The sequence below is a fragment of the Mercenaria mercenaria genome, chromosome 6 (assembly GCF_021730395.1).
Source record: "Mercenaria mercenaria strain notata chromosome 6, MADL_Memer_1, whole genome shotgun sequence".
NCBI lineage: Eukaryota > Metazoa > Mollusca > Bivalvia > Venerida > Veneridae > Mercenaria > Mercenaria mercenaria.
The window spans coordinates 21,752,585-21,896,763 of NC_069366.1; the positions used below are offsets into that span (position 1 = coordinate 21,752,585).

General features: G+C 35.7%; 2 protein-coding genes across 14 annotated transcripts; one reads left to right on the top strand and one right to left on the bottom strand.

Moving 5' to 3' along the window:
* The first annotated feature begins 7,137 nt into the window (after nucleotides 1–7,137).
* Nucleotides 7,138–107,938, top strand: LOC123549443 (uncharacterized). Of its 13 annotated transcripts, XM_053545365.1 has the most exons (7): nucleotides 7,138–7,255; nucleotides 8,652–8,690; nucleotides 12,624–13,064; nucleotides 14,039–14,097; nucleotides 31,287–31,426; nucleotides 37,339–37,782; nucleotides 95,993–107,938. In XM_053545365.1, exon 7 carries the CDS (start codon nucleotides 96,025–96,027, stop codon nucleotides 104,215–104,217), a length of 8,193 nt encoding a protein of 2,730 aa, XP_053401340.1. In that variant the 5' UTR covers nucleotides 7,138–7,255; nucleotides 8,652–8,690; nucleotides 12,624–13,064; nucleotides 14,039–14,097; nucleotides 31,287–31,426; nucleotides 37,339–37,782; nucleotides 95,993–96,024; the 3' UTR covers nucleotides 104,218–107,938. The 13 variants fall into 13 exon arrangements, with proteins under 13 accessions (XP_053401340.1, XP_053401342.1, XP_053401343.1 ...); XM_053545367.1 differs by lacking the exon at nucleotides 12,624–13,064; XM_053545368.1 differs by lacking the exons at nucleotides 7,138–7,255; nucleotides 8,652–8,690 and having other exon boundaries at nucleotides 12,533–13,064.
* A 10,139-nt stretch (nucleotides 107,939–118,077) lies between these two features.
* Nucleotides 118,078–143,442, bottom strand: LOC123549442 (uncharacterized). The gene is made up of 12 exons (XM_053545378.1): nucleotides 143,374–143,442; nucleotides 139,720–139,864; nucleotides 139,135–139,221; nucleotides 133,799–133,978; nucleotides 131,563–132,000; nucleotides 129,147–129,276; nucleotides 128,021–128,106; nucleotides 126,109–126,301; nucleotides 124,093–124,208; nucleotides 121,098–121,175; nucleotides 119,970–120,042; nucleotides 118,078–118,483 (listed from the first exon to the last, which is right to left on the bottom strand). Exons 4-12 carry the CDS (start codon nucleotides 133,923–133,925, stop codon nucleotides 118,270–118,272), a joined length of 1,455 nt encoding a protein of 484 aa, XP_053401353.1. The 5' UTR covers nucleotides 133,926–133,978; nucleotides 139,135–139,221; nucleotides 139,720–139,864; nucleotides 143,374–143,442; the 3' UTR covers nucleotides 118,078–118,269.
* Nucleotides 143,443–144,179: the final 737 nt, after the last annotated feature.

Genomic DNA, 144,179 nt, shown 5'->3' on the forward strand with positions numbered 1-144,179 from the left:
CTCCACAATGGCAAATCTGTAAATTTTCACAAATATTTTTGTTGTTGTAAAATCAAATCCTGTGAAGTTCATCATGCATAAGGAAACTTTTAAGAATGGCATATTAATTAGAATTAGCTCCAGTCAATAGTTTCCTGATCTGAATTTAAAGTGATCCACATTTTAGATGAACATTTAAGTCTTAGGGAGATAGATTTTTTTTATTTACGATGTCTGTAATACACTAAATTAGGCTGTACCTATTATGTTTATGGCTTGGGCACCTAACAGAATCAATACGGTATTTTGTCTCTTATAAGATGGAGCCATTCCATGATTTCATCTAATCAACTATTTCCTTTGTCTTTAATAATTCCTCAAATTTTCAGGCATCTGGCTGAATTATATAGACTGGAATTGTATTGTAGGCATATTACCATATTCCACTCTAGGTTCAAATGAACTGTTTTTGTGTGGGATCTGTAAGAACTGAATTAAACAATTTTTTGAAATTGCTTATGGGGCTTTGTAAACAGGAAAGCATATTTTTGATAAATTTTAGCTTCTCTTTTTGATATTTCAAATTGGTATGAAAGATATCCACCCTTTTAAAAGGATTACAACACTGAACAAGTTTGTTTTTACCATAGTACTTTTCATCTTTATTGACAAGAAAACACAAATCTATATGCAAATGTGTGTATTTACTAATGAGTTGTCTCCCTTCAATTGACCGTATTTGGTAAAACTCCGCTGTGAGAGGCCAGGTAAGGTCATTTCATCTAGTCATGGATGATAGACAGTCAAATATTGCAATATTTTATGATCATAATTATGTATGCGATACCTCGTGGTATTTCACATTAAAATCACTTGTTAATGCCCTCTCGGTCACTACCTTAACCGTCACATTGATTTCATTAGAAAGCTTTTTTTTCTTCGGTTTATCACCACATATTATAATGTAGGGCTGAAGATTGCTGTGCACTTTGTTTTAAACCCAGGATACCCAGTGGAAAGAATCAATAGATACCCTTGGCTTAATTCTCTTTGCGACACATTGTATTCCAGCACGGGTACAGTTAATTAAAAAACTGCACGGATTCCAATCATAGATACTGTTTATCTTAATGAAGATATAGAATTTGTTAAAGATAATTATAAAATTTATTAGAAAGTTTTTTGGAAGCATAGAACACAACCAAGCCAAGTAAAAACCGGCTCTATTTGAATGTGCCTGCGTGTGAGAGGTTATGACATGTACAACAGCCGTCACAAAACCTGGCACCAGTGGTAAAGGCATCTATCATCACGCATCAGTAATCAGGTTGTGCAACTAAAAAATGCATGCCAATTCACCTACTGTACAATAAGACACATTTTTTTTACTATAATTGACACAGATGAAAAATCAGTTTTTTTGAGGCCAACATAGACATAAATGTTTCTCGCCATAAGTTAGAATCTTTGTTTGACCATCAGTGTAAGAAAACTACCCAGTGCCTTATTGTTGCCATCATTGTTCACTGTTTTCATGCAAAAGAATGCATAAAATTTAGGTTGAATATATTATAAACAAAAAGACTTGGCGTTTGAAAAGTGTCATGCAGGGCCTCAAAATTGTGCATGTCAGTCAGTAAAATCACTAGAATCAATAGAAAAGCTGTATGCAGTCAAACTTTTTTATCTTAAACTCAACGGGGCGTGCAAAATTTGTCTGAGATTTCCAGTAGTTTGAGCCATCAAACAATATAGATTAAATAGAGATTTGGCCGGGGACCTGACAGTGAGTTCAAGGGAAGGGTGATGTTCGAGTTATCCAAGTTTGAGGGAACAAAGTTCACTGTAATTTCGACTGTAATTACTGGGTATATAATTTGAATGGGCTGAATAGATATCTTGAAGAGAAATTGAAATTATACAATAACAGGACTGCATGATTTGAAAGGACCAGAAAATAAAACAATGCCAAGTCCAGATACGAGGCGTGGGGACATTTTTTGACTGCAGATTGCTTGTCACTTGACAGTAATTAAGATGTTTGTCATCTAGGTTAGGTGTAAACAGTGTCACAATGCTTGTCAGTTTTGACTTACAGTTTGAAGACTTTAATTTATGGTATCTGAATAGTCTCAACACCTTAGTTTCTGGTATTCTGCCAGTCTCGGCTTCCAGTTTAAAGACATCTTAGCAGTTTCAACTTCTTGGTTGAAGACCTTAATTTTTGGTATCATAGTACTCTTAGTTTCCACTATGAAGATCTAAAAGTTTTGGTACCTTAGCAGTCTCTTGTTTGAAGACCTTAGTTTCTGGTACATGTATCTTGGCAGTTACAGTTTCCAGTTTTAAGACCTTAGTTTCTGGCATCTGAGCAGTTTGAAGACCTAATTTTTGGTATCAATAGTATCTTAAGTCCTTGAAGGTCTAAATAGTTTTGGTACTTAGCAGTCTCTTGTTTGAAACCTAGTTTCTGGCATATCTTGCAGTTCAGTTTCCAGTTTTAACTTATTTTACCGCTCTGTACAGTTTGAAGACCTAGTTTCTGGTAACTAGGAATCTTAAAGTCTCTGCTCGGTTTGAAAACCTTAGTTTCTGGTATCTTAGGAATTTGAGCTTCTGGTTTGAAAACCTTAGTTTCTGGTATCTTAGGAATTTGAGCTTCTGGTTTGAAAACCTTAGTTTCTGGTATCTTAGGAATTGCAACTTCTGGTTGAAGACCTTAGTTTCTTGTATCTTAGGAATCCTAACTAACAGTTTGAAAACGTTAGTTTCTGGTATCTTAGTAATTTTAGCTTCTGGTTGAAGACCTTAGTTTCTTGTATCTTAGGAATCCCAACTTCCGGTTTGAAAACTTTAGTTTCTGGTATCATAGGAATTTCAACTTCTGGTTGAAGACCTTAGTTTCTTGTATCTTAGGAATCCCAACTTCCGGTTTGAAAACTTTAGTTTCTTGTATCTTGGGGATCTCAGCTTTCAGTTTGAAGACTAAGTTTCTGGTATCTTAGCAATATCAGCTTCTTGTTTGGACTTAGTGTTGTTATATTTTCTGGTTCACAGAGACTCAAAGGTCACTTACAAGTTCCACTCAAGCCAGTGCTAGTGGATATGAGACGTGTTGCATATTTCATAACCTCCCACGCACAGACCCAGTCAAATCGATCCCATATTTGACCATAAAGCTGTTTAGATTTTATTAGCTCACCTATCTTATAGTGACAAGGTGAGCTTTTGTGATCACCCTTCGTCCGTCGTCCGTCGTCAGTCTGTGCGTCCGTCCGTCCGTGCGTGCATCAACAATTTCTTGTCTGCACGATAGGGGTTTCATCTATGATTTTATTTTAACCAAACTTGCACACAACTTGTATCACCATAAGATAACGGTTCCTTTCTTGAACTGGCCAGATCCCATTATGGGTTCCAGAGTTATGGCCCCTGAAAGGGCCAAAATTAGCTATTTTGACCTTGTCTGCACAATAGCAGCTTTATTTATGATTTGATTTTTACCAAACTGGCACACAACTTGTATCACCATAAGATCTTGGTTCCTTTCTTGAACTGGCGAGATTCCATTATGGATTCCAGAGTTATGGCCCCTGAAAGGGCCAGAATTAGCTATTTTGACCTTGTCTGCACAATAGCAGCTTCATTTATGATTTGAATTTAATCAAACTTGCACAAAACTTGTGTCACCATAAGATCTTGGTTCCTTTCTTGAACCGGCCAGATCCCATTATGGGTTCCAGAGTTATGGCCCCTGAAAGGGCCAAAATTAGCTATTTTGACCTTGTCTGCTCAATAGCAGCTTCATTTATGATTTGATTTTAACCAAACTTGCACACAACTTGTATCACCACAAGATCTTGTTTGCTTTCTTGAATTGGCCAGATTCCTTCATGGGTTCCAGAGTTATGGCCCCTTAAAGGTCCAAAATTGGCTTTTTTGGCTTTTGCAGCCATATAGAGACTTCATTTATGGTTTAATTTGATACAAACTTCCAAATTATCTTCAGCAACAATAAATCTTGGATTCCATGACAAATCAGATCCAATCGTAGGTTCCTGAGTTATTTTATATCTGATTACCTCCCCTGATTGTCATCAAAATGGATTTATATCAGTAATTACTTATAGGACTAATTTGAAATTTCATTATTGTTATTAGTTGGACTGAGACAATCAGGGTAGATAACTATGGACTGATTTTATGTCAAATTACCTCCCTTTATTTCAAATTAAAATTGGTATATCTCCGTAACTAATGAAGATACTGATCTGAAATTTCATTTATGTCAACAGATTTATTTGGCAGATCCTTCTTTTGTTCACTTACAATTTTTTTTTAATTACTTCCCTTTTACGTTACTATAAATAGCTTATTTTTAGTAACTTTTTTATTATTGGCCATAGGGAAAAACCGAGACCACTTTTCTGTGGTACAACATGGATGGTACCAATGTTTAGTTGTATTCTGACATATCTTTACCTTGTAGGAATTTTGTTTTTATTTTTGGTTAAATTTCTTCCCTTTGTTGTTCCTGTCCTTTGGACTTAAGATATTTTTTCTGAGGGCCTTCTTGTCCTCAAGTGCAATGATAACAGGTGAGCGATATAGGGCCATTATGGCCCTCTTGTATGTCATTTTGCTTCAGCCAGGTGAGATAATCACGGTGTATACCTGTATGCATATTGCATGGATCCCTCTCTGTGGTAAATGAGAAAACGAATCCCTCTCTGTTCGTGCACAGGACCTTCTATGTGGTAAGCAATGAATGCTAACGTCGCTGCTTAGTCAGGGAGCTCAATTTGATGGGATCCCGTGCATTAACGAAATCGAAAGTAGGGCGTTTTTAAGGAAACATGATGAAAATAACCTTATAAAGTGTATTTACAAATAAATGGGATCAACACCTTCCCTTACAGAAGCAAGCCTCTGTGGCGTACATGCTGCGTATTTGCTGTGTATATGCCGCGAACACAGTAGTACGCCAGAGGAGTACATTTTACATACACCGCATGCCGCGTACATGCCGCGTACTATTTCGACGAGTACACAGCATGTACGCAGGAGGTCACTAGTACACTTCAAGTACGCAGCACAGACTCTGAAAATTTAAGGAGTACACTGCATGTACGCAGGAGGGACTTGTACAAGAAAATAGTACACTGCATGTACACCGCAGATACTTCGAAATTTATAACACTTATATTTAGTTGCATTAAAGTTGTTTCCCCTTGATGCAGTTACGCCATTTTCTTCAGATGTTTACCAAATTACATGCTACAAAAACTGATTTATTTCATTGAAAAGTGGATGAAGAAAAGCATACTAATTTATTTGATAACATCAATCTACATTATTTTGGTAAGGGTAAATACTTATTGATGCATGTCACTTATCTTTTTTCTGTTTTTTTTCTGTCCAAATGATCAGCATTTGCATACGAAAGTTGGTGGGGTAAGGAATTTACATTATCACAGCAGTTTCGCCACAAGAGTACACAGCATGTATGCAGCAGGAGTACACAGCATGTACGCCGCAGGACTCGGGCCAGGAGTACACAGCATGTACGCCGCAGGACTCGGGCCAGGAGTACACAGCATGTACGCCGCAGGAGTACACAGCATGTACGCCGCAGGGGTAGTACACCGCAGGCTCATTTGCATGTGAAAAGTGTATGTGCCGCGTACATGCTGCGTACTATTTCCCGCATACTAAATTCCTCCAGCGTACATCCTGTGTACTAAGTAGTCCACAGCATGTACGCAGCAAGTAGTACGCGGCAGAGCTCATTTGCATGTCAAAAGTGTACTACAAACGTACTATCGGTGTATGTGCGGTGTATATCCTGCGTACTATTTAAAGCCCTTGATTTCAGTACACATCATGTACGCATCATATACGCTGTATGTACACAGCAAGAGTACGCAGCAGGCCTTTTTCTTCTGTAAGGGTTCACATCTAAGGTACTAGATACTTGCTATATTCAAGGAAAGTTGTATTTAAGTTTCATAAACATGGCCTGATGTTCATCTGAGCCAGTACCCTCTGTCTACGTTCCATCTTTGTTTGGACTTGTGTCAACTGATAAAACAAATGTGACGATATAAAAGCAAGGGTATATAGCTACGTCATCCCGTGGTTTGTATGTTTTCATGCACAAACCTGTGTTCAGGACAAAAATTTCAATTTTCCGAGCTCCCTGACAAAGCGGCCACGTCAAAGTTCATTGTTTACCACACAGAAGGTCCTGTGCGCAAACAGAGAGGGATCCGTTTTCTCATTAAATTTTACCACAGACAGAGATCTGATATGCATACACAATGTGATAATATTAAAGAATAAAAGATAATCTAGTTTTTACAAGATTAATAAAAATGGTTTTAGAAAAGGAAAAAGAATTCAGATGGGAAAGATTGTATTTTAATTGAATCAAGCGCTGCCCTCATGCAGCACTCGGCCGTTAGGTAGTCCTAACTGTTTTGATAGCTAGTATGGCTACCATCTGGTTTTCGAAAGTGTATACTTGATGGGGCTTTAACTCACAGTGGTGCAGCAAGTACATGTCATACAAAACTGCTTTAACAATGCCGCTTCAAGATCTCTTAAGAGTCGGGTCCATGTTTCGGAGAAAAAAAGTTCGAACATCATCAAATCATAGAAAGAAAGCATTGTTCTACATGAAAATTTAACAGCATATAAAACATGTATATTACTCTACAAAACCATTGTCAATTTACTCATATATGTATTGAATTCTGGAAAGGGACTGCATGAAGGGGCCACACTTCTGGACAGTTCAGCCCCTTTAAAAACTCACCATTTTTAAAAAGCTATTACATGTTTTCGTTCTGATGCATTGGCAACAACCTACCAGTGTTTAAACTTAACATAACTAGGTAAAACGTCGTTTTAGACAATTGTTTACAATTATTTCTTTACAAATGGCATTCTTTTTTAAAGGGGGACAACTCCTTTAGAATATTTTAAGTATCCAACTCTATGGGACAGAACAATAAAACATGTATTGGACAGATCAGAAACTGTTGTTTGTCATGATGCTGTTCATTTGCTAAATATTTCTGTTGTTTTGTGATATACTGCTAAACCTTAAACAGATCAAAAGTTTTTTTTTAAGTTTGATTTTAAATTCCATTTCAGCATGAAAAAAGTGTCGACTTGCAAAGTTTTGTGACTAGACCAGATGTATGAGAAAGATGACTATTTTGACCGCCTGCTCCTGAAAAACAAAAGATGGCTTACTTCTCTCATAACCAAGGTAAAATTTCCATCAGGAAACACAACAATCCTTTATACACAGATATATTAGCCCTTACCCTGCTAAATTTCTGTAATGAACTAGTCCATCTTCCAGTTTGGACAGTACCATTAACTGTTAAAAGGGGGTGCTTACCAAACGGATAGTGGCTGAATAGCGAACAATACAGATCATGATCAGACTGCATGGATGTGCAGGCTGTTTATGAGCTGCACTGCTCGCAAAGACATAATCAATCATGTTCAGCATGATAAGGGTTTGGTAGCCTGCCTGCTCAGCTTAGTAAGGAAAGCACAGACTTATGGATCACAGGGTAGTGAGTTTGATTCCTAGGTGAAGTGTATGTTCTCCATGATGATTTGATAGGAGACATGTTTGAAGTCATTTCTCCCTCCACCTCTGATTCATGTGGAGAAGTTGGCATTGACTTGGGAGATTGTACAGAGTCCAGGAACACTGGTTAGGCTAACTGCCCACCATTACATAATTGAAATACTGAAACAGTTGAAAAACGGTGCTAAATCCAAAACAAACGAGCAAAATGTTATATTAGTTTCATGCTAAATGTGCCATATAACTCCAGACAGTCTGCTTATATCTTTCATGTTCTGTGCAAAATTTGAGAATATACCAGTCTGGTCAAAAGTCAGTCTTGTGCATAAGCTGTTACATAAGAATATGTGTAACTGCACCTATATACATGTACATGCACACATACTTTTTTACAGAAGCACACATATAAGTGAGTGTACATGTATTTGTAATATTTATGCTTACTTGTGCAAGTCCGGGTCAAATTATGAGTGTTCCGGTATGTTTAGTTTTATATGTAGATCTATTCTTATCAACATGTAAGAGTAAAATTTAATGAAAAATATATGTATTTGGGCAATCGAGAATTGAACTTGACCTCATACAGTTATAGCTTACATAACTGCAAAATTTATATACATGCATGATTGCTAGATAAAGGTGTACACATATTTTGTTAATTGTAAAAGTAGAATGCATGACTTTGCAAAAAAGAGCACATATATTTTTGAATATTAAGCATGCATGCAAAGTAGACTTTTGACCAAAATGGTACTTTTTTTTTTTTTATATTTGATATTTATACATATACTCCATATCATATTGCAGATAATATTTTCCAACTTAATTTCACACATGAGACATGAACAGGTAAAAATGCCAAGGAAAAAAAGAAAGAAATTATTTAACTTAAACTTTTCCTAATGACGTGTTTTGAAGATTTTAAATTATTTATCAAGATTAAAGCATGATAAAGACCACACAAAAGTTGTCAGTCTCATGTACAGTTAGAAATTATATGTGAAATGTTTTTATGCCTTTTAGGATTTCATATAATTGTACATCATAGAGACTTTTTTTTCAGCATCTCAAGAATGAGGGTCCGGTCTCTGAAAAGTAACAGGTAATTCACTTTGTGCACATTTTAATTATAGTTTCTTTAAAACTGTATCTTTTAAATGTCATATAGACAAATAGACAAAGAAATGAACAGAGGATAAATTTGTACAACATTTTCCTTTCAGTGTATGTTTAAATACTGTTTTCCTAAAACTTTTTATCAGCTAAATTAACTCTGTGACCTCTGTGGCTGAGTGATTAAGGTCACTGACTCATTACTTGACCCCTTGGGTTCGAGCCTTACTAGAGTTGTATTGTTAGAAAGGTATTCTGTTGGCATGCAAAAGACATATTTCTGCCCAGGTGCCAGTGCCTTGAAAAATCCCATGACAGGACAAATGGAGTCTCTCTTCACCGCCAAAATGGATTTCCTTCACTGCCAAAATGGATTTCCTTCACCGCCAAAAGCTTAAAAAGTTAAATATTATAATAGAAGAAGTCACAGTATCTGTTATTGCTGCATGATGATGCCTTGTTTGGCTAACAGCTGCATAATATCTTCTGTTTTTGGGTGTGTGTGTGTTTTTTTAATATTTATATTTTTTTTTCAGCATTTTATTTTTTGGCTTCTGCTCTTGCTGAAAATTCCCACATAGCTTTTTTGAAAAAAGGGGGGCATAATTATGCATTTGTGTAGCCTCAGGACTTATAGCATACAGACAGAACCAGACTGAAAAACATGATGTCAGCTATAATGAAAATAAGAAAAACATGCAAACTGCCACACATGTGAGATATTTCAAAATATGCAAATCATGCTATTAAGTGTCAATCTGTTAAGTGAAGATGAACATGCAGTTATGCAGTTGCAGAAATAATAACTTATCTGTATTAAATCAACAAATTTGCATGAGACTTCTACTTAAACATTACCTAATATGTGTCCATCCTCTGCCCCAGGCTGGCCCATTTCATCAACTCATTAGGCAGATGTTTGGATTAACTGTCTATAAGGAGTTAGAAGACCAGTCTCAAAACTTGAGCATTTGATTGGCTGTTCTTTAGCACAATTTTTAAACTGGCCAATGGCATGACAGTATTCTGAGACTGGTTTCCAAACTTAGTCATGTAACTTTGGAGCCAGGGACCTCTTGTGTACGATCCCAGATGTGGTAAATGCACTCATATTATCACTGCTCTGACCAAAGACTACTTTTGTTAGGGTTTGTTCTGCGGGCTGATTTTTCTACATTTGTAAAATGCACGAAATCTACGAACATATTTCAGAAATTAACTTGGGACTTCTGTCAGTAAACTATAATTTTTGTTAAAAATCATCTTGAATGTCGGTTAAACATACAAACTACTTCAAGATCACAGCTAAATAGTCCCTGTTGATTTAGATCAGTTAGAATGAGGTAGCAGTTGTATAAGAAAAATTACAATAGTAGCAAATTGCATCTTAATGATAAACAAATGTAGAAGCTGCAATTGGCTGATCAAAATCAAGTAGCGCGCAGCTACCGGCTTTGATCTTACTTTTGTGACAAGATGATTGAGGCACTATCTTAAGATGATAAATAAATTCATGTCGAAATATTTACTTTTATCGTGTGAGGTGTGTTGGATCACCAGAGGAAGTTACTCTCGAATAATTTGCCTTTTGGCAAAAAACGCAAAGCTTTTCAATGCCTTTTTATCGCAAAACGTTCCTCTACAAAATCTACAAAAAGTAATTCACCATAAATGTAGTACATTTTATGGTCTGCGGGTTTTCGGCAATATGACAAGTGTCACTAGTATGTAGAGAACCACCCCTGTATGAGAATCTTAAGGCGGAATTGTTCCGCATGCCTTCATCCGAAGATGGAAAACACTGAAATTAATGTTGCTTAGAGTGCTTTAGAAGTAGAGAATTATTTATGATAATGTTGTAAATGAGCTGTTTATTACATTAGATGTTGTTCTTCGTTTTTCCTTACGGGCCTATGTTAGATGGTATGCTAAAAAATGAAGATTTTTTTTATTGTATTTTAGGCTCCTGCATTATCAGATCTTTTTTTTATACAGAGTGAAATAAGCAGTTAGATACAGAGAAATTTTAAGAAAATTAGAAAACTTAATGCATTTTCGTATACATCATACTTATTATTGTAATCAGATTGCAGAAAACAAAAATACTAATTGGTAAATAAGTGTTAACATATCCAGGGTCAGATCCAGAGGTTGGGCAGGGGGTTGGGGTACTTTTAAAGTTTACTTTTGAGGCATTAAACCTACACACCCTGAATCCACTAGTGAATACCCTACTAATTTTCTGAAATAGACTGATCCATCATTCAATTTGGGCAGTACCACTTATTATTCAAAGGGGTGTTCACTGAACATTTACTGACTGAATAGCAAACAGTGCAGACCATGATCAGACTGCATGGAGGTGCAGGCTGGTCTTTGTTTGTAGTGGTCGCAAATGCAAAATCACTTGCCGCCAGCAGGTCAAAGGTTTAAATTCTCAATAGAGCTGAATTAAATCAGTATTGTTTGATTAACTTAATCTGTTACAGCATTTTTCTGTAATTAGTCTTAAGTATTGAGTTATTATATCGTTACATTGTTGTGTACAATACAAAATTTTTACATAACTGTGTGGCTGTAAAGTGTTTTAAGGTACTCTGGAAGTTTAATCTTTAGCCTGCTGGCAGCAAGTAGTTCTGCCTTTGCGACCAGTGCAGAGCAAGACCAGCCTGCATGGATGTGTAGGCTGATCATGGTCTGCACTGTTCGCTATTCAGTCAGTAAATTTTCAGTGAACACTCCTTCGAATAATAAATGGTACTGCCCAAATTGAATGATGGACCAGTCTATTTTAGAAATTTAACAGGCTAAAGGTTAATGAAGGTCCAAACAATAAATGGACTCGAAAATACATTTTTGTCAGTGTAAGATGTGAAAAAAATGTAATACAGGTATCATACATTAATTTTAAATGATATAATTTATTTTACTGTCTGCTTTTTCCCCCACTATTTCTGACTTTATCTATGGATTGCACCTCCGATTATAAATCTGTTTTGTCTTTTAAATATAAATGATCTACATTAGGGTAAGCCGCAAATGATAGAAATATTAAGTACATTTTTTATGATTATAAATAATTGAAGATGTTATTTCATACCTGGCTATGTATCTTATAGAAAAGTGTCTATGTAGGTTTGGCTTTGTGAAACCAAACCATGTAATATTGATGATTTCTTCTGAACTATTTGACAGTACCATCACTGTATCAAAATAACTCACTGGAATTTAAATGATTAAAAGTTGTTGCTAGTCTAATAACCCTGGAGACTTGCATTCCTACCGGGATCTTGCAAAATAATATTTCATGAAAAACTCCGATACCAAAAGCACTGCTAATTTATAAATCTTTTCAAGTTGGTTTATTTTACGGAAAAAAAACAAAAAACAAAAAATGCGAGTAAAAACCTACATTTACATAGAATTTATAACAGATGATAAAATTTCTTTTGATAAAGTTTCAAGAAAAGTTGAAAGATTAAACTGTTTATTTAGACAAAATAGCACAATTTATCGTAAAGTCCTTGTTAACTTGAAAGAAGTACAGTTCTCATCAATACAAGAACTATGTAAAAAAAAAAAGCAAAAAAAAAAAAAATTCCTTTGGCCATTTTTGCCACATTTCATGAAGGAAATTATTTAAAATTACTTTTAAGCAATTTCTTTGACATGGATGCTATCTTATACATGGGTTTCTCAAATTTCTTTAAATTAATTGATAATTATCATTATTTTCTGTGACCAGACATTAACCTTTAAAATGCATGACTTTGTGGTTTTTGGACAGTTTGTGTATGAAAAAATTTGAACCACTATCTTACCCTATACCATTAATAAGTTCTTAACACTTGATTTTGGTGTAATCTGTATGGCTCTGGCAGGCATAAATGTTTTTATTTCATACCTTATATTCTTATTTCAGGGTAAGTGAGATCATCATAGTGAAAACAAAAATTTCAAGTCTCATTTTGGTGCCAGTTATAACCTGAACAGTGTTGGTTTGCTTTGAAAACAAAATCAACTGAAATGCAAATTGACCCACCAGTCTGTGACACTAATTAAATACCAAGAAACATAGTTTAGAATATTTCCAGTTGTGACTTATTGATCAAGAACTTGATTAATACAGTAAAAGAAATGGAACCAGAGAATTAAATACAGAATGTTACCTGTTCCTGAAAAAAAAAACGTTCATAAGGAAATATTGATGAAAGATGTTGGTGATAAAACGCCAGCTGTTGTCAATGTCTACATGGCACCAAGATCAATTTTATATTCCATCCTAAACTCTCAGCATCTAAAAAGCTAAATTGAGAGCCAAGCTGTCACATATAGTAATAGACATCAGAGATTGGACTGCAAAGTAATTATAAAGTTATTACTTTACTATACATTTATTTATGAAATTTCTGATTTCTAATTTACAGATCAAGATTTCAGTTAGTAACAATCTAGGCACATTTCAGTTGTTGAGAAAAACTTCAAGAAGTCCATTTTTCTTTCACTTGACCCTTACGCTAAATTTCTATAATGAATGAACTAGTTCATCTTTCAATTTGGACAGTACCAGTAACTGTTAAAAGGGGTGCTTACAAAAAATGATACTGACTGAATGGCGAACTGTGCAGACCATGGTCAGACTGCATGGATGTGCAGGCTGATCTTGGTCTGCACTGGCCGCAAAGGCAGAATCACTTGCCGCCAGCAGGCTAAAGGTTAATAAAACTTCCTGTTGAGAGACCTCATTCAGTAGCGAGTCAGCTTTTTAACCAGGTTTTTCTAAACATTAAAATGCTGAATGTCATCAGAATGGGTGGATGTGCGAGTGGACGCATTGGCTAATGGATGGAATCAAACATGGAGTAAAGATAAAGGGAATCAAATAAGCTCATATTAGAGTTTCCTTCAAGGCCTATTAACCCTTATCATGCTGAACATGACTGATTCTGCCTTTGTGACCATTGTAGATCATGATCAGCCTGCACATCCATGCAGTCTGATCATGACCTGCACTGTTTGCCATTCAGTCAATATCCTTTGGTAAGCACACCTTTTAACAGTGAATGATACTGTCCAAATTGAAAGGTGGACTTAAGTTCAATACAGAAAACTTGTTTTCATGGAATTTCCATGTCTATTGTTGAAACATCTTGTGCACTCTTATCAAACACACCATGACACTGCTGTACCTACACATGTCTGTTATGGATTTATAACCTTAAAAAACCTATCCTGTTAGCTGTGACAGCACAAAGAAAGCTAAGAAATAAAATACCATTTTACCTTTACTTTATTGCATTAAATGCCATTTTGATGATTTGCATATATATATTGCAGGTGGGTTGCTGAAAGGAATAAGGAGATTTTCCAAAGGAACAATATTGCACATTTTGCAGGTAATTGTAAATAAAACTTTGTCATTTTTTTGTCCGATAGTGCATCAATGAAACTTTATACTTCCGTTTTAGTTCATTGTGCATTTCACGTCTCCAGATTTATAACTCTTTCAAATGTAGTGAGTATTTTTATTTGTTAGTTATTCCTTATCAAGGCTTATGGAATGGGTTCTCCGTAGCACTATTTAGCTCACCTGAGCATAAAATGTTCATTTTTATAGTACGTTTTAGCTTACCTTAGCAAAGAATTAATGCTCAAGATGAACTATTATGATCACCCTGGTACTGTCTTCAATGTCCATCCTTTAAGAGTTTCATTGTTAACACTTTAAAAGTCACAATTTTGGACCAGTTGTAATGAAACCTGGTGAAAATATTCTCCTCAGAAAAATCACTGATGAATTAGAAACTGGGTCATCTATGTTCAAAAACTAGGTCAAGTCATAGAAAAACCTTGTTAAAGGCACTGGCCTCCAGATTTTGGATAAAAAATGATCTTCCTTTCAAATAGAAGTTTGGTCATATTATGAACATTAGAGTTTTTGTTTCTAAACTATTTTAAAAATGCCAAATCAAGGGGAAAAAAACTGGCTGCATCGGGAGTCGAACCCAGACCGCCGCGGCAATAAATAAATTTTCCGCTGTCGTTACCAATACCGCTATTGAGGATTTAGTATTCATTACGTGTTAAATATAGATATTTATAATTGAGGCAGTTTACCTCAAGTAAAGTGTTACTTTTTTAACGCTTTTCAATTTTCATCGTAAAAAGTAGTAAAAACAACTAATTCTCATGTGTTTCCATAACATAATAGTCTGTCAGTAATTTTGTTTCAAAGCATTCTTAAGAAATATAGCATTAAGTTCCAGATATCTAAAAAAATCTTTCTTTTTTTTTTTGTTGAACTATCTGCAGGCCAGTGCCTTTAATGCCATTGGATAATCACTCTGGCAATAACAAAGATCACTATGTCATATCATTGAAACACATGGCTAATGGTCCATAATCCGTGCTATATCAGTATTTGACCAGTGTATATTCAACACAGTAGTCATGCTTACTAGGCTATTAAGTCAAAAATTAAAAAATAGTACTGTAAAAACAATAATTCTGACTATTGACTAGTGGCAAGCCATTCAACAAGTGTATACTAGGCTAGCTGAGGTAAAATCAAGGTAAGTTGTCAGCCATACAGGGCCTTCAGGGCTGTCTTGTTCAGAGCACTGGTATAATTTGTAAATTTGTAGAAAATCTCCTGTGTTGGTCACGCAATAAAATTGAAGGAATTTAGCTTTCTACTAATATAACATCAGCATTTTATAATGATAAATAAAACTTATTTCAAACAAGTTTATTATAACAATTTCAGGGTATTACTTCAACCCCTTTTGTAAAAGAAGTTATAGATTTACAGATTTCAGCTTCTGTGCTCTTATATGTCAGTATTACAGTAAAGTTATGACCATATTTTTCCATGATTTATATGTGATAATATGATTTTTGATCATATCTAAGTTAAATTGTCCTAGGCAGCTGGTTTTTCCACAGGTGTAGGTCTTCAGGTGAAAGAATCATGTGTGTGTACATCAATGTCATAGAAATCTATGGTAGGATAGGCAATAAATGCCATATTTATTCCTTGTTATGATCATAAAAGATGTTTTTGATTCGTTTCTATAATTCTTAACAAAGCACATCACTCATTTAGACTAAAATGTACAGGCATAAAAACGTCCAGGTTAGTCATTTTAGGTGGAGAAATACAGACAACATTACCTTTTATAGATAGGTATATGTAGATACAGTCATTCTGCGTGTAGCATGAAAATTGACTTGTTAACATTGTCATATAAATAGTTGCAATTACTCAAGGACAGTTGAAAGAAATGCCATCAAAAGGCTAAAGACATTGGTTGTGGTCAAACACCTTGTTTTTCCTCTTTCTTGAATGGATAGGTACATTAAAATAAGTAAGCTTTGGATGACATATTCTCATTAAATTTACCTGACTGGCACTGTTTAGGAACATCACTGACAAATCAAGATTGTAAGTTAAGTGAATGAAATTTTATGTTATAGGCATTTTGCAATTCATATATTAAGACATTTTATGACTACATTAAGAGAAGAGATATTTTCAGCAACAGAAGAGGATACCAACAAACTTTATTTTATTCAATTGGCCTAACCCTCTCTTTAAGGCCTTAGTCTGCTAAATTTCTAAAATGGACTGGTCAGTCATTCAATTTGAGTAGTACCACTTGTTTATCAAAGGGGTGTTCACTGAAAATTTACTGACTGAATAGCGAACAGTGCAGACCATGATCAGTCTGCACGGATATGTGCCCAACTACTTAAGTTGCAGCTGTTGTGTGCAGTGGTCTGCCCTTGCTGTAAAGAGACCTCTCGGCCATCACAAACACTTTTATAAAGATTTTGATAAATGTTGGTTTTTTTCGTCATTTGATATTAGATTTCATTTACTGAAATTGTTTAGTATATTTCATAGATGTAAAGGCTAACGTTGGTGATAACATAAAGCTGAAATTAGAAACTATTGAATTTCTTTTCAATGGTCATGTGATTTTCATGGTTATATATTTTTTGACAGCAGTGATAAATGTTGTGCCAGGGGAGATAATCGCTGCTGGGAGTTTTCTATTTTAACCTTTAGCCTGTTTGCGACAAGTGATTCTGCCTTTGTGACCAGTGCAGACCAAGATCAGCCTGCACAGATGTGCAGGCTGATCATGGTCTGCACTGTCCACTATTCAGTAAGTAAATTTTCAGTGAACACCCCTTCAAATATTAAATGGTATTGCCCAAATTTAATGATGGACCAGTCCATTTTAGAAATTTAGAAGGGTAAAGGTTAGAGCATACTGCTCTCTATTGCAGAAGGTGAAGAATTAGTTTTCCAAATATAGCAGCACTCGCAGGAACTTCTCCAACACATACTTTTTAGCTCGACTATTCGAAGAATAAGTAGAGCTATCCTACTCACCACGGCGTCGGCGTCGGTGTCAGCGTCGGCGTCACACCTCGGTTAAGTTTTTCGTACCAGTCCACATTTTGACAAAGTCTTTTGAGATAAAGCTTTGAAACTTTCAACACTTGTTTACCATCATCATGGCCAGTTATAGGCAAGAGCACAAAACTCCATCAAGGATTTTGGCTGAAATATGGCCCCTTTTGACTTAGAAATCATGGTTAAATTTTTCGTACCAGTTCATATTTTGACAAAGTCTTTTAAGATAAAGCTTTGAAACTTTCAACACTTGTTTACCATCACCATGGCCAGTTATAGGCAAGAGTACATAACTCCATCAGGAATTTTGGTTGAATTATGGCCCCTTTCAACTTACAAATCTTGGTTAAGTTTTTCGTACCAGTTCATATTTAGACAAAGTCTTTTGAGATAAAGCTTTGAAACTTTCAACACTTGTTTACCATCACCATGGCCAGTTATAGGCAAGAGTACGTAACTCCATCAGGGATTTTGGCTGAATTATGGCCCCTTTCGACTTACAAATCTTGGTTAAGTTTTTCGTACCAGTTCATATTTAGACAAAGTCTTTTGAGATAAAGCTTTGAAACTTTCAACACTTGTTTACCATCACCATGGCCAGTTATAGGCAAGAGTACGTAACTCCATCAGGGATTTTGGCTGAATTATGGCCCCTTTCGACTTACAAATCTTGGTTAAGTTTTTCGTACCAGTTCATATTTAGACAAAGTCTTTTGAGATAAAGCTTTGAAACTTTCAACACTTGTTTACCATCACCATGTCCAGTTATACGCAAGAGCACAAAACTCCATCAAGGATTTTGGCTGAATTATGGCCCTTTTTGACTTAGAAATCTGGGTTAATATTTCGTACCAGTTCATATTTTGACAAAGTCTTTTGAGATAAAGCTTTGAAACTTTTAACACCTGTTTACCATCACCATGTTCAGTTATAGGCAAGAGTACATAACTCCATCAAAGATTTTGGCTGAATTATGGCCCCATTGACTTAGAAATCTTGGTTAAGTTTTTCGTACCGGTTCATATTTTTTGTAAAGTGTTTGACATATGGCTTTTAAACTTTTATCACTTGTTTAGTATAATAGTCTCTATCTGTAGGAAAGAGAAACATAACTCTGTAATCTATTTTGGCTGAATTATGGCCCTTTTTGGACTTTGAAATTGGTTCTGTTTTCATACAAGTCCATGTTTTGTCAAAACTATTTGACATATGGCTTTTAAACTTTGAACACTTGTTTATCATTATGATTTCCATCTGTAGGCAAGAGTACATAACTATTTTGGCTGAATTATGGCCCTTTTTGTACTTTGAAATTGGCTCATATATTGCCATTTAGTGCAAGACTTATCGAAATCAAAGTAATACAGGAACATTGTTTGTCTAATCTATTTATTTCTTTTGTCTGAATATCCGTGGAAATATTTTGACCCCATTCTTCAATCAATTCTTCGAATAGTCGAGCGCGCTGTCATCAGACAGCTCTTGTTTTTAATACTTATGACAGTAAGACTGGTCACATTACTATCTAACACATTACTGAATGGTCTGTATGTGTTCCAGCTAACTTTTAGGGTAATTAAGAACAACAAATTCAGTTAAAACCCTGTAAATGCTGTATTACTCCACAGCCGTCAACAATCTCTAATGTGGCAGGGGCCAGTTACGTATTTAGCTCAGGTACGTTTTTTTAAATAAAATAGATGTACTTTAGAGGCATTTATATTCAACTGGTTACATATGATGTTTATAGAACTAAGGATTCCTGGCGTATGAGTAATTATTGTATGAAATAACTATGTGCTTGAATCAGTTTTCCTGGCTCCGTGTAGACGGCCGGGTCTAAAATCTTACCAGAGGTAACAGAAATCAGACGAAATGGAAACGGTCATCTATCCATCCAGATTCAGCTCAAATTTGCGGAAAAAGTAAAGGGTTATGAGACACTTTTCTTCCCACCATTATTTTCGTCTGGCCACATGCTTTAAAAATATACATACGTTTTAGGTCAGTCATTTGCAGATAATATGGCACAGGTCAGGCAAGGTGTGCATTTTGGACCATTTTTGTCTCAAAATTTAGTGTCCTGAAACCGGAGTTTTACTCGTTTTATCATAGAAACAACAGAATTGGCTGGCTGAAAATGTCACATAATGAAGTGCTAAGTATATGCAATACATCCGCTCAAAACTTCCCTGGAATTTCTTAAAATTGGATTTTTTATGATTTTTTTAGCACTGGTATTTGCACAGATTTGTAGAATTTTCAGATCTATTGTCCCTTGCCCCCATAAGATTTCTCTGCCGTTTTCAGGCTAGAAGAACCAAGCTCACCCATTCATTGAACTGTACTATGAAAAGTTAACTAAAGACTGTATTGGGCTGCATTTGTTAAACTAAGTTACAATAGTAGATAGAACTAGGCATCTATATAAAAGTGACCTTTTTTTCAGAGTTTGTATTGAAGTTTTATGTAATTATTTGAGTGGATGAAAAATCTTTGGTATACTCTTTAAATTAGTTGTTTGTTTAATATACTTAGAATATACTTTAAGTATGCTTTTGAAAAAAATAATAGAAAAGTATATAATCAGAATTAAAACTGCAGTTGAGCTACACTGTTAGTAGTCAGAGCTGTTTGATAAGAAAATTCAAAGATATTTGTTTAATATCATATTCCACATATGCAGTTCAGTATAGATTTCTACCTTGACTATATTAGTTCTGCAGCTGTTGCAGGCGTTCTACGGAACTATTTTTTCAACCTCATGAATATTTTGATGAAATCAATACCTATACTGTTGAAACAACAATTAGCGATTCCATTTGTCACAGATGTTCGGATGACAAAGACTGGAATATTGGAAATGCGCGTTTCAGAACCTGATATAGGTTTATGCCATCTGAATATAGCATATTTTCTAATAACTGCTTTTCCACGTCCCAAGTTCCTTTAATTCTATTGAATTTTGTGTGCAATCAATAATAAAGTAAAGCAGTCAGCACAATGCTTCTCCTCTTCCAAACAATGAGGTTTGGGCAAGACCTAAACCCAGGTCTTACATTGTGGGACAGATATTAGTATAAAGTCAAAAGTATATAGTCACATTGCGAGCATGGTCCATTACATTGCCACCTGTCAAAGGATTTTGAAATAATGAGGGCAAAATGAGTTGGTAAAGCAGTTGGGAATTTGGGATTTATGTTCACGGTTATGTCAATCAACATTGAATAGCTGATTTTGTGCTATATCTTTGACTTATATTATGAAGTTTGAAAATGTTGAGAGGTGCAAACCCTTTCTCATACAGCATAAACTTCATCTGAAAATAACAAAACTCTGATGAGGGTGGAGCATTTTTTCATATTTTGATCTGATGAGAAACAACTTGACTTTCTTTCTTCCGGCATCTTACTTATTTTGTAGAAGTTGTAAGTTACATGCCTAGAAAAAGTTGGTACTGGAATGGAATGTGAGAACACTAGGTATGTTGAGCTACAGCTTCATGTAGTCAGCATGCTTTCTTTAAACAGTTCTTGTTCTTATCCCTTGTGACCACTAGGAATGGATGTTATTCTTTAAAGGTTTGGCCCTTATAGTGAAGCGTCCAGAATGAGACTGTCTTGCTGCTACAGAAAAGTTAAATGCTCTTGTTAGCAGAGAATACCAGCACATTTTTTTTATAGGCAGGCTATCTTATATATATTTCATCAGCTTGATTAGTACAATTGTATGTAATGATGGCAATGTAGATAAGCTATTGATAAATGATTCTCCCTTATAATAGAACTTTCATTGGAACTTTCAGAAATCTATCATATCATTAATTAATTCTGCCACATTACATTTTGCCTTCCTACGTTTCTGTACACGTAGATTGGTTTGCAATACAAATGTGTTTCAACTAGGATGTTTGCAGGTACCATACAAATGCCCCTAAAACAACAACAAGAAAAAAAATGGTAATAATTCTTATACAGGAAGTTTAGCACCTTTTTACAACAGTATTTCATTTATGTAACAGCAGGCAAGCCTAACAAATGTTCCTGAATTCTGTACCAGTACTAACCTGTTCTCTACCTGTTACTGCCAACTTCTCCACATGAATCAGTGGTGGAGGATGAAATAAAATCATGGTACCAAATCAACCGAATAGCTCCTCAGTTATGATTCAGATTGAATCAACACACTATAACATGATAACGCGACACCACAAGACAATATGACACTGGATCAGACAATATTGACACTTTTTCGGGATTGTTTTCATTTTGCAGTCAGTATTTTCAATTTTGTCTATACACAATATGAATCATTGAAAACCAGTTCCTGCCAAGTTTCGAGGATAGAAAGAGGCATCTCTGAATTAAAAAAACCAAGTGGTGTCATGTTACAGTGTTATCAAGCTTATTCAAAATGGTGGCTACTGTACCCACTGCATATTTCCTACTCGCATGCAGCCATTTTGAAATCAGTGCATGCAAATCATAATGTTTTTACATCAAGAGAACATTTTACTGATACATCGAATCATAATTGGGAAATTTATAGTAGATCAAGAGCCATAAGACTAATATCCATTTTTTCTGAATTATGGCCCTTGATGTTCTCAGAAATTTTCAATTACTTTTTATTGTGCCCCCCCCCCCCCATGAGTCCGTGTGTGTCTGTGCATCTGTCCGAACTTCGTGACGCCCTTAAATCAAAAAGTATTTGATGTAAATTGATGAAACCTTGCATGAGTCTTTACCATGATATGAACTTGTGCACCTCCTATTTTTCGTCTGGCTCCACCCCCTATTTCTAGAGTTATGGCCCCTGAAATAGTCAAAAATGCACATTTTCACCTTCTGACACACCTAGCTCAAAAAATATTTGATATAAATTCATGAAACCTTGCATGAGTCTTAATCATGATGTGAACTTGCGCACCTTCTATTTTTCGTCTGGCTCCACCCGCTATTTCTAGAGTTATGGCCCCTGAAATAGCCAAAAATGCTCATTTTCATCTTGTGACACACCTAGCTCAAAAAGTATTTAATATAAATTTATTAAACCTTGCATAAGTCTTTATGATATGAACTTGCACATCTCCTACTTTTCATCTAGGTCCGCCCCCTATTTCCAGAGTTATGGCCCCTGAAATAGTCAAAAATGCACATTTTCACCTTGTGACGCGCCTAGCTCAAAAAATATTTGATATAAATTGATGAAACCTTGCATGAGTCTTTATCATGATGTGACAGGAAAGGCCGTACCGGCGACAGTAACCATCAGAACAAATCAACACCCTTTACAATATTTACAAATTTATTTACATAAGATGATTATTAACAATGAATAGATATGAAAAGAAAAAAAAACTGATTAGAAGAAAGAAAAAAAAAGAAAGTTCAGTATCTCTAGATACAAAAGTTCTTATAGTCCATTCTAATCTGACGTGACACAGGTCTTTAATGTAATTGTGAACTTTAAGTAGCACAAACAAAACATATCTCAAAATCCAGTCCCTTTAAACCGTGAATACGTTGATTCCGTATTGGCTCCCTATGGTGGTAGGTGATTGCATCCCTGAGCTGACTTCAGAGGATAACAAAAATCATCGTCTTTGCGGTTTACGGCACAACCATGGGACGAAAGCTCTGCGCTGGGAATATCACATCCAGGCGAGTGAAGACAAGTGAACCTCGGGCATTGTACTTCCGGGTTATGACATCACCAGGAAAAATCGTCTGGCGGAAGAAGCTAAAATATATAACATATGGTAAGCACCATAGCAAAACAAATAAGTCAGGGCATAAAACTGCTCCTTTGGGTATACCATACCTCCGTAGGCTCCCATAAATAATACGTGCTACTTATACAAAATATATGTGCTACTAAGTTCAAACGTCACATGATTAAAATACGTCACTTATTACTTCCATATTACAAAGATTACTTACTTAAAAGACTAAAGTTAAACTATGAAATGATATGAAAAGTATATGAGGAAACATTATAGATACGGACATGATAAACTGCAGCCATTATTTACAACTACAAATTAACAAAATTCAATGTAAATCAAACGTTATATGATAGTTGGCATCCATATAATATCTAATGCCATACACTAAAACGGACATTGTATGTGTATGCAATAGACTGTCACACAATTTCATATTACAATAATATATACATGGTACTAGACTTGCCATATAAATTTATACATAACAATACAATGCAGTAATGGCGTTCCATAATAACGAAATGTTTGACATAAGTTTTTGAAACAAAGTACTTTATAAATATCATGTTACAAATTTCAGTATAAATTTTACATCTTATATAAACGAAACATTTTAGATTCCTCTTTCGAATTAATTTACAAAAGTCTGAAAAATTTAATAAATCATCCTGACATACCGAAACTAGCTAAAATCATATGCCGAAAAGTAAATGTTACAGAATTCTGTAGAATGACCAAAAATTTACCCAAAAAAAATCGTAATGCAAAAATCATACAAAAATCTAACAATAAATTTCTTACCTCGATCGAGCATAAATTTCTAGCAAGAAAATAATTCAGACATAGATTCGTCTATAATGTCGGAAGGTGGTGTGCGCAAGGCATATCTAGCCCAGTCTATTTAAAGGATAATGTCCCGCCAAATACTAAATTTCATGGGATTCACGGCTAAGCCGTGAGCTATGACTATTGTCATTTTCACGGGATTCACGATATAGCCGGGAAATCTAACTACTTTGGCGCGAATTTAAATTGACAATTTGAGGCCCATTATAGTGGTTTTGGGGATAAAAACATAAATTACTGAAGTTTATAAACTATCAACTTTCTTATTACTGAACAGAATTTAATGAAATTTACATGGAAATTTAAGTTATGAAATACAGAAAAACATGAGAGGTATTTCATGCGTGAAATCTGACATTTACCTCAATAACTCAAAAATTTACAAAAAGATGATGCAATACCTGCATTTACAATACATATAAAATAAGGCCCGTATGTCAATTTGTGACACATGATATGAACTTGCGCACCTCCTATTTTTTGTCTGCCTCCGCCCAATATTTTTAGAGTTATGGAGCCTGAAATAGTTGAAAATGCACATTTTCACCTTGTGACAAAAAGTATATGATATAAATGGATGAAAACGCGCGAGTCTTTATCATGATATAAACATGCACACCTCTTATTTTTTGGCTGGCTTCACCCCCAATTTTTAAAGTTATGGCCCCAGAAATAGTTAAAAATGTACATTTTCACCTAATTATGTGCCTAGCTCAAAACGTATTTGATGTAAATTCATGAAACCTTGCTTGAGTCTTTATCATGATGTGACCTTGCACACTTGGCATTCTTCTTGAGAATCTTACGCTTATTACAGAGTTATGGCCCTTGAAATAGCCAAAGTAAAGGATTTTTGGTTTGTGATGCTCATAGCTCAAAAAGTATATGGCCTAGAATAATGAATCCTTTTTATAAAATGTTTGTTGAGGCTATACCCCTTAAGACTGCAAATATTTGAATTATTGCCCCTTATTTGTGACATAATTATGTACCTGTGGATGGTACAGAGCGATCTGACCAGAGGGACAGAGTGAGATAAAGCCCCCAAAACAGACAGAGAGAACTGTTCAGATACAGGCGTGTCCAGTTAACTTAGCCTAGCTCTTTTCGAATAGACAGTCTTCTGGTTCTTTAACGTGCCCAGTGTATAGCACCGATACACGCGAGGACGTCTTTCCTGGGAAGAACCAGTACAGGCCTCTATTTTTCTAGTTAGGTGGGAGACACTCAAGAGCATCTCAGAAATTTCCAGTGCTTGGACCGGGATTCGAACCCCGGACCTCTGGATTGACAGTCAAGCATGTTACCACAAGACCACCGGTCCACAGTTATAATGATATTTTAAGTTATACCTAATTAGCAATGCCTTTTTGTTATTCCTGTGATTGTGACTTCAGATTGAAAACTAATTTAAAAAACTTAAGCTGGACTTCTGACAGTTGGACAGAATTTGATATAGAACCGGGTGAGAATGAGAAAAAACAAAACAGTTATAATGCAAGTAGACAGATTTTAATTCCTGTGATTTGAAACTTGTCTGCAAAACTTGAGATGAAAATCTGAAATGTAATATTCCCTTGCATTTATTTTTTATGTTTTCAAACATAATTCAAGAAAATTCTATCTCAGGCATGATGAAGCAGAATTTCAAACAGGATCGGTGTAAAACGATACCACTACCAGTGGAATATCATTGTCATCTCTCATCTCTGACAGACCAAGGTATGGAGATCAATTTCCGCTTATGCCAGTAAATGAGTTTCAAATATACCATTCATCAAGAAGATTCTTTTACTTAGACAAAATTAAATTGTCGTTTAGATAACAGAAAAGAATGGTTTCTTTCACCTGAAGGGTTTTTCCTTAACATGGAAGTGAGATTCAATTCCAGCATCAAGTGTAGAGGTTATAACACTTACCGAAAAGGAAGAGATATCAGCAGAAGTGGGAAATGTATATCTGAGAGAAATAAGAAAAGATAAAAAATATGCACGGTATAAATTGTAAAGGCATTTATCTGTGTTAGGAGGTTGTTTTTTGAGGCAATGAAACAGATTTCGATATTTTTGCTTGGTAGCGTTTTATGCAATTTTACTGACGTTTGTAACAGCAGACTTTTAAGTGTTATGTAGCCACCATGTATAATGTCTTCACCCAGCCTCTCTCTGTGTGGACTCAGTGTGGGTTATAACCGCCTCGGTAGCCTAGTGGTAGAGTGTCCTCTTCAAGTGCGGGAGGTCGTGGGTTCGATCCCCGGCCGCGTCATACCAAAGACGTAAAAAATGGTACTAGTAGCTTCCTCGCTTGGCGCTCAGCGTTAAGAGGGTAGTGATAGGACTGGTCAGCCCGGTGTCAGTATAATGTGACTGGGTGGGGTATCATGTCATGTGTCTATGGCGTGATATTCCAGTGAGGCAGCACTATAAAGTTGGGCATTGTGCTCACTGCTACAAGTAGACCCCGTCGTTTATATGACTGAAAAATTGTTGAAAAAGATGTTAAACCCGAACACACACACGGTGTGGGTAATTAATTTTAATCCACTGGGATGATGAAGTTCATTCAATGTTACTGTGTATATGTGTTCATCAGATGCTGCGAGGGTATAAAGAGCATCCACAATCAAATGTAGTCTGGTGTTATTTGCCATGATTGTGTTCTACATTAAAACACGGTTCGTAGGAGGCGGCAAGGGATGGACAAATTAATTGAGCTGCTAAGGGTTTTGAGTGATCCAAACAAAGAAAACACAGTTGAAACAACAGGATATCCAAAACTCGCTTATCTCAGAATTCTGTCTTATTTCGAAGACATTTTCAAGGCCTATTCCGAAAACAAGTGCACAAAATATTGTTTTCAGTCAAATTTCATTTATCTCAAAGTAAAACACTCAATCATACCAACTTTCAACTGTTTATGGAAAACAGCCGTGTACCACATGACTTGCTCAAATGAGCTTGGGTGCTCGAGCCTGTGATGCTAAAGTGTGCAGTGTTCCACTATAATCTTCTTATAAATTTGATTATCTAGATTAAAGCAGTCTTGAAAGCTATCAGATTTACATTTGTTATGCTTCCCTCAAAATTGTTGATGCTGCATGTTATTAAGTGTTTTGTCTTGAGTTTTAAACTTTTACAGTTTGAAAGGTATTATTTACAGTATTTTGCAAAAACAATTTTTGTGTAAAAACAGTATCCTTAAGGGGAACTTTCTTCAGCTGTTAATGAGGCAACAATATATAAAATGAACATAACTAGAATTTTTCAAACCTGACAATTTTGGAAAACCTTAGAGTGATTAACTGCAAAAAAAATATGTAGTCATAAATCAAACAAGTCAAACAAGTAATGGCACTTATTTTATCTAATTCCCTTCCTCATTTCAGATTGTTTCTGTTCTTATGCAGACACTTGGTCTTTATTTCCTTTTATCAACTGTCTGACGTCAGTGCATTTGACTCACATAGTTCAGCCTATTTCATGTCTGAAGTCTCTTTTTCCTGTATGCAGCATAACCTTCTCCTGTTGCATTTGTCTGTACATTCTGAGTCTGTTCTGTAGATTTTTTTGATTTTTCTTACCAAGGGGACACTAGTCCCCACCATTTTTTATCCTGGCAAAACTGGTTCTGTAGATAATGTTGTCTGTAGTTCTGCTTCTGATCTTTAGATTTTGTTGTCTGTAGTTATGTGCCTGTTCTTTTGATTTTGTTGTCTGTAGTTGTGTGTCTGTTCTTTTGATTTTGTTGTCTGTAGTTATGTGTGAATGCTGAAATCAAAGAAAACATGATTGAAACATTACTGATTGTTAGGTAATCTCTCAATTTTTATACGCCCGAAGGGAAGTATTATGTTATACTCCCGGTGTCCGTCCGACCGTTAGCAATTTCGTGTCCGCTCTGTAACTCTTGAACCCCTTGAAGGATTTCAAAGAAACTTGACATAAATGTGATGTGCTGAGGCATGTTTTGGATGTCTTGTTTCAAGGTCAAGGTCACACTAAGGGGTCAAAGGTCATATCAGATTGTTTCGTGTCCGCTCTGTAACTTTTGAACTGCTTGAAGGATTTCAAGGAAACTTGGCACAAATGTTCACCACACCGAGACAATGTTCGCATGTTTCGAATGACTCACTTCAAGGTCAAGGTCACACTTAGGGGTCAAAGGTCATATATGACTTTGCTTTGTGTATATTGCTCTGCATTGCAGTGCTCTTGTTTTTGTTTTTTTTGGCAGATCCCATTTTTGTTCACTTGCAATAAAAAAAATTTGGAATTACTTCCCTTTTATGTTACTATAAATAGCTTATTTTGAAACTTTTTTATTATTGGCCGTAGGGAAAAACCGAGACCACTTTTCTGTGGTACAACATGGATGGTACCTCCAATTTTTAGGTGTATTTTGACATACCTGTACCTTGTAAGGATTTTTTTTTGGACTTAGAATTTTTTTTTGGAATTTCTTCCCTTTGTTGTTCCTGTCCTTCGGGCATCAATAGTCAAGTTCTTTAAATTTTGATCCCATCCTCTGATGTTACCCTTCAGGCATATATTGCCCCGCTTGGCGGAGCTCTTGTTTTCCATGGGAGCACATTGCTACTTTAGAAGTTACTAGAACTAGCAAAAGAAGTACCATTAAACAACTTCTTCTTGAACCACTTTATGGATCTTCATCAAACATTTTCTTTAACATCATTATAAGGTCCTCTCCCAATTTTGTCAAATGGAGGAACTTGCCCCCTTTTATGGGTCACTAGGTCTGAAAATACAAATACCTTTTAACATTTTTTTCTCATGAACTGCTTGATGGATATTCATCAAGCATCAATATAAAGTACACTCCCAACTTTGTTCAAATGGGGGTGCTTGGCACCTTTTAGGGGCCACTAGAGCTAAAAATAGAAATATCTTTAAACAGTGTCTTCTCATGAAAGCCTTCATGGATCTTAACCAAACTTGATCTGTAGCATCATTGCACGGTCCTCTTCCAAACTTGTTGAAATGGGGGCACCCGGCCCTGTTTTAGGGGCCACTATAGCTAAGTAGAAATACTTTAAACAACTTCTTTTCATGAACAGCTGAATGCAGATAACCATAATATAAAGACCTTCCAAAACACCTTCAGCCTGTTCCATTTGTCAATGTGTATTTTTCCATCAAATTTTGAAGACCGAAGAAGCATCCGATATAGTGTTTGAACTGTTTGTCCTCAGTAATACTAATCTAAGTACTCAACTTTTACTGCCTCTGGAAGTTTCGACACCTGGAGCATATTATGATCTTGCACACTGTAGCCTGTTTAAGCTCTTAAACTGAGGTGAGTGATCTAGGGCCATCATGGTCCTCTTGTATCTCATTTCTGTTTAGTAAATATAAAACTGAAATAAATGCCAATAGATACCACCGAAAAATTCAACAGAAAATTCCTTTGGGTTATTTTGTAAGGGATGTACATGTATTTGTAATTCAAATTTATAATCTATTCGATCTCGCAATTCTTCAGGCTAGCATAGTTAACAATTTCAGTATTTCTATATCTAAATGTGAGATCTTTTTTTCTTCCATTTTAAGCCTGAATCCCCTAAAGCAACAACTCATCTCCATATAGTCAGATACCTGTAGCCAGACCCATATTAATTGTCAGACACTTCATACTGTCAGACACCTAATTTCCATGTTGGCAGACTTAATCTCCATATTGTCAGATACCACATCTCCATATTGTCAGATACCTGTTGCCAGACCCATATTGTCAGACACTTCATACTGTCAGACACCTAATTTCCATGTTGGCAGACACTTAATCTCCATATTGTCAGATACCACATCTCCATATTGTCAGATACCTGTTGCCAGACCCATATTGTCAGACACCTAATTTCTATGTTGGCAGACACTTACTTTGTCCGATACCACATCTCTATATTGTCAGATACCACATCTCCATATTGTCAGATACCACTATTCCATATTGTCAGATACCACATCTCCAGATGGTAATATTATACCAAATCTCCATACTGTAAGATACCACATCTCAGTATTGTAAGACACTTCATATTGTCACCTAACTCCTCTCCATGTTGGCAGACCAATGAAGTTTATGTCCAGAGAGTACTTGTATGTCATCATTGGGCAACACATGTGATGGCAATGCTGTGGTTATGATGGCAGCAATTTTGTCCAGAAGTTTAAGGACCAAATCTCGTTAGTGTCACTTTTATATAGTCATAAATATTGGTCTCAAAAAGTGGACTAAAGCTTGAGATTATCATTTGATTTCTAAATACAAGACGTTGGGCTTAATTCTTAATTCTTAACCAGTTGAATTACACGGGAACTGTCAACCAGCATCAGCTTGTATCATAAAGCAACATACACTGTTGAATTGACAGTCTGATTTTCAGCAAAGTTGGCATGCAGAAAATTGTCTTGAGGTTATTCCTTCAGAATTGTTTGCTCGATTCAGCTGCACAACTGACTCGGCTCAGTAGCAATTACAAAATCTTTCTAATGCATTCTCATGACATGGTTTTGGTTTAACCTTTACCCTGCTAAATTTCTAAAATGGACTGGCCCATCATTTAATTTGCCATACCATTTATATTTTAAGGTGTTCACGAAATTTTGACTGATAGCGAACAGTGCAGACATGATCAACTGCACGGATGTGCAGGCTGATCTTGGTCTGCACTGGTCGCAAAGGCAGAATCATTTGCCGGCAGCAGGCTAAGGGTTAATTTGATGTTTATCATTCTAGCACATGATGATTGCTCTGTTATTTCCTTTTATGAACCAGTTTTTACCAAACTTTATATAAAACTATCAGATAGTTTGCCTGTATCAGCAGCAGTATATTTCCTGACATAGTAAGGCCACTGTAACTTTTGGTCTGTAGCATACATTTAACAGTTTTCTGCAGATTCTTTCATATGACCCATTTTGTAGTAAAAAAAGGTCAACCTGAGCTATAAATTTTAAAGATATGAACACAACTTACCAAAAAACACTTAAGTGGACCTTCACAAAACATGGTATACAGTTGATACACTTGAAAGTGTTAAATGCTATTGTCATAAATGGCATATATGGAGAATATTCTACCATGCACACCAATAAGAATACATAGGAAAGTTTTAGCCTTGAGAAAATATCTGATTTTACAGAACATACTTCCACAAGAGGGCCCTGGCCCATCTTCATGTCTTCATTTGAGATGTTATTCCTGGTATTTTTTTCACTGTATTAAAAATTAGGATATTTTGTCAAATTCTCCTGAAAAATTCTAAAAACAATACAAGGATTTCTTACGTGCTTTGAATTTACTACAAGGTAAAGATGGAATAATATTAGTTCGTTTTTGAGGTCAGCGATGTTCTTGTACTTTCAATAATGGAACGGTCCGCTATTTAGGTAATGTTATTTAGTACGATAGCGGTTCGTACTTAAATAAGGCAAAGTAAATCGTGTCGATTTCCCTAATCGGCAGACGAGTCGATAAATTGAACTTTCAAACGTCAAAATCAAACTGTAGATGATATACTTTCTTGTCCTAAACAGTTTTAGAAAATTATAGTGTTTATTTTACAGAGCAATGTACAATACATTGATTGGCAGAAACATGACATCGTATTGGGATACTTGCCATTGACAGCAGCTCTGCTGCCACATATTGAGGAACAGTTTGCCACGACAGTGTGTTGTGATCACATGGGCGGAAATATATTCCTGTAAGTATTAAATTTATTTCTTTTTGTTGCACTGATAAATAATTCATATTATCACTCATCCATACACTCATGATCACTCACTCGCTCACAACCAGCCACACACACACACGCACTATTATTTAGTCACACTTCCATGCAAACTCGCTCATTTATTTATTTGTTTAAATATTCATTATGCACAAACGCGCTTTTTTGATAATTTTCTTTAACTTTCTATAACAAACTCATAATTGGTACAAAAAATATTTCACTTTGCAGCCTTCTAAATATGTGTTTGAAATATTTTGATTGCTGACAGCTTGTTTTTTCATTTACATATTTTTTGAGTAATTGTAATTTCATTACAGATGAACCTGTGCTTAAGGCCAACAGTTGAAAAAGACCATTTGGCTCTAAATACCACCTTTTTTGCATTTACACACTCATAATGCCTTTATAATTATGAACATGAACCATATTAATTTCTTGTTAAAACCCATTTTCTATTATTATTTCTGGTAATATTTGTGAAAATTAAATTAAAATAATAATAATCGTCACCTCAGTGCAGGAAGTGGATAACTGCATTGACTTAAAGAAGGACTTATTCACTTTTTGCACTAAGGTGACAAAATGTTTAAATTTTGATTTACATATTAGATATTTTTATTGAATCCATTGTTTTTTATTATCTCCCTTTTATGGCTGTATAAGATCATTTGCAATAATGAAAGTAGTGCTTTCCTGAGCATGTAGTTATAACATAACATGCATAACATCTATTCCGACACCTGTTTTCAACTGTTTTGAATAGTTTAAGATAAATTTAAAGTCTGTTGGGATTTTAAACAGTTGTGATGTATTTCAACCAGTGACAACCTGTAAATAACAACCACTTTTTAGCTGTTCCAAGTATGGTCTTAACAACCAGGTTTGACTGTATTAAATTTTCAGGGTTAAAGATGATGTGGTATATTTTAGCAGGAAAACCCCCCAAACAACAAATTGTCTTTTCTCCCCCATTTATTTATTCTTGCAATATGACAAGTAACAAGAAATCTGAACATTTAGGCTGCATTAGGAAATTACCGAATGGATTGATGATATATCTGTTCCTCATTAAAGATACAAAAAAATACTTGTGCACCGGAGCATTCAATCGCCAAGCAGACGATCAAGAGAGAAAGTTCGTCTGTGATCCTTTTAACTGAGAAACAAAGAGACAAGAAATTAATTTGACTTTAATGTTAGACAAAAAAGGACAAGTCTATATGTTAAACGCCTTATAGGCATCGAAAATTCGTTAGCTGGAGCATAACACCATCATTCTGAATGAGTCAGACAGGTGAAGGAAAAAAAATATAACGAAATACTTCTTAAAACAGTAATGGTATATTTCTGTTAAAGCTGCACAGTGGCCGATCCCGGTACTGCTTATGGCAAAGACGTAGTACTTAACCACGATGACACGAGGAATTGATGATAAATATGTGCATAAAATGTCATTACCACAGATCAGGACTTCTCAAATGATTCTTTTTACACTGTAGTGTCAGACAGTCACTTCTAAACATGTATATTGTGTGCCTTTTCTTAATGATAGTTTATCCTGTTCTTAAGGACTTCTTTGAAGCTCCTTGTCTTCTGTGAGATAAAATGTCAATTGATAGTTCTATAGCTCTTGCAAAATAAAAAGGCAGGAACAGGAAAAAATGAAGATTAAAATATCCTATTTCTCTGAGCCCACTCCCAACAGTGTTGATTATGATCAAATCCCAAAATGACTTCATAAAATTATACAAAAAAGTATGCTGATGTTTTGTAACATAAAATTGTAAACTATATATTTATTCACAAATATATTTGTTGATACTTTACCATTGGTGGTTTAATATAGATGTGACAAAAGTTAATGTTGTTAATGAAGGGAAAATTTTGAATAATTATCTTATTTTTTGTTGAGGAGTTTGCAGTGCAAAAAAGGTACCCATGTCTGGCATTAATTATTTTCTTCAGTATTTAATCCTATATATGAGCATCAGGTTCATTTCACAGCACAAGTAAATTGTGGAAAAAAAACACAAAAAGACATTTAAATATTGGTACTAAAAAGTAAAATGGTAGTATAAATTCTTGGTATAATTAAAACATTTACAGAAACTTGCATGCGGTGATATCCAGAATTATTATTTTGCTTATTAGTGAGTGACTGAGATCTAAACTGTTCAAATGATTTACTTTTATACAGTGAACATGATTCCAGGGGAGTGCAGACCTGTCGAGCTTCCTCTAAAATCTTTCAGTAACCTCAAAATGAAGCTCTCAGACTGTATTGTAGTAGAAATAGTCGGGGTGGGGGTGGATTACTAGACCAGTGTATGTTTTCTGGCATAGCTAGGACCATACTATAGGATATGCAGGCCTGGGCCTACAGCGCCTGTCAGCTCATAAGATGGAGCTTCCAATAGTTTACAAACACTGGGATAGTTATTTAGAGGTTATGTGCCAGGAATCACCACTATCCCCCACCCCTCCCACTCTCGATCCCTTTAAAGTTGGTAAATCAGTTTTTGGTCAAGAAATAGATTTGGTCAAAACTTTAGCATCTGACCATTAAAACTTACTTGTGTTCACTAAGAGCCTTGTTATGCCCCCGAAGGTGGGCATATTAAAATCGCGCTGTCCTTCCATGGATGCATCTGTGTAAATTCTTGTCCAGGCTGTAACTCTCCATCCATAAATGTTCACCATAAAATGAGACGACATGTCGTGCGCAAGATCCAGACCCCTAGCTCCAAGGTCAAGGTCCCAGAGGTCAAAGATTAACAGGGTCTGTTTCGTGTCCAGTCCATAACTGCCATCCGTGAAGGGATTTTGAGGTAACTTGGCATAAATGTTTACCATAATGAGGCGATGTGTCATGCCCAAAACCCAGACCCCTAGTTCCAAGGTCAAGGTCACACTTAGAAGTCAAAGGTTAACAGGGTCTGTTTCATGTCCTGTTCATAACTCTGCCATTCATCAAGGGATTTTGAAATTACTTGGCATAAATGTTCTTCATAATGAGACAACATGTGCAAGCTCCAAGGTCAAGGTCACACTTAGAGGTTAAAGGTTAACATGATCTGTTTCTTGTCCAGTCCATAACTCTGTCATCGATTAAGGGGTTTCAAAATTACTTGGCATAAATGTTCCCTATAATGAGATGACATGTCTTGCGCAAGACCTAGACCCCTAGCTTCAAGGTCAAGGTCACACTTAGAAGTCAAAGGTTAACATGGTCTGTTTCTTGTCTGATCCATAACTCTGCCATTTTTCAAGGGACTTTAAAATTACTTGGCATGTTAGTCATATTGAGAAGGTGTGTCGCACTTATGACCAGGGTCTCTCAGGTCAAGGTCACAAAATGATTCATACCTAAACTGTTCTGGCATATTTTGCGCAGACAACTGTAGCATTCTTGGGCTGGCTTCAGGGGCATTTGTCACTAGTAGTGACAGCTCTTGTTCAAGTTGAATTTACACTGGGAATTTTTTTAACTGTATTTTTCTGTCCTGGTTGCCCAACCAAGATGAGTTAGTTTAGCACAATTATCAATTAGATAAACATATTTTTCTTAAGGAATGATATAAAATAAGACCTATTGTTTTATATTTGTTCAAGATTATGCATTTATAATGCATTTATAATTATGTTTTTCTCTGAAATGTATTAGAAGACATAATTGTTACCTCCCTTCGCCTATCTTGGATGTGCAGCCAAGATAACACATAGTTTTAAAAATTAGCTCAGATTGTTGAAATAAAATGCAGAAGTACAACTAGAAATTGCATTGAAATAAAAAGAAATTATCAGCTTTTTAAAACCTTTTGCAATGTAATAACTATATTCTTGCATAAAAACTACTTTTTTCACTGGATCCGCCCATGTATTAACCCTTAGCCTGCTAAATTTCTATAATGGACTGGTCCATCATTCAATTTGGGCAGTACCATTTATTATTCGAAGGGGTGTTTACTGAAAATTTACTGACTGAATAGCGAACAGTGCAGACCATGATCAGACTGCACGGATGTGCAGGCTGATCTTGGTCTGCACTGGTCGCAAAGGCAGAATTACTGCCGCCAGCAGGCAAAGGGTTAACGGGAGAAAATCGTGTACAAACAAAGCAATTCACGTGCTGTTAATACCCAATTTTTATTTTTGAAATGCTTTCCCAGGGACGTATATGTAATTCTGCGCAGATTGACATCTGGTATCTGCGTCTTGTTTCTTTCATAAAAACCTCTTCTTGAAGCATTAAAAATGCAATCTAAACCATAGAATGTTTTACTGTATCAGTAACTAACGCCAAATGCGCTGCCCCCAACATTGTTGGTACTCGTTTCTTCCCTTGTTTACTCCCCTTTTAGAACTCAGCGTCAATTCAGATTTTGTAGACAACCGTGAATATTAAAGAATCGCATGTTTACCTGTGCGATTCTTTGTTTTTAGGAATCATATTTATGATTTTGGTAAGTATCAGTCGGTATGTTTTTATCTAATTTCTCGAAGAATTTATATAAACAGCTTGGAAGCTTGACACTACGTTCGTACTCATCCGTACTCCAACTGCGTGTCCGTACTCAATATAACTCAAATGTAAAGTTATTATTCTTGAAATTGTGATCGAGTCTACCAAATTGTGAAATGATATGAACAATTATTGGTAATTTTATGTTTGTAATAATGAGAGATAAAAAAAAATCGCTTAAAAACCTTCAGGATGTGCTTTTGATAGTGTTGTTTATTTCCGGGCCCTGGATACGGATATTTAAAACATGTTTACCGTTTCCAAGAACAACAGGAATGGTAAATAAAAAATGTACTGGAATCGTCAAGTCATCACATGAAAACAATACATAAATCGTTGTGAAATATTTTTTTATGCAAGAATAGCGACAATACACGTTTGTTTTGTGTATTAACGTCTGCAGAAGCCCTTGGGATATGTTTGTGACCTCGACCTTCGGTCTCGGTCACAATCCCGCGGGCTTCTGCAGACGTTAATACACAAAAAAAAGTGTATTATCCCTACATTAAAGTTGGGTAAATACAAAATCTTATCAAATATATCAATAAAACATGCATTTCTAGTAAGGAACTAATTCTGTGTAAAGTGTCTTTATTCTTTAGGAAAATCTCTAACAGAATGAATGTCAAAAAAGATCATGATCAGCCTGCACATCTGTGCAGTCTGGTCATGATCTGCACTGTTCGCTATTCAATCAGTATCTTTCTGGTAAGCACCCCTTTTAACAGTTAATGGTTCTGTCTAAATTAAAAGATGGACAGGTTCATAATAGAAATTTAGCAAGGTAAGGGTTAAGAGTGACTGGCTACCTTTAAAGAATAATAATTACCCTTCCCACCTTGCAATATTTTCAAAATCTTGAAAATTAATCAAGGCCCTTTTTATGCATTACATCAAAGTTTGCCAGTTAAACACCTGGACAAAAGAAGTTCCTCTACTAATCCAGAATAATAGCAGGGCGGACAAAGAAACTTGACAAAGATTTTCAACACTCTGGTTGGGCTTTTTATTCTTAAAGACTTGTAGTTCAACCTTGAATGACTTAATGAGACTAGGATCTGTTTTATACAATAGAGGATTTCAAGAAAGGAAATTTAATTGGCAGAATTTTATAATATGAAACATGTACTTGGCACCAGGAAAGATTTAGCGAACATTGAAGTGGCTTTTTGCTGCTTAAGAACAATTAACCTGGTGCAAGTTTGCAGCCTTTTTTTCCATTTCTGCCACATGTTAAACAAGATTGCAAAAACTTCCTTTAGTTTGTTTTGCATTTTTAAAATGGAAATTGTCCTTGAGAAAACCTGACACCTTCTTTAAGAAACTAAATACTTTTTAATGTGTTTACTTTATTTTACAGTCTGCTGGGTTAGCACAGTATTGACATCATAGGACTGTCAACCTATAAGTTGTGTGTTGGATTCCTTGCTGAGGCCAATATTCTTTCTGAACCTAAACTGACAAGAGGACAGCATGTCCTATATCTTTCTTTCTCCACCTCTGAATCATGTTGGGAAGTTGTGAGATACTTACAATGCACAGATAGCCCTGGTGTAGAATACAGGAACACAGTTAGCCCTGTTGTAGAATACAGGAATGCAGAAAGCCCTGGTGTAGAACGCAGATAGCCCTGGTGTAGAATACAGGAACACAGATAGCCCTGGTGTAGAATACAGGAATGCAGATAGCCCTGGTGTAGAATACAGGAACGCAGATAGCCCTGGTGTAGAATACGGGAACGCAGATAGCCCTGGTGTAGAATACAGGAACACAGATAGCCCTGGTGTATAATTCAGGAACACTGGTAAGGTTAATTATTGAAATGTGTGAAAAAAATGTAGATAAAACTGTATAAGTTGAAGAAGACTTATGCTTACCATGAAATCATTACATTTCGAGGGCACAAAATTTTGTGGTTTTGGTAAAAAACGGCCATTTCTTTAGGATATGACTTCATGGATTTAACTTTTGAACAAAAGTAATGGGAATTTTACTTGTTTGTTAGGGTTACATTTGGTGGATTTACTCAGCTGTAAAATTCACATAAATTAGTCCTCCACATACATTAATTTTATTTCACAGAATGTTACCTATTTAAATTTGTCTCTTTCAGAGCTAAAGAAAAACAGTCATAATTTATTGAACATAAACTAACAATGGTAAAGAACTACTGATGGCAGTTCTTTTTAAGCAGTCAGTTTATATCCAGAAATATTTTTAAAATGATGTACTTTTATGCTCACCGGAGCTTTGTTTAGTGTGAGCTATTAGTAATAGGTAATCATCTCTTTCTCTGAAACTTACCGTTAAAATTATACCGTACTTGATCCGTGACACCCTTGGTAGGATCTCTTTCAAGTTTTTATGCTCCCCAAAGAGGGAGAGCATATACTTAAACCACCTTGTCCATCCATTTGTCCATCTGTCACACTTTTTGTCTGGAGCATAACTTAACTTAAAAAGTATTGATGATACTAAGTTGTAACTTCACACAATGATAGAGCTCTTTGAGAGGAAGTGCAGTGATAAGGAACCATAACTTTAGGTGGTCCTGTTTTTTTATTACCTCCCTTTTTTGTAAAAAGCTTGTCTGAAGTCTTAAGTCCAAAACTACATATGAAAGGGATTGACTTGATACTTTTACCTACTGATAGAGGTCAGTGAGAGGAAGTGCAATAAGAAAACAATAAGAAGGAGTGAATTGAAACTTCACACGGATATAGAGGTCATTGAAAGGAAGTGCAGCAACTAGGACCTATAACTCTAGCTGATCCCATTTTTTAATTATCTCCCTTTATGTCCAAAGCTTGTCCTGAACCTAAATCAGGATTGATTTGATTCTGTACATGTGGATAGAGGCCAGCTGGAGGATATGCAATGTCAAAGAAACACAACTCAAGCTGACCCCATTTTTAGCTCACCTGTCACAAAGTGACAAGGTGAGCTTTTGTGATCGCGCGGTGTCCGTCGTCCGTCCGTCCGTCCGTAAACTTTTGCTTGTGACCACTCTAGAGGTCACATTTTTCATGGGATCTTTATGAAAGTTGGTCAGAATGTTCATCTTGATGATATCTAGGTCAAGTTCGAAACTGGGTCACGTGCCTTCAAAAACTAGGTCAGTAGGTCTAAAAATAGAAAAACCTTGTGACCTCTCTAGAGGCCATATATTTCAAAAGATCTTCATGAAAATTGGTCAAAATGTTTACCTTGATGATATCTAGGTCAAGTTCGAAACTGGGTCACATGGGGTCAAAAACTAGGTCAGTAGGTCTAAAAATAGAAAAACCTTGTGACCGCTCTAGAGGCCATATTTTTCATGAGATCTTCATGAAAATTGGTTAGAATGTTTATCTTGATGATATCTAGGTCAAGTTTGAAACTGGGTCACGTAGGGTCAAAAACTAGGTCATAAGGTCTAAAAATAGAAAAACCTTGTGACCTCTCTAGAGGCCATATTTCTCAATGCATCTTCATGAAAATTGGTCAGAATGTTCATCTTGATGATATCTAGGTCAAGTTCGAAACTGGGTCATGTGGGGTTAAAAACTAGGTCAGTAGATCTAAAAAAAGAAAAACCTTGTGACCTCTCTAGAGGCAATATTTTTCATGAGATCTTCATGAATATTGGTCAGAATGTTCACCTTGATGATATCTAGGTCAAGTTCGAAACTGGGTCATGTGGGGTCAAACACTAGGTCAGTAGGTCTAAAAATAGAAAAACCTTGTGACCTCTCTAGAGGCCATATTTCTCAATGGATCTTCATGAAAATTGGTCAGAATGTTCACCTTGATGATATCTAGGTCAAGTTCGAAACTGGGTCATGTGCGGTCAAAAACTTGGTCAGTAGGTCTAAAAATAGGAAAACCTTGTGACCTCTCTAGAGGCGATATTTTTCAATGGATCTTCATGAAAATTGGTCAGAATGTTTACCTTGAAGATATCTAGGTCAAGTTCGAAACTGGGTCACGTGGGGTTTTAAAACTAGGTCAGTAGATCTAATAATAGAAAAAACCTTGTGACCTCTCTAGAGGCCATATTTTTCATGAGATCTTCATGAATATTGGTCAGAATGTTCTCTTGAATATCTAAGTCAGATTCGAAACTGGGTCATGTGGGTCAAAAACTAGGTCAGTAGGTCTAAAAATAGAAAAAAACCTTGTGACCTCTCTAGAGGCCATATTTCTCATGGATCTTCATGAAAATTGGTGAGAATGTTCAGCTTGATGATATCTTGGTCAGGTTCTTAACTGGGTCATGTGCGGTCAAAAACTAGGTCAGTAGTTGAAAAATAGAAAAACCTTGTGACCTTCTAGAGGCCATATTTTTCACGAGATCTTCATGAAAATTGGTGAGAAGTTCACCTTGATGATATCTAGGTCAAGTTTAAAAAGTGGTCACGTGCCTTCAAAAACTAAGTCATTAGGTCAAAAAAATAGAAAAACTCTGTGACATCTCTAGAGGCCATATTTTTCAATGGATCTTCAATGAAAATTGGTCAAATTTTTTATCTTGATGATATCTAGGTCACATGTGCTCAAAAACTAGGTCACTATGTCAAATATAGAAATAACGATGTCATACTCAGTTGAACACTGTGTCATGTGGAGATAGGTGAGCGATTCAGGACCATCATGGTCCTCTTGTTAAATTACCTCCCCTTGTGTGAAAAAAAGCTTGTCCATGGGAGGACATTGTCAAAGAACAGTAACTCTAGCTTACCCTGTTTTTGAGTTATTGCCCTTTATGTATGAAAACTTTTCCAGTGTATTACTTGAAAAGTATATAAATGATTGACTCAGTACTTCACACATTTATAGAGGTCAGCAAGAGGAAGTGCAGTAACTAAGAAACATAACTCTGGCCCTTTGTGTTATAAACTTTGTCCAGAGCAACGCTCCTTAACTATAAGAGATATACTTTCATCGAACTTTAAATTCTTATAGAACACATTGACAGTGGGGAGTGCAGTAACTAAGAACCATAACTCTGTATGACCCTGTTTTTGAATTGCACCTTTTTTTTTATATTTGTTTCGGGGAGCATCCATCGGTGTTACCGATTGCCTTGTTTCAGATGGTTATGCATTTTTGACCCTCGCAGCAAAAAATGCAAAAACCTTGTTCTCGGTTTCCATTGTCACTTTAAATGGACTGCTTAATGGATGTTCACCAAACTTGGTCAGAAGCTAGGTCAAAAGTTCAAGATCCCCTCAGGTGAGCGACTTAGGCCCAAAAAAGGCCTCTTGTTTCTTAGCTTATGGCGACGTCTTGACTGTTGAATATCTGCAGCTGATTTTCAGTGCTCACCATTTTTTACAATATATTGGTATAATATGTACTGGTAATTATTTAACCCTAGGTGTTTAGTACAGATGTTCTCCACATGAAACAGACAACTTCTTATAAATAAGAGGTGGAAGATGAATGGCTTGTTACTTGTTTGATTATAGCGGATCATCATGGAAGATAAGACCTCCAGTCTCCTTCTGTCTTGCTGAACTGCTGGCATGGGCCTTTGTTCTAGTTTCCATTAATTTCAAGTAAAGCTTTGGATAGACAATTATACCTGTATATAATGACCAGTCTTTGTTGAGATGAAATGTGGTCTATATGGGCAGGTGCTTATTATTCAGAGGTGAAATTAGTGGTCTCTGTAGACAGATGGTCTGTATTCGCAGGTTAAATATACTGTTTATGTTTAGATTGGAACTGAAACTAGTGGTCTCTGCAGACAGATGGTCTGTATTCGCAGGTTAAATATACTGTTTATGTTTAGATTGGAACTGAAACTAGTGGTCTCTGTAGACAGATGGTCTGTATTTGCAGGTTAAATATACTGCCTGTATTCGCAGGTTAAATATACTGTTCATGTTTAGATTGGAACTGAAATTAGTGGTCTCTGTAGACAGATGGCCTGTATTCGCAGGTTAAATATACTGTTTATGTTTAGATTGGAACTTAAATTAGTGGTCTCTGTAGACAGAGGGCCTGTATTCGCAGGTTAAATATACCATTTATGTTTAGGTTGGAACTGAAATTAGTGGTCTCTGTAGACAGAGGGCCTGTATTCGCAGGTTAAATATACCGTTTATGTTTAGATTGGAACTGAAATTAGTGGTCTCTGTAGACAGATGGTCTGTATTCGCAGGTTAAATATACCGTTTATGTTTAGATTGGACTGAAATTAGTGGTCTCTGTAGACAGATGGTCTGTATTCGCAGGTTAAATATTCCGTTTATGTTTAGATTGGAACTGAAATTAGTGGTCTCTGTAGACAGATGGTCTGTATTTGCGTAAGAGTTATAATATTACTGCATGCCTGTATTCGCAGGTTAAATATACTGTTCATGTTTAGATTGGAACTGAAATTAGTGGTCTCTGCAGACAGATGGTCTGTACTCGCAGGTTAAATATACTGTTTATGTTTAGACTGGAACTGAAACTTGTGGTCTCTGCAGACAGATGGTCTGTATTCGCAGGTTAAATATACTGCTTATGTTTAGACTGGAACTGAAACTTGTGGTCTCTGCAGACAGATGGTCTGTATTCGCAGGTTAAATATACTGCTTATGTTTAGACTGGAACTGAAACTTGTGGTCTCTGCAGACAGATGGTCTGTATTCGCAGGTTAAATATACTGCTTATGTTTAGATTGGAACTGAAACTAGTGGTCTCTGCAGACAGATGGTCTGTATTCGCAGGTTAAATATACTGTTTATGTTTAGATTGGAACTGAAACTAGTAGTCTCTGCAGACAGATGGTCTGTATTCGCAGGTTAAATATACTGTTTATGTTTAGATTGGAACTTAAACTTGTGGTCTCTGCAGACAGATGGTCTGTATTCGCAGGTTAAATATTCTGTTTATGTTTAGATTGGAACTTAAACTAGCGGTTTCTGTAGACAGATGGTCTGTATTTGCAGGTTAAATATACTGCCTGTATTCGCAGGTTAAATATACTGTTTATGTTTAGATTGGAACTGAAACTAATGGTCTCTGCAGACAGATGGTCTGTATTCGCAGGTTAAATATACTGTTTATGTTTAGATTGGAACTGAAATTAGTGGTCTCTGTAGACAGATGGTCTGTATTCGCAGGTTAAATATACTGTTTATGTTTAGATTGGAACTGAAATTAGTGGTCTCTGCAGACAGATGGTCTGTATTCGCAGGTTAAATATTCTGTTTATGTTTAGATTGGAACTTAAACTAGTGGTTTCTGTAGACAGATGGTCTGTATTTGCAGGTTAAATATACTGCCTGTATTCGCAGGTTAAATATACTGTTTATGTTTAGATTGGAACTTAAACTAGTGGTCTCTGCAGACAGATGGTCTGTATTCGCAGGTTAAATATACTGTTTATGTTTAGACTGGAACTGAAACTAGTGGTCTCTGCAGACAGATGGTCTGTATTCGCAGGTTAAATATACTGTTTATGTTTAGACTGGAACTGAAACTAGTGGTCTCTGCAGACAGATGGTCTGTATTCGCAGGTTAAATATACAGTTTATGTTTAGACTGGAACTGAAACTAGTGGTCTCTGCAGACAGATGGTCTGTATTCACAGGTTAGATATACAGTTTATGTTTAGACTGGAACTGAAACTAGTGGTCTCTGCAGACAGATGGTCTGTATTCGCAGGTTAGATATACTGTTTATGTTTAGACTGGAACTGAAACTAGTGGTCTCTGCAGACAGATGGTCTGTATTCGCAGGTTAGATATACTGTTTATGTTTAGACTGGAACTGAAACTAGTGGTCTCTGCAGACAGATGGTCTGTATTCGCAGGTTAGATATACTGTTTATGTTTAGACTGGAACTGAAACTAGTGGTCTCTGCAGACAGATGGTCTGTATTCGCAGGTTAGATATATCTGTATTATGTTTAGACTGGAACTGAAATTAGTGGTCTCTGCAGACAGATGGTCTGTATTCGCAGGTTAAATATACTGTTTATGTTTAGACTGGAACTGAAACTAGTGGTCTCTGCAGACAGATGGTCTGTATTCGCAGGTTAAATATACTGTTTATGTTTAGACTGGAACTTAAACTAGTGGTCTCTGCAGACAGATGGTCTGTATTCGCAGGTTAAATATTCTGTTTATGTTTAGATTGGAACTTAAACTAGTGGTTTCTGTAGACAGATGGTCTGTATTTGCAGGTTAAATATACTGCCTGTATTCACAGGTTAAATATACTGTTTATGTTTAGATTGGAACTGAAATTAGTGGTCTCTGTAGACAGATGGTCTGTATTTGCAGGTTAAATATACCGTTTATGTTTAGATTGGAACTGAAATTAGGGGTCTCTGTAGACAGATGGCCTGTATTCGCAGGTTAAATATACCGTTTATGTTTAGATTGGAACTGAAATTAGGGGTCTCTGTAGACAGATGGCCTGTATTCGCAGGTTAAATATACCGTTTATGTTTAGATTGGAACTGAAATTAGTGGTCTCTGTAGACAGATGGCCTGTATTCGCAGGTTAGATATACGGTTTATGTTTAGACTGGAACTGAAATTAGTGGTCTCTGTAGACAGATGGCCTGTATTCGCAGGTTAAATATACTGTTTATGTTTAGACTGGAACTTAAACTAGTGGTCTCTGTAGACAGATGGCCTGTATTCGCAGGTTAAATATACTGTTAATGTTTAGACTGGAACTTAAACTAGTGGTCTCTGTAGACAGATGGCCTGTATTCGCAGGTTAAATATACTGTTTATGTTTAGATTGGAACTTAAACTAGTGGTCTCTGTAGACAGATGGTCTGTATTCACAGGTTAAATATACTGTTTATGTTTAGATTGGAACTTAAACTAGTGGTCTCTGTAGACAGATGGTCTGTATTCGCATGTTAAATATACTGCTATTATTGAGACTGGAATTGAAATAAGTGGTCTCTGTAGACAGGTGGTCTGTTTATGTATAAGTTGAAAGTCTTTATACTTCTGATTTAATCAAACTTGGTCCAGTGTTCATTTACAAGAAGTGAAGATTAAGGAGAACTAAGTAATGCTTATTTTTGTATATTTGTTGGGGTGAGGATTACAAGGGGTGCATACAGGATGCTGAAAGATGTTTTTAAAGAATCATTTCAGGAAAGAAGTCCTTGTAAATGAGTTCATTTCTATTGATGAAACTTTTATCAGATTTCACTTTAACATACAGTAGCTGCAAACTATATTGATACTGTCGCAAGTACTTATTTATCAACAGTTTATCTTTCAGCTGTTAACCATACAGCCATTTGTTTGAATTACTTTGTTTTAAATGTCTAAACGGTGAACTCGATTGGAGATTTTAAAGGGGATTCCAGGACAGATCATTTCAGGAAGTGAAGGATTCTGGGAAAAATTCTTCTTCATTGATGCTTCATTTCCTGAGGAAAAATGACAGAACTGACAAAACAGGTACATAAACCTACAGTGAATTTTTTTTAATTTTGTGACTAGAAAATTGTGTAGTTTTGTCCAAACAGCTCTTTCATGGAGGTATGAATTTGTGGATTTCAATTTTAAACATAAAATGAGTAGAAATTTTAGTTCTTTATTGGGTTTAATTTTTGTGGATTGACTCAATAAAGAAATCCACGAAATTAAGACTCCCACGAATATAAATGATTTTCACAGTACACATGTTACAATAACTTCTGGTATAAACTTGACTTTATTTTTATACTTTTTACTCACTTTTTCATTTTTATACTGTAATAGGTCATATCTGCAAGACTTAGTGTATTTTGTATGAGGTCAGACAAAATAATCTAATATTGTGAAACACATATCATTTAAAGTTATTGTTTTTTTCTTAAACAGCTGTTGATTCAGCTGATCTTACAGTAAAACACGGGTTGCTTGGGCATCAGTAGCCCGAGCATCAGTAGCACCTGGATTCACTCGAAGGACTTTGTATAATACCTGGTCATCTTCCTTACATTTTCTCGATACTTTAAATAACTGTGATCCGGAATGATCAGTGTTTTCCTTATACATGATACTTTGACAGTTGTGAACATGCAACCCATTTTTGCAGGGACACCATAGCGTAACTTCATATTTTAACTATTGCATTTTCCAATATGAAGATTTTTGACTAGAAAATACAAAATGCTCAGTATTTGAAAAATGAATATAAATAAGGGGAGCACAGTTAAATGATCTTTGTCAAATTTTTGTAGTGGACAATTTTCTGAGGATTCGGATTTTCAGATGCCCGCTTTTCAGAGTTTTGACTGTATATTGTTTAATTATATTATTATGTCTCAGTGGACATCAGTATTGTAAAATAATGTTGTCTTTTTTTGTATAATGGAAATGGATTTTGTTTGAATACCTATTACTTCTCAGCGGCTCCGTCTGACATACAAAATTGTAAAATATATATTTAATAAAATTAGAATCCCTATATTGAGCCTCATTTCCACAGCTGTCTTGTCAGCTAGTAATGCCAACAATATTCCAAACTGGCAGACAGTGTATGAATAATATTCCAAAACATGGTAAATATCAGACCAGATAATGCCATGTACAGTTTTATAATAGAACAATTGGTGCAATTTCTCCGGAAGTACGTGAGTAGGTGTCTTTTTTTTTTTATTTCTTTATTATCTGCATCGCAAGCATAAATTTACATGCAAGTTATAAGAATAGTACTTTTTGTATATATACTATAATTATGCAAACTTAAATTTTTTTTAAGTGACTGTTATAAATTTGGAGTTATATGTATAAAAACTGGTTCTCAGAGGTAATTCTGATTTCATTAATTTATTTGCAAATAAAGTCATAATATTTATTATGTTGTTTAACCCCCAGGTTTAACTGTAATTCAAACATTAATATGAAAAATGAGCTAAAATGATGCTTTGGTTATGGAAATATCCTTTAAAAAGAAATGAAAAAAAGTGTCTTAATTTGGTTCTATGCCTTTATAAAAAAGAAAAGAAAATTGAACATTTTCATTTGCCACCTTTTTGAAGAAACATTATAATTATTCTCTCTTGAACTTAATTCTTTAAAAAAAAATCATTTAAATGGCAACGTTAAATCTATCATTTATTTTTCTGCCATTTTTTTTTTTTTTTTTTTTTTTTTATCCTTTAGAAAAAGTCTATATATGGTTTACGTCAAAACCTCGTCCAATATATCAAAAGTGGGAAACAATAAATGTATTGTATTTAACCATCTATGGAGGAAAACTTTCTTCAAGTCATTTCCTTTGTTTGCAGCAGCTAAATTTCTCAAATTCCAAACCTGATACGTCAGGTTTATGCAAGTTGACAAATTCACCTGAGAAATTTTCAAAAACCAACTACAAAGAGCTCTTCTGTTGAAATTATTCCCCCAATATTTGGACATAAAAGAGGTTTTATATTTACGATCATTTTGATGATTTTTGTCGTCTGCTAGTTTTACATACTTTACCTGGCGGTCCCCATCTTACAAAGTGCCATACTTCAATTACCTCCTAAATGGGTACATAAAGTGGGCAATTGTGACAAAACGGCATGGAGTTATCAATGTACCTTGTACGTTTATGGCATTTTCATGGATGAGAAATTTAGGTAATTTACAGCGATTCTATACGCAGTCTTCGGTCAAAGATATGTGAAAATTGAGAGAAATTTTGTGACGTTCCCACACTTAAAAGTGTGTAGATCAGATGTAGCACCATGCAGCTTTATCATCGTTCCCATCAAAATTGAGCTAAATTAGGTTTCTTTATACAACTTAATGAATTTCATACAATCCTTTACAGAGATCTTTTAGCGTTTTTGCAGGCTTTTTAAAAATCAGTTCCTGTTTCGGTCTTAATGAAAAAATGTTAATTATAATCAGTTTTTTTTGATCAGTTATTCTTAAAGTTAGTCTATAATTTGTGAGTAAATGAGGTATAAAGATAGATAGCGGTGAATTTAACTCTCCTATGGTCATTCAACATGATGTTGCATTAACCCACATGATAATGCTATATTCAGTATAATAATGTTACATTACCCCAGACAAAAATGCATTATCCAGACTTGTTACATTACCTGCATGATAATGCATTGTCCAGCCATGATGTTGCATTACCCCACACAGTAATGCATTATCCAGCTATGATGTTACATTACCTGCATGATAATGCATTGTCCAGCCATGATGTTACATTACCCCACACAGTAATGCATTATCCAGCTATGATGTTACATTAGCCCACATGAAAATTCATTGTCCAGCCATGATGTTATATTAATCCACATGATAATGCATTATCCAGTCATGATGTTATATTAGCCAATATATTTCATCTCAGTACATTTTGTGTTTCGTTAGCCAACATGATGTTGCATTACCCTTCTTGGTGTTTCATTAGCTTACATTATGTTGCATTACCCTACTTGGAGTTTCATTACCTAACATGATGTTGTATAACCATACTTGGTGTTTCACTATCTAGCATGATGTTGCATTACCCTGTCATGATGTTATATACCCGTAACCTAGTGTTTCATCACCGAACATGATGTTGCATTACCCAACTAAGTTTTTCATTACCCAGCATGATGTTGCATTACCCTACTAAGTTTTTCATTACCCAGCATGATGTTGCATTACCCTACTAAGTTTTTCATTACCCAGCATGATGTTGCATTACCCTACTAAGTTTTTCATTACCCAGCATGATGTTGCGTAACCATACTTTGTATATGGTGTTTCGTTGCCCAACATGATGATACAGTACCCTATTTGGTGTTTCATTGCCCAACTTGATGTTGAATTTCCCTACTCAAGTGTTTCATTACCCAGCCTGATGTTGCATAACTATACTTGGTGTTTCGTTACACAGCATGATGGTGCATGACTATGTTTGGTGTTTCAGTACCTAACATGATGATGCAGAACAATACTTGGTGTTTCATTGCCCAACATGATGGTGCAGAACCATACTTTGTGTTTCATTACCGAGCATGATGTTGCAGAACCATACTTAGTGTTTCATTACCCAGTATGATGTTGCATGACTATGCCTGGTGTTTCAGTACCCAACATGATGTTGTATAACCATACTTGGTGTTTCATTATCCAACATGATGTTGCATTGCCCTTAAATCAGTGTTTCATTACCCAACATGATGTTTTATAACCATACATAATGTTTCATTACGCAACATGATGTTGCATAATCATACTTGGTGTTTCAGTATCTAGCGTGATGTTGCATTACCATACTTGGTGTTTCAGTACCTAGCGTGATGTTGCGTTACCATACTTGGTGTTTCAGGACCTAGCTTGATGTTGCGTTACCATACTTGGTGTTTCAGGACCTAGCGTGATGTTGCGTTACCATACTTGGTGTTTCAGGACCTAGCGTGATGTTGCTTTACCATACTTGGTGTTTCAGGACCTAGCGTGATGTTGTGTTACCATACTTGGTGTTTCAGTACCTAGCGTGATGTTGCGTTACCATACTTGGTGTTTCAGTACCTAGCGTGATGTTGCGTTACCATACTTGGTGTTTCAGTACCTAGCGTGATGTTGCATTACCATACTTGGTGTTTCAATACCAAGCGTGATGTTGCATACCACACTTGGTGTTTCATTACCTAGCGTGATGTTGCATTACCACACTTGGTGTTTCATTACCTAGCATGATGTTGCATTACCACACTTGGTGTTTCATTACCTAGCATGATGTTGCATTACCACACTTGGTGTTTCAGGACCTAGCCTGATGTTGCATTACCACACTTGGTGTTTCAGGACCTAGCCTGATGTTGCATTACCACACTTGGTGTTTCAGTACCTAGCGTGATGTTGCTTTACCATACTTGGTGTTTCAGTACCTAGCGTGATGTTGCATTACCATACTTGGTGTTTCAGTACCTAGCGTGATGTTGCATAATCATACTCAGTGTTTCAGTACCTAGCATGATGTTGCATTTTCATTACCCAACTTGATATTGAATTTTCCTGCTTGATGTTTCATGTTACATTGCTCCACTAAATATTTCATTAGCCAACATGGTGTTGCTTTTTAGCCCACCATCATGATGATGGTGGGCTATTAAAATCACTCTGCGTCTGTGGTCCGTCCGTCATTCCGTCCGTCCGTCCGTTAACAATTTCTCGTTATCGCATCTCCTCAGAAAATACTGGGGGGATTTTGACCAAACTTTGTCAGAATGATGTATTGGTACCCTAGTTTTGTCCCCCTGAAAATCAGACTGGTTCAACAATTTATGAGTGAGTTATGGCCCTTTGTTTATTTCTATAATTTATATAGATTTATATAGGGAAAAACTTTGAAAACCTTCTTGTCCAAAACCACAGAGCCTAGGGCTTTGATATTTGGTATGAAGCATCATCTAGTGGTCCTCTACCAAGATGATTCAAATTATTTCTCTGGGGTCAAATATGGCCCCGCCCTGGGGGTCACATGGTTTATATAGACTTATATAGGGAAAAACTTTGAATAACCTCTTGTCCAAAACCACAGGGCCTAGGGCTTTGATATTTTGTATGTGACATCATCTAGTGGTCTTCAACTAAGATTGTTCAAATTATACCCCTAGGGTCAAATATGGCCCCGCCCTGGGGGTCATATGGTTTACATAGACTTATATAGGGAAAAACTTTGAAAATCTTCTTGTCCAAATCACAAAGCCTAGGGCTTTGATACTTGTAATGTAGCATCATCTAGTGGTTCTCTACCAAGTTTGTTCAAATTATCCTCCTAGGGTTCAATATGGCCCCGCCCCGGGGGTCACATGGTTCATATAGACTTATGTAGGGAAAAGCTTTTAAAATGTTCTTGTCAGTAACTACAACATTCAAACTTGGACCACATGTATATTTTTGAGTGGCAAGATGAACCTTGACATGAGTTGACCTTGATTTTGACCTAGTGACCTACTTTCACATTTCTGTAGCTACAGCCTTCAAATTTGGACCACATGCATAATTTTGTGCACTGGAAAAAACTTTGACCTTTATTTTGACCTAGTGACCTACTTTCACATTTTTGAAGGTACAGGCATCAAATTTGGACCATATGCATAGTTTCCTGTTTCAAAATGAAATTTGACATTGATTTTGACCTAGTGACCTACTTTCACATTTCTCAAGCTACAGCCTTCAAATTTGGACTACATGCATAGTTTTGTGTACCGAAAAAAATTTTGACCTTGACATTGACCTAGTGACCTACTTTCACATTTTTGAAGGTACAGGCTTCAAATTTGGACCACATGCATAGTTTTGTATTCTGAAATAAAATTTGACCTTGATTCTGACCTAGTGACCTACTTTTACATTTCTCAAGCTACAGCCTTCAGATTTGGACCACTTGCATAGTTTTGTGTACTGAAATGACCTTTGACCTTTACATTGACCTAGTGACCTACTTTCACATTTTTAAGGTACAGGCTTCAAATTTGGACCACATGCATAGTTTTGTATTCCGAAATAAAATTTGACCTTGATTTTGACCTAGTGACCTACTTTTACATTTCTCAAGCTACAGCCTTCAGATTTGGACCACATGCATAGTTTTGTGTACCGAAACGAACTTTGACCTTTACATTGACCTAGTGACCTACTTTCACATTTTTGAAGGTACAGGCTTCAAATTTGGACCACATGCATAGTTTTGTATTCCGAAGTAAAATTTGACCTTGATTTTGACCTAGTGACCTACTTTTACATTTCTCAAGCTACAGCCTTCAAATTTGGACCACTTGCATAGATTTGTGTTGTGTACGGAAATGAAATTTGACCTTGAGCTAGTCAGTAAGTCTTGAAATTTGGAACACTCAAAAATGGCACATTGGTGGGCGCCAAGATCACTCTGTGATCTCTTGTCTCTAATCGGGATGCTGTGGCATTACTTGGTTTGATGTTTCAGTAGCCAATATGATACAGTTTTGGATTAGATGTTGCCATAGTTTGTACTGATTCTAGTTTAAATATATTGCCTTTTGCAGATATATGTTTATTGTAGAATTGAGGCATTAATTCCGGTTAATTCCATCATTTATCTAGTGGTGATGGATCCTTGGGATAGGGAAAAAGCAGGTGTAACAGATTGTAAATAGACAACACAACAGTTTCTAAAAGCTCCCATTCTTGATTAGCCCTTATCATGCTGGACACGATTGGTTCTGCCTTTGCAACCAGTGTAGATCATGATCAGCTGGCACATCTGTGCAGTCTGATCAAGATCTGCACTGTTTGGCATTCAGCCAGCATCGTTTTGGTAAGCACCCCTTTTAACAGTTAATGGTACTGTCCAAATTGAAAGATGAACAAGTTCATTATAGAAATTTAGCATGGTAAGGATTTAAATCCGCATCACATTTGTATATTTTCGATGGATGGTAAATTTTTAGATGTCTTTATTAGGAATGCAGTAAACTGTTTATCTTATCTAGTCTGTAGGTTTAGATATAACTAGGCCTTCCTTGTTTGAACTTGGTGTCAAATCAGTGACCAGATTTCACATTGTTAGAAATCAGACAGAGATAACTTGGGTCCAAACTCCAAGACTTTAACTGTGTGTCGCAGTACTCAGCCTCTGATAAGAGTCCGACTTTTAGATACTGTTGGCTTCCAGGGGTGTATTCAAGTCCAACTTTCACATGCCTGTGTTTCTCAGGGTTTCTAATATGGCGGTTTTGCTTCCTTCAAGGGTGTATAAAGCACATGTGACAGACATTTTGAACTGAATCGATTTTTACAAAAAATGGCAGAGTTATAATAAGGATGTACAGAATTAACACTGAAATTCAAAGTTAAACTTTGAAGTGTGTTCGGCATTCCAAATTTGTTCTGAATTCTGAGTTTAAACTCAGATATTTGAAGAATAGCGAGAGCTTCTTTACTCACCTGAGTGTCGGCATCACACCTTGATTAAAGTTTGGATGTAAGTTTATATCTCAGTAACCTTTGCTTAATATGTATTGGATTGAATCTTTAGGCTTTTTAGTCATCAGGCCTACTGAAATATTCACGTTAAATTACTCTAAATTGAAATTAATTAAAATTATTGCCCTTTTTCGATTGAAGTTTTGTGTGCAACTCAAACTGTATCAAGCTCTGTCTCAGTAACAACTATACATGTTGGACTGAAACTTCATACAATGCTCTCCAGTCATCAGATCGAGTTGAATTTAATTCAAAATGTGACTCTTTTTAGCTGCACTATTCGGAGAATAGTGGTGCTGTTCTGCTTGCCCGGCGTTGGCATTGGTGTCAGTGTCGGCGTCGGCGTGATCTTTCTTGGTTAGAGTTTTTCGGTAACCTTGACAACCTTTGTTTTTCTTTGTTACTATTGCTTATATCTTACTGTAACTTCACATTAACATTGTTGAGCATGCAAACAAATTATGTAGTATGCAGGCTGACCTTGGTCTGCACTGTCCGTGCAGGCTGATCTTGGTCTGCACTGTCCGTGCAGGCTGATCTTGGTTCTGCATCGGTCTCAAAGGCAGAATCACTTGCTGCCAGCAGGCTAAAGGTTAAAAGTTGGTGTAAAACTAATTTGTAGCTCCTACAATTCTTGTTATATGATATAAATGTAAACTGAATTTTCGTAGCAAAAGAATTTTATGGTTAAGTGTCAATATTACAGATAGCATTAGCTGATACTGGGGAAAAAAACCATTTTGCTTCAAGACTTCTTCTGTGAAGACAGTAATAAAAGATTCTGTAGAAAAGTTTTCACAAAGTGACTTTGAAATAAATGGCCTTGAAATTTAAACGTAGCAAATATTATGTAAAATAGAAATCCTAATGTCACTATTAATATTTCCTTTCCCAAGTGGTTCAGAAGTACTTTTATGTTTAAAGAAGATTTTTGACTAAATAAGTAACTTCCTTGACAGTTACTGCCTTAAGTATGCCTTTCAACTGGCTACGTGCATGGATACAGGGGCAGTAGCAGTGTATTGTTATCTATATATTGCTGGGTCAGGTGACGAGGGTGATTCTCTCGAGACATGTGATGCTGCTACTGTTTGTAGAATTATCTCGGTGACGATAATTTACACAAACAGTAATTGGAAGGCTGACAATTTTACAAGTATATTATCATCATGTTACTGATAATTAATTTTATTTGATGATTTTGGATGTCATATTTAACACTTTAGGAACTTAATCAAGATTAATTTCATTTTTGTTCCCTTTATGTATGTGCACAATAACTGCAAAGTCATTAGGCCAAGACAAGTATAGAGGATATTACTATCGCAATTGCCTTACCAAAAATAATCTTCCTTATTTAAAGTGACTCTCTCCCGATTTTTCAGGCAAATTTTTTCTCTCAAAAAAAAGATCAAATTTAAGTGCCTTGAAAGTGACCAGTGGCACAGACACGGTATGATTTTTGCAAGATATCCAGATATATTGTGCAGAAGGAAGTGGACGTGAAATAATGGAGAAAAACAACATTCTACTTGCTTTTTTTACCAGTAGCTAACTTACTTTACTTATCGTCACTCAGACTTCACTATCTTCCAGTGTCATATATACATTTTATGCCAAACTCAGTGAAATGAACATGTTTAAAATTCTCACCCCAGCTGCGGGGAAAGTAGCTTTAATAAAGTCACGCATTGAGACTTGTTATAATAATTATGATAAAGCCTTTATTTAAAGAGGGAGCATTATAAATTGCCAAGTTGATCATGAACCAAGCTTCGTATATACATTACAATTTTTGTACATGCATTAGCGGACAGCAAAAAAGAATGAATGTTTTCACTGGTAAAAAATTTAAATGTAGATTTTAACAACTTCTCTCAGAAATGCTTATTTTTTTCTTCAGTTGCTTTTAAAAAAAAAATTATTGAGATAATAAAGAACTTCAATAATACATATTAGAAATATAAAAAAAATTTATTGGCATGCCAAGATGTTTCTGTTAACAAATGGTAAAGTACAACTCTTAGTTAAAGTTACTGTCTAATATGGACCAAAAAATTAAACTTTTTTTATTGTGTAATTTATTTGACATTATATTTTTTTTTATATTTATTATGCTACTTTTTCAGGGGCATAGCTAGATGCAGATAAATGTGTAGAAGCTTTAAGGGATATCTGGGATAGTTATGATCCCTTGCAAAAAATTTTTTTATTGTTTCTGAAAAAATAACTTTAGGGCCTCTGGTATGTCTCAGTGTATCTACATCACTGCTTTAATGGTAGTAAAGACTTTAAGAAAAACTTGGAAATACGTAATTCGCATAATTTAACTTCCCCTTTCTTGTAGATAAAAAAAAAGTTTTCCGCTTCCTTGATAAATGTTCTTCATACAAACCATACTTATATTTTAGTTTTCTTATAAATGGCAGTGTAAAAACACATAGATAAAGAGGAGGGCGTATTTGAAAGATTCTTTCTATTGTCTGATTTTTTTTTCACATTTAGGAATTTCAAAATCTATATACCTGTGTTACCAAAGACCAAAGCTAATAAAACTGGATTTGGGATCTTGTTGTGACAAATATTCCTTAAAATCCAGGCATGTTCAATTTTTAAATCAGACTGTATTAGCAGAAAGGAAAAGAAGATTATCTCTCATATCTTTGACTGTTGGATTTAAGTCAATCTTGCAGAACTTAATTCCCATATTTGAGGATTATAAGATAAGGTTCTAAAATCAAGTGCATCCAAAAAGAGGGTAGCTGGTTATCACCAATCAAGTGGGCTTCTCTATCTTAGAGATTTACCACTTTGACAATCCCAGCTTTTTTTGTTTGCATTCCTCTGCATGACTTATAGCTGTAAATGACAAGGGAACTGGGACTTGCTAGAAATTATCTATCCCAGGACATTGTTCTACAAGTGCTTGTCAGGAGGTGGGACTGAAGATTTTCAAGGTATTTTATTTTGTTATTTTTTTACTCTTGAGTAAATATGATGTTTTAACCAGGAAGAAATGAGGTACATAGAAATTGATAGGCATGGTTGATTTGTCGTCTGCTTGAAGCTGTGCCTTCATAATAACCGCTGTCTGATTTCGGTGACTTGAATATGGTAGTAGTTTAAAAATATCTACTTTTTAATTGTATTTGAAAGCTTTCTTCCAGTAGGTAGGATTTTTGTACTAAATACACAGCATAACTAATGGCCTATGGACTTGTACAATCTGAAGTCCAAACTCCATACTGCTGTGATGTGGGTAGAATATTTCTGTGTGATAAGATAATGACAACAGAAGATGCCTCCACCATGATGAAATTAGTTTATCAATATAAAGATAACGTTTAGGTAAAATTTGCAATCTCTTTTTAAACCAGTACCAGTGTACTTAGTCATCATCTTCATCATCATCATCATCCTCCTCAGAGTATCGACAGCATTACAAAAAACAAGTCATTTTTGTGATAAACAAAATGTGACTGGCAACATTATCATCATTTATCATTTTTAGCTCACCTGAGCACAAAGTGCTCAAGGTGAGCTTTTGTGATCACCCTGTCTCCGTCATCCGTCCATCCGTCAGCAACAATTTGACTGTTAACACTCTAGAGGTCACAATTTTGACCTTATCTTAATGAAACTTGGTTAGAATGTTACCCTCAATAAAATCTTGGACGAGTTCGATATTGGGTCATCTGGGGTCAAAAGCTAGGTCACCAGGTCAAATCAAAGGAAAAGCTTTTTAACACTCTAGAAATCACAATTTTGGCCCAATCTTAATGAAACTTGGTTAGAATGTTACCCTCAATAAAATTTTGGATGAGTTTGATATTGGATCATCTGGGGTCAAAAACTAGGTCACCAGGTCAGATCAAAGGAAAAGCTTGTTAACACTCTAGAGGTCACAATTTTGGCCCAATCTTAATGAAACTTGGTCAGAATGTTACCCTCAATAAAATCTTGGATTAATTTGATATTGGGTCATCTAGGGTCAAAAACTAGGTCACCGGGTCAAATCAAAGGAAAAGCTTGTTAGTCCCCTACTGGTTGAAAACCAGTTTTGGGGACTATAGGAATGCTCTTTTCCGTCATTCCGTCTTTCCGTCATTCCGTCCGTCCGCAATTTCGTGTCCGGTCCATAACTCTGTCATCCATGAAGGGATTTTAATATTACTTGGCACAAATGTTCCCCATGATGAGACGACGTGTCATGCGCAAAACCCAGACCCTAGCTCAAAGGTCAAGGCCACAATAGGAGGTCAAAGGTCAACAGGTCTTTATTGCCTGTTACACAAACTCTCCACCTTGAAGGGATTTTAGTATTACTTGGCACAATTTCCCTGATTTTTGAGATTGGTGTCGCAAATCATACCGGTACACCCAAGCTAATAATGATGGATCACAATATTCTGAGGTCAAAGGTCACAGGCATTTTCATTTCGGTCCATACTCTCATGAAGAGATTTAAATTATTGGCACAATTGTTCCATAGGAGAGACGTGTCATGCGCAAAAGGACCACCTAAGGTCAAACGGTCTAATATGGAGGTTCAAGTCAACAAGGTTTTTTTCCTTTCAAGTCACTCCCATCTATGAGGGATTTTAAAATTACATGGCCATCTAAATTGTCCACTTTTTTAGTTTGCATTTGTCATCACAACTGTCAGACCCCAAGTCTGGGTCAAATTCTACCAGGTCAATGTTACTACAAAGTGTTGTTAGGGTGCGGTCATAACATCTGATATTTATTAAGGATTTTTTTACTTAGCTATAATGTTTACCCAGATGATGACGGGTCATGCAAATGCCGGGAGCCCTAGCTCAAAGTCAAGGCTTCACAATAGGGGTCAAAGGTCACAGGTATTTTGTCCGTCGTTAAAATATGACCTTTCAGTATGAAGGTTTTTACTATACGTGGACATATGTTTCCATGATGAAGACATGTGATGCAAACCGAGTCCTACTTAAAGGTGCAAGGTTGCCTTTAGAATATAGGGTCAAGAGGATTTTTTCTGTCCTCTATAACTTTGTTATGCAAGCAGATATAATTCAGTTGCAAAAATTCCCTGATGAACAACATGTCATGCGCAAGATACTAGTCCTATGTCTAAGGTCAATCATTTAGAAGTCAAGAGTCATTAAAAAAAAGTCATTTGTTATGGTAACAATTTCTCTTCATGCATGGAGGGATTTATGATTAACTTGGCTCAAATGTTCACCACCATGGCCAGCGTGTTTTTAGAATTACACCCTGTTCGTTCATAATAGTTGATGGTACAATATGTTACATCAAGTTAGGGTATTTTGCCCTTTATCTACTGGAAATGGTTCTTGTGGACTATATTAAAATTTTTATTATTTTTTTTTTTTTTTTTTTTTTTGGTAAAGATAGTTCCCGTTGTTGTTAAAAAAACTTTTAACCTTAAGTTTTAATATGCCAACAAAAAATTCAGAATGTAACCTCAACTGTGGGTTTTTATATTGCAATTTAATCCATGGTGTGTAAAAATATGGTCTAGTCAATCAAGGAAATGTATTTTACACTTGAGTCACATCTTTGACAATTCATTGATCTTGTCATGTTACCAGTAAAAAATTGGTGCTTCCAGTAGGGGATCTTTGTATGGCATGCAAACTTCACATTCAATCGAAACTTGTTACACTATAGAGGTCACATTTATGACTATATCTTTATGAAACTTGGTCAGAATGTTAATCTTGATGATTTAAAGGTCCAGTTTGAATCTGGGTAATGTAGGGTCAAAAACTAGGTCACCAGGTCAAATCAAAGGAAAAGCAAGGTAACACTCTAGAGGCCACATTTATGACCATATCTTAATGAAACTTGGTCAGAATGTTAATCTTGATTACCTATAGGTCAAGTTCAAATCTGGGTCAGGTGGGGTCAAAATCTAGGTCACCAGGTCAAATCAAAGGAAAAGCTTGTTAACACTGTAGTGGCCACATTTATGACCATATCTTAATGAAACTTAGTCAGAATGTTAATCTTGATGATCTATAGGTCAAGTTTAAATCTGGGTCAGGTGGGGTCAAAAACTAGGTCACTAGGTCAAATCAAAGGAAAAGCTTGTTAACACTCTAGACGCCACATTTATGACTATATCTTCATAAAATTTAATCAGAATGTTAATCTTGATGATCTTTAGGTCAAGTTTGAATCTGGGTCATGTGGGGTCAAAAACTAGGTCACCGGGTCAAATCAAAGGAAAAGCTAGTTAACACTTTAGAGGCTACATTTATGACCATATCTTAATGAAACTTGGTCAGAATGTTTGTCTTGATGATCTTTAGGTCAATAGGTCAGGTGAGCGATACAGGGCCTTCATGGCCCTCTTGTTATCATAAGTGCTATCTTCATCTTCTGTCATCATCATCATCATCATCATTATTATCACTGTTACCTGTTAAACATTGTTATACACAATTATTCATATTCAAATAACATGGAACAAATTTAGACAGTTTACAGGTCAGAGCAATGATAATTCTCCTATTTCTTTAAAGTTAACGGTCAAGCATTAAAAAAGTCATTGAGCAGTAAAATCTAAATTGGGCGACTGAGCTTGATATATTTGTCGTGACTTGTGACACCTTGTTGTCTGAGGTTGTGGTCTGGATGCTACTTGTACCATGTATAGTTTTGTAGACCGATATCTCTAGCAAAACAAACAGGTTTATCACAACACTAGAATCATTGGACTCTATTATCTTAATACTGTATCACTGATTTTGATGACAAGTTCCAAGCTGTACAGGCCTCACATCAGCTCCAAATTTATGGAATTAAAGACGTTTTTCTTACAGGATGGAAAGTCTATTGGTATGTTCTTTTTCTTTCTTGAAAATAAAGATTGTATTCATGTTTGTTTTTTTTGCTGGTGGGGGAGAGGGCTATGATAAGATAACAGCACTTTCGTTATTGTAACATTTTGGTGACAACTGATTTGATAATACTGTTTGTATATGTGGTTTCTCTTTTATATCTTAAACTGTCTCAAACTTTTTAACCTGGTAAAAAATATTTTGGGTTCTTTCAATTACTATATTTCTGTCAATTGTAACAGTAAGGACCTTCCAGTGTTGTAAATGCATTGCAATGTATCCAGATAATTTCTCCTTCTGTATCCATTATAAATGTTCCCCAAACTTTGTCTGTAGATCTTTACATACCGGTCACCATGGCCTAGTGTTTAAGGCGTCCGCCTTGGGATCAGGAGGTCGAAGGTTCGAGCCCCATGGGGAGCATACATCCGGGGGATGTTTGTCATGGGACTCGTTCCGAAAAGGCCGGTTCGTGAGCCACGAGCTAGTTAAATGAATAGTTACAGACTTCTATCCGCCTGGTGTAGTGGTAGGAGTTGGGAGGTAATTGGTACGCACAATAAAGGTGTCTCATAAGCCAAATTGGCTGGCCCTTTCAATAGGGGTGACACTATAATAGACAAGACCTTTACCTTTTACCATTTACTGTTGACATACTACATTAATATTTTGAATGGCCACTGTGAAGGAAAGATGTCAGCAGGATGCTCAAGAAACAAATTCAGTTGTATTTATATCCCCCGCTGAATAGGTTGTTTTTTTAGTGAGGGAACTATATTTTAAAAGATACTTAAGTTTTCAGACTTACACAATATGTACAATAGGACCATGGCATGGTTTACTTGTTCAAGGGCAATAAGTCTGCAGTTACGGAAGAGATCCTGATGAAAGCTGTGCACACACCACCACCCTATAGTAATCTATATTTGTATTAAATTTCATGAAGATGCATCAGTGCATTACTTTGTTATGTGGGAATTTATGGATTGTAAATTGAAATAAGGGCAATAACTCTGAAGTTACTGAAGTGATCTTGATGAAAGTTGCGCTTGCACCACCACCCTATAGTGATCTATAATTGTGTAAAGTTTTGTGGATTTTCTAAAGTGTTTAAGATCTGTCAGAAAGTTACTTAGATACAGTCAAAAATTCCAAATATTCCAAATCAAGGGGAAAAACTTTACTTTTACTTGGTCAGGGGGGATAATACTATACGTGAGTATTTTGTTTTGTTTGTTTTTTGGTTTAATGCCATTTTTCGACAGTATTTCAGTCATGTAACGGCGGGCAGTTAACCTAACCAGTGTTCCTGGATTCTAAACCAGTACAAACCTGTTCTCCGCAAGTAACTGCCAACTTCCCCACATGAATCAGAGGTGGAGGACTAATGATTTCAGACACAATGTCCTTTATCAAATAGTCATGGAGAACATACGCCCTGCCCAAGGACCGAACTCACGACCCCGCGATTCATAGACCAACGCTCTACCTATTGAGCTAAGCGGGTGGGCCAAGTATTTTGTAGTTATATTATTAGTTATATCTGTTGTTTTTTTTATACAGAATTTGAGCTGAAGTGGATTGCAAATTTTGAACCCCTAACCTTAAATGGTTTAATCTCTTCTGAAATAATTTATAATTTCATCAGAAGTACAATTTAACTGCGCTCATTCTCTTAAGAAAATAACTAGACTTGAAATTTTCTTACATACCTTTCTGATTTTATAAGACTGCTTAAATACTTCATACTATGCCTTAAGACAGGGAAATAAGATAAATTACCTAGTAATGAATGTTACCTCTAGCATAAAGGAGGGAGAACTAATAGCATCTTCACATGCATCTTTAATTGCAGCAGGTAACCTCAAAAGTTAACATTTTAGTGAACTGTTTTAACTCCTTTGTGGAGAATTTATGAAGAGTATGAAAATAATCTTTAAACACTTAGAACTGATGTTGTGCAAATTAATGTGCTTATGACCAAAGCCAGTGTGTCCCTGCAAAGTCCAGGTCCAGGTTGAATGGCAACCATATTTCTTGCTATGCAGTCACTCTTTCAAGAAGATCGAAGATTGAATGTTATGGAAAGACCAGAAAATGATGTTTTTCTTAGTTCATATGGCTTTTTAGTGGACAGGGTCAAAAGGCTTAGGTTAAGTTTTCAGTACAGGTTGGAACTTTGGCATCCCTCGCCAGCATTTCTTTTTAACCTTTAGCCTGCTGCCGGCAAGTGATTCTGCCTTTGCGACCAGTGCAGACCAAGATCAGCCTGCACATCCGTGCAGTCTGATCATGGTCTGCACTGTTCGCTATTCAGTCAGTAAATTTTCAGTGAACACCCCTTCGAATAATAAATGGTACTGCCCAAATTGAATGATAGACCAGTCCATTATAGAAATTTAGCAGGGTAAAGGTTAAGTTACGTCTTCTCCTGAACAGTTTCATGGATCTTCACCAAACTTGCTCTGAAGAGCTTTCTTTTGCATGGATCTCACAAGTTTGTAAAAGAATTCTCCTATCCATAGGAGCCACCAGTTTTAAAATAGATATACTATAAACAGCCTGATGGATCTTCATCAAGGTTGGTCTGTATTATCTTATTGATGACCTGTTTGAAGTTTATTCAAATAGGTATGCTAGGGCCAAATTTTGGACTGCAATATGAGTCAGTGTTATGACATCAGGGGAACTTGTAGAAAAAATGGTTTCCTCCAAAACTGCATACCGAAGAGATAAGATTTTTTCTAATCACAATGTGACCTAAGTGTCTGCTGTTTGACTTTAGAAACTTGTGGACAATGAAAGCACTTCCATTCATCCAAACTGGAATTTTAGTTATAAAACCATAATGCAGTTATTAGTTTTAAAAGTCATGTCCCTTTAATCGCTTAAGTGTTATCTGAAAACCAGCTGACTTAGCTCAGTAGGGAGGGTCGTGAGTAATCCATCCCTGGGTGAGATGTGTGTTCTTTGTGACAATTTGATAAGACACTGTGTCTGAAATCTTTTGTGTGGTACAGAATCCAGGAATACAGTTGAAACACTGTTGAAAAACAGTTTTATACCCAAAACAAACAAACAAATAAGAAAGCTTTATGAGAAAAAACCAGTTTCAAGTATTTTCCACTTTTTCCACTTCACAAGTTTCGAGAAAAGATTTAAATACATTGAATATGTTCTTAATATCACCTGCTTCTGGAAAGAGCCAAAGGCACTATTTACATAAATTGAGAATCATCTAATTTTGATAAATTACTCATACTTAGTGAAGGAAGAGACAAATTTATTGTTGAAAAATAAAACCTCATTCTGTACTTTTAGTGTATGTGTCCAAAGCTAGAGCGTGAGTTGTACACAGTTTCTCAGAAAAGAGACTGTTTTACCAAAGTTATCTCCCTTTTTATTAAGCAAATGGCATTACCAATAGGCAAATTGGCTAAAAGCTATGATTAACTTTTTTCACTCTTGACATTATTACAAATGCATTAAAAGGTTCTTCAAGCATGGTGACAATATTTGAGATGTAACTGAACTGTCCCCAAGTCTAGCCATCTTAAAAGTACCAAAAAAAAATGAAAGAGGCTTCATTCAACAGTGACATACAGGGAATATTTCTTATTTCCTATCATACAGGTGTACCTCATCAACAGCTGTCACCATAGACAAACAATTGCTTTATGACACTTTTCTCAGGTCTTTGAACTTCTCTTTTTCCGATCACACAAAAAAGAACTAATCAAGATTGCAATAATGTCATTTACAATTTGTATATACAATGTATATATTATTTTTATGACCTGCCTGATCATTCATTTTCTGTTTTCCAAATAGAAGAGTGTAGTTTCTTGCCATTGATTATTTAACCCTTACCTTGCTAAATTTCTATAATGAACTTGTCAAGCTTCCAATTTGGACAGGTCCATTAACTGTTAAAAGGGGTGCTTAACAAAATGGTACTGACTGAAAGGGGAACAGTGCAGACCATGATCAGACAGCACAGATGTGCGGGCTGATCTTGATCTACACTGGTCGCAAAGGCAGAACCAGGTAAGGGTTAATACAGAGCCATGATAAAGAAGGAAGAACATTTTGCAGGAGATCACATGGTATTCCAAATTCTCTATATAATAGAGATTAAACTTTGAAAGAAAAGACGGCCGAAAAGACATCCCTGTTGAAGACCATGCAGTCAGGCCAAAACTTAAATTGCTACTGTAACTTTGCTACCGTAACTATCTATTGTAAAATTGTTGGTTAGAAATCAGTAAGGAAAAAAAAGATGTAGGTTCTTTTGAAGAGCTTTTTATTCGCCCGAAGGGACGTATTATGTTATACCCCCGGTGTCCGTCTGTTAGCAATTTCGTGTCTGCTCTGTAATTCTTGAACCCCTTGAAGGATTTCAAAGAAACTTGACACAAATGTTCACCACACCGAGACAACGTGCAGAGCACATGTTTTGGATGTCTCACCTCAAGGTCAAAGGTCATATCAGTTTGTTTTGTGTCCGCTCTGTAACTCTTGAACTGCATGAAGGATTTCAAAGAAACTTGGCACAAATGTTCACCACACTGAGATGACATGCAGAGCGCATGTTTCGGATGACTCGCTTCAAGGTCAAAGTCACACTTAGGGGTCAGAGGTCATATATTACTTTGCATTGTGTATATTGCTCTGCATTGCAGTGCTCTTGTTTTTATTTGGCAGATCCCTTTTTTTGTCACTTACAATAAAAAAAATTTTAATTACTTCCATTTTATGTTACTATAAATAGCTTATTTTGAAACTTTTTTATTATTGGCCGTAGGGAAAAACCGAGACCACTTTTCTGTGGTACAACATGGATGGTACCTCCAATTTTTAGGTGTATTTTGACATACCTATACCTGGTAAGGATTTTTTTGTGGACTTAGAATTCTTTTTTTAACTTCTTTCCTTTGTTGTTCCTGTCCATGGGGCTTCAACAGTCAAGTTCTTTAAATTTTGCTCCCATCCTCTGATGTAAAACTTAGGGCATATATTGCCCCACTTGCTAATAGTGGACTTTGTTTTGAAGTTATATGTAGTGGTTTGCCAGTGGCGAAGGTCACAGCTCTTTGTAACTCGTACTGTCAGATAGCCATAAATGACTAAAAGGGACACAGTAATAGCATAAAAAATGTTGGTTATGTAGTACTGTTAGTACTAATTCAGTATATAAGATGAACTATCAGGGTTCATGCGTCGGTTAGACATTTGAGACACTGTTGACAAGAGTTGCTAATTAAATGTCCCAAGTTTTGATGCCGGCCAGCACTTGTCCTGATGACCACCTTTTACTGCAGCACAGTGGTAGGTGTCGATCGTTAACAGACCTTTTGAATGTTGTCATTTCTTAATGCTGAATAAATTGATTGCCGGAGATTTAGAAATAAAATTATCCTCTAAAATATAGCATAGGAAATTTTAGAAAAATGAAATGGTAAATTTCCTGCTTGCCAGTTTAGTGTTTGTCGTGCTGTATATTGCAAGTGGTTAACGAAGAATATATATCAGTTTTAATATTGTTGATGTGACGGTATTACAATTTAAAGTTTTTTTCGCAACAAACAGTCGATCTCGAGAAAATATTTCTGTTTTTACCAAGTGCTTGTATTGCTCATTCAGTCTGCCTTTGCATTTTACCAAATTGTTCTAAAATTTTACTTTACCAGCATTCTTTGACATTATATTATGCTACACACCTACATACCAAGTTTATTATGAACCTACACATGATTTTCACTATTTTAGCTCACCTGTCACATAGCGACAGGGTGAGCTTTTGTGATCACCCTTTGTCCGTCCGTCCACAATTTCTTGTGAACACGATAGAGACCACATTTTGCAATCAAACTTGCACACAACTTGTATTGGCATAATATCTCGGCTCCTTTCGAAAACTGGCCAGATCCCATCATAGGTTCCAGAGTTATGGCCCCTTAAAGGGCCAAAATTTGCTTTTTTCGGCTTGTGAACACGATAGAGACCACAGTTTGCAATCAACTTTAATCAAACTTGCACACAACTTGTATTGGCATAACAGCTCGGTTCCTTTTGAAAATTGGCTAGATCCTGTCATGGGTTCCAGAGTTATGGACCTTTAAAGGGGCAAAACTTGCTATTTTGGCTTTTGCAGCGGTATAGAGACCTCATTTATGGTTTGATTTGATACAAACTTGCAAAATATCTTCAACAACAATAAATCTTGGATTCCATGATGAATCTGTCAGATCCAATCATAGGTTCCGGAGTTACGGTCCCTGATTGACCCCTGAAAGAGCCAAAATTTGTTAATTTTTACCTTGTGAACATGATAGATGTGACATTTTGTACTTGATTTTAACCACACTTACATACAACTTAAGTCACAATAAGATCTTGTTTCCTTTCGAAAACCGGCTAGATTCCAATATGGGTTCTAGAGTTACTGCCCCTGAAATGGGCAAGAGTTTCTGTTTTGGCCCTTTCAGCCATATAGAGGTTTCATTTATGCTTTGATTTGATACAAGCTTGCACAGAATGATTATCTTGATGATCTCTAGGCCTGGATCGAAACTTGGTCATGTCGGGTCAAAAACTAGGTCATCGGGTCAAATCAAAGGAAAAGGTTGTTAACAACCTAGAGGCAACATGTATGACTCTGTCTTCATAAAACCTGGTCAAAATGTTTATCTTGATGATTTCTAGGCCAAGTTCGAAACTGGGTTATATGGGGTCAACAACTAGGTCACCCAGTCAAATCAAAGGAAAATCTTGTTGACTCTCTTCAGGCCACATTTATGACCCTATCTTCATGAAACTTTTGTCCTAGGCCAAATTCGAAACTGGGTCATACGGGGTCAAAAACTAGGTCACACGGTCAAATCAAAGGAAAAGCTTGTTTACACACTGTTCATTTGATGTGCATGAAACTTGGTCAGAATGTTTGTCTGCATGAAATATCAGATGAATTTTTGTCTGAGTCACCAGGTCAAATAAAAAAATAAGCTTGTTTACACCTGAGGGGGCACATTTTTGATTCTATCTTCATAAAACTTGGTCAGAATGGTTGTTATCATGAAGTCTTGCATGATTTCAAATCTGGGTCACGTGGGGTCAGAAACTAGGTCACCAGGTCAAATCAAAGGAAAAGTTTGTATATGTTATAGAGGCCACTTTTTTGCTTCAGTCTTCTAGAAACTTTGTCAGAATGTTTATTTGCATGAAATTTTGGACAAGTTCGAATATGGGTCAGGTGGGTTGAAAAACTAGGACACTAGGTCAAATAAAAGAAAATGCTTGTTTACACTCTAGAGGCCACGATTTTTGGTCCAATCTTAATGAAAATTGGTCAGAATATTTGTCTCCATGAAATCACTAGGTAAAACATGTTTACACTGTTATGGTGTGTTACTCAGGTGAGCCACCTAGGGCCATCTTGGCTCTCTTGTTTGATATAGAGTTTGCTTGGCATAAAATACATGCAGAAATTCTAATTCAGAAAAAAAAAAATTGCAAGTATTAAAGTCACAAAAATTGTTCAAGCTGAACTCGCGCAAAAATGCGCTGTATATGGTATATTTTACACAGTTTTAGGGTGTTTTAAGATACTTACTTGAATAACTTTTAGAAGTGTTCTATCTAGAAGATCTAATTAGCCAGCATAATGCTGTTTTTAGCGAATTTCTTTAAACTTCTTTAGATGTAAATTGTCGTAGCTGTCAGAATATTAATTCATATGAATTTAATGAAATATTTTTAAAAAGGTAAATAATATTATATTTGATGCTATATCACACAAACAAATCTGTTGCTAATAATTTCCTGGGTTGATTGAAGATTTTGAAACAGAAAAAAGACAAAACTAAAAATGTATTTCATTACAGAAACTCTGCGTTAATTGTTTAAGGCTGCAACATGTAAGAATAAACTCTTTGTTCTTTTCTATACAAACCTCCAGTGAAGCATCGGCAAACACGAAAACTTCAGATTGTTTCTAACGATAATTTAAAAGTTTCTTTCCTCTTAAAGGAATGCTTATTTGCATACAGTGTTCCTCATTGTTTTAAGGTAAATGTATACTTCTGGTAAAAATGAAAAGAAACAGCCACTCATTTGTTCAAGATTTAAGTTGAAAATTGCAGAAAAAGTTGATATACACACAGTTCCTTTATAAATTTTAAAAAGAAGCCGGAGTCTCAGAAGAAAGCTTTGCCATTGGTCAGTTTCAAATTTGTTCTCAGAAACAACCAATCAGATACTTGAGTTTTTTGACTGGTCTCGAAACATGGTTTTATAACCTTGGACCTTGGAAGTCTGGGAATTATTTCAGGCAAGATCCATTCTGTGTTGTTAATTTGAATATTCAACTTTGGAATGGACAGGGAAAGAGGCCTGGTAATACTTGCGCTCGAAAAAAGTATGGAAGTGCCAGTAATGACTTTACGAGTGACTGAGTTTGTGTCAGCACTTAATACAGTATATTTAGAATGAATGATCCCTTTCTGAATTATATCTGAACAATGCTGCTGTACAATTATTAGCCTTGTTTCAGAAATAATTCAGAAAATTTCAGTGTCTGAATCATTCTTAACTATTTTCTTAACTGTTAAGATTTTATTCAGAAATAATCAGGAAGTATTAAGACAATTTTCAGATGACAAAATTCATGTTCAGTCAGTCTTCAGACACCAACTTTCTGTTCAGACATGTTTCAGCATATGTTAAGACATGTTTCAGAAATTTTCAGACAATATTCAGAAGATAAATTTCATGAAGTTGTTTGTTTGTTGTTTTTTTTAAGATAAGCATTGGTATTTTGAACAAAGACATATCTTTGAGAAAAAAATAAACAGGTTTTCATATTCCTTAACTTACTTTTTATAGCTAAAACCAGCTATTAAGGAAATTTACAAATTAGATGCCAGGACTGTAACTGGATACATGAGAACTTTGTTTGAAATTGCCTTTCTTTACATTTATCTTTGGAAATTGTAATTTCAAAGTGATTCATATAGAACAATGCCAGTTGTTTATAGACTGATTGTGATCTTGCATGGCAATGGGGTATTTGTAACAGTAACCATTCAGAAACATAGAATACTTGCCATAGTTACTCCTGCTTCACTAACTTAATGTCCTAACTTCTTTCAAGTGTTGTATGGTTCTTCTAAAATCATATATTTTAAGATATGCAAAGTCGATTTTAAGACTGCCATGCCAGTGAAAGTAAATATCATATTAAAGGGTTAAAGTTTTGAAAAAGTCCATGCAGTATTAAGAACAATAAGTAACAGTATTGTCGGAGAGATATTTTATCCGTATGATATATAACCGTCACAAGTACATCCAGATTGGGTGACAAATGCTTCAACGAGAGCTTGAAAATACAGTATATTGAACTCAGACATTTTTCTTTTAATAATATTTACAGTTACTAAATATTAAATGAAAGTTCATTTTCTAAATTTGAACTAATTGGACAATAAGTCTGGAGACGTGCCCCTTTAATGCTTTTCAGTTAGGAGTATAGCAGTATTTGAATTATAAACTGCTTGATGATGATAATAATTTGCATTTAGAACCTTAATAAAGGGGATATTTGTTGTTCCATGCAAAGAGGCCTTTGAAATCCCTTTACGGGTTCTTGGGGGTTATGTCAAGATTTGAGTAGGGTGTTTTATCTGTAGATAAGATGGATTAAGGAGAACAAAGTCCCCACTGTCCCTTTGACCACTAATTGTTCAATTAAAGATACTATTCCCTAACAAGTATTTGTCTTCAAGCATCTTATGAAATTCTTTTGAAGTGCTTACAGATAAGTAAATTGGCAAATATGCTTAGATAAGTAATCAATGGGGAAATGGCCTGTAGTCATTAAAGTGTAGCATTTCCTAATTCGGGACCAATTATAGACAATTTGATAGCACTGTTAAAGACAAATGTACCAATTCAATTACAGGCACTGTGATTAGTTTCGTCCATGTCATTTAACTTGTTCTGCTGCACAGAAAAAGTTCATAGTTCAGAACTGATATTGTTACTCAGATCCCTGGAGACTAAGAGCAATAGCAAAAGAGAGGACAATATTTGACAACTGCCCAGTTGAAAAACAAGTTCACTTTTTCCCAATTGTGTCAGAGAAACTTCCCAAAATGTAGAAATTGTGTTGTTTCTGTTGTTTTTTTTTTTCATTTAAATTAGCAATTATATATTTCACAAATAAGGAAGTAATTAGCTCATCTAGGATTAGGAAACCACAAAATTTCATCCTCTGTTACAGAGGAAAAAAGTTTGTGTTTTAATATTCTGTTCTTTTCCTAAAATAAGCAGTTATCCAAAAAAAAATTAGAAATTTACCAATTGAAAAGGCCACTATGGCCGTGCGCGCTTCTTCCCAGTTTCCTGATGGAAAGTCCAAAGTCTGAACAAGGACAATTTAAAGCATTTGTTTATTTTGGGACCATAATCAAGGGTTTTGAAAAAGTTGGAAAAATTAGTTTTTCTTTTTAATAATGTTTACAGAAAATTTCATTAAAGGGTAAATGGTAAAAATTTGATTTTTCTAGTTGGTAGATTAAAGGTTTTGCACTCAAAGACATTACCTAAAGGATCAAAACTTAACTTGATTCATTGATGATGTCAGTATGTAGGAAGTCATACAGTACATAGTTTCAAAACATTGACTAACTACGCTCAAAAAGGCATTGATACAAGTGTGAAAGATTTTTCTAGTGTCTCTCTTCTTAGTTCCGTTAAAACGATTTATCATCACTTACTAACTTGCTACAGATTACTATAAAGTGCTGCCGTAAGGAGCTCTTTACTGGTACTGATATATCATAAGTACCTACGTAAGCTTGATGAAACTGATTCGTTATCTGTTAGCTTCCACAGTGTCAGTTATTTCCTAAGTACATCCTGTCCCTCGATTGTCATCTACAATGGAACAATTGAGTCAGTGCAGATCAAAGTACACACACCACTTGAGTTTGCGGAATCTTGCAGTCATCGGACCTTAATCCTTTACAGTATGGTGCCATTGTGTAAATAGTCTTCAAAAGTGCTCTGTTTGTTTAAAACTTTCATGTCGTGTTTGTACAATGTTTTTCAACAGTTTCTGTCTTTTAATAACACAGATGGTATGTTAGCAGAGTGGTAAGCTCAACTGAGCTTCAAGATAATTCAAAATTCAGACTTGAACTCTGAAATAATGTCTATTAAGGTGTAACATACTTTAACGTATATTGTTTTATTAGTATTTTTTATAAAATAAATTATAAAGTGAACCACTTAATCTTTATTTAATAATATATCAAATTTAGGGTCAGGTGGAACAATATTCATAGTCATGATTTATCTGAAATAAATTTGAATTTTGATCCAAGGAAACCCAATCTATTTTTTTAGGTTTCACATTGTTTTGTTCATTCACGTTCTTTGCATAGCATGAAAACAATTTTTTTATAACCAGGTGAGCAGCTCAAGACCATGGAGCTTTCTAGCACCTATTCAATTCTTCTATGATTGTTATTGACACATTAATTCTGACTTTTTTCTTTGGTTTCTATGAAAGAAGATAATCCTAAACTTCCTGTATTTATAATACTAGTTCTCAAGTCTTGTGACACTTTGTTACAGAATTACAAGACCCTGTTAACAATAGACACTTAATAACACAACAGTGTTATCAAGGAACATAATTCCAACAATTATCCTATTCCAAAGTCGGCTCATTATACAGTCTATAATTGAATTGGGGAGAGTTTTATAGAGCCTTCAAGACTTGTGGTGTCTGTTGTGGAAGACTTAAAGGAAAAATTATGGCTGTGAAATGCTAAATGTGCTGTTGGATGGTAGAAGGACTTTCAGGACTTTTGTAGAAGACTTGTGCAGGTTAGCAGGTATTAAAAGTTGATTTATTTGAACAGAATTGTTTATGATAACTGTTATATTTTTATGATGTCAGGAAGTAAGTTATTTAAAATTTGTATTGCAGATGATATAATCATATATCTTACTTGAGTGGCCTTGAAAATTTGTTGCAAAAATGAAATTTATGGACAACTGTGCAGTAATGTCAATTTAGTGGTTGTTCGCCTTTAATTTTGTATTAGCATTATAGACTTGACAGCAAACATGATGTTACTTGATGATATTAAGATAAGGTTTTGTCTTGGGATACAATTTTGATATAAGGGCAATAAAATCCAATTGGGGGAATGGGAATATGGAACTTAACATATGCTGATGTTCAGTCAAAACCAGTATCATTATTTGTCATTGGATATCCCTAACAACAGTTTCAGTACATTTTAGTCGCTGCTAACAGTTGTCATTTAGATTAAACAGAGTTTCTGATTTTCTGCTCACTTCTTTCATAACAGTTTCTTATTTTCCGCTCACAACTTGCGAAAGAGTTTCTCATTTTCTGCTCACAACTTGCAAAAGAGTTTCTTGTTTTCTGCTCACAACTTGCAAAATCTGCTCACAACTTGCAAAAGAGTTTCTCATTTTCTGCTCACAACTTGCAAAATCTGCTCACAACTTGCAAAAGAGTTTCTCGTTTTCTACTCACAACTTGCAAAAGAGTTTCTCGTTTTCTGCTCACAACTTGCAAAATCTGCTCACAACTTGCAAAAGAGTTTCTCATTTTCTGCTCACAACTTGCAAAAGAGTTTCTCATTTTCTGCTCACAACTGGCAAAATCTGCTCACAACTTGCAAAATCTGCTCACAACTTGCAAAAGAGTTTCTCATTTTCTGCTCACAACTTGCAAAATCTGCACACAACTTGCAATAGAGTTTCTCGTTTTCTACTCACAACAACTTGCTAAAGAGTTTCTCGTTTTCTGCTCACAACTTTCATAACAGTTTCTCGTTTTCTGCTCACAACTTGCTAAATCCTGCTAACCACTCACTTAAGAGCTCTCGGTTTCTGTTACCACTCGCTAAAGAGTTTCTCACTTATGCTGACCTCTCATTTAAGTTTCTTGCTTTCTGCCTACTACTCACTTAAAAAATCTTTCTTCTCACCACACACCACATTTAAGAGTGTCTGCTCACCACTCACTAAAGAGTTTCTTGGGATTTTTTCTTACCACTCACTAATGATGGCAACTTCTTTACCTGAAACTCAGACATACCTATGAACTCTGCAATATGCCAGGTTCCAGTGGTCTGTTATTGGTCTCAAAGCCACCAGGACAGGTATTCATTTTCCTGTTGTTCTACTGGTGACAAGATACTTAATTTTCTTCCAGTGTAGTTAAGTGTGATGTGGAGCTGTTTCACTTTACTATACAAATTCTAAATCAGACAGATGAAATTTTATCCCATTTTTAGCTCATCTGATTTTTTGAAAAAAAATGATGAGTTATTGTCATCACTTGAGCGGGCGTCGGCGTCTGCGTCGGCGTTGCCTGGTTAAGTTTTATGTTTAGGTCAGCTTTTCTCCTAAACTATCAAAGCTATTGCTTTGAAACTTGGAATACTTGTTCACCATCATAAGCTGACCCTGTATAGCAAGAAACATAACTCCATCTTGCTTTTTGCAAGATTTATGGCCCCTTTTGTACTTAGAAAATATCAGATTTCTTGGTTAAGTTTTATGTTTAGGTCAACTTTTCTCCCAAACTATCAAAGCTATTGCTTTGAAACTTGGAATACTTGTTCACCATCATAAGCAGACCCTGTACATCAAGAAACATAACTCCATTTTGCTTTTTGCAAGATTTATTGCCCCTTTTGGACTTAGAAAATCAGTTTTCTTGGTTAAGTTTTATGTTTAGGTCAGCTTTTATCCTAAACTATCAAAGCTATTGCTTTAAAACTTGCAACACTTGTTCACCATCATAAGTTGACCCTGTACAGCAAGAAACATAACTCTGTCCTGCTTTTTGCAAGATTTATGGCCCCTTTGGACTTAGAAAATATCAGATTTCTTGGTTAAGTTTTATGTTTAGGTCAACTTTTTCTCTTAAACTATCAAAGCTATTGCTTTGAAACTTGCAACACTTCTTCACCATCATAAGCTGACCCTGTACAGCAAGCAGCGTAACTCCATTTTGCTTTTTGCAATAATTATTGCCCCTTTTGGACTTAGAAAATCATTTTCTTGGTTGAGTATTATGTTTAAGTCAACTTTTCTCATAAACTATCAAAGCTATTGCTTTAAAACTTGCAACAGTTTTTCACCATCATAAGTGGACACTGAACATCAAGAAACACAACTCTATCCTGCTTTTTGCAAGAATGATGGCCCTTTTTAGACTTAGAAAATCATGGGTAGGACAATATTTCTATTACACAAAAAAAATCAGATGAGCGTCAGCACCCGCATGGCGGTGCTCTTGTTCTTCTTAATTTGCTTTCAGCGGCATTGTTACTTCCTCTTTAACTTTGGCATTTTCCACTTGTAACTTCCTGCCTCATACTGGAATCAGACAGAATCAAATCCTGTAACAATTTGTAGATGTACAGTTTTCCAGCTGTTAAGCAAAACCTACTGCATACAGTTAGCTTTGACCATATTTGGTATTTACAAGGATTTAGATGTTTTCAAGTATCTAGAGGATGTCCTATTCCTGGTTGTCAATGACAGGAAATGCCCAATTTAGTCTTTGTCATTTACTCTTTGGGAATACATTGCTAAGCTCCATTCAATGCTCTACAGTGACATTTAGAGATTTTGTGAGAAACTTTTTCAGTTATTTTGGTCTTTGGAGTTTAAACTATTGCACTGAGTGTTAAAATCTTAGTTTATTTTTTTTTCGGATCAATTTCTCCTAGAATGGTATGTCTGTAATGATTAAACTTGTTTTCATAATTATACTGTTTTAATAAAATGTATTTCACAGAAATTTCATTTTTAAAGTTTTTAGAGCAATATCTTAACTTGGATGAAATTTTCATGAAGGCTTGAAAATTAAAAATGTAAATTGCCAAGAAGACTGTTATAAATTTTTTATTTTTCCTGTATGATCTGTGTAGATATTTTAGCAATACTTTAGAAATAAAAGATGCATTTTAAGAACAGAACAGAACATACATTTTATTAGATTTGTACATAGTACATCATCAGTATAGATTTAACATTTACATTCCATATAGTATAACAGCACGTGTAATAAAAAGCAGTTTACATAGAGGATGATCATATTTTGCTTGACATTTATGATAGTATTTCTAATTTCCAAACTTTCTTTAACATATTTTGCAAATTTGTAAAATAGAGACTTGTTAGTAGTTTGCAATAGCTGAATAAATTTGAACATCGATGGTCGTACATAAAAGTATTTCTGTATATATTTCCTACGTAAATTGACTGTAACAACTTACAAGGACAAATTAAAATGAAATGGTACTCATCTTCAGTATCATGGGTATTACAACATTGGCAGTGTCTCTCAGTCGTGGCAGTCTGTTTTTAAGTAGTACCAAAATGGATGGTATGAAGAAAATAGAAGAAAATTCTTTTGAATTGAATTGAAATTAATTTATATCATGGGTAAAGGAGTGTTCTCTGGTACAATACAAAATACCTTGTAAATATTACTATAAGGAAAGAAACTTTTATTCCTCTGGCTATTACAGCTACTAATATGTTAAAATAAATTTCCCCTGGAGCAGTGTGGAGACAGGTTCAACTTTAATTTGTTAAGTTAAATATTTAATTAGTAGCATCACAGTTAATTAGCATCACAGTTAAGATAATATCTAATTAGCAGCATCACAATTAAGTTAATACTTAATTAAAAGCGTCACAGTTTTATAATAGATCAGCTTAAAGTACATTTTGCCTGGTTATGTATCAAGTGTCACTGGGCTTTTAATTAATTATACATCTTTTTACAGTCATGTTTAATTCATTGAAAACTTGTTTTTGCTTGCATTATATGAGATTATTAAAAACAAATGATTTAATAATTGGAATTATACCCATGTCACATGATAACTTTCTTTCTTTAAAGGTAATTAAGGAACCTTGTGCTTGAAAAAGGTAGATAGGGGGTGAAATACTAATCCAGCAGTGAAATTTTACATTAATAAACTGATAGCCTAATGTATTATGAACCGAAAATAAAATGTTGAATGATGTTAAAAGTCTTAACAATTTATGAAATTAAATTGAAACACAAGTCCTGGAATTATAAAATTTTCATGTTGGTGTCAGAATACTAAATTCATGTACACAAATGTATTTTCCACATTTGTACTGGAAATGCATTTGGATAAACCATGCATATCCTGATGTGAACTAAAAATGTCAACTTTGAATTTTCTAGGCATAAAACTCACAAGTATTAGCAAATAAAATTCTTAGGCGTAAAAAAAAAATTTGTTTGTTTCCCAGGTATCCCGACCTACCCTAAATTTTTGGCCCAACCCTAAATGTTTTTATGGCCTTGGAGAATATTTTTTTCAACTTTTTAACAAAAAGTTGCAAAACTGCACTTTTCATGCTTTAAACTTGGTCAATGATGTTAGAAATCAACTTACTGATGCTCTAAAGGCATTACCCCCCCTATTTGTATTCATTTTTTGACACAAAAATAATTTCCGAAAAGTCTCCCTTAATAAAAAAAAATTCAAAAAAAAAAAAGATTTCAGACCTACCTACCCTAATTTTTTTGATCATGTTTCCGGAAACAAAGAATTTTTTTGTTAGGCCTTATGAGTAAGAAGTACTTTTCAGTGTATCAGAAACTCATTACAGTGAGACCTGTCTGTAAAGATCACCCTTTGTAATGAAGAAAACAACTGGTCTTTTGTTAACGGGTGGTCATTCAACACAGATAATTTTATACCATGTTTAGATAGGGAGATAAACAGTGGCCTTTATATGAAGGTTTTATAGTAGATGTCTTTATTCTGAGGTAGTCTTTAACACAAGTTTATCTGTATTTATTGTGCAAAATTATTTGTTTTGTTTGATTTTGAGCTGTTTTTCAACAGTATTTACTTTGATAATTTTAACTATTGCTGCATCTACACTGATAAAGGTACTACTGTTTGTATACATTTTTAGCTCGCCCATACACAAATGGCTTGGGTGGGCTAACAAGATCACTCACTATTCGTCATCCATCCATCCTCTGTCTGTCCATCCCTGTACACTTTTCGTCAAATGTCATCTCCTCTGAAACCATTTAGTGGAAGATTGTGAAGCTTGGATGTTCATCTACCAAAATTGTTGAAAGTATTTGTTTCATTCAGAAGTCTGGTTGCCATGGCACTTACAAAATCTTCTCCAAAACCACATGCTCGAAAGCTGAGATATTTGGTATGTAGCATTGTCTAATGGTCCTCTACCAATTCTGTTCAAACTTATATAGGAAAAACTTTAAAAAAATCTTCTTGTCTAAAACCTTATTTAAGCCCTGAGCTTAGGTATTTAACATGTAGCATTGTGTAGTGGTCTGTCATTTAGTTTTTTTACAAATGCCCCTGGGATCAAAATTGGCCCCATCCATGGGGATCACTTGTTTTACATCAACTAATATAAGAAATACTTTGATACTGTTACATCCTGCAATATGTTAAAAAATGAACACCACAAATTGAACTATAAGTGGCATGTACCCATTCAAGTCAGGTGGGCGATATAAGGCTGTCTTGGCCCTCTTGTCTTTGTGCATAAAAACTTTGAGGGATAAAGCAGATGCAACACCGTAACCATCAATTTGAGACTGCTCAAAAGGGTAAAATACCCTTAAGTCTGTGGTCAGATTTTAAGTTGATTAATTTTTTGGCAATTTCTTGGGTGTGTGTTTGTTGTGGGGTTGTGGGGGGGGCGGGTGCATCATTAAATGTAAGAATTCACTTACCATATATTTGTAAAGTAACCAGTTACTTATCCAATCAGAAAATCATATTTGAAGTATTTTATCTTTATTTTTGCAAAAAAAAAGAAAACATGCCAAATAATTTCAATTTTCGGCATATTTCATTGAATTATTATAACCAGGAATAAGGAAATTTCAATATCAATATTTTTGTAACTTTGTGGCTTTTTGCATCATTTCAAGAAAATTTTTATTTTTATTTTCCTGAAAAGTTACTGTTCTGTAGGTTGGAGATCATCTTTCACTTTACAAATCCCTTTCATGTTTAAGCGTGCATGCCTTTGAATTTTTCCAGACTTTATTAATTCGTCTTCTCTCCAAATATAGGTACATTCACGCATTGGTTCCCCCAATTATTTGCGTTTAAATATTCCCTGATACTGTGAGTGTCAGAACGAAATTTGATACGACTCGTTCAGGTAGAACATGTACTTAGGCCCTCAGGTAATTTTATATAGGATGAACATTCTGATAAATCACCTGTGGTACCTTGTATAAGGTGTGCTGGCTCATAAAATTTACACTTGAGGAATTTCTCGACCTCTAGAGCACCAAGTTTTGTCAATAATTTTGGACAGGTAATGGGGACGTTTACCTCTAGGTCACCTCAGTAAGGAAGGCATTGTTAATGGAGCTGCCAGCGGAAATGTAATTAGTTCCAGATTTGGTCACTTGCCAAAAAAGGAGATGCTATTACCGTAGAAGAAAATAAACCTTTTGTCAAAAGGTATTAAGGGAAAAAAAAACGTTTTTGTGAAATTTGATTTTGTTTCCCGACAGTATGTTGTACTGTCTCATAGAATGTAATTGGAATCGTCTTAGAACAGTTGACACTGCATTCTGATTGCCTTGCAGGATGCTTTCACCCCATATTCAAAAAGCGAAAATGATAAAAGTGCCTAATTATACTTAATTAGTATAATTTTAATTACCTGCAAATTAGGTAGTAGTTAATTTGTCTTTAATTCAATGCCATTCATGGCAAATGTATATATATATGTAAAATTCCAGTTCAATGGGTACATTCTTCACTGCACAAGAAAATTTTAAGAGTTCATTCTCTATTGAAATCAAATATCTTCAAAAATGCATTAACGATGTGAATTAAGCTTGGACATTTTCAATAAAAGAATGTTCTGCAGAATAAATCTTTTTCGTGAGACTCGAAACTCGCATGATGTTAAAGAAAAGGCAGACATGATATAACCAGGTTTATTTTCCGTTTTCTTAAATTGTATACAAATATGCAAATTAATGTACTTATAAACCTGATAGTCTGGTGTGTATGCATAGTTCAGTATGCTAGAACTTCAGATAAATTCATTTATTTCTTTCAAGATTTATTTCAAGATAGTTTAAAAGACATCATTTTATTTAAATTGGTGGAATTCACAAGTTTAAAAGGAATGTCTATATCTCCTTTACCTGTCAGGGAACTTTTTTTCAAGTCCATGTGCTTTGAGGCGTAGATAGTAAAGATGGAATTTAACAGGTAAATTGGTTTAAAGGTTCTATAAATAGATCTGTCTTTGGATAGTTACCTGTGTAAAGGAACCCCAGGCATTATCAGGTTTTCAATTGACAACACTTGAATGGGGAACTGTGTTAGAGACAGTTGGAAAATTTCTTTAGGATAGAATTAAATCTTCAGATAATTTGTGAAGAGATTTTGGAAGGACAGAGATAAGAGGGCAGAGTGGGGGATAGAGTTTGTTCACAAATCCCATAAAATCAGAGACTGTGAAAGATGTGACAGACGTTTATATAGACCTGAAACACAGGTAAGAAGATTTTCTGATAAATTTCGATTTAAAGAAGTTTGAGAAACTTTTTATGGCTATTGAGTGAGTCACGTATCATTGAATTCTAGTTATTTATAGTTTAAAAGCTGCTAATGCTTACTATTTTGGGTGTTTTTGGCAGGTTTAGTGCGGATATATTATATGGCAAAACAAGAGAATATGGTCCAGGTATTTTCATATGTATTCTTTTTATATATATTATGGTTGGCTGCATTATTGCAGGTGTGTAGTTGAAGTGAAAAAGGATTTGGGGTGCATAATTAAGAGTGTTTTATTGTAGTTTTTGGTAGTTATGAGCTATACATGAGCAGGTCTTCTATTTATGAGCGAAAGAGTAGATTTCTTGAGCGCTGAAGGAGATTCTAAAGTTAAATAATAGATCTGTTCTTGTGAGTTGAGAATAGAAGAAACAGTCATGCTTTGGAAGTTTGATGCTTATATAGAATTAGAGAGAAAATGTAAGCGGCAATGTAGCTCAATCGATACAGAATTGGAATGGCATTCTGAGGTTGCAGGTTTGAGTCCTTTTCTTGCTGCACAATTTTTTTACTCTGTGACATTTGTCTCCCAAAGTGGGACCACCATGACTGTATCTGCTCTGAGATAATGTTTACCGGACAAATCTCAGTATAGCAAGAGAGTATGTCATAATGTAGAATTTAATGTGTAAGTTATGAAAAAATGTGTAATCATTCTCAGGTAGCTCAGTAGGAGAAAGTCAGATTCTGTGGTCCAAGGTTCGAGTCTCAGTCCAGGTGCCCGTTTTTTTGCTTAACTCTATTTTGCTTTTTTACAAAATTCTGCCCCTTATTCGACTTAGAAATTTTTGGTTAAAGTTTTATATGCAATATAAACTGGTATCTCAGTACCCACTAATGGAAATAAATTGAAACTTTACACACTTGTTCACTGTGATGATCTGACGTGCAGTGCACAGGTTCCATAACTCTACTTAGCATATTTACAAAGTTGTGCCTCTTTTTTCAACTTAGCAGTTTTTGCTTAAGCTTTTGTATGTTAAAGCTCAGGTAACTTAGTACTGGTACCCACTAATGCGAATGGATTAAAACTTCACACAATTTGTTCATTGTCATGAGCTGATATGCATTGTACAGGTTCCATAACCCTGTTTTGCAATTTTACAAAATTATGCCCCTTTTTCGACTTTTAATGTTCATTCAATTGACAAGGCTGTTAAATAGTCCAGTGTTGCTGTCCTCCAACAGCTCTTGTTATACCTCCAATCCCCTGAAATTATAACTTTTTTTTTTTGTCATTCACTCTCTTATCCAGTAGTACCCTGCAAAACTTTTTATCTTCTTTAAACTCCTTGTTACTTGCCTTCGAGTTCTGCAAAGAGTTGCCCTTCCATCTGTCTGTCTTCACTTCGTCACAAACTTCATTGTGCAAATAATTTAAGGAATTGGTATAAATAGTGGAAAGTCATAAATATTTGTGAGGACAAATTTTCATAGTCGAGTCAGTCCGCAAAATTTAGTCCTAACAAACAATTAAAATTCTGATTCGTTATGTATGTTCAAAAGTAGAAACCAGCAAATTTATTCTTGAAATAGCCGTTTTGGCCAAAACTGCAAAATTTTGTGACCAAGAAAAATAAAATGATTTCTTTGTAATTGTGAATTGTGGTATAATTTAGACATTCTACATGTTCTAGCATTGTTTTGAAGTTGAAGACATCTCTGTTACTGCTACAGTTAACCCTTACCATGCTGGACTTGATTGATTTTGCCTTTGCGACCAGTGTAGATCATGATCAGCCTACATATTCATGCAGTCTGATCCAGATCTGCTATGCTCGCCATTCACTCGGTATCTTTTTGGTAAGCACCCCTTTTAACATTTAATGGTACTGTCCAAATTGTAGATGGACAAATTCATTATAGAAATTTAGCAGGGTAAGGGTTAATCCTAACGAATACAGGATCTTCACTTCCTGAAACATGACTTTATCATGATAAACACAGTATTGTTTATGCTAATTGTCATCATTCTTTTGTGGTTTTCTAATTTTTTTCTTAAAAGTACAGAGACTGTCACGAATTACTGCTCCAAGTGTTCCGTCATAGAACTTATGGTATTTCATCATGCATTTCAGAAATTTTGAAATGACAACTTTTTCTTTTAAACAATTGTTTTGGAAAAACAAATGACTCTAGGTTCATTTTGTGTTCCTTCTATTATGCTATTATTAATATGTTAGAATATATTTAGAGAAAAAATTTACAAAGTCATTATTAATTGCTCTATCCCTGGAACAAGTATGTAACAGTGTTCTGCTGGAAGTTTTGAAATTATGAGGTTTCAGCCTGACAATATCAAAGTTTATAACTTGGCTTTGAAAAAACAACAACTTAACCTTTACCCTGCTTAGGGAGTTGAAAAAATACATTGATTTAGTAACCCTTCTGAATAAACTAATTAAATATCTGTAAGTTTAAGACACTCCTAGAGGTAGTGGTTGGGGATTGAGGTGGATATAACACATCATTTCGTAGAGGGGACGGTTACCAGATAATGCCATCATTGTTGCATGCACTTGCAGACTGTACAATTTTCCTAGTAGATGACCTTTTTTTTTTATTTTTCAAATTTGCTTTCAACAAGCATGGCAAAAATATTCTGGAAATAATAATAGTAAGTTTTTATCAATTATCAGCAGAACAAAAATGCTTCAGGCCACTTCATTCATCAATTGACCGATGACAGTTTTTATCATTCGATAGATCTGACAGTGCTAGTCTGCCTTGTTTATTGGTGTTTTCGGTGGCTACATGTACTTCCAGCTGAAATTGTGTGGCATATCTGGACAGATATCTGCATCTCATAGATTAAAGAAACACTTTCTTTAAAGAAGTGAGCAGAATGCTTTTTCTTAAATTATATAGTCTATTACGATTAATTCTTGAAATGAACATTTTAATGTATGATAATGCTTGGCGTATGTTCATGAAACTTCGTATAAATGAGTTTATGCTGGTGTAGCTAGTAACGCATTGGGACTGAATTGCTCATTGTTCAGTAATTGGTCACATTTATTAAAGGGAAAATAAATCAAGATTTGATAATATCTTGTGAAATGATGATGATGATGATGATGGTGGTGGTGGTGATGATGGTAAAGTTAGAGCAGAACCCGGTTTCCTCATGACTTTAAGAATCTGATATAAATAAAGCTTTCTTTGTTGAAGAACCTTGTGCAAACAGTTTTATATGTATAACAAAGACATTCTACATGTAAGTGTTCCTTGGTAAAATTTATGCCAAAATTCTCTTCTCACCATAATAAACCTGTATCCTCCTTAACAAGACAGATGAGACTATCTTAACTTTCTCATAAAACCTTATCTCTCACATATTTGTTTAGGTGTTTACAATGGAATGAATGACACTCTAAGAAACCAGTCTACCCCTTACCAGGGGTACCTGCAGGTAATAGACTTGTTCCAAATTTATTGTACCCCATATAAAGCTTTGAGGTAATCTTGTCTAAGAATGCCAATTACAGACTTAAACTGTTCCAAAATTTGTTCTACCTGTGTAAATATAGTGGAGACCTGTAGGTTTATAAGAAGAATGTGCTAAATATAGGTAATGCCTGATTTGGTTTTGATATTGGATAAAACATTTTTGCATTGGTTTATGACAGTATAATCAGATAGGTAAATCTATAGACCACTATGCCAATATGTTGCCCAAAAGCTTGTGGAATTGCAGAAAATTACCTGTTGACATTGAATAACTAGAGATTTTTGTGTGAAGGTAACTGTGCTTCAATAAATTGCTTGTGGCAATTTTCTTTAGCAGTTTTGACAATTTCATGTACAGGTATATAACATATTGACTAATGTTGATAGGTGAAATTTTCAGATTTTTTCACACTATTGGGGAATGAGGATGCATCAGTGATTTTGAATTTATTTTAGTGATCTGATATTGGTTGATAATTTTGGCAAATTGCACTTCTTTCTAAATTAATTCAGCATGGCAGTTACCAAGGTAAAAAAATATTTTTTGTATCTATAATTAGTTTAAGGAATTTTAAAAGCAGTCTGTTATGAGACATAGATTTTTATCTGTCTTTTTCTTTCTGATTTTTTTTCTTTTTCTGTTCTTCAATATATTTTCCATTATCAAGAATTAATGTTATGTGTACCATATATCATTTATTTTTATAAAGCAACATTGGAGAAAAAGACTACAATTTTCTTTATTTGGTTTTTAAAAGTTTTTTTTTATGGCATACTGGAATTTGATTGGATATTTACTATTAGCAACCACAGCTGATTTTTCAAAGTAGCTTAACCAGTGTTTTAATAACATATCCATATTCTGCTTAAATAATCAAACAAAGAACTTTTTAAATTTTTGAAATATCTTAAAAAATAAAAAAGTTATGAAGATTTGAAATTTCTTAAAACGTCATTTTTTCTGGAATTTTTCCTCTATATAAATAATAAGGAACTGTTTCGCAGTCGCGGACCGTTAAAACTCCTATGTTTACATTAATGTTTGGTCTTCCAATCATTTTAAATGATAAGTAGCTGAAATTTGGCATACTTATGGTATTTTTCCTGTAGAATACATTTCTGGTGTCTGTTTTAGCATAAGGTGTATAATTGCCTTTATATTTCACTTACAATGAGACATGGTTACGATTTTTTTTCTTTCTAATTGTTATATCTCGACTCAAACGCTGTCCAAGTTCAAGTATGTTACCATATTCTTACTGTTTTTTTTTCATAAGACATACAAGACATAATGTATAGGACTAGGATTCTAAAATAAAGCATATAAAAACTAAATCTATCATTTTAATTCAGAAATTTAATGTATCAGAAAAATTATTCCAGCGGACTGGCAAAATGGCTTAGACCGGTCATGACTCCAGATGTAATTCTGAAATACATAGTGTAAACTGTATCAGTATATGACTATACATTTTAAATTATTATACATATACTTTTCAAATGATTTCCTAAACAAAAATAATATATAATAATCATTAGACACGTGCTATGTATGAACAATACTATTAAATTGATATTTTCATTTTTTCGTACCCGTTAGGTACGAACAGGTTGAGTACGAAACGCGTATGAAAAATCGTACTTTTATCCATTGAAATTGCATAAGTTATAACAATTATTAACAGACTTTAATTGGAAATAAAAACACTTTCTTGGAACATTCATTTCTGGGGGCTAATCATGACTCTTTTCCTTAAATAAGAAAATAATTCATAACGAAAGTGAAATTCCGATCAGCTGTTCGTCAGCGTTGTTCCGACATTGAATTTTCTCAATATATATTACTTCTGCTTCGTAGTTTCAGTCAAATATTACTATTTTTACAGACATACATATTTTCCAAATAAAAACCGGTGGAAATAGGTCTTTTTACATGATTTTCAAGCCGAATCAATCGATTTACCGCATTGACCTAATTGATCAATTTTCCAACATGGCGGACCGCCGAGTGAAAAAAATGGAAGCGGGGAGTTTGAATTTAAAATGAAAATGCGGCATACTTGTAATAGGTTCCGAAACATAATTTTGGTATCAAATTAATTGTTAGGGTTTGTATTTATTAAAAATAAATGTTAATTCAGCGAATATGGTATATTTGGGCGTACTTTTCACGTCAACTTTACGGAACGATTTCTCCGGTTTGGGGGGTCGTATGCAAATTTAAGACACACCTACGTGTAGGTCGTCCAATCGGCTGTCTTCTGATACAAGTCATATGAATATTAATGAGCACTACGCGACCCGCGTTTGCATTTGAAAGGAGTACATATTGCCCGCGGCGAGTAATAAAGCAATTAACAACAAACTGTCAATAAACAGTGGCCAGATTAACTAATTACTGGGGCATCTGGAATGACTGTAAATCAGATTTATGAATGTTTTATACTGTTAGAAAGATAATTTTATCACCTTTTAAATGGTAGTTTTTATATTTTTGTAGCATGACAAAAAAAGATTTTATGGGGAAAAAAGTACACTAACCCCTAGAAATCACCAGAATTCCAGCTGATAAGCCATTGATTTCTTTATCAGCTGTGGTTGCTATTACTATTAAACCATATTTTTCTCTTGTTTTTACTCTGTGTTATTTTGTATTGATATTTTAAGTTTTGTCTTTGTACATTAAAAAAGTCATGTTCTCTTGGGCAGATCAGTTGAATGTATCATGTGTACTGATTTAACTTCTGCAATATTGCAAAAAGAAATGTATAATGTGCACTACTGTAGATGTTTTAGTCTGCGTTATAATTATTGTGTTGTGGGTTTTGTTTACTGTGTATGTCAAAAAAATGCCATTAGAGGTCCACTACTATCCTGTCATACCTATAAAACGGCTGGCCATAACTTGTCGCCGACATGTCATCCGCTTAATAACCACTGTAGAGAACACTTAAATGGTAATAAATTGAGGGAGTCTTCTTCAGGGCATCGGTGAATATTATAGCATGGCTTTATTTCCTTATATGATCTGGAATCATAAATTCTCTCACAAGTTTTACAACCATTTTGCACTGTCTTTCAGGGATGTTTGACTATTTGTGCAGATTATATTATTCTTTGTAACTGTTATGCTTTTGTTAGGTCATACTCCGTAGAATTTAATTATTCTTTCGAAAGAAAACGAACACATAGCTGAGTTAATTTGACATATTAAAGCAACTGGTTCACACTTTTTAAGCAAATATTCTGTTTTTCTCTCAAAAGTCTATAAAACCTGGATACTTCCCTTGTGAAAAAGGTTCATGAATTTGTAAGAATTCATGAATTATTTCATGAATTATCAAAAAAGTTCATGAACTACAAGGAAAAGTTCACTAACTTAAATTCATGAAGTCTCAAGTTCAAGAATATTACTTTCATTTCATGAACCTTTTTCACAGGGGTTTGAAAGTCGGGAGCAAAATGTAATTGACATAATTATGATCTAAAGAATTACCAAAAATATTGTGCGAAAGGGAGTTATCCATGCAATGCTTTTGAAATAATGGAGAAAATTATAACATTCTTCTTGCCTTCCTAACACTTTATCATTTGTCAGTGTTATGCCAAACTTGGCGGTAATGTACATGTTGAAAAATTTCACTTTATTGACAAGTATTTAAGCTTCAAACTTCTTCAGAAATTATAGCAGTGTTTAGATTAAAAGTTTTGTTATTTCTTTCGATTTCTAATGCATATCGTTAAAATGCATTAATTTTGTACTTTTGAATTTTAAGCTTTGACTGTTGGCGAATAGGGACAGCTATTGCACTCACCAATTTGTCATGTGGTCTGCGTCTTTGCCAGTGTCGGCATCCCAGTTTGGTTAAGTTTTGTATGCAAGCATATCAGTAACCACAATAGAGAATGGATTGAAAATTTACGTAATATACATTATACTTATTCACTGTTATAATCTGACATGCATTGAAAAGATTAAATAACTCTGCACTGCATTTTTACATAGTTATGCCCCTTTTCCCACTTGCCAATTTTTGGTTTGGTTTTATGTTTTCATATGTAAACTGCATTATGGAATTTCAGTAACCACTAGTATAGGAATGAATTGAAATTCCACACACTTAGGACTATCAGACATGTATTGCATATCGAGGGGTGAATGCGAAAGAGTTCTAAGTGCATATAAATAAAGAAGCACATTATTATGTTCCTAAAATCTTTTATTTTGCACTTTTACAAAGTTATACGCCTTTTTCAACTGGTTTAGTGATTGCACTGTAATTTTTGTTTCTTGTGTGTTTATTTCTTTTAATTTTTTTTATTATTGTTATTATAAAGTACCTTGCACGAAATAGGCAGAATGACAAATTGCTATAAAGTATAAATAGAACAATTATTGAAAAGTCATTTCAGACAAAAATAATTAATATGGTATTTTTTTTTCTTTATTATGTCAGATTCATCAAGATTCTAATTGAACTTCAGTTGATTAATTAACCAGTATGAAATAATCCACTTACAAGATATTGTGATGATTTAAGGAATTAAGATAGAAGCACTTAAAAACTGTGTTTCAAAATATTTTGCATATTGTGGTTGAAGTAATAACAGAAAACAAAAACATTTTGCAAAATCCACTTAAAGATAATAATTATAAAGTAATTAAGAAAGTACCTTATTTATCACAGATATAAGAAAGTCTTATTTTTGTGCTGTGAGTCTATTAGTGTCTTCTTGGGAAAGTTGTCCATTTTCCAAATTTGCTAAAATATTTTTTTTTGACAAATTAAGAATTGCCCATCTGCTGATTTTAATGGATAGCTACTTCCTCTTATTTTTATCTTGATACAGATAAAATCTCTAACAAAAACTAAAATATTTACAACTTTTTTTTCTTTTGTTTTCATGAAAAGCATTATAATTAATGATATGCCATAATTATACCTGACTCTCACAGTGCTCTCAATTAAGATTTAATTGATTGCCTGATTTTATAAATTGATAATTATGAGGCAATTTCCTCAAGATATAGGTAGATTTCCTGTAATTATTTTCACTTGAAATTTTGTATAAAGACTCGAAAATGTACCTAGTTGTCACATTACCATACTGGGACAGGTAGAAATAACATATAATCTCCTGGACTGAAATTGGAACTTTGGAATATTATTTAAATTAAAGAATAATTTATTCAAGTCACACACATTGTGAGTGCCTAATTCTTCAAGTGTCTTCATTTGAATGCATTAGTGTTGCTTTGTACGGGATCTGACACACTAACTTGGAACGATAGATTTATAATTCCATGTAATTTGCATAAATTAAGTACAGGATGCCTTCTCAACAGGTTGGTTCTAGTTATTTTCTTACTGACATGAAGACTTTTAAAGACATCTTATAACACAGTCTGTTTTAAGTTTTTATTCAGACATAAACTTCAAATAGCTTTCGTTTTAAGAACTACATAATTTTTATGATGTTGGAGACATCATAAGTTTACACCGATGTAATAAATCAGAAATTCTTTGTAGTTTGGTGCCCTTAAGATCAGTGGTTTTATTCCTGACTCATACAAAAAAGCCCTCAGAAGTATCTATTTAGACAATAGTGTTGCCCTTTATATTTCAAGACAGGTACAGATATTTGCCAAAACCTGTTTTTTGCAATCACTTACACTACGCTGGCAGTTTTTGTCCATTACCAAATGACATACGATTTCATATTGACAGATCATTCCTAAACCCATTTAGATGGAACATCTTATAGCCTTTAGCATTCAAGATTTTTATCTTGCAAAATATATCAAAATATTATGCATAAAGTTGCGATGGTAATAGACGAAGAATTTAGAACACCACTTCCTTTTGGAGTGAGAATAACCTGGACAACCAGTCCGAAAAATAAATATGTCCAAAACCAGTCTTAATGACAGTGTCCTCTACCTGAGTAATGGAGTAGCTGAACTCTACAGGTAGAGTTGGTATGCCACTTTAATGTTCAAAAGATTAATAGAATTTCCCTCCAGGCAACTTTATACGCAAGATTTTAGCCGGTGACATAGTCGATGTGGAATGGAACAGAGGTTTTTGATTGATCATCGTGATAGTCGTGCCTGTCACTGCAAAGTTAATTACAGGTGTATCAAAGGGTTTACCTGAGACGGCAAATAAGGCATGTTTGAGGCTAAGTTTTCTGTCACTATATAGACGTGGCTGGAATGTTTCCCGAACCTTGACGTTTCTTATATAAAATTTGATCTTGTCTCTTGTTGCCTTAAGCCATTGATAAAAATGATTTTTTCATTTTCATTTTAAAAAAAAATTTTGAATGAGGGGTTACATAACATTAATCATACAACTAAATGTACATGAATGTTTGTCTTTATGTAAGATAAAGTTTACTTTTTTTAGAACTTTGGAAATAAATATCAAAATTTATGCTTGATAAATCATAACATCATAGTTTGACAACAGGATTTTGAATTTTGACCATCCCATTAAAGATGAAAAAAGTTCTTCGATATTTAACCAATAATATTTTGATGACGTTAATAGTAAAGACACGTAAATGTTTTATAAAAAAAGAGAAAAAACAACAGCATTTAGAATGTAATTTGATTCACCCTTTAAGTAATGACATAATTATACACTTTTAAATTCTTTACTTAAAACTACCTGTTTATTTTGAGAGGAATGGCGAAAAAGTAAAAAAAAAAATCTATTGGAAAAAAAAAAGAAAAAGAACTATCTTTACTTGGAAAAGATAGCAAATTTAATTGCTTTATGAATCAAAATGAGCGATGTTGTATATATCTTGTAATTTAACCTCTTTTGTTAACAAAAGAATAAAATGGAATAAATATGTAAATTAGGTATGTCAGCTGTGCCTTTTAAGGTGAATTTTCATTAGTTGCAGTAATGATAGGCGAAAATCGGAAAAATCTTGTAGAAAATTCACTGTAAAATTATACCAGTCAGGCTAATATTGTGATTTACATTATAAACCAACAGATGCAAGAAATGATTTTTTTTCTGGATAAAGTTCTATGAAATTCTCATTTCAGAGTCTATTGTTCTAGGAATAAGTTAATTACTGTCATAAGGCATAATTTATGAAGAAACCCAGGTGTATATTTCTGTCATACACAACCATTTGTTGTTGTTTCCCCCACAAAATGCCTTTAGGCACTTGTGTTAGACATGACCAATTATTCTTCCAGGTTATTATACTTTTAGATCTTCTGCTGTCATTTTCTACCAAAACTTTTACCTTTCCCATAAAATTCGGAGACATGATACTACCTGGGGGCCATTGTACAAACTCTTTAGATCTTGTCATCTTTGTAATGAAACATGTGAGGTGCTGAAGGGGTGTCTGCAATCCAGTATGGAATTCAGTCTAGCAGAGTCACTGTCTGCAATCTCCTGTAGATTTCAGTCTTTTAGGAGTTGCTAGCAGGGCGTCTGCAATCTCCTGTAGATTTCAGTCTTTTAGAAGGAGTTGCTGGCAGGGCGTCTGCAATCTCCTGTAGATTTCAGTCTTTTAGAAGGAGTTGCTGGCAGGGCGTCTGCAATCTCCTGTAGATTTCAGTCTTTTAGAAGGAGTTGCTGGCAGGGCGTCTGCAATCTCCTGTAGATTTCAGTCTTTTAGAAGGAGTTGCTGGCAGGGCGTCTGCAATCTCCTGTAGATTTCAGTCTTTTAGAAGGAGTTGCTGGCAGGGTGTCTGCAATCTCCTGTAGATTTCAGTCTTTCAGAAGGAGTTGCTGGCAGGGCGTCTGCAGTCTCCTGTAGATTTCAGTCTTTTAGAAGGAGTTGCTGGCAGGGCGTCTGCAGTCTCCTGTAGATTTCAGTCTTTCAGAAGGAGTTGCTGGCAGGGTGTCTGCAGTCTCCTGTAGATTTCAGTCTTTCAAAAGGAGTTGCTGGCAGGGCGTCTGCAATCTCCTGTAGATTTCAGTCTTTTTGAAGGAGTTGCTAGCAGGGTGTCTGCAATCTCCTGTAGATTTCAGTCTCTAGGGTGTCTGTATTGCAATGAGTGTCTTCAGTCTCCTGTAGATTTCAGTGTCTAGGGTGTCTGTATTGCAATGAGTGTCTTCAGTCTCCTGTAGATTTCAGTCTCTAGGGTGTCTGTATTGCAATGAGTGTCTTCAGTCTCCTGTAGATTTCAGTCTCTAGGGTGTCTGTATTGCAATGAGTGTCTTCAGTCTCCTGTAGATTTCAGTCTCTAGGTGTCTGTATTGCAATGAGTGTCTTCAGTCTCCTGTAGATTTCAGTCCTAGGGTGTCTGTATTGCAATGAGTGTCTTCAGTCTCCTGTAGATTTCAGTCTCTAGGGTGTCTGTATTGCAATGAGTGTCTTCAGTCTCCTGTAGATTTCAGTCTCTAGGGTGTCTGTATTGCAATGAGTGTCTTCAGTCTCCTGTAGATTTCAGTCTCTAGGGTGTCTGTATTGCAATGAGTGTCTTCAGTCTCCTGTAGAGGTGTCTGTATTGCAATGAGTGTCTTCAGTCTCCTGTAGATTTCAGTCTCTAGGGTGTCTGTATTGCAATGAGTGTCTTCAGTCTCCTGTACACTTGCTTAGTATTCTTTAAATCCATGGCTTATGTGCATACATTTATTCAAGATAATGTATGTATGGTGACATCCTGTATATCGATCATTTGCAAAATAACAAATTTGTTTTAAATTCTAAGTGCCATAGCACGATAGTTTTGTTCATTCTATGGTTTTTCACATGTTGATTTTGATAGAAATACTAAAAATTACAACTGGTTTAACTAGATATCTTGCAAAATTAAACTTCCTGAAACTTATTTTAAGTATTTAAAGTACCATCTCATCTACCTCCACAAGTCTTCATGCTGAATGGGCTGCCTAATGGCAACAAAATCTAAACATGATCAGCCAACCTGACACAGGGCCTCATCAGTTTTGGCAGTGATATTAGATGTACTATTTATTGTTGTCACCTTTGACAGTATAATGGAATCTTCATCAGGGCGTTTAGATTTACAATGACAGACCGCCATTGCGGAATGAAGTGAATTTGCATGACTGCTACAGAATTTCAACATGGCAACCAGGTATTTTCGGTGTCAAAGTATTTTAAGAGTAATTCTTTATTTGTCTGTTTATAAAGAATCTTTGCTTGGAGTGTATTGTTACTGGAAGAGATGGAGTGTAGAAATGGCCCTGGGCAATGCCAGTTTCTTTATTGTTTAACATTTTTATGTTGGTGTTCCAGGGATGACTTGACCTTTAAACACCTTGTCATCAAAGAAAAGCTTGTCCTTTGCAGTATTTTCTTCATGCAAGATTTTTCTCTCTGATCTTTTTTTAACAGGAGTCTTGAAAAAAAAAAAACACAACTAAGGCTAATTAGACAGTGTTTTTATTTTTTGTCTGATAGAACTCAACCATTGTTACTAAAGAGGTTTTAGAGTGTCGAAAAAAAATGATTCCATTCTGTTTATATCATTTTTGGAATCACAAGAACATTGATCATTTCCCCGTTTTAAGTCGTTTAAAAGCAAATAGGCGCAGCTACTTAATCAGGGTTTTTTTTTTGCTGAAATTAAAAACTGGTTTCATGACTGCACATTATATTTCATTTCAATTCTGATCATAAATTCCACATTTAAGTTTTGATACCTCTGTGGTCTATGAGGCTTGAAATGTAAAACTCGAAAACCTAACCAGTGCAAATATAAATGGTCTCTGTTTTTCAAAAGATGTATTGTATTTCTGCCCGGTCGGAATTCGAGTGGAATAATTCATGCTTACAAAAGGCCAGGACTTAATTCGGAGATGAATAGCTGGGGGACGCTTAGTGACACAGATTAAAGTGCCAAAATTCAGACTGGTGCACAGTAGAGGTATTTATTAAAAAATGAAAAGCTTCTCGTGACCAGGAGCAAGATTTCCCAATTTGGAATGGTTTCCTGATTATATTTCATCGGTTGCGCACAATGTGGTGGACTGGTTCTACGGTGATGTAGCTATATCTCGCGGTTGAAGAACTGTTCACAGATTATTTTGTTTGTTTAGAATTACCTGGGTACTCAAGCATTATTGGAATTTATGGGCTGAGAGGGTTTGCTTCCTGCTAAAATGCCTTAAGTACCAGATGAATCACATGCCAGCAGTGGGAAAATTTGTCTTGGCATTGTTGACAAAAAAAAATTCAGAGCTGTTTAAAAGCAAAGAATTGATCCACAGATAAACTTAATGGTATTTTTGATATATCATAAAGTATTGTAGATGTCCTTTTTTACACATTTATAGGCAAAACTTCATATCATTCTAAAACAAAGTTTTTGAAGTTTGCACTATTTAATTTCATCAACTTAATACATGCTTAGTAATTAATACTGTAATATAAACCTAAATGAAAATATGTAATGAAGAATTTCTTCACTCCGGTTGTTTATATTTTGATAAAACATTGTTTTTTCATGTAATGCAAAATGAGTGTATCAAATTTCCATATTTGGGAATGTTGCGACTGTCACCTCTCTATCAGGTATATTTTATATTCTGATGTTATTTCTATGCCTCAGTTCACAAGACGTTGATAAAACGAACAATTTGGCAGTGTATATACTGATTCCTGAACACGGATATGGCCCTAGGCGAGTTGTGTTTTACAATCGTTGCCTTCATCTAATAGCAACTTAATGTTCTTAAATTGATGGTTATGATTCTACAATATATGTGACTTTCAGTCGCCAATTTGAGGCTTTTTGATCTTGGGGAATGTAAAATAACTTAATAAGTAGGAAGCCTCTAACTGTGTTTTTTTTTTTTCCATTTTCTTTTTGTAACGTCTTTTTTTAGGAGAAATGAATCATCTTCCACAGTTACATAATAGCAACATTTGTAACATCTGACAGATAAATTCCTCTGGTTTTCCTTTTATTGCACATAGAACTATATTTAAAGTCTAAATCGACTGGATGTAAACTGAATACATAGTTTCTGTCCCTTTTTTCTTCCTTATTACAAAAAAAAGATGCCTTTTAGAACCCAATTTAAAGACATTGTCCATGTTTCGTAACAGACTGTATTCAGTTTTAAACAATTTTTCTTCCTGAAATGGATAAACAAACTTTGGTAGAGGTCTCTTCTATCGCTGTCTAATTTCACGTACCGTACCTATTGTATACATGATCGTCTTCTATTTTGGAATAACATCCCACAGTTTCTATAGCCGTGTCAGGTATAAGGCTCGAAAGATTGTATTTCATGGTACATAAAGCATGACTTGTCCCATCGAATAAAAGAAATATTGTGACTTTAACAGAGTACCTTATAGCTTCAGGGGACATTCCTATTGCCGAATAGACTCTCTAGGAAAGTATCAGACGGATTTTGTGACAGTTGTTCATGTATTAGACTAGGGCGTGAGAGAAAAAAGACGGATTTCTTGTTGTCTAGTTCAGGTGTGTTTTAAATGGTCACAAGGAAAATAATCTGTTGATTTTTGTGGGAGATTTAATCAGATAATTCCGTAGGTAGTTGATTTGTTGCTGGGAGATGATTCTCTTCAACTTACAGATTTCATGCTGTTTGGAGGTTGGTTTTGAAAGTTTATTAAACTTTTTATGTGATTAGCAATTTCCTTAAAAGATGCTGCAAGATTATTAATATTTTCACGACTGTTCATTATCATGCTTGAATTTCATTGGACGTAAGTTATCCACTTGTACGATTTTATTTGGATATTTTGTCAGGTGTCATTTCCGATATGGAAGGTAAAAAAAAATGTCACTTTCTATTAAAGTCGTTAATTCCTGAATTCAGTTGAATTCATCACCATGGGCATATATGAAAATCCTTTTAGATTATTGCGATACTGGCATACTGTTTTGCATGAATAATTGGTGTTGACAAAAAAATGTTGTACGCAAAAGGATTCTTTTATGGTCTACTGATCTTACATATCACGAAAATTAAGAACCAATTTCGTAGAGTCGCTGATTTATGACAGGCGGTGATTGCCTGCGATGTGACTAAGAGCGAAAAAACAAATTAACACTCCTGTTTTTTACCTTTGACAGAAAGCTTATGTTACCTAGGTATGGGCTGAGTCTACAGGTGAAATCAATTAACGTGATTCGTTTGACAAACTTAGAAAAGGGCCTCTGTGCCACAACCTTAATTGTGATTGGTTGCTCTAAACAGCTTGAATGAATAGACTGGTTTACAGGCTGGTTCAGTTTTCTATGTAGAACTTTATTGAGTTTGTTTATTGTTTAAAGGAACACTTAAAGAAAGAGTTATAGTTTGTTTAAGAAATTCTCTACATTGATTGATGACTCAAAGAAAACAAATGTGATTAAAACAATTTTAAACTTATGACAGATAAAATTATTAATTGAACATAAATAATTGGGAAATTTAATGACAGTTTTTTGAAATAAATTATTGGAAGTTGAATGATTGATTTAATGTTTGGAGTAAATTAATTAGCTATTTATTGCTGATAAAATTAAATGGATATTTAGGTTCTGAGAATGGTAAGCTTAAAAAATTTATTTCTTTTTTTTTTTTAAACATAATTATATTATATCTATATATTCAAAACTTGTTTTTAGGAAAAGTTTAACATACTTATGAAATTAATGAAGAAGAAATGTTTAAAGATTTTTTTTTTACTTGTTATATCTGACTAGGAATATCACTAAAATTATATTAAATTAACAAAGTTTTGAATAACTTCTTTCAAACTTCATGCCACTTGAACAAAAAAGTTGTCTTGGTTACTGAAGCTATAGAATTGCAAATTCCAGTGCACAATTGGAAAAAAACTTCCTTAAACCGCTTTCAAGATCATTTTCAAGATAGTTCACAAAATGGTAATACTGCTTTTCCATTTAAAGAAAATAATTCTAAAGTTGAATAGAAAGCAGGAAGTGCTCAGTAGTTAGGAAGTCTTATTTCATTGAATACAGTTGCAGTTTCTTTGGTTATTTTTGGTATTAAATTCCGATACTTGATCTAATGTGTAAAGGGAGGTAAATGCAATTTGATACTTTCATTATCTGTATTTAGCCTGGATGAGTTGCCTCCCTTGAAGATAATTTTGTGATGTATATTCAAAGTGACTCAAAGTTCCCTGTTTGTGTGTACTTTCAGGAGATACCTAGCTGTGTTACCATAGCAACACAATGTCTGATGGTGTCAAACCAGATGAGGATGGGTCACCAAATGAAGGTGGAGTAAAACGTGCTGGACGTACCAGAATCTGCAAACAGTGCCGATATACTACTACAGACGTTAGGGAATTCTCAAACCATCGTTTACACGCTCATGCAGAGGAAAATAGTGAGGATAAAACTGTAGCACGTAAAAATAGCCTGCGTAGAAAGTCGTCTGCTGCAGGAAATACATCGGAAGAACAAAAGTCAAAAGATCAAATTTCTGAAGCTGATTCTAATACAGAGAATAAAACAGAAGAAAGTGTTAAGAAAAGTGAAAGTGACAATAAAACACAGAACAATAGTGCCGAAGTGGAAAGCCAGGAAGAACAAAATATGGAGGGTGGTCAAATTTCACACGAGCTTTTAAGCAGTTTAGCTTTAGCTCCAAGAAAACCATCAACTGATAGTGAAAATGGACAGAAAAGTGCTGTTGGAAGTAAAAGACCATCTACTGAAAATTTCGTTTTGGAGAAAATGAACGGACATAAGGAAGAAATAGTTCTTATAAACAAAGATGATGAACAAGATGATGAAAATCGCTTAGTCATAGCAGAAGACAATGAAGTCAGTGATTTACTTGATACAAGTGGATTGGAACCAGCTTCACTATGTCGCAGTGGTAATATTCAGAACAGAACATATATTTGTGCAGAATGTGAGTTTAGCTCTGGCAATGCGAAAGAGTATTTACATCACCAGAAGGATCTTCATCAGCCTGAGATGATGATTTATGAGTGTGACATTTGTGATTATGCAACTAAATACAAACAGAAACTGCCTCGTCATCGCAAACTTCACTTTAGCGGAAAAGATGGTGAATCAGACCTTGATAGCAGTTTGACGGAAAGAGAACTCCGGGATATGAGAGATAACATTAGTGTTAGAGATGGTAGTTCAACAAATGAACATGTTAATGGTGAGGAAGATATGGATGATGATGGTTTTTTGGATGAGGATGAAGATGAAGATATGGTTACACTGTCATCTGCTCCAGATGGGACAGCAACCACTCCTGGAGCTCCAGTTGAAAAGAAGAAAAGAATTCGGCAGGAAGTTGACCCACTGAAATATTATGAAGTAGTTGATGATGTTGGTGTGAAGTATGCTTGTTCAAAGTGTGGAAATGTGTACAAATGGAGAAAATCTCTTAATAAGCATTGGAAAGAGAAGCATTTTGGTGAAGTACCAGACTTAACAAAACCACCAGCAACATTGCAAAACTATACTTTGTTTTCACGATTCAAGGCGAAGTATGGTGGCCAGCCTCCACCTCCTGCTGCTCCAAATGTTGTTTACGGTCCAGCACAAGCTCCACCAGCAAACCAGGTGAAAAATCGTAGCACGCCAACAAGTATTCATTCTGCCTCATCAGAAAAACTTTCAATTTCACCTTCTCCATCGCCGTCACTGTCAAACGTTGTAATGCCTCGACAAATAGGACCATTCATAGGCGGTACAAGTGCAAGCTCTGGAATGTTCAACAGTCCAGTGTCAGTGGCAAACCATCTAAACCAGAGAACACGTACGCCAGAGAATCACCATGAACTAAGACAGATGATGGATACTTTGCAGCAGACGCAAAAAGCTGAGAAAAACAGAATGTTAGACAAAGCCCTGTTTCAACAAAATCATCAATCTGAACCATTGGACTTCTCCAAACCTCTAGATTTTTCCAAGAAACATGATGCCAAATCATCACCATCTTGGATGCCAAAGAAAGTGGATATCAAAACTGAACCTTCGTGGCAAACTGACACAAACAGTGAGAGTGACAGTCTGCAAGATATGCCTCTAGCAATGATGGTGTCCCAGGCTAACAGTCAAATTGCAGCTGCCATGAAACAGAGTCAAGATATGCATACTGATTTGGATGGCTCTTCAATTCTTCGCTGCAGTAAATGTAACTTTGTTGCTAAATCTCTGGTAGATTTCAGTGCACATATGTCCCTTCATATGAGTAAGAGGGCCTTCAAGTGTGCAGAGTGCCAGGCACACTTCAATGGAGTTGATGACTTGAACAAGCATTTCCTGGATAGCCATGCAGAAAAAATCCAGGAACACAAAGAAGCTATTCAAAAGATACCACATGGCTTGCAGCAGACGTACCATTTGCTGAAAATGCCACTTGATTCTATTTCTGGACTCTCTTCGCAAGAGCTCTTATCAAATGAACCGAAACAGCTTAAATGCAGTATGTGTAATTTTGTTGCTAAGTGGCCTGCAGAGCTTCAGAAACATGCTGTCTCACATTCCGAGGAGCGCCCATTTGTGTGCATGGTCTGTGCTTCAACCTACAAGTGGAAATGGGACCTTGTGAAACACTTTGAGAAAAGTCATAGTTCACTTCCTAACCCCTACAAGCGCCGTGAAGGAGGTGGTGTACTCCCATCCTCGACCAACAGTCCATCTTCCACTCCATTGGATGCACTTTCCAAGAGCACTGCAGCTCTAATGGAAGCCAGTATGATCATGTCGGGTACAAACTATGTCCTTGATGATGAAATGCCTCCTGCAAAGAAGAGGCGTCTTTCCGACTCTGAAATTCAAGACACTGAGGAGTTTTACCGGGAATTGTTGGAGAGACAGGTGCGACAGAGAAGAGAAATGAGTCAATCTGAGACTCCACCCAATTTGAGGATACCAGTACAAAATAGGGCAGCCTTTTCAGAACCTCTCTTGAAAGCTAGTGAGATGAAGAGGGAAAGACATGCCATGGAGGAATCATTTAATTCTAGTGTGGAAAATGTTGAAAACCAGACACCGAAGAAAAGTGTTCATGAGGCACTTAAACAAAGGTTACACTATGGAAAACCTTTAGAGGAAGAGACACCACCACAAAAACAAAGTGATCAAAATGGTAAAGGTGGAAAGTCAGAAGTTTTGCTGCCATATAAGTGTTCAGTTTGCGAGTACCGTGCGAGGTGGCCATCTGAGATATCACAGCACATGAAGAATCATTCAAATGAAAAACCATTCCACTGTCCGCGATGCAGCTACAAGAGCAAGTGGAAGTGGGACGTTGTCAAACATCTGAGACGTTGTGGAGGCGGAACTGTCCATGATGTCATTGATACAACAAAATTAAAGAAAATGGCTCCACCTAATGTAACAGTTCTACCACAGGGTGGCCAGCAACAGCCTCTACATCTTCAGAAATCTAGTCCAAACCAGCCTGTGTTCCCGGGTCAGCAGCGTGCCAGCTCCCTCAGTCCTGCAATGGTTAGTCCAATGATGCACACTGGAAATTCTTCAAGCAGCAGCAGCAGTAGCAAGACTCCAACTCCTAACTTCACCATGGCCTTTGGTGGCCAAGAACATACAGAGGGCCTGGAACTTCTTCAGAGCTCAGCGGATGAACTGCAAGCCCAGTTGAATGCAGCAAAACAACCAGTGTTCCGTAGTCTTGTTAACCAGGGTATGCATCACTGCCTCGAATGTCCATTTATTGGTAGCAATCAAGCTGAACTACGCAGACATTCTGTTCTTCACTCGGAAAACAAACCATTCTCGTGCAATATGTGCGGCTACAGCACAAGATGGAAGTGCGACTTGAAGAAGCATGCAAGGACCTATGGTCACTATAACAATGATACATTAGACAGTGGCGAAGAAGCAGATAATAGTAATGACCAGGTTATGGAAATGGGCGAGGATAGTGATGAAGAGAATAAATCAACACTATACATGTGTCCACAGTGTCCTTACAATTCGTACAAGAAGAGTGCCTTCGACCTACACCTACGCATCCATGGCAGCATGATGGAGGAATCAACTGAGAATGCAATTTCACCGCCTAAGAATGAGAATGCAAAATACAAGTGTTCAAAGTGTATGTACCATGGAAATGATTTATCTTCCTTCTTGCAGCATAAACGTTCGCATAACACTGAAGAGTTACAAAGTAGTTCCCGCACCTCTACGCCAGTCCCTGGTGAAGTGTCCACCAGAACACTTCACTTGAAAAATCGCCGAAAACCAGTTAAACAGTTCCGCTGTGATAAATGTCCATTTCTATGTTTTACAAAGAACGGCCTGGATGTCCATGCAGCAATGCATATACCACGTGGCTCTGATACCTACCTGTGTATGTTCTGTGACTACAATGTGTTCAGCAAAACGCTTCTTCTTCAACATATGCGTCTTCATCCCGAGTACAATCCTGCTGAATGCTCTGAAGCAGATGGCAAAGTGACTGCCACAGAATTGATGGAGATGGAGGAGCTTGAAGAAAGGGAAATAAATGGGGATGATACCAAGAGTATGTCTGGTGCTGAAGAAAACAACAATGTTGATGGCTATGAAAGTGGATTTGAAACCACTGACGCTGTCCTAGATTTTTCAAATATGCAGCCTGCTGTAAATGGACGCTCGTCAACACCAACAAATCCAGGAGAGAGCAAGAGTCAGCTGGCAACTAATAACAATAACAATATTGTGAACAACAATAACAACAAAGCTTCTGACCTTGGTGGAATGAACCTACCTTGTGAATGGTGTACAGCATCATTTCCAAATGTTGTAGCTCTCTATCAGCACTCCCAGTCCCTGCATCCAGATCAGCTAAAAGCACAAGAGGCAGGAGATATTGCTGCAAGGCAGGCACCAACAAAGGGATCACAACTTGAACAGATTGTAAGAGAAAGACAGAGAGAATACCAAGTTTACCATCAGTTTATGGCTCGCCAACAGCCCCAGATACAACAGCAGATTCAGAACCAGCTGCAAGCTCAAGCTGCACAGAGTCTTGTCAGGAAGTACATCCCGCTAGCACCGAAACCAGAAACCAGCCAGACCCAGACATCACCAAGTCAACCCGCCGTTCCAAGCAGCAGTCAGGAAGTTCCGAGTCAAGGACAACTTTCACCTCATCAGATAGCTGCGATGAGGGCAAGAAAGAGTGCTAGTACAGGAATTCAGAAAAAGGCCAGATCCTTTCAATGTACGAAGTGTTCCTTCACTGCTCCAAATGCAGTTACGTATTTGAGACATATTGAACATCATGGCAGCAACTGCAAACATACTTGCCGCTATTGTGACTACAGCATTGACCGACTGAACCTTCTGTACCAGCATATGAAAGGGACCCATCCTAACAAATGGCAAGGCACTCTAGAGGAGAAAATCACACTTAGCACCCACAGCGAAGACAACAACAACAACATTATCGATGATTTTGGAATGGCAGAGGAAAACGTTTCTGGTGATGGGAGCAACAATAATTTCAGTAGCAGTCAGACTGATTTGGCTGAACCAGAACTTGAGGGTAGAAGTCTTCTAGAAAGCGGTGCACTCTCCGAGTTCACTGCACGAGGTATGAAACCAGTAATGGTTCTGCAGGAAGAGATCAACTATAAGGGGACAACAATCCAGGTGTGCAGCCTAGATGGAAAGAAACACTACAAGTGTCTAAAGTGCTTGTATACTAGTATACATGCAGCAAACACGGCCAATCACAGCCAGCAACATGGCCAGAATAATAAATACAAGTGCCATAAGTGTGACTACAGTGTGGACAATTTCAAACATATTCAAAACCATCTTGAGAACATTCATCCTAAGGAACCAAACTTTATTCTCATCAATTCCCCCAGGACTTCCATACTTATTGATGATTTCCCAGCTGAGATAAACAACAATGGTGAAACAGCAAATTTAAGCATCAACAACAACAACAGCATGAAAAACATTCCCACATTTTCTTGTTCCAAATGTCCATACAAAACGTCGCAGAAAGAGAAGTTAAACATTCATCTGGAAAAGCATAGTTATACGGGGAAGTATGAATGCCAGCTATGTGATTACAGTGTAGATCAGTACAATTTCTTACGTTTTCATGCAAAACTACACAACACAAGATATATGCCACATAGCTCTGCAACCGGTATAGAGGATGGATCTACTGGCGAAGAGTCGTATGAAGATTATGAATATGCTAGAATAAGCAACAGATCAGGAACAGATGGAATGAGGTCACAACCAATGTTGACAAAGGACAGGATTCGTTTTAAGTGTTCAGTTTGTCCCTTCTACTCACCCAGTAAGACAAGAATCTTGAACCATCGTATGAACCATATCAATCGCAGTCCCTACGCTTGCCAGTTGTGCACATTTAGTACTAAAGCGACCAGTGAACTAGAAGAACATGTTCATTTCCATCAAACCAAGCCAATGTCAGTGGATCAATTTATTGATGTTACGCTAGATCCATTCAGTGAAATGTATAGAGTGATTGAGAAATTCCCTGATGATGATGAACCGATGGAAACTGACGAAAATACTTTGCCCAAAAACAATGTGGAAACTGAATTGGAAGACTTTGAAAAGATGGATGAAAGTATTCCTGATGTTGAAGATGATGAGGAAGCTGCAATGATGGAGGAAGAACTGAGAGACACTATTGGTGAAATAGGGCTTGAAAAGGTGGCAGAGAGGAACCTGAATGCAGAGGGTGCTTTTGATAGTGAAATTCAGTTCAGGAATTACAAGTGCCAGGACTGCCCATACAGTAGCAACAGTCATGCTGAATTCAAGAAACATTGTCGTCTGCATGGACCAGACTACAAGTTCAAATGTGACTACTGTAACTACAGTCTAGATAGGGTGAACTTGATTTCGCAGCATCGTCGACTTCATTTCCAAGAAAAAGATTTTGAGACTACGCCATTAATGTCGAAGTTACTCAACAAGAATCATGAAGATTACGAAATGATGTTAGCGAAAGTCGGTAAAGAGGTTGCCTATCCCCCTTCCGAAGGTATAGCAAAGACCGTTGATGAAAATCCTGATGTTGTACTTACTCATAGGATTGCATTAAATGCAGATGACAAAACCCGTTACTCGTGCAACAAATGCCCTTACAAATGTCAGGCACTAAAAAGTTTTCGATGCCATTTACAGATGCATGGTCTGAATCGCAAATATAAATGTGATTACTGTGACTGGAGCACAGACAGGCTAAACCTGATTTGCCAACATCGCCGCGTCCATGTGCACGAGAAGGATTACAATCCAGCGCCTGGCGATATTGTGTTCCTTAATCGGGAATATGTGCTTGATGGTCAGAACAATGTCGACAGTGTGGGAAGCATGACAGCCATTGATTATCCAGAGAGTCCACTTAATGTTGATGACCAGAAACCAGCTTCAACACCCAAGAAAAATAGTCATGGAGAGAAAATATATTCGTGCAAAATATGTCCATTTAAATCAGAAAATATAAACACATACTCATACCATAAGAAGCTTCACTGCATTCAGGCGAGATATAGCTGCTCCGAATGTTCATACAGTATCAACAATATTACCTCATTGAAAGAACATATCAAACTACACAAGAAAGAAAAGGAGATGATCAGAATGTCTCTGACTGAGGGTGGCGTGAAACACAAATGCCCGAAGTGTCCATACAGCAGTCCCAACAAGAACCTGCTGGTAGCCCATACATCCATGCATTCTTCAGGTCGTGAGTACGCTTGTTCCAGGTGTGACTACAGTAGCGACAAACAGGCTTTGCTACAGCTACACATGAAAGTCCATAACGAAAGTTACTCTGATAGTGACTCCTTGGAGGAGATGGAAATGTTGATGAAACGAGGACCTGATGTAATCGGACCACAGATATTTCTTACCTCATCAAGCGTTAACGATCACGACAGTGATAGTAGTGATGGTAACGATTCCGACCATAAATGTGAGAAATGCCCGTTCAGCACTCCTTCCAAAGATGAACTCGGTAGTCATCTTCAGCAACATGAGACGCCAGGCAAGAGTAGGTGCATGTATTGTTCCTTCAGCTGTGGTAAAGAAGACGATCTTTTAAATCATGTTCAGGTCCATTTTCCCGGTACAACTGTCGACAGAGACATGCTGAGATCCTTGCGTAGACAAAGCAATACTCATAAACGCAACATCATTAAAACATTTGATGAGGGGAGTGGAGATGTTTCCGAGAATCAGTCTGTAGATGTGTCGGGGGAACCAGATTCTACTGTAAATGAGACACTAAAACATGAAAGTACTGAAATTGAGCAAAATCCTGAAAAACACGAATCAAATCTCAAAGAAACAGAAAAAACTAAAGTGTACGTTTGCCAGTTCTGTGAACGAGAGTTTGACTGTAAAACAACAATGATCCAGCACGAGAAACAACATTTATTTTAAAACTGCTCACGCAAACATATCAATTACATTTAACATTCAGTGAGTGATGAAATATATTTTACTAGTGCTTGTGCATATGAAATGACACTTGAACCATTTGGATTTTACGAGAGACTTTTACACGTGATGAAAGAGAACAAAAACATTCCGATCATACATAAATGTGTTTGGAATAAATATTATTTGTAAACATAACCACACAATTAAACGTCATTCATGCAAGTGAGTGAAACAGATGTTTAACTAGTTTGAATATTGTCTACTATTTCATGCCAAAATAGGATGACATACTTTTGTGAAATTTATAAATGGCAAGACTTTTATATGGGACCAGAAATACTGCTGGACCAAAATGAGGGAACCGTTTCAAGGGGAACCAGTCTTCCAGGACAGTTGTAGATAAATGTTTATTTCTATATATTGTATCATTCCAGCATTTGTATTATGGTATGTTATGTCAGGGTTGGAAAAGGTCTTCCCAAGTTTATTGTTTTTCTTATAAATTTTATATAAATGTACATAAATTGTTATTTTTTAGATCATTTTAGCTAATGATAAAAAATCCAAGCCAATATTAGTGCATTTTTGTATAAAACTCTTGACCATAGTGCAAATTAATTGTATTTCGTTGTTAAATGTGTATTAATTTTTAACACAGTGATACCTTGATTATTAAAGTAACTGCTTCTGTTATTAGAGTGTTACCTTTTTACAAGATATTTGAAAAATATGAACAAGTTACGTTTTTTTTTCATGTACAATAATTATTTACAATTTGTATTTTCTGCTGATTAAACTCTAGCTATATCAGTCATTTGATAAATGTTTGAATGAAAGAAGTCTAAGTTAAATCGAGGTTCAGAAAAGTCACGGTGACTTTTAGTTTAGTTTTTAGCACAAGATTTAACTTCACAACAATTCAAATGATAGAGTTTCAGCTGTAAATTTTGTACCGCATTTACATACTCTGTAAACACGTTAATCATAATTTAAAAGTGCAATTATACATTTCACAATTGGGTGCTTTGTTAACATTGATGACTGTCATATGTTCCATTTTTATGTCATTTCTTTTTCCACAGTTAAAATTGCACAAGTGTTCACTTGTTGGAAAAAGTATGCGGATTTCATTTTTATCTTTCTTGTACATTGTTCACTCATTTTCTGTCATTGTTTTTTCAACATCATTGCAAGTCGATGCTTTTCACTACCATTTCTGAAAAGTGCAATTATTTTATTTAATTATAAATGTAACCATTTCTTATGTAAATAAATAACAGTTAATTGAATTTATAAGATTCTTGTTTTGTTTAAGTACTGTTCTGTAGCATAGAGGGTTTAGAAAGATAGTTTAGCAAAAAAAACGAACAAATCGTTGTCTTCCAAAACTGTACAGATTTACGTATAACCACAAATTGTAAATACATTTAATTGTATTCAAAATATATTTTGTAAAATAGATGGTTTATAAACAAGGTATTTTTTTGGTGTAATTTGCCAGAAAAACGGGGAGATCATCCAAGTTTTAATAGTTGAATTGTATGGAACTTTTACAAGGATGGACAGTATCATTTATTATGATGTTAATGTTAACAGAGTCCGTAAGGTATAGCTGTTCCTAGAATCGTAATTATAATATTATATAATCGTCTTCCAACAACAGGTATAAATCTGAAGAAAAATGCTAGATTTTATTATGATACATTGAAGACATTTCAGTATTTGGTTGAGTGCCTATCGTAATTTTTGCAAATTTTGGAAAGCTCTTCCTCATTATAAATACTTCCGATGTTTGCAAAGTTGGTATGAGTGCCTTAGGCTATATGCAAATTTGTTATAAAAACTTTGTTTACATCTTCTATTGAAGTATGTGCGGTAAAGTGCTTTAGGCACTGATAGTTGTCACTAAGCATAAATCAATAGATCACACTGTCTGCAATCCATGTCGTGTTTCTTGAGACATAGAAAAATTACGCAGTTGCCATTAAAAGATTGAAAAGTTTTTCTTTGCTTGAAGCAATTAGAAATCAACAAGTAATTGCAAAATTACATTTCATGGTAAATTGAAAACTTTTTTTCTTAAACAGCAAATGGTCCATATCAGTCACAGTCATCTGTTGACAAATTTTGTTTACTGAAATTTTTATGGGCTACTTGTTTATAAACATTTTGGGGGAATTATCCAGGTTTGGGGATTGGCCCTGGAATAAGTGGGAGATTTTTCCATTGGTGGGTGACTTCTTTGAGGAACAAAATACACGGTGCTGCTTAGATGTGTATTTTACATAAAATATGTATATATTTACTGTACTTATTATATAAACATTGTATTTTTATGTAAATAATTGTGTAATCTTTACATGGCATTTTTTTTGCCATTTTATGCATACATGAACATTCCAAATGGTAGCATTTTATCTAGAGTAGCATTATATTTACCTGTTTTATATGTCTGATGTCACGTAAGGTAACAACCTGCTTACAGAGTGAGGTTTCACACAACAAAGAGAAACATTTGTAATGTCACATTTTTCAGATCTTTCCAAGAACACGATTGTGCATTCCTTCAATAATACAAAAGATAGATTTTTTTAAAACAAAAGTACGAGTACACAAAATAAGGAGAATTTTGAAAAACAATTGCCATGGTCCCTCATAACTCAAAAGTGACTTTTAAGTCTGCCATACTGTCTAAAAAATTAACAAAATATTATATATGACATTGTAGGTTTTTTAATGGTGCTTATGAAAATATAGGTTAGAAAAGTTAATTGTTCCAATAAAAGAATTACTTTTATGTTTGAAAAACATGTATGCTGTAAAGTTTAACGGGGTTTGATTTTTTTTTTCAAGTTTGTATTTACTGTATACAGGATGCAATGTTTATTGAATGCTTATACTTATAAATGTTGGGTTAACACTGGTTAAAGGGAGAGTACTCAAATATAAATCATTGCACTAAGATTTTGACTTTACAGTGATGGCCGGGTGCCTGTTTTTATCTTAAACATGTGATAATCACTTAATTTGTTTACATGTAAGATCTATTGAATGTTATTTTATCAGATAGATTTATGACCTGAATTGTTATCTAGTTTTGAAATTAACTCTAATTATAAATCATTCCACTTTCTTTTATATTTGATACAAAGGTTGAAAATAGATGATTTTCAGTTTCGTTTGCTTTCAGTAGTTACTGCGTTTTTGATTTGCTTTTAATTTGAAATGCTTGATTAAGTTTTTGTATCCTTTTTTTACATACATGAAAATGAAAACAATGCACAATATTTTGAAGGCGAAGTATTGGAAACAAGCAAGTCATTATTTATACATTGTGAATATAATTTCTTTATGCTTAAAACAATATATTAAGACATGTATAATTGAACAAAGTTTAGGAATCAAGATAACTTTGAACAAACTGGAATAATTATTATTTTTTCATAATTAATCTTCTTAAATACTTCTATTATAAGCTCTATAATTTAAAAGCATTTTGCTTTCTTGCGTACTTAGTAGTGGTCATTATAACTTTATTTTATGTATTTCTAGTTAGTTTATGCTAGTCTTTATTTTGTCCTTTTTGTTCTAACCATATAGTTATGTCTTTTTTTTTTTTATTTGCGAGTTTGAAATTGGACTTCATGTTTCAGTTTTGACTTGCGATCACTTAAATATATCTATGCAATAAAATTGTCCATAATAAATTTATTTCAATCTATGAATTGTTGTTTGTATTTTCTAAAAATGTTTAAAGGAACTTTAAAGACATTAGTGGATGCCTATTTAAATTCTTCTGCCATGTTCATGTTTAGTGGTAAAATAAATTATTCACACAAATATTTTAAGATTGCCTACTTATAACTGTATTGTATAATTCTAAAATTAGATCTAAACAACTTTGCATAGCGTTTTAAAGTTTCAGTTGTTGGCTCAAGAATTTGCCTTGAAAATCTGCCTAGCTATAAAGCTGGACATCTTGCATGTGTTTCACGTACAAAATCCTTTGAAAAATATATTTAGTACTAATGTCTTTAAAGTCATTTCTTTCATTAGAAACAAAGTTTCATACAGTTGAAAGAGGCACCTAAATTTTCCAGACTATTTTCTTGAAAAACTGGCACCACAAGTGACTAGCTCCAGAAGTTAACCCCTTCATTACCAGAAATCATTTGCTCCAATCAGCCCACTCGTAGAGAAGTGTGGTAGTTCAAACCGTCGTGACACCACAGCCATAGCCCCTCAATTGATGTCAGAACTGGCCTTTAGGAAGCAGTCTGCTATAGGCTTCTAAATGATGGGGGTTACTGAAAGCTACGTACCACTTTGATTGCCGGGGTTTGATCCAAAATTTTAGGTAGATGCAGTCATGCCCATGCATGTTGCTATCTCGACCTTAAGAAGAAATCTCCAGTCATATAAAGCAGTGGTAGTTTATTTTTAGCTCAAGTATTTCTTGTATTTACCCGTGACAGTTGCATCATGTTTGCCCTCAGGCTGAAGTTATAAAGCAAAGCTCACAATTTCACTGTTTAGCTACTGCCTCTATTGTCATAGGACTGGACTTGGTAAGGGACATTTTGGGGTAAAGATCTGGCACCATGAAGGTCAAGGTCACTGTGGTCAAATGTAGTGTTGGTGATGGCACTTCTAAATTTCTCTGTATAACCTTTTACCATCAATGGGGCTTAGCCTTAGTGGGAGGCAAGACTGTTTGGTTAAAGGATATCAAAAGTCAAGGTTACAGATGACAAACTTCACCACTCGACCCCTATACTTTAATCATCATTGTCACTGCCTAGTCTAGTCCATATTATTTCAGTTTCCCCATGAGCATCCTCTTGCCATTTCTGTTTCTTAGAATCCTCTGTACTCAAACCCGGAATCCACCCAAATCTTGAGAAAATTAGCAAAGTTTTATCCTTTTCAAAGCAGATAGGCATTTATCATCATATATTTTTATTCACATATTTTGCAATATTGTTTACCAGCAATATTTTAACCCTTTATATGTATATACATATTACATATATGTTTTTAGAGAGGCTTTACAATTTAAGTTTTCAATACAACTTCTTTTCGGCCATACATCACCTTTTTTGTCGATTTGCCATAAAATCCAACTCGCTCACCACCTTAATTAACTTTCCATGCTCCAACCTATTTCTATTTCTTGTTTGGTCTCTCCTGGTTCGCTCGCTTAGCTCAACAGAGAGAGCACAGACCTACTGATCACAGAGTTGTGAGTTCATTGGTTGGGCAAGGCGTATGTTTTCCATGAGGATTGATAAAAGACATCAATGTGTCTGAAATCCTTTGTCCTCCACCTCTGATTAATGTGGGTAATTTGGCAGTTACATATGGAGAACAAGTTGGTACTAATAAAGAATCCAGGAACACTGGTTAGGTTAACTACCAGCTGTTGCATAACTGAAATACTGTTGAAAAGCAATGCTAACCCCGCCGCCCCTACCCCCCACAAAAAAGTTTGGTCTCTCCCAACTTCAACTCCCCTACCCAGTTTCAATTTCTTCTGCTTTCCCATACTGTACATCATGGCACTCCTCAGTATATTGTTGGCTAGTGTTGAAAACCCTGTATATTTAGTTTTACGAAACTTTTTCATTTGTTTAGAATTTAGTTAAAATGCCACATGTTCTGAAAAAAAAAATTAGGAGACACTATCAGTCAGAAAGCTGAAAAATTGTCATACGAAAGGTTTCAGGTGTGAGCTAATAGTATAGGTGGATGGGCCGGAATCCATCATCTGTAGTCTGCCATCCACACTTCTGCACATCTCTGAAACTACTGGTCAGATATACCATTTGTTCTGTAGCATCCTGGCAAAGTCCTCTCCAAATTGTTCAAATGGTTCTGCTTGATCCCTTTTAGGGGCCCCTTGTACTACAAACTGAAAAACCATTAAACAACCCATGAAGAACCGCTTGATTGATCTTCATAGCATCACTATAAGAACCTTGCCCAATTTCATTCAAATAAGGGCATTTGGCCCAAATTATGGGGCAGCTAGAGCAAAAATTGGAAATATCTTCCAATGATTTCTTCTTATGAACCAGATGATGGATCCTTATTAAACTTGGTCTGTAGCATTATTATTAGGTCCTCTCAAAATTTTGTTCAAGCAGGGATGCTGGTCCCTTGTTAGGGGCTGCTAGAGCTAAAAACTGAAGTACCTTTAAACAACTCGGTTTGTAATGCATATATTCAAGGTCAATAACTGAAGTTCAGACAAGACAAGTGAATTAGGGCCACTATGGTCCTTTTGTTTGTACTTCTTAAACCTCGTATATTTTTTTTTAGTTCCTGACAGGCATCATATCATCAAAGTGAAAAATAATTGCATCCAGAAAATAAACCAAAGTTCACAGTAGTGTTGAAATACTGCTCCACAACATAGTTCTGTGAAAACAATGTTAATGGACATTTCTTCAATATTTTATTCAAAACAGTTGTACATCAGGCTCATTTCACATATATTTCAACCTTTTTCAATTATGTCTTTCTAAATTTCTGTGTATGTAAGAGAATTGAAGAAACTGCCCCCCCCCCCCCCCCCCCCCCAAGTGTCATGAAGTGGTGTAATCGATAATGCTGTTTCAATTTAATCTGTATGCAAGAAATAGTTTGGACGCTTAAATTTCTTTGTCCTGAAAAAAAGGGTCTTGTCTCTACTGGTTACGAAAAGGAACATAAGGTTTTCAAAGCCAACCTACATAGTACTTTCTATTGCATCTGTTGTTTTCTGTCATTTGACAAACATTTTCCGAAAATTGTGCAGACTGTTCTTCCGACAGCTCTTGTTTACTACAACTGTTGTTTATGCAACACATCTTTCCTTCACTCAATGAACCAGGACTTTGGTCACATTAATTAATTTTATTAAAAGGTGTCTTTTTTTTAAAATTCATGTTCACCTAAGCATGTTATAATCGTGATCTGCCCATCAGTCACCACATTATTAGCAAAAACGTACCTTTTTAGACATCCTTGATCAATGTCTTGCAAAACAAATTAAAGAACAGCAATGTTCATGCAACTTAAAAAGCCACAAGCGTTCTTTTTTATTTCAAACAAATTTTATTAAAACAACAGGTGATCAACTGAAGCAGTAGTCTAGCAGATGTGGGCCTCTGACTGGAGGTTGTGGGTTCAAACCTGATTGCCTCAACTATGACCCCTCATCAACAGGTACAGGGGCTATAGATTATCCAGCATAACTAAAGACTGAAGGAAAGGGTCTTAAAACCCTGTAATTGCCTCCTTGTATGACAGCTTTTCAGAATAAGTTTAAACAAAATTATATAAGGACTTAGAATCGATAAAATAAAAGCTTTCTTTTATACACTTTTTCTACAGTAACAAATTATTTTAGGCATTCATGAATAGTACATGAAAAGCCATTAATGGCAACATTCCCAGCACAAGGCATTTAACAAAGTGAGTTTTAAGACAAGATTTTGTCAGCCATGTGGAAAATCCTGGTAACTAATGGCTCCAGGAAGAATCTTGTCAACTTTTGAAATACTAAATTTGTCCATTAACTGTTTCATTTAGCCTTGTGAATAATTAATAAATAAAACTTCCTACCAATGAAATCATGAAATAAGTCAGGACTTCATATACTGTGTGAAGTCATTAATATTTATGGGGAACTTCTTTTTGCTGTTTTCCTTTCGTCAACCTTTATACTCATTGTATTTTGTGGACTGTCACAAAATTTCCAGAATATTTTATTTAGCATCATTTCCCTGAAGGAAGTTGGTAAACTTTTGAAAACAAGAGCTTGTAGAACACGAAATGCCCCCCTTGATGCATTCAGTAATTGCACAAGGAACAGAAATTATTTGGTCACTGTACACGAAAGTTGTACTGTTCTGGGTCAATGTGACCTTGACCTTTGACCTCAAAATCAATAGGGATCATCTGCTGGTCATGACAAACCACCCTATCAAGTTTCGTGATCCTAGGCCCAAGCATTCTCAAGTTATCATACGGAAACTGTTCAACTGTTCCAGATCACTGTGACCTTGACCTTTTACCTGACCTCAAAATCAATAGGGTTCATCTGCTGATCATAACCAACCTCCCTATCAAGTTTTGTGATCCTAGGCAAAAGCGTTCTCAAGTTACCAACCAGAATTGGTTTAACTGTTCCAGGTCACTGTGTCCTTGCCCTTTAACCTACTGATCTCAAAATTAATAGGGGTCATCTGCTGGTCATGATCAACCTCTCTATCAAATTTCATGATCCTAGACCTAAGCATTCTTGAGTTATCACCCAGAAACGGTTTCACTGTTCTGGGTCAATGTAACCTTGACCTTTGACCTTAAAATCAATAGGGGTTATTTGCTGGTCATGACCAACCTTCCTATTAAGTTCCGTAATCCTAGGCCCAAGGGTTCTCAAGTTATTGTCCATAAACCGTTTAATTGTTCCGAGTCACTGTGACCTCGACTTTTAACATTAACCTACTGACCTCAAAATCAATAGGGGTCATCTGCTGGTCATGACCAATCTCCCTATCAACTTTCATGATCCTAGGCCCAAGCATTCTTGAGTTATCATCCGGAAACCGTTTACCTGTTCCAGGTCACTGTGACCTTGACCTTTGACCTATTAACCTCAAAATCAATATGGGTCATCTGCTGGTTATGACCAACCTCCCTATCAACTTTCATGATCCTAGGCCCAAGCGTTCTTGAGTTATCATCCGGAAACCATTTAACTATTCCTGGTCACTGTGACCTTTGACCTACTGACCTCAAAATCAATAGGGGTCACCTGCTGGTCATGACCAACCTCCCTATCAACTTTCATGATCCTAGGTCCAAGCATTCCTGAGTTATAATCCAGAAATGGATACCGACCGACCGACATCTGCAAAACAAAATACCCCTCTTTCTTCGAAGGGGGGCATAAAAGTAATTTATATTTTTCATACACCAGAATTTTACGAAAGGAAAATTTTTTTTTGCCATAAAATAAACATTATTGAAAATATCTTTTTTTGGATTTTTCCTACCACCATCTCTAGGTGCCATAAGAATAACTGGTGACCCCCTACTGCAGATGTATTGGATCAAACAGTCAGCTTTCTTTGGAATCCTTTGTTGGTCTCATAAAATTAGGCTAAGCTTTTTCCTCCATAACCTTTCCCAGCAGACAAATCACTTCACCTCCCAGATCACATGATAACGATCTGCTCTCATCTTTTTACCCCTTTAACAGATTTTCAAATAATTTGGTACAAATTTTAACCATACTTGAACAATGTGCATAACACAACTTTTAGCCATGTCAGTTTAACTTTAAGGTCAATGTAATGATGTCAGATCAAAGGTCAAGTAGGAAGAATCTCATGTCAACTCCGCTTCTTTTAACCCTAATAATGGATTTTCAAGTAACTTGGCATAATATGGTACATGTAGGGGTACTAATTCATTACCTTCAATCCATATAGACAACTGAATCTTCAAACTTTAGCGCAATCATATCATACAAGAACTGTCCATAAGACAACATGCACAACTATTCAACAGTTTTGTAATGGAACAAGGGCCGTGACTTTCATTATAGTCAGGCAAGACTTACCTAACTTAGTGATGGTTTTACAAGTTAAAAGGTTACTATGGAAATGATAATAGCCTGCATGCAAAACTTCAACAAAACTTTCGAGGTCAAATAAGGTCCGTAACTTGGATTAATTTTAAAAGAAGACTTTACTTATTACTGTTCTCTATCTTGGTTATGATAATACACCGGATGAGGATGCTTCGTGTAAAGTTTTAGTCCAAAATAACATAATATTATTGATGGGATAACGCATGTTTTTTCGTGTTATAACATCTGCAGAATTCCGAGGGATTGGTGGTGCCTGAGCCTGGCAGGGGGAGGGTACCAACGACTCCCGAGGGATTCTGAAGATGTTATAATACGAAAAGAACGTGCTAACGCTATTCTAGCATAAAACGCGTAAAAACCAAGTAAATGAATATACTGTCCCTCAGCGTCATTAAATTTCCATGAAATGCGTGGAAAAGTCTACGTTTTTTCATGTTGATGTCATTTCCTTTTGAATTATCTGTTTTGGGGCCGTAATACGTTTACCATTTGCCACGGAACGCGCATATATAAAAAGATGTTTTAAGTGCATGTGAATCTCTCTGTTAACCACGTTCTTTCTCCTGTTAAAACACCCCCGAAAAGTGACAATAACAGCAGTTTTATGCTAGAATGTTACTTAATAGCTTGACAGTAAGTTGCACACAAAACTTGGGAACTATTTACTATTAACTGACAAGAGAAGATGCAATGGTCCAGTGATAACACAATCTGACTACAAATCCAGGTGTCATGAGATCAAACCCTGCTCCTTGCACTTAAAACAAGGCAATCTGAAAGACAGCTAAATCCCCCGCCACTGTTATGGATAGTGAAAGAGTAAACCTTTGACTTTGAGCTGTGACCTTGACCCTGAACTAACATGACTGACTCATGAATTCTGCACATTGTCTTGATGAGGTGATCATTTGACCAAATTTTTATAAAATTCCTTCAAGGGATTTTGGAGATATAGAGCGGACACGAAATGGAAGGCTAAAACCTTTGACCTTGAGTTGTGACCTTGACCTTGAGCCGACATGGCTGACTCATGAGTTCTGCACATCGTCTTGATGAGGTGATCATTTGACCCAAGTTTCATGAAAATCCTTCAAGGGGTTTAGGAGATACAGAGCTAAAACCTTTGACCTTGAGGTGTGATCTTGACCTTGAGTTGACATGGCTGACTCATGAGTTCTTGATTAGGTGATCATTTGATCCAAGTTTGATGAAAATCCTTCAAGGAGTTTAGGAGATACAGAGTGGACACAAAATGGAAGGCTCAAACCTTTTACCCCAAGTTGTGACCTTGAACTTGAGCCGGCATGGCTGACTCATTAGTTCTGCACACTGTCTGGGATAGGTGATCATTTGACCCAAGTTTCATATGAATCCTTCAAGGGGATTAAGAGATACATAGCGGACACAAAATGGGAAGCTCAAACCTTTGACCCCGAGCTGTGACCTTGACCTTGAGCCAACATGGCTGACTCATAAGTTCTGCACATCAACTTGATGAGGTGATCATTTGACCCAAGTTTGATGAAAATCCTTCAAAGGGTTTAGGAGATACAGAGCGGACACAAAATTGAAGGCTCAAACCTTTGACCCCAAGTTGTGACCTTGACCTTGTGCCGGCATGGCTGACTCACGGGTTCTGCACATTGTCTTGATGAGGTGATCATTTGACCAAATTTTTATAAAATTCCTTCAAGGGATTTTGGAGATATAGAGCGGACACGAAATGGAAGGCTAAAACCTTTGACCTTGAGTTGTGACCTTGACCTTGAGCCGACATGGCTGACTCATGAGTTCTGCACATCGTCTTGATGAGGTAATCATTTGATCCAAGTTTCCTGAAAATCCTTCAAGGGGTTTAGGAGATATGGAGCGGACACAAGTGTTATGGACGGACGGAAGGACGGAGACCATTCCTATAACCCCACATCACTTGTGGCAGGGGATTAATAAGTAATACTGGAATAAGAGTCCCATATACGTGTGCTGTATATCAGGGAAGCTTCTGGAATTGGAGAATCTTTTGTACCTTGCAATATCCACCCATTAAAATTACCAACAGAATTCTGGGAAGTCACCCACATGGTTCATATACATAGGTAATAACGGTGGAGACTATAAATAAGATTAAATAAACATAGGGGCTATTGACAGTACTTCTGATAACAAAGTGCAGACAAGCATAACTGACCTGCCAAGAAAAACTTTAAAAAAAAATTAGGTATAGTCCATAATGGCTGCAATGAAAATACGAGTTTAACATTATTTTAGCAGATATATCCATGTGTATTACTGATCAAAATGTATTTCAATATAAAAAAAAAGAGCTGTCACTAATGGTGACAAGTGCCCCCGCAGCACCTTGACCTTTGACCTGGTGACCCCAAAGTCAGTAGGGGTGGTGTATTCAATAAGTACTATCAGCATGTGAAGTTTGAAGGTCCTGGGTGAAGTGGTTCGCGAGTAAACTGCCTTCATGCAAAAAGTTAACGTTGGCCCCTGTGACCTTGACCTTTGACCTGGTGACCCCAAAGTCAGTAGGGTTGGTGTACTCATAAAGTACTATCAGCATGTAAAGTTTGAAGGTCCTGGGTGCAGTGGTTTGCGAGTAAAGTGCCTTCATGCAAAAAGTTAACATTGGCCCCTGTGATTTTGACCTTTGACCTGGTGACCCCAAAGTCAGTAGGGGTGGTGTACTCAATAAGTACTATCAGCATGTGAAGTTTGAGGGTCCTGGGTGCAGTGGTTCGCTAGTAAAGTGCCTTCATGCAAAAAGTTAACGTTGGTCCCTGTGACCTTGACCTTTGACCTGGTGACCCCAAAGTCAGTAGGGGTGGTGTACTCAATAAGTACTATCAGCATGTGAAGTCTGAAGGTCATGGGTGCAGTGGTTCGCGAGTGAAGTGCCTTCATGCAAAAAGTTAACGTTGTGACTAACGAATGAACAAACTAACGGACGGACAGTTGAAAACTAATATGCCTCCCTTCGGGGGCATAATAAAACAATTAACTGTCTGATATAAATCTGAGGAAAGAATATATTTACTGTAATGAATTAGATTTAAACTTCGATTTAAATTTCGATATAAAAATGCATTTTTGTTGTTATTATAAACATTTTAATACATGAAACATTACAATGCATTATGATTCAGGATGTGGTATAATTTCTTCTACTACTGGCACACGACTGTCATGTACAAATACACATTTCACGGACATAAATCACTGTGTCGCTGAAATTATTTATACTGACAAGTTCATTATACTTTTTACACTTGGCACGAACAGTGTCACTGTATTGAAAGTCCACTGTCATATTTTATCCACTGTGATGGCTTGGGCAAGTTTGGTACAGACACGTCTAAGAATCATTTCTAACTTTTCTAAGTTTTCCTCATAGCAATAAAGGGAAAATAAGCCCTGCTTTGAAATTTCAAGTTTCAACTATATACAAACAAGAGTGACAGAATGTCACAATATACGCCCATCACAGCAAATTTCTTTACACTAGCACCTGTATTTGGAATTTTAATTTCCTGGTTGTTTACAATGTTTTTTTTTAGTAATTATTGTAATTCTTTTGTTTTTCTAAGTCCACAAAAAATCTCCTTACCAGGTAGAGATTCCTTAAAATACACCTAAAATTTGAAAGTAGCATCTATGTTGTACCACAGAAAAGTGGTCCTGGTTTTTCCCTAGTCAATTATAAAAAAAGTTACAATATAAGTTATTTGTAGTAACAACTAAGGGAAGTTAATCTTAAAAAAAAAACAACTCTAAGTCCACATAAAAAACTCTGTCTCATGATGGTGAACAATTGTGCCATGTTTCATCAAAATCCCTCCATGCATGAAGAAGATATGCTCCGGACAGTCTGTGGACGCTGCCCCCCCCCCCCCCCCCCCCCCCCTGGGGCTTTCCCATAATACGTCCTGTTTTTCAAACGGGTGTATAAGTATAGGGGAAAGTCAAGGCATGCTCTTGAGCTGTGTTTTGTGACAGATTGTAACAATTTAAATTTTATTAGTAGAGTAAATAGGGTAGCTCATAGAACATTTTAGAGAAACTGTTCCAAAATTCAGGTTCATATATAAAGGTAAAAGTGGCTGAGCCCACTATATCTATTGATCAAATTTATACCAAACCTTAAAATCAATTAGATGAGGCTCTCTATGGAGGCTTCTGGGTTTTGAAATGTAATATAACAAACTATGATATATCCAAGATCTACTGTATTTTGTATGATATAAACAGCTTTGTGCTACCATATCAAATTAGGTATTTAATACCTGGCCCATAAACCATGTTTTTCATTAAAATAACCTGTGTCAATCAGTCTTGTTTCTTAATCTTCATAAAATTTAATCATGCCACTAGCAGTACTGTTGTATAACACATTTAACACAAGTTTACATTTGTGCAACAAACTCCATCTGAGGTCTGTCAGGAATGTCAACCATTAAAATGTCAGTTAGATTTTTATAAAGCCTCTTGATTGTCGTCTGCTGTTGTCTGTTTACCCTGTTCATGCTTATATCCAAGATATGTAGTTTATGTCTGCAACAGGATTCACTGGCAGTCTTCGCAGCTGCTATAAAATCTTCCCCTTGAATGCCACAGAATCTGTAAAACACACACACACACACAAAATCAAAGCGCTGACAACACAGAAAGGTTGAAACCTGCATTTGATGTGCAATAAACCACTCCGCTGTAACAGTTCAAGTCACTTCCATGAAACAGAATAACATTCAAAGCATCCATGTTACATTATATACTTTAAATTCTGCTCTGATTAAAACCATCAAGTGCTTGAAACACACTGACAAGCTGAGTAAGGCAACCCTGTATCGGCTTAATTAAAATTTACTATAATGATACCAATGAGAAATACAGTGTCTGTTTCATTAAAAACACAAATATTCACAAACAGAATACAGATAATAGAAATATTAGATATTTAAATTTAACCGTTGAAGGCACTGGCCTCCAGATCGTTCGACAACAAAAAACAAGAACAAGATTTTCAGACATCTGGAAATAAATGCTAGACTTCTTAAGAATGCTTTGAAACTTTTAATTACTGGCAGACTATATGTAATGGAAACACATGAGAATTAGTTGTTTTACTACTTTTTACAATGAAAATCAAAAAGCGTTTACTTGGAGTTTACTGGATTACTTGATTATAAATATTTATATTTAACATGTGTTAAACACTACAGCCTATAGTTTTATTGGTAACGAAAGCCAGAAAACTTTTTTATCGTCGCGACGGTCCGGGTTCGATTTCCGCGGTCATCTTTTTTCCTTGATTTGGCATTTTTAAAATAACTCATATTCATAATATGACAAAACTTCATTTTGATAGAAAGATATGAAAGATATTTTTTAGCCAAAATCTGGAGGTCAGTGCCTTTAACAGTTTGAAAGATGTAAACGTTACTTTACGCTAAAATCTACAGAATTTGCTATTTTTAAACTGCAAGTGTGTCATAGTCTTGCTTTCCATTTTACAAAGTTGTACACCATTAGAATGCTTGCGATCAGGGTTTTTCAAAGATGTTTAATTTGATATATTTTCTCTTATCATGTGCATTGAAATTATTGTTAAACCTGACCAGGAACTTTTACATAGAAATTATGTAGAGACATAAGCGGTCTGTATACTCGTAAATAATCAATTAAAGTAGTGCGGAAATAGAACAGCGGATTAATCTGCTTCGGTGAAAACTGTCATTATTGAATTCTTGCAGTATCCAGAATACGGTTATAATAGGTTTTAACTGCTTCACGGTTTCAACCTAAAAAACTTTTAAAAATACATAACACATGCTTTCTACTCATCTGGAAACAAATTGTTCTATCCATTCCTGGTAAACAAGGACACTACAGTCAACTTTGTTCGCTCAAACTCAGATAATTCAAACACCATCCTTCACTCGAACCCAGTGTCAGGTCCCGACCAAATTCCTTTATAATATATATTGTTCGATGACTCGAACTACCGATAATTCGAACAAATTTTGTCGGTCAAGACGGGTTCGAGTTAACGAAGGTCAACTGTATATGGTTACTTTTACAAGAAAAAAAAAACAAACAAATATACCTAAGGTCAAGGTTGCTCAGACTGGAATTCTCAGATGTCATTATCACAGCGAGAAGATCTTTGCCTGCTTCACCTGTAATGTATATGACAACAACTTTTCTTCTATTCAGCTTTATTACAATGTTCCTGAAGAATTGAAAATATGTCCAAAACTCAACATGGCATAAAACCTCACGCCAACTACTGAATATGACATCTTGCATGTGTAACTGTCAAATCAAGAAAACCCTTTGAATACAGAAAGGGTAACTTCTGATATAAATGTTTCAAGAAAACTTTTCATAGTGAAAGCATTTTATCCTGATTTAATCATTTTTTCTCTTGTAAAATACAGACTATATTTGTATGTTTCAGTGACAGTTTAAAATATATTTTGCTAGCTGAACACCAGATGCAATCCCTTGCCCCTCACCAATGTGGATTTGAGCCTCACTTGAGGTGTTGAATTCTTAATGTGAGGAAGTCATCCAGCTGGCTTACGGGAGGTTGGTGGTTCTACCCAGATTCCCCCCTGTGATGAAATAATGCACATAGGGGTACCTGAAGTCTTCCTCCACCATCAAAGCTGGAAAGTCGCCGTATGACCTATAATTGTGTGGTGCAACATTAAACCTTACAAGACAAGAATAAAATTCATAAGTGGCATAACCAGGAGTTAGAATCTATTAGAACTTGTGTTCATGACTGAAAGATACTTCTTTTCTTATACATATAAAAGAACAATTTCTATTTATTTCACATCTTTTAAATGTAAAATTTATTTTAAAATACATTACTGTCTCATATATTTGATATTTTATCACTGGAATATTAGATTATCACTTTATGAAATTTCACTGAATACTAGATGTGTTACCATATGAGCAGCACCATGAGAAAACAACACAGTGGCTTTGCGACCAGCATGGATCCAGAACAGCCTGCGCAGATGTCAGAGAAACTGTTAGCAAACAGCATGGATCCAGACCAGCCTGCACAGATGCGCAGGCTAGTCTGGATCCATGCTGGCTGCAAAGCCACTATCTTGGTTTTCTATGTCGTTGCTCATATATATTTCAAGAACTCCCTGCAAAAACATTTTATAGAAGAAACATTTTATAGGAGAAATTTTCAAAGGAACTTACTTACCCAAAACAATTTCCTGTAAAGACATTGTACTTATGTATTTGTGGCTTCCAACAATTGCTATGAAGTCTTGCATATGTTCTGAAAACAGTAGAATTATTCAATTCAAAGCTTATTCGGATGCATTTGTACATATTTACTGATTGGTTTGCTAGTCAAAAGTAAAAACTGTTTTCCCCAAGGTAAAAAGTATCAATGACTATTAGTCTGTACTACCGACCAGCGTGCCATTAAGTTAACCCTTAGCTTGCAAAATTCCTGAAATGGACTGGTCCATTAGTCAATTTGAGCAATACCATTTATTATACGGAGGAGTGTCAACTGAAAATTTACTGACTGGATAGTGAACAGAGCAGTCCATGACTAGCCTGCACAGATGTGCAGGCTGATCTTGGTCTGCACTGGTCGCAAAGGTAGAATCACTTGCCGCCAGCAGGCTAAAGGTCAATATTTTATAATATGACATTAGAAACAAATTTGAGACTACTTTTCCATCAAGTTTTGATTTCCTGTGATTACTACAGATCTCCAGATAGCACACAACCTATAAAACAGGTTTCAAAAAAATCTTCTAATGTAATTTTAAAGTTAATGCAGCATCTATCTTTTGTGACTGGTGAATGGATAGACAAGGTCTCAGGTTGCATAAGAAAATATCATGTTCTTTTAAAGTTTGATACCTGATCCCAATTTGCTCCTATTTTTGTCATATTTTTCAGCAATTTTTGCAAAACCACCTCTGTTGCCACAGCAACAAAATTCTGCAAATTCTTCACATTTCTCTTGTACTCTAAAGATATAGCTAAGTCCACCATTTATGTCTCATGAATGGACCAGTAAGAGAGCATTATGATGTCAAATTGCCACATGACATCCAGTATATTACTCCTCGGGTAAATGAAGTCCAGCACAATATTATCAAAATATGTCAATGAGCATGTCAGAATGAAATCAATCAAGGACTTTTTGTGATTTATCCTGTAATTTAGCACAGTTTATCGTTCAGATGCTTCAGTATTTAACCAATGGGGCTGACGCCCTCATGGTTCAATTCCTATGCATCTGAACTCTGAACCATGGTAAATTACATGATAAACCACTCAAAGGCCTTGATTATTTGTAAAATCAAACATAGTAATAAAACTAGAAAATGCTTTTGTAAAAATGCGCATGTCTCCCCCAATGCAAAGTCCTATAGGCAAGAAGTCAAAAGGGGTCAGGAGCGAAAGTCAAAGAGACACTGATGGTTGGCTGCAATAGGGATTATCTACTTGGCATGTCCAGTCATCCCGCTAAATTTCAACACTCTTGGCCTAGTGGTTCTCAAGTCACTGTCCAGGCTTCTGTGGCCTTGACCTTTGATCAAGTGACCTCAAAATAAATAGGGGTCATTTACTCTGCATGTCCAATCATCCTATTAAGTTTCAACATTGTAGGTCAAGTGGTTCTCAAGTTATTTCCAAAAAATGATTTTACATGAACAGGCCACTGTGACCTTGACCTTTAATAGACTGACCCCAAAATCAACAGGGGTCATCTACTCTGCATGTTCAATCATCCTATAAAGTTTCAACATTCTGGGTCAAATGGTTCTCAAGTTATTGATCGGAACTGGTTATCAATGTTCAGGCCCCTGTGACCTTGACCTTTAATGGAGTGACCCCAAAAACAACAGGGGTCATCTACTCTGCATGACCAATCATCCTATGAAATTTCATCATTCTGGGTCAAGTGGTTTTCAAGTTACTGACCAGAAATGGTTTTCAATGTTCAGGCCCCTGTGACCTTGACCTTTCACAGAGTGACCCCAAAATCGTAAGGGGTCATCTACTCTGCATGACCAATCATCCTATTAAGTTTCAACATTCTGGGTCAAGTGGTTCTCAAGTTACTGACTGGAAATGGTTTTCAATGGTCAGGCCCCTGTGACCTTGACCTTTAATGGAGTGACCCCAAAATCGATAGGGGTCATCTACTTTGCATGTACAATCATCCTATGAAGTTTCAACATTCTGGGTCAAGTGGTTCTCTAGTTATTGATCGGAAATGGTTTTCCATGTTCAGGCCCCTGTGACCTTGACCTTTGATGGAGTGACCCCAAAATCAATAGGGGTCATCTACTCTTTATGACCAATCATCCTGTGAAGTTTCAACATTCTGGGTCAAGTGGTTCTCTAGCTATTGATTGGAAATGGTTTTCAATGTTCAGGCCCCCTGTGACCTTGACCTTTGACGGAGTGACCCCAAAAACAATAGGGGTCATCTACTCCTTATGACCAATCATCCTGTGAAGTTTCAACATTCTGGGTCAAGTGGTTCTCAAGTTATTGATCGGAAATGGTTTTCCATGTTCAGGCCCCTGTGACCTTGACCTCTGATGGAGTGACCCCAAAATCAATAGGGGTCATCTACTCCTTATGACCAATCATCCTGTGAAGTTTCAACATTCTGGGTCAAGTGGTTCTCTAGTTATTGATCGGAAATGGTTTTCCATGTTCAGGCCCCTGTGACCTTGACCTTTGATGGAGTGACCCCAAAATCAATAGGGGTCATCTACTCTTTATGACCAATCATCCTGTGAAGTTTCAACATTCTGGGTCAAGTGGTTCTCTAGCTATTGATTGGAAATGGTTTTCAATGTTCAGGCCCCCTGTGACCTTGACCTTTGACGGAGTGACCCCAAAAACAATAGGGGTCATCTACTCCTTATGACCAATCATCCTGTGAAGTTTCAACATTCTGGGTCAAGTGGTTCTCTAGTTATTGATCGGAAATGGTTTTCAATGTTCAGGCCCCTGTGACCTTGACCTTTGACGGAGTGACCCCAAAAACAATAGGGATCGTCTACTCCAGCAGCCCTACAACCCTATGAAGTTTGAAGGTTCTAGGTCAAATGGTTCTCCAGTTACTGCTCGGAAATGAAGTGTGACGTACGGACGGACGGATGGACGGACGGACAGGGCAAAAACAATATGTCTCCTGGGGGAGACATAATTACCAATTGTTCCAGGTCCTAGTACCTTTAGGTAGGTCATCTCTGGTGCATTACTTAATATCTTGTAAACATCAAAATCAAATCCATGCACAACTGGTGTTGCAAGGACTCGTAAATTGCTAAAATATGAACAAATATATATTAGCAGACAATTCATAAACATGTTAGGTAAATTGAATGTTTGGTCGAGTAATTTAAAGTAACAACTGTGCAGTGAATATCTCCATTAACATATACTTGCAAAATTTAGAAGAAATCACAAAGTTAAATTTTGTTCTTTTTTTAGACTTTGTTACAAGCTTAACTCAAAAATAACACTATCATAATCATTATTAATTGCATAGTGGAGATACAAGTATTTACCCTATCTCAAACAAAGCATCCCCCACTATACTACCCTATCTCAGATGCAGCTCTTTCTGCTATACTACCCAGTTTCAAATGCAGCACCCTCAGCTAAACTACCCTATCTCAAATGCAGCATCCTCCACTACACTACCCTAGCTCAAATGCACCACCCTCTGCTACACTACCCTATCTCAAATGCAGCACCCTCCGCTACACTGCCCTATCTTAAATGAAACACCCTTCACTACACTACCCTATTTCAAATGAAGCATATCTCAAATGCAGCATCCTCCGCTACACTACCCTATCTCAAATGCAGCACCCTCTGCTACACTACCCTATCTCAAATGCACCACCCTCTGCTACACTACCCTATCTCAAATGCAGCACCCTCCGCTACACTACCCTATCACAAATGCAGCACCCTTCACTACACTACCCTATTTCAAATGCAGCATATCTCAAATGCAGCATTCTCCGCTACACTACCCTATCTCAAATGCAGCACTTTCTGCTATACTACCCTATCTCAAATGCAGCACTTCCTGCTATACTACCCAGTTTCAAATGCAGCACCCTCGGTTAAACTACCCTATCTCAAATGCATCCTCCTCACTACCCTATCTCAAATGCATCCTCCTCCACTACACTACCCTATCACAAATGCAGCACCCTTCACTACACTACCCTATTTCAAATGCAGCATACCTCAAATGCAGCATTCTCCGCTACACTACCCTATCTCAAATGCAGCACTTTCTGCTATACTACCCAATCTCAAATGCAGCACTTCCTGCTATACTACCACGTTTCAAATGCAGCACCCTCGGTTAAACTACCCTATCTCAAATGCATCCTCCTCCACTACACTGCCCTATCTCAAATGCATCCTCCTCCGCTACACTGCCCTATCTCAAATGCAGCATCCTCCGCTACACTACCCTATCTCAAATGCAGCACCCTCCGCTACACTACCCTATCTCAAATGCAGCACCCTCACTATACTACCCAATCCCAAATACAGCATCCTCCGCTACACAGCATCCTCCACTGTAATATTCAATCTCAAATGCAGCATTCTTTGCTACACTACCCTATCTCAAATGCAGCACCCTCCCTATACTACCCTATCTCAAATGCAGCAACCTCTGCTATACTACCCTAACTCAAATGCAGCACCCTCTGCTAAACTACCCTATCTCAAATGCAGCACCCTCTGCTATATTACCCTTTCTCAAATTCAGTACCCTCCACTATACTACCTTATCTCAAATGCAGCACCCTCTGCTATATTACCCTTTCTCAAATGCAGCACCCTCTGCTATATTACCCTTTCTCAAATGCAGCACCCTCCACTATACTACCTTATCTCAAATGCAGCACCCTCTGCTATACTACCCAATCTCAAATGCAGCACCCTCCGCTACACTACCCTATCTCAAATGCAGCATCCTCTGCTATACTACCCTATCTGAAATGCAGCATCAACTGCTATACTACCCTATCTCAAATGCAGCACTTTCCTGCTCAACTGTACTACCTTACCTTAGATGTTGCCCGGCAGAACCCACTCTGCTGCACTAGTCTATTCACTAGTCAAATTTTGCCTCAAAGAACTCCGCTGTACTACCCTATCTCAAATGTTGCCTGACAGAACCATTGTAAACATACCTTTTAACAATAAAATCAGCCAAACTGTCAAGAACTGCACTGCTGCCTTGAGGTAAGGTTATTGATGTATCATTGAAATACAAATGAGATAAGCTTCTATTGCATTGTAAAAACTGCACCAACATAGAGACCTCATCTTCCTCCTCTATCTCAGTATGCAATATTTCAAATTCTTCAACAGCATATGTCTGACCTGCAGAGTTAAAATTCTGAATAATATAACCGCTCTTGGTAGATTGTCTGCAAGCGAACATTTCCGTGAAAATGTCACAAGAACCTCTAGAAATCCTATCAAAAGATTAAATAGTTAAAGAACTCGTGAATACACCAATAGAAACATAGACTCACATGCTGAAACAATCAAGTTTTCTAGATATGTGGGCTGGACCAATCAAATTGCATAGATTTATGGACTGGACCAATCAGGTTGCTTAGATTTACCAGCCTGACACTTGGGATTGCATAGGTTTATGGACTGAATCAATCAGAGGCATGTTGGATCTATACCTTATTTAACTCTCAACTTACATGGCAGAACAAGTCATCTGGACTTTGCAGGCTGGCATTTCCCTATAGCAGTTAATATTTCTACCAAGTTTTATCTATATACTCCAAACTACCTCATACATATGGCTCCTTGCAGACAGACAATGCCAGAACTATACATTTTAGTGTGTATTCCTTTGCCTTCTGCTGAGGATAACAAAACCTAAATAGTTTTGCAGATATGATCTGAAGAAACAAGAGGGCAAAGATGGCCCTAGGTCGCTCACCTGAGTAACACACCATAACAGTGTAAACATGACCTAGTGTCATTTCATAGAGACAAATATTCCGACCAATTTTCAAGATTTTCCTTGGATCTAGCCTACTGACCTAGTTTTTGACCTCACATGACTCAGTTCTGAACTTGACCTAGAGATCATGAAGACAAACATTCTGACCAAATTTCATAAAGATTGAAAGTGTTCACAAGCTTTTCCTTTGATCTGGCCTACTGACCTAGTTTTTAACCCCACATGACCCAGTTTCGAACTTGACCTAGAGATCATCAAGACAAACATTCTTACCCAGTTTCATAAAGATTGGGTTACAACTGTGGCCTCTATAGTGTTCACAAGCTTTTCCATTGATTTGACCAGGTGACCTAGTTTTTGACACCACATGACCCAGATTCAACCTTGACCTAGAGATCATCAAGAAAAACATTTTGAGAAATTCTCCTGAGTTTCGAACTTAAATTGCAGTCTCTAGAGTGTTAACTAGATTTTCCTTTGATCTGGCCTACTGACCTAGTTTTTGACCCCGCATGACCCAGTTACAAATCTGACCCAGAGATCATCAAGACAAACATTCTGACCAAGTTTCATAAAGACTGAGTCACAACTGTGGCCTCAGAGTGTTCACAAGCTTTTCCATTGATTTGACCTGGTGACCTAGTTTTTGACCCTACATGAACCAGGTTCATTCTTGACCTAGAGATCATCAACACAAACATTCTGACCAAGTTTCATAAGAATTTAGTCACTCACAACTGTGGCCTCTAGAGGGTTTTTCATTTGATCTGGCCGACTGACCTAGTTTTTGACCCACATGACCCAGATTCGAACTTGACATAAGATCATCAAGACAAACATTCTGACCAAGTTTCATAAAGATTGGGTCACAACAGTTACTGTGGCCTCTTGAGTGTTCACAAGGCAAATGTTGATGCACGACACCTGCCAATGGATGCCGGACAATGACCAGTCGCAATATGAAACTTGAGCTCTTTGTGCTCAGGTGAGCTAAAAAGTGTGACAAACGCATGCACATACAGACACATGCACAAACCATACATGAATACTATTATCATATCCTTTTCGCCTTTCAGACTTTTTGCTAATATATAGTATTACGCAATATTATTTACCTGAAAAATTATGAACATCAAATTGTAATCTTATCCTCCCATTAAATCCCAGACAAAGATATTTCATTGGTTCTCTCAAAGGATCCCTGAAATAGAATTTAAAGTAAGTATGAAGGATGAAAAGAATGAAACTAAGATTTTCCTGTTTTCAGTTTATTAAATCAGTCATAGAGCTGCTGAGAACTCACATGTATAGAATATTGACATAATTAACTCTTTCAAAATGATCTTAATTTTGAGACAATTAAGTTAGAAATGGTGTAACAGGGAATTTTTCCCACTGAAAATCTCCACCCCACCACTTTCCCATCCCCTGGCCGATTTCTTAGGTTGAGGAGTCCTAAGAATATTTCAGTAGGGTGGTGATACTTACAGTTACATAGGTTAATTACTTAAAATTTGTTCCTTTGCAATTTATTCCCAAAATATTAAACCTTTTGCTTAATAAACTCAAAGTGGAATTATTTGCTGCCTTATAAATTCATCATCATTATAAATTCATCATCAATCATAAAAAGACATAATTTCTGATTAGTCAAGAATATCTGAGCAGACTCCAATATGCTAGGTCACAGTGTCTGAAAGGATGATCAGATCATCATAGTAGAAATATTGTCTTGATTGTGTACAGGACCATTTTCACCCACATCTTGAACAAAAAAATAATCTTTTGATAACATCACTTCTAAAAATTATATGCTGCATACAACATCTACATTTGTTTGCTTGTTTTGGGTTTAACGCCATTTTTCAACAGTATTTCAGTTATGTAACGGCGGGCAGTTAACCTAACCAGTGTTCCTGGATTCTGTACCAGTACAAACCTGTTCTCCACAAGTAACTGCCAACTTTCACACTTGAAACAGAGGTGGAGGACAAATGATTTCAGACACAATGTCTCTTATCAAACTGTCACGGAGAACATACGGCCTGCCTGAGGATGGAACTCACAAACCCATGATTCAGAGATAGCGCTCTCCCTATTAAGCGGGCAGGTCAATGTCTATATTGGTGCTTTGTCTGTATTAACAATATCACCTTCAAGATAATTATCTGAAAGTTTTTTAGTGACACAAATCTTAACTTCCACTTTATGTGAAATATGAAAGTTAGAATGGTAACTTACTTGAACACCACAAATAAGCCACAAATTAGTTCATTTACTAGACTCGCTGTTAGTATCTCTCCACACACTGTTAAATGAGTCAACATTCTCAGTGCTGTGTCACACCAGCCTTTACCAGATAACTGATAACCTGCAAAACAAAACCTCATTGTTAATATTTCAGTTCCACCGATTGTTTCAACAACCACTGCATTATTAAATAAGCAACAACAATAACAATGTTTCAAACACTAGGTGTACATAAGTAACTGCATACTAAGTACAGTCTCATACTTTCCTCTTCCTTAAAACCGCTCATTGTCTTTTTACCATTTGAAGGCTATAAGTTTTTCAAAGTCAAAGCTTTTATTCAAATTTAGATGTAATGTGTTAACAGCTGTTGGTTTGATATTTGAGCCGTGCCATGAGAAAACCAACATAGTGGGTTTGCGACCAGCATGGGTCCAGACCAGCCTGCAGTCTGGTCAGGATTCATGCTGTTCGCTTACAAACCTAACTGAATTAGAGAAACTAATAGCAAACAGCATGGATCCTGACCAGACTGCGCAGATGCGCAGGCTGGTCTGGATCCATCCTGGTCGCAAACCCACTATGTTGGTTTTCCCATGGCATGGCTCATTTGGTATTATTGTTGTATTTTCACGTCAGGTCTACACAATTTAGGTCATATGGAAACATTCCAGGCAAATGAAGACCCCAAAGTGCCCCTCCTGGCATTATTTCAGGAATGGGTGGGCAATAGGTAGAACCAACAACCTTCAATAAGCCAGCTGGAAGGATTCCTCTCTGAAAGTTTTCTACAACCCAAGCAAAATTTCAAATCCACAATTACAGTGAGGAGACACGGAGGCCCTAAAAATACTAATTGTATTTCAAGTATAAATTTTACATTTGCTTTAATAGCTTGATTACTGATTTAGCCATAACAATTGTGACATTATAATTATCAATATTACTTAAACTGATCTTTAATATTTCTAAAATCTACACTTCAAGACCTTACTGACATAATTGCTAATATTTATATAATGCAATAAAATACATATTGGTAGTACATATAATTTCTTGTTAAAGACCTGCTCCAGTCCTACCTTTTAACCTTAAATTGTCACTGAACAAATATTTACCCAAATGTTTAACTTTTTGTCAGTATGTTGTCAGACATCGGAAAATGTATGTCTTTACATATACTAAAACATGCATAGATCTTTTACAATAAAATCTGTCTTTCATCTCATTGAGTCGGCCCGCCCGCTTAGCTCAGTAGGTAGAGCGTTGTCTACGGATCACGGGGTCATGAGTTCCATCCTCGGGCGGGGCGTATGTTCTCCGTGACTATTTGATAAACAACACTGTGTCTGAAATCATTAGTCCTCCACCTCTGATTCATGTGGGGAAGTTGGCAGTTACTTGCGGAGAACAGGTTTGTTCTGGTTTAGAATCCAGGAACACTGGTTAGGTTAACTGCCCGCCGTTACATGACTGAAATACTGTCAAAAAATGGCGTTAAACCCAAAACAAACAAACAAAACATTAATTTGATGTTAAAAAAAGTATCATTAACACAATCACAGTAAAAGCAAAAATCAAATCTTTTAAAAAGAAATAAATGTACTGGGCATGAATTCAAATATATCCTGTATTGTACTGTGTGGTTGTGACCCCAGTTTGGCTCAAACCCACAAACCTCAAGACGACAGGCTAAGAGGCTAATATCTTTACCACTAAGACAACGCTCCCTTCAGGTTTTTTTTTGGTATGGACTTTTACAGAACCGAGTCAGAATTATGATGAAAGAATCCCGGACAGACACATATTTGATTGCATTTCAACATAGTACATTACAGTATTTGCTTTCTACCTTTTTTCACTTGAGAAATAAAAGCTTTTTTCAAGAATTTATATAAATATATAATACAAACACATATTTTCTGATAAACAATCATGGGAATGCTTGTTACATAAACAGTATGCTAAACAAGAACACTGCCTGCAGATGCCATTGCTCGTCTAAAAGTGCTGGACAATATGCAAGAAAAGACTGACAAAATGCAGGTTAGAGATATGGTTCTTGGTCTACTTACTCATCTAATGATGATAAACAAATGTGCAAAGTTTCAAAGCTGTAGCACTTATAGTTTGGGGGGGGGAAAGTGGATCTAAACCAAAATAGTAACCCAAGAAAATCAAATTTTCTAGTACAATAAGGGCCATAATTCTGTCAAAATTCTTATCAGAGTTATAGTTCTTGGATTCAATAGTCACCTACTGATAATAATCAAGTGTGCAAAGTTTCAAAGCTATAGCTGTTACAGTTTTTGAAAAAAAGGTGGACCTCAACAAAAAAAACTGAAGCAGATGATGACAATACCTTGCAAGTTTTTTTAAAAAGAAATCATATGAGATAATAACAAACCTGGATGCATCCATTCATGTGTAAAGATGTTTAACCTTTTTATGCCACTTTCAGAAAACTTGTCACTGGTAAGAAACTTTATATCCCCATCTCCAAGGGAAGCCTTCACGCTTATCAGTAAATTATTTTTATACGGTCTCTCTACTTGATTTTCTTCTTGTTTATCTGTACACCCTCCTTTATAGCAAAAAAACATGCTTAGAAATCCGATATTTCTAAAATAAACGCTTTTCAAATTTTTAAAAGACCTGTAAAAGGCAACTTCCTGATAATCAAATGCTCTTTCTTTTGTTATTATGTCTAAATGTTGCACATTTTCTACAATCATCTGTGTTATCTGTATATTGGTCGGTTCTGTAAAACGTCGCCACCGAAAGACTAAACTTGGAGTAAAGTGGAGAGATAAACGCAGATTCTGCTGGCACTTGCAATCAGACTCTGAAAAAGGGAAAACACGACTTTAAATTCTTCACCAATAAATGAAATTACTAGGAATCTTTGAATAATAACCAAAAGCTGTTGGACGACAGCAACGCTCAACTAGTATTCAACAGCTTGTCACTGAAGAAAGTTAATTGAATGAATATGAAAAAAACACGTTTTTATAAATGCAAAATAGAGTTATGGAACCTGTTCCATGTATGTCAGCTTATCATAGTGAACAAGTGTGTGAAGTTTCAATTCATTCCCTTCAATGGGTACTGAGATACAACTTCACATACAAAAACTTAACAAACAAGAATTTGTAACATAGTTACCAATGTTCCCCGCCAAGGGAAATTTTTCACAAAACATACTGCATGCCAATACGACATTATCCAAGTAATAGGGCAACATAATAACAATGTACATAAGTCATAACTATATATCATATAATTCATGAAGACATTATGAAGTTTGAAAATGTCTAGAAAATCTATAATTGGTAAATGCTTTCAAATGCTAATATCTGTATTTCAAAGATTTAAATGTTATTCTATTTTTAAATTGGTAAGGAAAAATGAATAACAAGAGGGTCATGATGACCCTGAATCGCTCACCTGAGTAATATGAGCTACATGTTTCAAATGTCAAACTGATGCTAAAATATTAAGAAAGTAGGTCAGTAGGTCACATTCATAGTCACTGAAACTCAAAGATCAGTGTGCAAAACTGTATACTAGTATTTCATCCAAATTTCAAGGTTGTATCTTATAAAACAAGAAAGTAGATCAGTAAGTCAAGGTCATAGTCAAGTGACCCCTAATTACTTGGGGTTATCAGGTAATTATAAGTAAACAGGAAATATGATCAGATAATTTTTTAAGTATTTTTTCCCAGGGCGGGGCTTTAAATGGACCCTGTTTGAACAATAAAAGGTAAAGGGCCACTAGACAATGCCACATGTAAAATATCTAGGCTCTGTGCCTCTCGGTTTCAGAGAAGAACATTTTTTTATGTTTTTCCTATAGAACTCTATGTAAATTCAAGGGACCACGGGCCGAGCCCAATACTGACCCTGGAATCATAACTTGAACAATCTTTGTAAAAGTCCGCTAGACAATGCCACATATCAAATACCGGTATCTAAGCTCTAGGTCTTCAGGTTTCAGAGGAGAACATTTTTGAAATTTACAATATAGCCATTGAGGGAAAATAAGCCCCACCCCTGGCTATGTTTTTTAACGAAATAGAATGGCTTAAGTAATTTTGGTAGAAAGTCACCTAGAGATCATTTTTACAAAATATTTTTCTTTCAGTTGCCATGGCAACTACAGTTCTGAATAGATTTTAATTCTTTGGGCAATTCTGAAAGTGAGCCACCCGAAGATAATTTCTATAAAGTTTGGTGTAAATCTGCCCAGTGGTTTTGAAGAAGATTTTTGAAATTTACAATACAGCCATTGAGGGAAAATTAGGCCCACCCCCTGGCGGCCATGTTTTTTACCGAAAAAGAACAGCTTAAACAATTTGGTAGAGGGCTACCAAGAGATCATTTCTACAAAATATTTTTGAAATCCAGCTAACAGTTTCTGAGAAGATTCTTAAAAATTTTCCTTTCAGTTGTCATGGCATCTGCGCAGGCTGATCATGGTCTGCACTGTTCGCTATTCAGTCAGTAGATTTTCAGTGAACACCCCTTCGAATAATAAGTGGTACTGCTCTAAGTGAATGATGGATCAGTCCATTTTAGAAATTTAGCAGGGTAAGGGTTAAAGACAACAAACATTTCTCTACACTGACCCAGCACACTTACCAATATCCCATAACAATGAGGACAGCTCACTACAATGCTTTTGCAAGAATTGTGCTTGGTAAGTATGGCAATTTTCAAGCGACACATGGCGTTCTGTCCATTCAAAATACTGTTTTCTTAGTGACATTTGCCCATATCGCTTCAAGAAGTGCTTCTCCCATACGCTGCTAGTATTAATGCCTTTAATAATGGAAATATAATAAATGATAAAATCTGTAACATCCTTTGGAAGCATATAATTCACCAAATACTGGTCATGTCATACACTGTGGATAATATAAAAAGCAAATATTCAAAGTTTGAAGTAACAAGGGGGGTATTCGATCTACTCCTTACCATGGAAAAAAAATGGCGGCCAAAACTGAAAACGTGAGTTTTTCTTACTTTTTCGCTTTTTCAAGGATATCTAGACAATAACACATGTCTATCAACCTGCTCCACTGTTTTCTCTATCTACCGGTACCTTTCACTTTGGAAACAGCACTTTAGTTTGTCTGGAATGCTGGTCATGAGATTTGAATCGATGGAAAATCCTCCGGTAAACACGGGATAAGGAATAGTGCGACTTGCAAAAATGGTCTTTTTTACCTAATATACCGAAGGTTGTAAGCTATTTTTCTGATTTGAAGGAATATTTCCACATACTTATCTAATACTGTTAGTTTTGAGCAGATCATTGTTCGTATTTTCACAAAAACACAATTTTTGTCCGATGGTAAGGAATAGTGTGCGAAAATTAGAGGATAAGGTGCAGTGCAATTTTTCAAACGGATTTTACAGTTTTCTCACATCGTTTCTGAAATAACCAATTGCCATTTCTCTACCATGTAATAATTAAAGAGGTCTGAATCATGATCCTGGCTGTTAAACTACACTAATACTGTAGGTGAACCATAGTGTAAACCCTCCTATCGTTAAAAGTCGTTAATGACGAACAATCGAGTGTTCCTTATCGTGCTCGTTTAAAAATAGGCTCCAGAAGCAAATTAAACATACTATAATGCCAATGAATATGTGTTTATACTTGTTACCTAATGTCAACTGGATTTATCAGATCCATAATCCAAAAAAATGTACTAAAGACAATTTAAAATAATACATACGTTACTGACGCCATGCGCAATTTTTATACAAAAATTCACAACGCTTGACCGCTTTTATAGTTAATGACGGATTTTTTAGTAAATGCAAAGAATACATATTCCCTAATTATTAATAACTGCATCATAATGTGTATGTTTGTGTTTTTACGATTCCTAAACAATAAAACAGATATGACGCCGATGAAGGAATACTTAGGTTATGGATCTATCATACTATGAATATATGAGCTTGACATACAAAGAATAGCGTTTTGGTGTCTTTAAAGGTTATTTCTAGTTTTGTTTCAATTACATGTTATAACATTTGATACAAGATATACTTAGTAGTGATATATTTTTCACATAAACTTTCCTTATGTAAAGATTCCACTTTCGATGATACAAACGTTACCTTGATTCTAAGACATTGAAAATCACAGCAATTCATGTTGAACTAAGAGTAGTTTTTTCATGCCAAAACAGTGCATGCATTTTCAATAAATCTATTATGAAGCAGAGGTCCTTCTTAATTTAAATGGCATAAGAAATGGCAAAATGATATGTGATCGATACAAACGTTACTAAAATAACATAAACAATTAAGTGTCACTCAGTTTTAATTGACAGTGTCATCAGTTTGTATCGTCTACGTCATAAGATGCAGATTTCACACATTTAAAGTTGCATATTTGTCCTTGAAGACGTGTTTTCTTTTTCTGAAAATGTTCAATGGGCTCCGCTGGTAATTTTCGGTTTAAATAGGAAGCTAATTTGATATATCTCAAAGTAAAACCTATTTGTGATTATATGACAATTACATTTTTGTTTCAGTTATATTTATGTTGTTATAAATATTAAGTACGCCATAAACACGTACAAACTATTGATACATACGTTACGTATGGTAACGTTGTATCCTTTCATACTTGTATTCTTACTGACAGTCCATTTTATACAACATGAGGCTTCTTTTATTTTTTGAAGTCAAGGTTCCAAGATAAAACGCTCAGGCATTAAATAATTTGCTGAAAAGTTTTGTTTTTATCACTATTTTTGTTTAAAACATGTCATGCAAATTCTATTTTTAAAATCTGAAAATATATGCTTTAATATTAATTTCTTGTTAAAAAGGTTTTGTTTACAGAATTGGTCGTATGTCATAAAGATACATGTTTGACATTTTTTAGTTACAAAATGAATGGAAACAGCATACCCGTGGTACCCATAGCACAGTGATCGGTAACGTATGTATCAATACATATGTTATTGGTGTATGTGTGCGTATATCAGTAATAATAACTCACTGTTGACTTGTGGCGGGTTGCACATCAGGTTAACATTATTATAAAATCGAGGGCTGAAGTCTGAAAGGTGTATCGTGAACGTGAGAAGGCTAAAGGCAGTGCAATCCTTTAAAAAGAGAGAATCAGACAGTGAAACTATTAACCCCGTGCTAATTAAATCCTTGGGCAAACAGAAAAGGGAGGAGAGAGAATAAGAAAAACAAAATGAGAAACAGACTTTGAGACTTCGAAAAAAAAAAACAGTACTTTTTCACAAGAAATGTATAATGTCATAATATGACATTATACATTCCCTGTGAAAATGTACCATGTTTCTTTCGGAGTTTCGAGAGTCTGTTTCTTAGTTTGTTGAATAGGCTTTGCTTGTTAAAGCGCAGGCTTAACCGAAAACATAGTGTTTGTAGTTTTTACTAAGAACGTATGTCACCTTATATTACTTTGTTTTCGTTTCTATTAAAATCGATACCTTAAAACGAATCGCTGCCGTAGAACTGGTAACTAAAAGGTAAAAGAGCTTCCTTGAATTACTGTTAAGGTAAAAATCTGCAAGTAAAAGGGCATAAAATTTTGTTCCAACCGTGATATATCTTGAAATATTTTTTACAAGACTGATGATATATTTGAAAAAGTCTTTACAGTAAAGACAGACTTAATAGAACTGTTAACTCTCTGAATGAAATTTTATATGTAGAATTGTCGGTTTGTGTTGGTGCTTGGTTCATGAATGAGGTTGTACTCAAATAAAATTATCTTTTCTTCATTTTTTGGAAAAGTTCTGACACGGTGACTTGTGATTACATTTAATTTTCAATATTTGAATAAGTACTTTTTCTTCGTGCATTTCATTTTATACAGCTTAATGTTGTGTGATTCATGGATCCAATGACAAAAGCACTTGTTATAAGGGCTGTCACCTTATAAATATACAAGAGAACGAGATTATCAAAGCTGTCTATACGAATAATTAATTTGACAATCGTAAGAAATAATTGATTTGAATAAATAAGTATTTGTGCTTTTGATTTACAATGGTTGGCTTCAATTTGATGGCAATCTTGAACACGAACTTTGATGCCCGAAAATGAATTTATTCGTTATCCTTAACTTGGGATACATACGTTACCATCAGCATATTTCTGATCAGATGGTAACCAAGATTGTAAAGTCATATTGTGCATAAGATTATGCTAATTATATGTCAACGGTTTTACTACAAAGGTATAACCACAATATTTGTTGTTAAAAGCATTATTGAAAAATTAAATTAATTAAATTAATTAAAGTTGCATGTTTTATGTTTTGACAAGTTTGATACGTGTTATTGTTGATTGACATAAATGTTTCCAAGAAAAGCTTGATAATCAAATGAACTTAAATTCGTGGTAAAAGATACATAATGTTGGTAAATAACAATCATATTTGCCACATATTAAGCCATTACTTGAATGTATCTTTTCTCATACCCAGGTATTTCAGTGCAATGATACTTACGTTACTTTTGTAGTGCAGCTTAAGATACAAGCAGGACACATAAAATATTCAAATTGCTCTTCCAAATGTATATGTTAATGGCATCGTAAGAGTATATCTATGATTTTATGAGCTAATTATGTTTGCGATTTGCCTTTTGTCAATGTTTAAATATGTTTTGTAACAGTTAAATGTCTGTTCAATAATCTACTAGCGAACTTGCGAGGTAATATTCTTAATAAGTCTGAGCCAACGTTAACTTATAATGTAAGAGTTAACCATAATTATGAAAAGTCATATACATAGTTATAGCTTCAGCCACGAATAATTTCTTGTCTTTATGTATCAATAAAGTCGTGAATTAGTGCGCCTAAATGTCGCATAACGTATGTATCTTAACGCAAAATTACAAAGAAGAGCGGTATACTTCAACAATGCATAACACCTAAACAAGTTAAGTGGTGTTGCTGATTTTTCACTATCTTTAGTAGAACACTTTGTATTTAAGTAGGTTTAACTTTTAATGGTTTCTTAAGACAAAAAAAACAATATTTCAACATTTTTGTAAGGCAATTGCTTGTTATTAACGACTTTGGCGCTATACCAAATAGAAATTTATAGATACTTAAATGTTGGCGAGGGATACTATATTAAATACTTGCTAAACATTTGGCTTTCAGTACATCACGTGTCTGATAGACAGGCGGATACCTTTTAAATCTTACTACATTAAGCAAGAGATAGTTATAAATGATCACCAAAATATTATTGTAACAGACTTTTACTTGATTGTCTCTGAAAAGAGCGAAGAAAAAAGTAGCCTGAAGAAGTGAACTGCACCTTATCCTCTTATTTTCGTACATTGTTCCTTACCATCAGACAAAAAACTGTGTAATTTAAAATTACGACTTTTAATCGGCTCCAGACTAACCATGATGGAAATATATATTGAATTTTTTCTTCTAATCAGAAAAATAGCTCACAACTATTTGAATTATAAGGAAAAAAGACCATTTTGCTAATCGCACTATTCCTTATCCCGTGTTTACCGAAGGATTTTCCATCGATTCAAATCCCATGACCAGCATTCCAGACAAAATACAGCACTGTTTCCAATGTTAAAGGTACCGATAGATAGAGAAAACAGTGGAGCAGGTTGATAGCCATGTGTCATGGTCTAGAAATCCTTGAAAAAGATAAAAAGTACGAAAAACTCACATTTTCAGTTTTGGCCGCCATTTTGTTTTGGTGGTAAGGAGTAGATCGAATACCCCCCTTGAGTAAATCTATCAAGTAATAACAGAGAAAGTGCATCAAAACTTTAACAAAGATGTGGACATTACATGTACATGACACCTGAACATGTAGAACAGCTCTGACAACACTGTATAGTAAAGCTAAATCTTTTCATCAATAACACAATATTGCTTACTCTGTATGAACTTTAACTATCATTCATCCTTGTTCAAAAACTAGTTACCTGCTTGTTCGAAAACAGTGCTGTATTTCAAAAGGTCATGAACACTCAAATACCACTTGAAATCTTCTAATATTTCTATAGGAAGATCTGAAAATGTGTGAAATAATAAACTGAAATAAAATACACAAGAAAAGCAGGTTGTGATTTTTTCATACAACACATCAAATAGTAACCCTTCATTAGTCAAAAATCTTTAAAGTACTTGAAATTTTGCTTTGAAGTTAAAGAAAGTTTTATAAATGATAAATTTGTTTAGTTACTATCTTTAACAATGATTGTAAGATTGTTTTCATTCAATACTTCTATCTTTAACTGTATCGTGAAACAGGCCTATATGCGTATCACCAGTCTAATTTAACATGATAAAAAAGTAAATTTCAATATATCGTTACAGTCTTACTCAACATGACTATGAATTTTTCTTCTTGCAGACCTTACCTTAATTGACTAAACTAAAATTTTGTAAAGATGCGAATCATATTTAAGTGAATTATATTCCAATATTTAAGTGCTTATTCAGAAAACTTGTAAAATGGTAGTCTTAGGTCAGTGTAAAATCAAGGCAACAATTAATGTTATACTTACAACATAGCTGTTCTGCGGGGAACAAACTGCTATACTTTGACAGGGATTTGAAGCATAGTTTTCGAAGGGGTAAGACGTCCTTAACATCATTAATATCCAGAGTCTTGAATGCATAGCTGTTGTGAAAGCAGTAATCACAAGACTCCTGAAATTTCAATCAAATATTGTACATAATCAAATACATATATAACCCTCCAAAACTTTGGAGACAAATAAGAAATATACATTGTTTCATTAAACATTGGCCCATATAGTATATTTCAATTTTAAATGCAAAGAAAGACTTCAACAGTAGAAATGAACAACAACAAGAGCTGTCCATAAGACAGCACACTCGACTTTTTTCAGTGCTTGACTCTGAATTAGAGCTTTGCCAGTAAAAACTTTATAAAACTTAACCAAAAAATTCTAAGTTATAAAGGGTCATAACTCTGTCAAAATTCAAATCAAAGTTATGGGCATTGTTTCTCCTGGTGTAGACTTTGATATTAAATACTAATTTAAGTTTCAAGTCAATAGCTTTGATAGTAACAGAGACATCTGACTTTATCAAAAATGTTAACTTTAACTTTGGACCTGAATGGGTTTTTTGACCTAGTGATGTTTATCACTGTACATTTTGAGGGGTTAAACTCCATGTCCCATTTGCTCTCCCAGACCTGTAACCTGTCCAGATCTTGTTGAAGAATATTTTCATGAGAAGAGTTTTTGATGGTGATGTAAACAGCAGTGTCATCAGCAAATAACCGGACATGTGAAACTATATTTTCAGGCAGGTTATTTATGTATAACAGAAAGAGAAGGGGCCTAGGAGAAAACCTTGAGGTACTCTGGATGTTACTGGGACTTCATCTGATGTTTCCCCATCAACTAAGACTGAGTGGTGCCAACCTATCTAGAAGGATTTGACCCATTGCAAAGTGTTGCCCTGGACGCCATGTAGATGAAGTTTAAAAAGACGCTTAAGATGGCTGACCTTATTGGAAGCTTTTGAGAAGTCCAATAGTACTCAATCTGTTTGGTGACCTTGGATTAATTTCTTGATAGGTCTTCAACTAGTTCTAGGAGCTGTGTTCCCATGACCTTTTTCCCCTAAAACTGTGCTGTAAATCATAAAGAATATTGTTGGCCTGGAAATGCCTTGCAATATTGGATGCAACAATGTGCTCTAGTAATTTACAAAGATCACACGTTAAAGAAATCGGCCAATAGCTGGCAGGATTTCCTTTATCCCCCTTTTTAAAAAGCGGAGTGATGTTTGCTTTGGACCAGTCGGCTGGCCTGGTACCAGTGTCAAGTAATTCTTTAAATAACTTTGTAACTAGAAGAGCAATTTGGACACACACATTTTTAAGGACAATTGGTTTCAAATCATCAGGGCCACAAGCTTTGTCGGTTTTTAGAGTTGACAGTAATTTTTGGACACCTTTAATATCAACAGTGACTTTAGGTATTATCGGATATTAACACTTTAAACTTTGGGGTACTGCTAAAGATAGTTTGGACTTTCATTTTACACAGTTGACCTATTTTTAGAGGTGACACTGGTGTAAATACTTATTGGAACTGGTGATTTAATACATCAGCTTTATCCTTACTATCTGTGTGGACTTTACCATTCTCTAACAGTGGAGAAATACCCTGTGGATCCTGTTTTGCATTTTTTTGTGAGGGAAAGTAATTTCTTGCGGGGAAAGTTTTAACCTGTTTGAGGGTACCGTAAATCTATTTGATCAGTTTGGGATTCCAGGATGTATTCTATATAATCACTATATTGTATTGATAGTACATGGTAATTCTTAAAACATGTTGAATTTGTAACAAAACACATTCAATTTTTGAAACATGTGCTCAGTGTGTTTTAAAAAACTAAAAATATTGGCTGATACTTGGCGGGGACGGAGAGGGGTTGGGGCCTGATAGTCCAAATAATAGGATGTGACGGGACAGCCTGATAACTTTTGACTGTCGATGTTCCGTCACGTCCAAACTTAATCTGCATATTTCTGTTATGAAATCTCCAGTGAAATCCATTGGGAACGTTTTCTTCTGGTATATGTACAATGTATTTGTAACGATTACATCTTTGATAATTTATTTATGTTGACATGAAAGCCTAAAATTGCCTCTCTGACATTTTTTGAATGTATATTTTGTGTTTTGTTTCTGCAATCTAGTGTCATTGGTAGTCTACTGTGTACTGAAAGCGGTGTCAGGGTAGATTTCTCCATGCACCTGTTTACACATATTTCCGAAGATTTATGTCTCTTTTTTAAAATTATGAGTTATATTCAACCCATTTGAAGTTTCTACATGAATATTAATGTTTAATTTATTGGAGCAAGTAAGTTTGACCAGTATTTTATGACTTAATATTTTGGATTTTTAATGCCTTTGTTTTCCTAACAGTAAAATGCAGATACGGGTAAGGCTTAGAGGGATGACAACTATAAGATATTAGATCATAAAATAAGTCATCCCGATAAGCCAAATGAGTAAGGCTAGTGGCCTGAACTCCAATAGTTCAAATAATAGGACGTTTTGGAGCAGCATGGTAACTTTTGACTGTCACTGTCCAGTCACCAGGGGTCAAATTTAACAATAGTTTGTACTAGCTGAAATTAGCTAGTGCCCTTTTTGATCACTAGCTAAAATGAAAAGCTACCGGCTAAAGTTAATAATATTTTATTACTATAATAATATTTTACTGGCCAAAACCTATTGATTGATCTCTGTTAGACATGTTAGTAGCCAGTCACAAACAAAAATGTTTTCTATTAGCTTAAAATAGCTTGTGCCATTTTTTGTTGAACAAGAAAATATCATAAACATAAATGATAACATTCCTTTCATGAAGAAAAATGTGTACTTTCAAAACAATTAAACTTTATTAAACCTCTGAAGACATTTGCTTGTTATATAATTGACTAGCTGAAATTAGCTAGAACATTTCAAACCCACTAGCTATTTCAAAATTCCAGTAGCATTTAGCTTGTATGCTTGTCTAAATTTGAACCCTGGTCACATCCAAACTTATTCTGCATATATATTTCTGTTAGGAAATCCCCAATGAAATCCATTGGAAACATTTTCTGGTATATGTACAATGTATTTGTAACAATTACATCTCTGATAATGAATTTATGTTGATATTAAAGCATAAAATTGGACCACTGACATTTTTTGAATGTATATTTTGTGTTTTGATTTTGCAATTTAGTGTCATCGGCAGTTCGCTGTGTATTGAAAACAGTGTCAATGTAGATATCTCCTCGCACCTGTTTACATATATTTCCCAAGATATAGGTCTCTTTTTTTTTTTAAAAATTACAGGTTATATTCAACCCATTTGAAGTTTCTACATAAATATAAATGTTTCATTTATTGGAGCAAGTAAGACTGACCAGTATTTCATGACTTTTTTTTATTTTTTAACGTCTTCGTTTTCCTAACAGTAAACTGCAGATATGGGTAAAGCTTAGTGGGATGACAACTATAAAATAACAGATAATAAAATAAGTCATCCCAATAAGCCAAATAAATAAGGCTAAAACTCCAAGTGTCTGTGGTTGAAACCAGTAGTAAAACTACATAAGCTGAAGCTAATTTGTTATATTACATCCAACTTTAAATAAATAAAGTGTAGGTCTTTACTATTATAAGAGGCAAGTGCAAGACTTGTAGTTTGGTCGCCCACGAATGGCTATATCCGAAACAACGCCATTTTAAATTTACATCGCGAATTAATGTGACAATATCCATACTTTAAACTTAAACGATATGATATGTTACTTTGTGTGAAGTATTACTTTCTTAAAGAAAACATTGTGCCGCTTACCATTTAAATTACCCAATTTTCGTCTCAGAACTTGTTTTCTTTGGACGTTTTTGTAGTCAGATTTTTCCAATCGCAGGTCACACACTGTCATTTCATGTTTCAATTTTGCTTGGTCAGATGGTCAGACACTGCTATTGATTTTAAAATTGCTCTGTTCTTCAAAAAAATTTTCGGTTAATCATCAACCTATTCGGCAGATACAATATACTGACTAAAGGTTAGGGTCAGGTTAGGTTTGTGTTGATCGTGTGCGCGTCCGCATGCTGGGCTTGCGTTTTGGGAAGCTGCGTTTTAAGAACGTGGCTTTCCCTGTCGGATATTTCTTCCTTGTTTTTAACATAGGTGTGCCGGAAATGTTGATATGGTAGACCTAATCGTTGACATATAGCGATATAACATTCGTTGATCCGCATGTTATGTTGTTCTTGTTGTGGTTGTTTCTACCTTTATATTCATTCAGACTATCTATCTGTCTTTTGATTACAGTGACACCTATGAACAGAAGAAGAAGAGTAGTGTGTGCTATGATTAGTGAATGGAGCAGTACTGAGAAAGTTGCGGGTAGATAATGAGAAAGAGAAATAAAAGCAGTCAGCATGTTGAGTGTAAGCTGAGTTAGAAG

Excerpts from the sequence above, each read along its gene's own strand:
- LOC123549442 (XM_053545378.1), bottom strand. The coding sequence starts at position 133,925 with ATGTCACTAAGAAAACAGTATTTTGAATGGACAGAACGCCATGTGTCG. Across the intron at positions 132,001-133,798 it reads CTCATTGTTATGGGATATTG|AGTCTGATTGCAAGTGCCAG; the intron begins GTAAGTGTGCTG and ends TCCCTTTTTCAG. Across the intron at positions 129,277-131,562 it reads ACATGAATGGATGCATCCAG|GTTATCAGTTATCTGGTAAA; the intron begins GTTTGTTATTAT and ends TTTGTTTTGCAG.
- LOC123549443 (XM_053545365.1), top strand. The coding sequence starts at position 96,025 with ATGTCTGATGGTGTCAAACCAGATGAGGATGGGTCACCAAATGAAGGT.